Source organism: Aulonocara sp. 'chitande type north' Nkhata Bay, linkage group LG18 (genome assembly GCF_057382095.1).
Source record: "Aulonocara sp. 'chitande type north' Nkhata Bay isolate Kocher_YH1m ecotype deep benthic linkage group LG18, A_spYH_male_GT1.1, whole genome shotgun sequence".
Taxonomy (NCBI): Eukaryota; Metazoa; Chordata; class Actinopteri; order Cichliformes; family Cichlidae; genus Aulonocara; species Aulonocara sp. 'chitande type north' Nkhata Bay.
In genome coordinates, this window is record NC_141361.1 from 23069609 (window position 1) to 23179572 (window position 109964).

Consider the following 109964-nt stretch of genomic DNA (forward strand, 5'->3'; position numbering starts at 1 on the left):
CTACTTCTGTTCTGTTTGTTCACTCCGTTGACAATAAAACACCAATCTTCACCTACCTGTGAGTCCAGCGTTTGGGTCCTCCTTCTTTCGTCCACGACCTCATCCTGACAGAAGCTATGATACTACATTACATCATGAGTGAGTTAACAGTGCAGTCAAATGTACAGGGAACCAGCTGTTAGTACCTGTCTGTTTATACAACAGTATGCAGTCTATAGGCTTACACGGCTCTTCACTTGGCTGAAGACCACATTTATCATTAGTTAGTCTTTCCTGCAAAATCTTTATGTAAAATCATTCTTAAACTATAAGACAAGCAGTAAGAGTCTGTGCAATGTATTAGCTGAGCTCTACAGGAGGGGTATCTGCGGCAGACAGAGTGCAACGTGCTGGAATAATTTGTCTATGTTTTGAGCTTGAACTGACTTCAGCTATAGTGGGAGGACAGAAAGTCAAAGACTGAGAGAGAAAGGGTGGTGGCATAGGCTCCTTCTACATATTGGAGTCAAGGGGTGCTGAGATTAGTTTGTGTGTGTGAGTGACTATGTAAATCTGAGAGAGTAAGGCTACGTTCACACTGCAGGCGAAAGCGCATCAAATCCGATTTTTTTGACCCTATGCGACCCATATCCGATCATGCTATGACAGTGTGAACGGCGCAAATCCGATATTTTCAAATCCGATCTGGGTCACTTTCGTATGTGGTACTGAATCCGATACATATCCGATGTATTAGAAAGCGACTGCTGTTTGAACGGTCAAGTCGCATTAAATCCGCCTTTTACGTCACCGACACAAGACTGAAGCCAATTATCAGCGCCAGAGAAGCGCCCGAGAAGACATCGCGAACGCTTCCTGGCCATCCAGTGTAGATGTAAGTGAAACTGTTGGGAAGACAACGTAAACATTTTATTTGTACTGTATAATCTGCAGATTCTGACAGAAATCTGCAACTATCCTTTGAAGCACCGCTCCTCTCTAAAACAGCAATAATGATCATTATTAGGTTATTTACATTATTATGTAAATAACAAAATAACTTAAAGCAAAAATTGGGAAACGTGAAGTCCGAAGTCTTTATATTAAGGGCCATCAGTCAAACAATACTGTTGCTCTGGGTCTAAACAGAGCGCGTTGTGTGTGACATCTTCTTTTGCGCATGCGGGCCGCTTTGAGCGTTCACAGTAGAGCGCGTTTGCTGTCGCATTTTATTTGTAGTGTGAACGAGCAGACAAAAAAATCGGATTTGATCAAAAAATCGGAATTGAGTATTAAGACCTGCAGTGTGAACGTAGCCAAAGAGAGGCTGTGGGTGTATTGGTTTGCCTGGCTGTATAGGTACAGATATATTTTTCAGCCCGAGGTGAACGAAGGTAACCACCAAAAGCCTTTAAAAGTCTCCTACATTCCTTCTTCTTTATCCTCTTTGCACAATCCTTTCATTTTCTGGTCTCTCCACCATCAAGTCTCCAAACACACTCTAATTCTGCAGCCAATTTCATATGGCATTTCTGCCAAAGTCTCCATTTTCCCTTCACTTCTGCCCACTCACTTGTCAATCCCCCTCTATTTCATGCTTTATATATTCTGATTTAGACCTTCTACCAGGCTGGTTAATCTCCTCCTCTGATGTTCCAGTCCACACCTTTAATTTTCCTGCTTTGAGGATCTTTCCTGTTTCTCTCCTTCATCCTCTACTTGCCTCTCATCCTGACCTCTTCTAACCTTGCTCTAAGCTTTAGTCTTCCTTTTGTAAACTCAGAGACTTGCTTCCAGTCCTTAAACAGCATTGAACTGCATTGCTTTTTAGAGGGCTAGAAGAGCTCTAGGCTATGTGAGGATGAGTTTAATTTGTGTGTGTGTGTATGCAAGTGTCGGGGGAAGTTGTAAGTGTTACTCGTCATGATTAATGTGCCATCATCTCCTCCTCCATGCAGATCAGACATCATAAGAAAGGCGTCACAAGGACAGGAAGTAGAGCAGCAGAAAAGTGGAAGTGTTTTAATAAGAGACATGTATTTTACCTATTTTAGAGAGAACATTGCTGATACAGTACTGTGCAAGTGATTCATCACACAGGACAAGTGGGGATGTATGTGATCAGTGCTAAATTCAGTCTGCACCATGGTAGTGTTGAAACATACAGAAAAAAAGAAAGATCCATACATCAGACAATTGATTCAAGTGAGCCAGGGATTACATGAACAGACAAAAAAAGAAGAAGACACTAGATAAGGATTAGGTAGAGGACATGAAACTGAATATGTCAGGGCTCTGTGTGCGGGCAGGCAGAGAGGAGGATCCAAGCGCAGGACTCGAACACAGAATTGTAAATCAGAACCTCAGCTTTATTGCTGACATGAAAACCAAACGTGAAGTGACGTGAATACAGAAACCAAAGAAACACACAGGCATAATCTGAGGATACGATGCAACACTGGGTTGAGGACAACGCAGGGCTAATATACACAGGGTGGTAATCAGGGAATGGGTAACAGAAGGGAGACACAGCTGGGGGAGATCAGGGCTAACGAGACGGGGGAGCTAAGCTGCACACACTAACATAAGACAAAGACTTTCAGACTTTTAAGACAGGAAACAAGAAACCACTAAACAAAGATGCAGACACGACACAGAGACAGACTAGACACTGAACAGAAACTGCAATACACATGAGAACCCAAAACCTAAGAACTGATACCTCACCAAGAATAACTGAAACAGATCTATAATGATAATAATAAACAAAGCACCAGAACATCAGAAAATAATTCATAATGCAAAAATAGACCAAAATATAAGAAACTCAAAATGCTGGGTCAACACTGACCCAGAACCGTGACAAAATATACTCGACCGCTCCTGCATTTCCAAATACCACAGTTTCCACTAACTTTACAACACTGTTCTTCAAAATCTCGAGGTAAGGCTTAAAGATTATAGTGCAGGAATCACAGCTGGTTATGGACGGGTTTTTATTACAATATCATTAGCCATAATGCAATTTTTCAAAAACTTGAATGTGGTTTCCTGACTCTAAGTATTAACAGAGTTTCTGTATGCAGACACAATAAATAAAAATGCTGGTACAGAATGTTACCAAGGGTTTTGCAAAATCATCAGATAACATTATTCTAGCCTGACACATTATTCCTCTCAGTAAGGCTGATCTTACCCATTATCAGGCTGCCATAGAGCAAAACAGTGAGAGACTGAGTAGAGGAAGAAGGTACTGGTTTTTAGTTTATATCTGCATATACACTTTGACAGGTACAAGTGCTGAAGTGTTGAATCTGTTTGTTAATGCAAATATCTCATTAGCAAATTATATGGCAACTCAGTGCATTGAGGCATGCAGACATGGTCAAGATAACCTGCTGAAGTTCAAACTGACCATCAAAATGGGAAAGAAAAGTACTTTAAATAACTTTGAATGTGGCATGGTTGTTAGTGCCAGACTGGTTGGTCTGAGTGTTTCACAATCTGCTGATCCACTGGGATTGTTGACTACTTTAAACTAACAGGAAGGGAACAGTAACTCAAAGAAATCACTTGCTACACCAATGTATGCAGAAGAGCATCTCTGAATGCACAACGTATCAAACCTTGAACCAGTTGGGCTACAGCAGCAGCAAAAGACCACACCTAAGAAAGGGGAACTAAGGCTTCAATTCACATCGGCTCATGAAGTATTGGCTAATTGTCATGAACAATTAAGGCAGCTTTGAAAGCAAGACAGAGTTCAACCTAGTACTCGAATGTTGGACCTAACAAAATGGTAAGTGAGTGTAACTCTTCACCTAAATGATCTGAACCCAGTATTGAATTGTGAGTGCAGCTGCTTAGAAGAGGGTCAGCTCAGATCTGAATGCTGTGAGTGGCACCTTGTCACAGCATCGTTCACAAATCTAAAAACTTAGTAGTAATTAAATGGTTGGACATCAAGTCAGTACACTGTAACAGCATTATTTGTACTGCCAAATTTGTAGATTTATGAAATCATCTTGATTACCAGTCTAAGGAGCTTGGAAAGAAAAGCGTCTGGACTTCTTTAAGTTGCTTGAAGACGTTTCACCTCTCATCCAAGAAGCTTCTTCAGTTCGAGGGTAAAATGGTGGAGAGTCCCAGATTTAAGCTTGGGAGTAACCCACCAAGAGGGACAATGGAGCCCCTAATGATCCTCTACCTAATTACATGAGCCAAGGTGTGAAAATGGGTGTAGGTCACAATCAGAAAGGGTTTCGGGTGAGCTCATTGTGAAACCTAGCCCCACCCTATCATGTGATTTCCTGATGTCAGATGGCCCAGGATGTAAGTGGGCGTTAAGGCGTCTGGAAAGGGATCTCAAAACTGGATTATAGATGGCAGACAGTTGTTGTCGTAAACCACCGCCTCTGTTCAAAGATGGTCGCTCACAGTGGACATAAATGCTTTTTTTACTCCTCTTTCAAACCATCTGTCCTCTCTGCCCAAAATGTGAACATTGGCATCCTCGAAAGAGTGACCTTTGTCCTTTAGATGCAGATGGACCGCCGAGTCTTGTCCCGTGGAGGTGGCTCTTCTATGTTGTGCCATATGTTTTTGTGAAGTGGCTCTTTGGTCTCTCCAATGTAGAGGTCTGGGCATTCTGTACAGCATACACCACATTGTTAAGTTTGTGTTTAGGAGTTTGGGACTCTCCACCATTTGACCCTAGAACTGAAGAAGCTTCTCGGATGAGAGGTGAAACGTCTTCAAGCAACTTAAAGAAGTCCAGACGCTTTTCTTTCCAAGCTCCTTAGACTACGATGACCTGGATGACTGAGAACCTTCACAGACATCTTGATTACCACATTATCTATACTTGAATAGTACAATCTAATAATGATGAGAAAATGACTGATCAGATTAGGGCAAAATTAAGATTGTGGTTACATAGAAACACACATCTTGAGTTGAAGAATAACCAGTGTCGAGCTTTACTTTTTGTATATATACAGCACTGTCAGTGGTGCTGAACAATGAAATTACATGTATCATCGTGAGGTACAGCATATGGAATAATTTGTGTGGATATAAGATTTGATTTGGGGTTTGGAGTTCAATAAAGAGGCTATCCAATCCATCACTGGAGCTACACTTGAGTCCTGTCTGCATGTCACAACATCCATGTTTGCTTGTACTGGTGAAATACGTTCTATAAATAAATACATAGTACATGGCGATCATCGCTCAAGAGCAGTTCGTCTTGTAATTGGAAGGTTGCCGGTTTGAGTCCCTGCTCGGACAGTCTCGGTCGTTGTGTCCTTGGACAAGACACTTCACCTACAGCCTACTGGTGATGGCCAGAGAGGCCGATGGCGTGATATGGCAGCCTCGCTTCTGTCAGTCTGCCTCAGGGCAGCTGTGGCTACAACTGTAGCTGCCTCCACCAGTGTCTGAATGTGAGAGTGAATGAATAGTGGAATTATAAAGCGCTTTGAGGGTCTCGAAAAGCGCTATATAAATGCAATCCATTATTATTATTATTACACAGGCGAATTATAAAAAGAATAGAATAACTACACAGTGATTTGTAGTTGAATAAATAGGCTAAAAGATGTTTAGGCTTTCATAAACCTGGTACCAGAGCTATGTGGAGAATTTTGTTAGCTTTAATAATGTGGATTGTATTTATTTCTGCTGAACTGTATTAATTAAGTCAAAGATGAGACACTACACACAAAAAAGTGTGTGCTTTCAGCCCTACATTTATTTTAAAACTCCTTTAAAAGGGAGAAACCTCAGTGGATGAATGTTGTGCTTTGTGATAAGGGTGTTGAAGAAATAATTGCAATTCCAGCATCATGGAGGTTTGGGCTTGACTCCAGGTTACACTGCCTGCTAGGACTGCAGAGCAGGTGGATAAAGGGTGATACAGACAGGAAAAATTAATTAAAAATCTCTCTCGTTGCCTTTTTCCTTTTTATGCATACATAACTACTCACTGCTTATGACCACAGGGTTGAGAGGCACAAAACTGGGAGGAGGGCAAAGAATGAAAGGTTAGAGTGGGGTGCCAGAGAGAGAGATGCTGAAATAGAGAAAGAGGTGGAGAGGTAGTAGAGTGATGGAGGTAAAAGATTAATGACAGCCTTTGCTTAAAGGCTCCCATGTAGTTATAGGTGCGAGTGCGTGTGTAAATTTTCTGCTAAAGCATGTCGTGTTTCTCTGCATTACTTTATTTTTTATTGTATGCAGTATTTGCTAGGAAATTTACTGCTGATGGATGTATTAGCCAGTGTAAATGGCAAAAGAAAAGGCAGTCTAAAAATAGGAAACACAGAAAAAACACAACCAAGCAGAATAAAAATCTTTAATATTGTGCATATTCATACATTTGTATGTGATACAGAATATTTTAAATATGAGGAATTTTGAGCCAGACATTACACACACCATGTCTGATTAGTGTATCTAGTGTATTATTTCCTTGGAGGCTAATGTCCACGAACCTGTGCAGTATGTGGTCACACATTGGTCCATTTGAGTTTACTCTGGCACTGCCTAGATCAGTTTACTTATTATATTGATCAAAATACTACACAGTAGTGCCTATAGTGGTGCTATCGTCTGTCTTGTGTTCACCCTTACTTCTTTACAACTTCCGCACAAAGAGAGAGAGGTGTCAGGTCGCTGTGTAACAGCTGTAACAGAACCCACAGCTAAACAACATTGTTCTCCACTAAAGTATTAATGTGCAGACTAGTGTTTCCGGTCCTCACGAGCAAGGGTGGGAATGTTTGATAGTCTAGCTGATCAGTTTCACACTTACATCTCAAGACAGTGTTCCCAGATAAATATTATTTTCTCTACTTACCAAATTTATATAGAATTAGGTCTATTATTTGTTGGACAATGAGACTCTGTACACCACTGCAGTGAATTTTGCATCAAACAATCAAAAATTTACCTGAAGTGCAGACTTTCAGCTTAAATTCAAGAGGTTTAACAAAAACTTTGTATTCATTTTTTAGGAATTACAGCCATTGGTATTCACCCATGGACATCACTGAATCTGTTCTGTACTTCCTGTTTTGATATGCTCTGCTAGGTCAGCCACCTTCAGTTGCAGCTTGTTTGTGGATCTCTCTGCTTTCAGTTTTGAAAAGCATGTTCTGTAGGGAAGTTGTTGTGTTGACACGAAGTAGCTGACTTGGCCACTAAGGAATGTCTTATTTCTTTGTCTTGAGAAAATCTTGGGTTGCTTTTGTGGTTTGGGCCATTCATACAAATATTCATTTGTACTGTAGCCCTGTACTAGTGGCCCAGTTTTGCTGGCAGTTGTATTTCCCCATGCCATAACATTACCTCCACCGCGGCTGCGTGCAGCGGGGCTAGGGGAGGGTCTGTGCTGACGGACGTGGGTTACTGACCTGGTAGCCTGGCTGCCCCTGGGTGGGTCCGGGATGGGCGTGAGGTTCTGGGGGCGCTCCGTCTCTGGGCTGGGGCCCGGGCCGGGCCTCGGGGGCTTGGGTCCTGGTTGGTGTGTTGCCGGGGTTGTGGGCGGGTGGGTGCATGGGGGCCCAGCCCTGGAGCAGGGTGCCGCCGGTGCATCGAGCCACCTGGGGGGCTCTTCAACTGGTGGGGAAGATTGTCACATCTTGCAGGAGCTTTCCTCTCCTCAGGGGCTCTCTCTGCAGGAGGGGGAGACACAGGAGAGGTGGAGGAAGATCTCAGCCTGGGTGTTTATTGTCTTATGTAGTCTGGAAGATGAGTGGATGGTGGGGTGGGTGCAGTTTTCTTTGTGGTGGGGTTGGGTGGACTGTCCCGGGCTCTGTGGGGCCCCGGTCTGGATGGGCCTGGGCCCCCTTTCCCTGGTGGGTCGCGGAGTATGGGGGTGCCCACTGGGGTCAGCGGGGGAGCTGGCCCCAGGGAGGGGTCACTTGCCCCTCCCTTCCTTCCCTCCCCATCTCCAGCTGCCTCCCTCTTCCCGCTCCACCACAACCACCCACACATGCAGGACCTTGGAGTAGGGGTATGTCACCAGGGTGCAGAGGAGGCTGCACCATGAGCTATTTATCTGCTTTTCCGTATTTTTCTCTTTCCTTAATTTTAGCACAAGTTCATTTTGGTTTTTATCTGTCCAAAGAATATACCGTATTTCAGAACATCCTGGGCCTCTGGCAAAGGACACAAGCTGGTGGAGCACACATATACCACACCAAAGGGGTGGTGAGAGAAATATTTTAATTATATTTTTTGCAAAGCTAATCAAACAAATACACTTATAAAGATTTACCAGTTCATGCACATTCACACAAAAGCAACAAATATGCAGAATATTAATATCCTAAAGCATTACAACTCTTTTTATTACGTTATTACATCTAAATATCTGTCTTTGAGATGCACCATAAATACTGCTGGTTTGTTTTCTCCTTAGTGTTATGAGTTTTTCAATTGGAAAACAATTAAAATGTCTTTTACATCATTGTTTAAGTCCATGTGCATCAATCCTCTTCCAGACAGCGAGGATTAAAATAATTTTTCTTTTCCTTTTTCCAGCTTTACCACACTTATTTTTCTTTTCTTTTTTTTCTTTCTCTTTTTACATTTTGCACAAGTGCAAATGGAATAGCATTTTTCAAATGGAATAGCATTTTTTCCTATTCCATATTTAATACCTAAACCAAAATTATCATCAAAGTGGAACAAAAAAAAGACCTGTACATGTACACGTGATCCTTGATGATTTAAGCTACTTTATATTTTACACAAGACTCTTAGAATATTCCCAGTGGCAGTTTTTTTTTCACAGTTCATATACAAATAGAGCTCATGTGCTAATGAGGTTGTAGTGTCATTTTCTGTTATGATCAGTGATGTAGTCTCAGGGCTGGACTGGCATTTTGACTAGAGACCTGCCCACCAGGTATTATAGGAAAAGCCATAAAGCCTTTGAATGAAAATGAACGCTGTTGTGACAGTGATGTACACAGTCTTGTTGGTATAGGTATGATTTCTATACATTTTACATCAGATAAAAACTTTGGTTGTAAGACTCAGATGATTATTTATTAAAAGCTAGATATTTTAAATGAGAATGAGAAAGTATTTCTTTGTGCCCACCTCTCCCTGTTAATGCCCCACCTGGCCCCCCTGGGAAAACTTTGCTAGACCCGCCCCTGCATAGTTACCAGCTGTCAGCTACTTAGAAAAGGATCCTGGTGTTATTTGTCTCTCAGAAACAGTTCAGAACTTCCCTTCAACTCATTCATGTCACCTAAAAGGTAAACCTGTTTCTCCATCACCTGTTCAGCTCTGATGATTCAGTAAGGACATCTCCTGGTTTCATCTTCATGTTTCCCTCTCATCACATAACCAAACCGATATCATGACCAGCAGCTTTACAGCTGTGGCTCCAGCAAACATCAGCTGATACTAGAAATTAATATTAAATAAATTCTAAGAACAGCTGATCAAGCTTAAACGTGCTGCTGTTGTTTAGCGTGACATCTGCTGGTTTCCTCTTTCTGGCGCAAAGTGGGCGATAAACAAACAAGAGAGAAAAGCTGATCATTGATCAGTTTCATGATTGAAGGAGAAACAGGAGAGGGAGGGGGAGAATGAGAGAAGAAGAAACAGCTGTGTAGCGTAAAGACAGAATAACTCCAGCTTTGTGTCTTTTTCCATCCTAGCTGAAATCCGGGACAAACTGTGTTCATTTTCAGCTCAATACGAAACGCCTAATATTTTCTCTGAATACGAGACGATTCCGTCTTTTTACTTTTTACTTAGCTATGAGTAGTCTAGAAAGTTCAAAACTTGCTTCTCTATCATGATGCTAGTGAGTCATGGGTGTATTATTCTGTATAATACTAGTTTTGATTTTAGGAAACAAATCAAATGGAAGGGTGAAAATGAATTCATTAGAATGGATATAAAACTTTCCACCCACAGAATGCAAACCTTAAATATAAACGCAGTATATTTTTGTGCACCTCCAATACAAAGGCCTTTTTTTTGGTATGGCTGAGAATGAAGCTTAGAAATGATGCAGGCTCTAAGAGACATTTGGTTTGTTTTTAATGCAGACATGGACAGCGTGTGTGTGTGTTTTGTGTGTGCATGTGAGAGTGCTTTCAGTGGGTTTTTAATCAGGGTGTCACGCTCTCAGTCCCGATTAGGTACAGCAGCAGGGCTCTCCAGCCGGCTGCTTATGAACAACAGCACCCTTTAATAAGCAGATAATGTTCTGACACTCGCAGTCTTAAAGAAAACGAACAAGTCTCGCTCTCTGATGCCCTATTATCCTCTCAAATCAGATCGATGCTGAGAGAAAATGAAACCCCAAAATAACAGGAAGGTGAGAGAAGCCTCAGGCATGAGATGTGTCCTTTCACCTAAAAAAAAGGGGAGAACAAGAGAATCGAATATGAGGAGCAACCAATATGATTCAGCATTGTGTCCTCTGGCCTTCCTCATGTCACAAGCTATTTTCAAAGATCATCGGATACGCGCACACACACACACACACACACACACACACACACGCAAACTGCATGGGATGCAACAAACTGCAAGAAATGCACGGTCATAGTAATTGTGTTTTTCTGTTTGTGCATCTGCACTGACAATATGTGATCCTCACACTTCATTCCACATGTCAAAAGACATTACTCTTGTTGGTTCCCATTAATTGACTCATTTTTCTTTCATTTTATCTTTAGCCAGCGTGTGCAAGGACTCATCTCCGGGCTCTGCTCCCATCTATTGGAGACATCTTGGGGAACAGAAAAGGGAAGGTAATGACGATGAATATGCGCATAAATTACCTTGCCGTATGTGCATCTTTTTATAAGCAGAAAAGTTTCACGTGTGGGGGGAGAAGTGAATAGTTTTGTTTTTAATGTGACAGCATTTTAACCGTAGAGGTTGGCAATATGATATATGAGGACAGGTTTCATAACAAAAGAGAGAGGGTGACTATTCAACAACTGCTCCATTGTCTTGGCTGTATGATGATATTCATAAATACAATTCAGCACTAGACACAATAGATGTAATGTGCACCTGGGCATCCACTCAGTATCATACAGCTCAGTCAGACCTACTGCGAAATGAGAAAACTCCAGCGAGTAATTAGAGCGTAACGACACCGAGCTGGTTTAAATGCACTGATAAACTTCTTCTCTCGCTACATTGTTACCAGCTCATTAACCTATGTGTATTTGTCTTTATACAAATAAGCAGCAACATAATGGATACCTCTATCAGAAGCTCTTCTCTGTGACCCAGTGATACAAATAAAATAAATTATTTGAATCAATTCTCATTAAGACATCTTCAGCCTTGCCTGCAGCTTTATGAAGCTGTACTGTGATATACAGTATCTAGCATTGACATGCTAACATCCTTGCAGTGAAAACACACATATTAGGAAACTAACACCTGCTTATTAGCACTACACGCAAACTGCAGGAAAGACACAAATGATTTTCATTATTTTTTCAGGAATTATATTCATAAGCCAAGTTCAAAATGTAACCAATTTTCATATTATTATTATTGTTACATTACTATTCCTTGATAGTGCAGGCTTCTTTACAGTGTGTTTTTTCCCTGTCTCCCTCCCCTCAACCCCAATGGGTCACAGCAGATGGCTGCTCCTCCCTGAGCCTGGTTCTGCTGGAGGTTTCCTCCTGTAGGGAGATTTCCTTCCCATTGTCGTCAAGTGTTTGCTCATAAGGGGTCATTTGATTGTTGGGGTCTTCTCTCTATTATTGTAGGTGTATCTGGCCCAGAGACATATATGATGATATGATGACTCAAATAGTTTGCCGTGTCCTAATTTTCTTATTGTCTTGATGTTAGTTATTTATATAAAAGTAGATGTTGTAAATCTTTGACTCAATGCATAATCGTTAGCTTAATTATGTTAGTGGCAAAGATCTAATATCAAGGAAAAACAATAATCCTTTTTTCTTTAGAAACTGGTAGTTGGCCAACTGGTAAGGGAAAATATTATAATTGTAGTATATCATAACCGATCCTGAGTAGACAACTGCAGGGTTTTTTCCCCGCAAAATTATGACATCATAAAAATGCGACTTGTCATTTGCAGTGCTGAACCTGATCCCACATTAATTGTGTTGATGTAGGAACAATACCAACATGAGGATATCAGATTGAGCATTCTTATAGGTTCTTTATCTTACAATAGACAATAAACTGTCTTGAGGTGATTTGTGATTTGGATCTATTTAAATAAAGTTTAATTGAATTGAATTCCAAGTTGACAATGGCTGGAGTCATCAGGCTCAGACTGTGAAAGAGGGGTTCAGCCACTTTCACACATGGATTGGCCACCACAGAGGCCAGACCTTAACCCCACTGGAAGTGTTGGGGATGTCCCAGAGAAGATGTAACTCTCCCACCATCAGTATAAGATCTTGGTGAAAACTTAAGGGAACTCTGGTTGGAAATAAATAGCTTTATTAAAATGAAAGCATGCTGTCATCAGTCAGGCTACAGCACATTTGTGAATGTGTTACCCAAGATAAGTTGAGATAGGTCCCAGGTAATGTAATGTATAATGTTTATATACATTCACGGTAAACTCAGAACACTGACAAATTACACCTGAATCAAAAATAAATATTTAACATCAAGAACTGATGTAGCACATCCTTGGGATCATTATTTAGGACAAGACATTTTGTAATAAAATGCTTGGCTAGCTACCCAGAATTTTTCTATTACCCATATGGTCTGGAGCGACTATGTGATGGAATACTGAATGAGCAACTGTGACAGATGCCCTGTTTATGGCTCTGAATGGAAACTTCTGATTCACGGGGAGTTTGCCTTCTGCCTTCTGTTCATTCCTGCCACAGTTTTTGATAATAATGTTATATCAGCAGGTGATGTGAGGCAATCACCCACAGCCCCACCGCTGACCTGCTGACACTCAATCACTTATATACACACCAACGTTTTTGGAAGTGATGATGTATTACCTATTTCAAGTGGCAGAATTGAGATGTGAAAGGTGACGCAGACGCTTAATTCATTCTCCTCTCGCTCCATGTCTCCTACTGATGAAATCTAAACACATATCAGAGGAAAGTGCTGCTCGGCTCTCTGCAGTGGCCTCGAGAGATTTTTAGATTTGATTGTAAAGTTTTAATTATAGCATAAAAGACCTCAGTGGATCTACTAGCTGACTCCATTTTCAAGCTGCTGTTTCCTTGTTACATTTAGAGGGCCCTTGGCTCCCTGCTGGAGTCCTGACCATCAGCCTTAACAGTAAATTAAGAAGCAGCTAAGCTTTTCTCTTTGAGGTTGAAACTCACAGTGCTTCTTAATTTATTCCCATCTATGTGAGTATTTTGAGGTAAAAAAAAAGAAAGGAATATTATGATGCAAAATGCAGGTGTACTCTCTGAATTTGATAATAAGTTCATAAACCTGCATTTCCTTAGGGCAGCCGGGATGGGATCATGCACTTTGAATTTTGGCTGATCAGGCTTTTGTTGTGGATTTATTTTGATATTGTCAATGCCTAGCAAGTTCAATAAAACCAACAGGAAGGTGATAAAGAAGTAAACAAAACACAATCTGTGCGTGCCCACACAGTGCTGAGCAGAAGTCTAAAGGTTTAGTTGCTCTCAACTAAAAATTCAGAGACAAAGCTGCTGTTTTCTCAAACATGTCTCCAGAGAATTAATCTTAATTACTTCGCAAATTTCTTTGGTTTTTTTCTAGGATGATCTTGGTCAGCTCAGTGACTGCAAGGTGCACAGGTCCTGTGGCTGCAAAACAACCCAAACTTATCACCTCCCCTCCACCATCATGCTTAATGGTTGGTAAGAGATCTTTGTGTAAAATATGCTGTGTTTGGTTTTCATGAAATGTGGTGCTGTGCATCATGGCCAAACATCTCCACTTTGGTCTCATCAGTCCAAAAGAACATTGTTCCAGCAGTTTTGTGAGTTGTTCATATGTAGCTCTGCAAAGTTAAGCTGCGTTGCCATATTCTTCTTAGAGATGTTCAAACAAGAAAGCTTGTTTACTCTTTTTCCAATAAAACCCAATTCTGAAAATGCTAAAACACTATTTTAAAGGTAAACAAAACCAGAATGCAATAATTTGCAAATCATAGCATTCAATATAGAAAACATTTTAAATATTTAAACTTAGACATTTGACTATTTCATGAAAAAAAATATGAGCACATTTTGAATTTGGTTGGTCAACATATCTAAAAAAAAGGGGACAGGGAGCAGAAGGCTGGAAAAGTAAGTAATAGTAAAAAGAAACAGCTGGAGGAATGTTTTGCAGCTAATGAGATTAATTGGCAACTGGCAATTAATAATTAACATTAATTAACATAACTGGGTCTTGGAGCATTTTAGAGATGCCGAGTTTAGATGGGTAGAGGTTCATCAATCTGCAGAAAAATTCTATATACAAAATTGTGGAACAATTTCAGAATAAAGTTCCTTAAGTGACAGTTGTGAATATTTCATTATCTACAGTACGTAATATCATCAAAAGATTCAGAAAACCTGGAGAATTCTTGCAAGGCGCAAGGGACGAGACTGAAAATCTTTGACTGATCTTCAAGCCTACAGCGCAGCATTAAAAACTGACATGATTCTGTCGCAGAAATCTCAGCATGAGCTCAGGAAAACTTCCAGAAATCCCTGTCTGTGAACACAGTTCACTGTGCCATGATCCAGAAATTCTGCCATCTTCTCTGAGCCAAAGCTCATTAAAAATGGACTGAGGCAAAATGTAAAAATGTTCTGTGGTCAGACGAATTAAAATTTGAAATTGTTTTTGGAAAACATGGACGCCACATCCTCCAGACTAGAGAGGAGAGGGACCATTCGGCTTGTTATCGGCACTCAGTTCACTCAGTTTTGAATCAGCCTGCCTGGAGCCCAGGCATTTCACCAACTGCAAACATTTAGCACGCCATGAAACAAAAAATATGACAAAGAAGAACAGTAGACAAGAATGGGACAACATTCATCTCTCAAAAGTCCAGCAGCTGTTTTTAAAAGACATCAAATACAAAAAGAACTTGTTTTTTCTTTAAAATGGTAAGATGGTCATTTCTCAGTTTAAATATTTGATATGTTTAGAGATTAGAGATTAATTAGAGCTTAATGACCAAAAGATTAATGAGCAACCCAAGTGTATTATTATAAAAAAAAAAATGAAACAACTACGTTTAGAATTTGCACAACAATATTTTTTTTTGTAAAACTCTACTTTCAGTGTGTAGTCATGTGGCTGGTGCCCACAGACAAGGCAGAGGCAGAGGCTTTAAAGTAAACGGAAACTTGCTGTGTAGGTCTGTTTTTGTGTTACTCTGATAAGTAATTTGAAGGCCTGTGGGTTGATTAGTAAAGACAGGTGGGCTAACCGGTATTTAGGCCATGCAAGACCCAGTTTAGGCCTGTGTGATGGTGAAACCGATGCAAATGAGCTTTTAAGCTGTAGCTAGTGAAACGGCATTCTCTGGAGCTACTTCATTTATCCCCTCATCCTCTCCTAAGCTGGGGATCCAGACAGTCATTGGAGGCTCGTGCCTGAGTTTTGGGAAGCGACGGAGTCATCAGTGACACAGATGCCCTGATCTTCTGTCCATCAAAGCCTCTGTTTTAGGCCTGAAATACGCTCATCTCCCAGAAGCTATGCCTGTCACTGTCTGGGCTCCCGTCAGAAATTTTCTGACTAAGAGCCTTGCGGTCTGCAGTGGCACGATAACAAAAACATCTCTTCCCTGTTAGGCTGCAAGCGCCTCTCCCCTCTCATGGTAAAAATAACATCAGACCCAGAATATTAAAGAGGGAATGATTTTTTTTGTGATATTTATCGTCTGTAATTGCATTGCCACACCTGATTTTGTGTTCTTTCTGTGTAGCAAGTGGCTGCTACTAGTGGATTACAGTTGCCATGGTTTCTTCTGTTTTGATCATTCTTATATAATGTTATTGGTGACTGGTTGCTGTGAAAAATGAGCACACACACACACACACACACACACACACACACACACACGGACGCACGCACACACACACACATTCTCAGTTTATGTCAGTAAATGTTGCTAACCACCCCCACATTCTTGTCCTTCCTCGAAGAGAGCAGCCCGAGGACAAACAACAGCTCCTCTCACATCATCTTCCTCTCTCCTATACTCATCACACCCTCTGTCTCTTTCTCTCTCCTTATCGCTCTCTCATTGCCTCTCTCAAGTCTTCCCTTCTTCCAGCTTTATTGTCACCATTTTCTCTCCTCCCCTGCCCCACTTCTCCTCAATCCACTTTATCTCTCTCAGTCATAGCTGCATTGATTTTCACAGGGCCGCTCCCCTGTCATATCTCCATATCTCTTAATTCGCACACATTCCTTGTCTCTACACCTTGCAGATTTGTTTTCATTTTAACACAAACACATACCACCTCATGCACACACACAGTCTGGTATCCAGGACACATTACAATGCCTTGCATTCATTTTCTCTAGTCTTACTTTAACCTTTTCCAGAGCCACTACTTACCTAACCCTGACCTTAAAATATGTCTTCACCCTATGGGAACTTGTTTTTTGGCCCACACACACACACACACACACACACACACACACACACACACACACACACACACACACACACACACACACACACCCCAATGTCCATTTTCTCTATCTTCAGCTGTCTAGAGCCAGCCACACACACACACTGTCTTCCCCATCCAGAGATCATCTTTTTCTACTTTTCCATCTCTCTCCTCTAAAGTACACAGCATCTCCATCCCACTAAGCTCTCTTGTCACCCCCCCCCCCTTTCTTTTTTTTTTTTTACATTTCCTGACACTCCTTTTCATTTCCCCTCTCATCACCTGTCTTTTCATGTCAGAGCCGCTTGTTTTGACTTTCTGTTGGAAGTCACATACACTGGCTCTGACTGCCTGCTGATTCTTCTGAGCGAGGCAATGTGCATTTGTGGAGCCTTCAGGGCGCTCAAGAGCTGCTGAGTGTTTGTGGAGCAAATTGCTGATGATGCCTTTTACTCTCACTGATGCTATCACTGAGAAACACACAATTTGTGCGAGTGTCATTCTGTAAATTTACGTTTATTATGTTCTTTAAGTTTTTAGTGTTCATGGCCCCTGGTTGGTTGCTATGGAGGTAAATGGACAGGCGATGTTACTACATTTTGAAGCATTTAGTTTTACCTTGTGGACCATCTTATTTCCATCTTGTTTCTTTGGAGCTAGAAAAGGCAATATTTGGAGAAAATGGGTTGAACTTAATTCGCTTGGTTAACAAGATGATTTTCTATGTACCCAGACATCTGCTTATTAGTGCTACCATGAAAAATAAAATCATAGATGTTCATTATCTAAAAACTTTTGGTGCACTTAACTATACAGCTGATTATTTGAAAAATGTTCCAAAGTGTGTCATCGAGCACGACAGAGAGTTCCTGTTCAGTGAGTCGAACAACATGAGGTGACACCTAGCAGACAACTAGCCGCCTAGTTGGCACTGAATGTGCCTACACCGTTAATCATGCATAAAGTTAAGCCTTAACACAAATTAATTAGGGGAATTATATGAGACTTCACCTAAAACTTAATCTGCTGATCCAGAACATGTTAACTAACACGGTAACATTTTGGTATCTGTCCATATGTTTGCAGACATTTGCTCAGCAACTTGTGACATCAATATACTATTGATAATTATACATTCTGAGGCAGATCTGATCATTTATATAGTGCTGTGCAAAAGTCTTCATCCACCTCTCTTTTCTTTATATTTTGTTTCCAACAGTCAGACTTTCTGGTAAAGCGGTCTTAAGCAATAGTTCTCCAGGCCTCCTGGAGGTCCTTCAAACTTTTTCCTTTGGAGGTTGGCTGCCTTTTTACTGATTTTTAGCCTAATCCCTGTACCTTACCATTTTCATTTTGTTTGTTTGTTTCTTGTTAAACCGCTTAACACTGCCCTATGAATCATTCAAGCATAGAAAAGGCACCAAACTCAAAGTATTATGTCCACACATAACAGACAACTTAGCAAAGAGACGATTTTAAATTGTATCTTTAGGCACTTTGTTGCTAGCAGCTTGTCACTAAGACACGAGTGGTTCACCTTGACCCAACAAGGTGATTCCCTTAAACTTGGGATATCTTCGCATGGTCTGCAGTGTGTCCTTTAAAAATTGCCAACGCTGGACTCGTGGAAGACAAAAGAAGAAGTGGTGGTCCAAAAAAGTATCTCCAGCAGATAACCAGTATCTGAAAGTCATGTCCTTAAGAAACAGGAAAAACAAAAACCTCCAAAACAAACCCAGAAACGTGACCTGAGAGATGCATCTGGCCCATCGTTGATCCATCTACTTTTCACTGAAGATTCATCAGAAATGGTTTCAGTGGAAAGGTGGCTGTCAAGAAGCCATACTTAAGGAAGGAAACAGGGAGGAAAGGCTGAAGTATGCCAAATTACACAAAAAGTGGACTGAAAATACCAGACCCCACATATCAACTTTCCTGAAGAAGTATGGCAAACATCCAACATCCAAAGAAGAGCTTTGAATATCCTTCAAGAAACCCGGAGAACTATTCCTGAAGACTACTTAAATAAATTACAAGTAAGCTGCTAAGAGAGTTCTAACAGAGGATGAAGAATAAAAGTGGTAAAATATTGATTTTTCAAGCTCACTAGAATTGGACAAACTCTTTTTTGCCTTACATTCTGTATTTCCATCTATGTCTCCACAAGTTTCAATAAATTGCTGCTCCTATTACATAGCAAAAAATAAACAAATAAGGGTTGGCTCAAGATGTTTTGCACATTGTTGCACCTCTGAAATCAGTTTCACAAAGCCAATTTGTTCTGAAAATATTATGGTTTGAGAGATGAAACCATAACAGGAGCAGATGACGGTGTTGAGAGTCCACTGCGAGGCATAAATTATTGTTATAGTACTTTCAGACCGAGCACCTGGGCAACGTATGTAGCTTTGTGCTTTCTGCTCAAAGCACACAAAGGGGTGGGGGGGGTGGGGGTGGGGGGGGCATGTTTGAGGTTTTAGGCTGCTTTCTAGCTTACAGGGAGTCATTAAATTTTTCAGGGGTGCAGGACTGTATTCAGCTGTGTACTGGAGGTAGTGAGTACAACTATTCAGGATAAAAAGCTCCCAGTGAAACAAGCAGACAATGCCTTCCAACAGCAAACTGGCACTTCCTTTTATCAGGATGATCCTGGTTGACTTGCTTTTATTCATTGCAAATATTTAGTGTCGTTTTTAATGACAAAGAGTTGTCACTTTTATCACTTGCTGTTCTCTTCAGTCTTGCAGAGCACCAAACCGCAAGCCGTGACTGATTAAAAAAGCATAGATGAACACAGTTAGCTGCTGAAGAGCCAGACTTGGTATGAGACCAAAAATGGGGAGAGAACATTCATCAGGTGTGGAGAACATGGCCATGTGTCAGCTGGATGTGTAATGGCTTTGTCAGTGTGCCATTACAGCTTTATTAAATTAATAATAAATCAATGCTTCAACACTTTACTGCCAAGTGACCAAAACAATCAGTTTATGTGTTGCCCTGTTCGTGCCAAAGAGACTAAATCCATTATGAGAATTTGATTTGAACCACACATAATTTAAACTCTAACACTCAAATAAAGTGACACAGATCAACTATATAGTTTAATGTCATTTCCTGCAGCAGCCATTGTTGTATACATGATGTGAAAGCACACTGCACAAAACGCTTCAGGCCCATCTGAAGCCGCATGGCAAAATTCTGGACACGAGCTAAAGTGAGAGATGAGGGCATGTGGCGACCCTCGAGGGACCCGCGTAGAAGATCAGTCCATCAAAAACATAATTTCTGAAGCCTGCCTTGTCCCACCTGAACAGACATCCTCATCACTTTTTAGTTATCTTCTCCCTCAACCAACATTTGTTCCCTTCTTCCTCCCATTCCCCCCCTTCTACCCACTCATATCACATCACATTTTCTTCCGATTTTTCTCCTGCTCTCCTGCTCTTTAGACTTATATTTCACACTGTACTCATTCACAACACATCACATAACCGTTTGATGTATTTCATACAACTGTCCATCGTCCCCTCTCTTCCCGTTTCCCCTCTCCTATTTATCTTCTTACCCTTCAATTTCACTGTTGCCTTCCTCCTGCCCCTCCTCCAATCCCCCCCCCCCCCCCCATCCACCTTTTCCTCCTGCTCGCAACCCTGCTCACGTCCAGGTCTGTTTCCACTGATAAGACTCTCAGTGGCACCCACACACACACACATACACACACGCACACTAGAGCAGATAACAGTGTTGTACTGCCGACAGCATCACAGTTACCCGCTATTCCTCTCTTCCCTAATTTTGTTGCTAATGAATGGGCCATCAGGGATTTTTTTCTCTCTCAGCCAAATAAGAGCAGCAGACATGCAAGAATGAGACGGGCAACACGGAGAAGGTGAACAACAGAGGACAAAAAAAGTTACCCTTTTCTCGTAAATCCATTTTGTTTTCGGCTGCACCCAAAGCAAAGTTATTACCTGCCATGGCGTGGCTGGCTCAGGTACAGAGCAGAGAGTAAGCTGCCCTCTCTCAGACACAGGCTGAGCCACAGGGCAGTCAGTTTGTTATTGTCAGACACAAATAAAGTGTTTCTGTCTGAGAAAAAAAAGAAAAGAGACTTTTCTAGATCAACCACTGATAAACACAGGTGTGGACTAGCGCTAAATGTATCACCCACTTGTATGTATGGCTTTTCGCTGCTTAAAATGTTCTCACATTCAAACATCTGCATTTCTTTGAGAATACGTCAACAAAATGAATTAATATGAAACTGAAGAAATACTTTAATTTCTTCTGATTTTGTTTTATTTAAAAATGTCAAAACTGTTACGGAAAACATAATTGAAATTGCAATTAAGCAACAAGCCTTCAGCTGTGCACTTTCTGCTTTAGGTTGTTCTGGCAATGTAGTTTCAGCAAAGGCTAAAAAAAATAGAGTTGTTCAAGATGAAGCTGTTGACCAGTGGCATGTCTTAACATTTAAAATAAAGTCTTCTTAACAGTAAATTCACTCCTTCCTATACTTCCTATATCTTTTTCTGCTAAACACAGAACCCACTGAAAAACAGGGTCCTGAAGGCTTGTGTTAGCCATAGCTGAGTTTTGCGTGGACTCTTAGTTTAGTTCATACCACACTAGAGTTATATTTGGAAGAGAGTATAAAGTACCTCTTAATGTAGACATATGGAGTCTTGTGCACAGAGACTCTGTGAAAACTTAAGAGCTACATCTCAGGCTCTACACGCCTCAGTTAGCACGTTAAACGCTACCGTGACATGACAGTACAATTAGAAAAAGACTGAAGAAGTATGGCTTGTTTAGAAATGTTGCCAGGAGAAAGCCTTTTTTCTATTAAAAAAAACAAACAAACAAACATGCCAGCACAGCTTGCATCTGAACAAATTACAAGACAGATGAGACCAAAATGGAGATGCTTGGTCATAATGACCATAATGCACAGCACCACGTTTGGCACAAACAGCGTAAACACCTCATACCAACTGTCAAGCACAGTAGTGACGAGGTTTTGATTTGCGCTTGTTTTGCAACCACAGTATCTGAGCACCTTGAAATCACTGACTCGACCATGAACTCCTCTGCATACCACAGTATTCTAGAGTCATATGTGAGGCTGTCCATTCAACAGCTAAAGTTTGGCTGAAACTGGGTCTTGCAAAAGCATGAACCAGTCAAAGTCCAGACTTTAACCTGATTGAAATGTTGTGGGGGATCTTAAGAGAGCTGTGGTAATGTAATGTTGTATAGAAGAGTGGGCAAAACGTCATCCACAATGAAGAAGAGCTTGTTAACTATGAATCAGATAGCCAGTGGTTCAATCCTTGGACCTTAGAGTAGGGGGTTGATCTGCACCCCAATTTTCCTACGCCCCTGTTTCACACACCCTGCCACGTAAGGGGGGTTTGTTTTTTTCTGCCTGTCCTACCTTAAACATTGTCAGACTGTATACCGCTTATGATGTAATAACTGAAATAACACAAACAGAATTGAAGAAATAAACAGATAAAGCCTGAACAAGAGGAGCCTGTAGAGAAATTATAGAACTGATCTTGGAAAAGAAAAATGTGTTTGGCACAGCAGTGAATTCAGATCAAAATTCAAATTGCAAAAGCTGCCAGACAGGACAGGATTAAAAACAAACAAACTAAAAAATTCACTCCTTGTACAGATCACTGAAACAGAAGTGCCAAACTATGTTTTTGTGTTGTAGCATTTCTCCTTTTGTTGCTTAGTTACGTAGTTGGGTTTAACACATTGTTTTGCTTGGTTTTGTTTCATGTATGGATTAGGTAGCACTGTTTCTTCAAAGATAGTTGGATTTTTCTGTTGTTTGCTGGCTGTGGTTCATGTCAAAGTCCTCTGCTTTCAGTTACTGGCATATCATTCTTGACCAAGCAGATATTAATAAATAATAGAGTAATAGAGTGAAAAAAACAAAAACAAAAAAACCCCAATGTGAGTTACTGGTAAAGTCTTACAGAAAAACGATTACTTCCAATTATTTATGCTAAAGGTGGTTGTAACCCTAAGCTATTAAATTATTGAACTATAATGGACTTGGAGAAAAAGAAGGACTTGACCTTTGCTTACCGAGCAATAAATGTGTACATTTTTAACACATAAGTCGCCATGCTTTCAGACTTTGACATCCCCAGTATAGAGTTACTTGATGGGAAATAGCTCAGGTAATACAAGCAGCTGGTGGTATTTTTGGCAGTGTACCACAGTCACGGATAAAAATTCCCCCGGCTTTTGATGGTCAGCTTTTTGAACAGACTGAAATGTAGAGAAGTTGCCAAACACAACAGTAATGGACAAGGCGGTGATTAGTTTCATGACACAGCTGCTTACAGGGGTTATAAAGACTGGAACACACACAAACACAGAAGAGACAGCTAATATATATTCATGTTTAATCAAATCTTCTGTTTTCTGTAAGAAGTTGCTCTTGTTGTGGAATTAATTTGCATATTTTGGAGTAAGCCTAAGCCTGTGATTCATGCTGTTAGCCTGAATCATTTCCAAGCGAGATAAAAAACCCTGTTGGGTTTGAACATCAAAAAAATTATGCTAAACAGCTCCATTTATTATATACATTCACCTGTATTTGGCTAGTTATACCTTCCTTGCAGTAGCTTTTAGTCACACCTAGCTCCATTATGCAGGTTTGGTTTCCACCCGATAATTCCTTTTATATTTGTTCCAAGCCATCTGATACAATGATGTCTGACCCACGTCCCACCTGCACTCAGAATTCAAATGCCACCGTATTCTGTCCAAAATGTCAGTGCAACTTAAATTCCTCCCAAATGTGGGCTTTCGAGAAAGAAGACTGTCACTTGGGTTCAGTGTGTCACCCACAGCATTTGTAGTCTTAATGCTAACACTCTGCACCCACTGTGACGGCACATTGTGCACATATCACTGTACAACAACATGAGTGTATCCACCGCTGTTTAAGGCAGACCCAAGGAATAAATTCCACAATTTTAAGTTTTTAATTTTTATTTTTTTATTCTAAAGAAGAGTGTGGTGTTCATGAAAGGTGGTAAATCTGCAGCCATCAGTCTTAGCTAGAACAATTTGTTGGAGTGAATAAATGCATGTGGAGACAGGAAGTATCTCCTCTCGATTTTTACAGTATTTACCAGATAAACAAAGCGGATCAGGATGGTTTTATGTGGAAAAAATAAAGAAAATCTACACAAAATGTATCAAATTGTTCAATAGAACATAAGTAAGCTTGGCAACTGACCAAAACAAAACCCAGGGCAAGGCTTGTGGCTACTGGGGAACTAGCCAGCAAATTAATAATGAGGCGCTCCACTGAACTCTCTAAGGAGAATCTATCCCTGTCCTATATACCCCACTTACACCAGGATCAAACCATGTATGGAAATGTATCAGTTAACTCATGTAGTTGACATTTTCATCCAAAAACAACATAAAGACATTCAAATGACCATTTCTAGACTTTTCCCACTGAAACACAAACATTAAATCTACTCATTATATCTTTATATAAAACAGTACTGGTTACCCCTCTGTTTGAATTCAGCTTGGTACACTCCAAAATCCAAAACACCTGAAGTTCCTGTTTGAAAGTCTCCATCTTCACCATGGTGGTAATGTGGAGCAGAGCACAGGCTACAAACACTTTGGGAATGTAGCCGAGGAACAGTTGGCATATACTTAATACTCAATAGTGTTGGCTTTACACTCACATCTTGAAGATAAACTATTCTGCAAGCTTGATGCGCCAGAATAGGGCTAAATGAGAATACCTACAGCCTAGAGTCTGTAGAGGACATGGGTTACACAGTGGCAGTGATTAAATGTATTACAGAGAAACATTTGTTTGTTTATTCTCTGGTTTTATGTTGAACCATTTGCAAAACTGGAAGATTGTTCATAAAGTACACAGCAGGAGAAAAACACAACCTGCTCTGGTGTTTCGGCCAAGTGACACACATTTGGCTGAAATACAAGCAAATGATATTTTCGCAAGATGTCATTCTATTTATCTGTTAAGAAGTGTATAAAAATGAAATAACCTCTTTATTTAACAAAACAGTTACATAGCTGAGAAACTTAAACCTTAAAAAAGAAAACAACTTATGGCTGTCTGTGACAGGCAGACGACCAACCTCGGCTCGACGTGTGCTGCATATTTACTTAGTTTAATTAGTTTCTCCGTCATCAGATGAGAGCAGTTTTATGCCGACAGTCACTATAGCAGAGGAAATATAGCTAGGTTTTATTCTCAAATTTTAATTTTGTTACATACATGTTGTGTCTTCTTGGGCCTCATGCAAACAGGTTTAGAGATCTGTTGATGATCATTTGGCAATCCCAAAAAAAAAGTCGTATTCCCAGACTTTTTGATGAGCAGTGACTATGACTTGGGTGAAAAGTCTACACCAAAAAGCTTGGGATTGCTTTGGTCACTAGCAGATGGTTACAGTTGCACATATTTTGCTTGAAACACGTCAACTTGTCTGCAAACACTGATTATGTATTCTCTGAGCTGTAGCGAAACTTGAAAGCAGTGTGCAAAAAAAAAAAAAGACAGAAATGAAGGAAGCCTTACTTCTGCTATCAACACACATAAAAAAAGCAGACTTTTACTTTTAAGGCAGACATTCCGTCTTTCTGGATTGCTTTGAACTCACAGTTTCTCCACCACTTGCCTAGTAGTTTATGAGTGTTTGCAGACAAGCTGGCCTCTTACATGCAGAGACCTATAATAATGAGGAACATTAAATAATTCAAGCTTTCAAGTCAGTGAAGACTCTTTCACAATTTTAAGACATCTTGTTAATTCAGAGAAAAGACTCATTTCTTGTCAAGTAAATGCAATACACTTGCATAGATATCATAATAGTATCAATTGACACTACAGCAAGTATTAGAATTACTGGAGAGTCTTTACATTACAGTATATAGCTCCTTGAGGAAAGTGTTGCTAAGGAAGGAAGAAAAGAATCCATCCATCTATGTGTTACGGGTCCCAGATGTGAAGACCACAATAACAAAAAGAATACAAATCTGTAAAAATAAAGGTAGAGTCTCAGAGAAAGAATCACAGGAGCACTCGTGTCTTTTCCCGAATTGCATCTCTTATTTCAGATCAACAAATATAATTTACATCCAGTGCTTTCACTTGTCAGATATGCTCAATAACTGTAAAAGGTAAATAAAAGGCATTTGGCAAATATATGCATCTATGGTCATTACATTTCTCCAGTTTACACTGTTAACCACACTATTCCTTCACTCATTTACATCAGCAGTGCAGATAGCATATAATGCCTTAAACGTCTTATTGCTCTTTCTCACATATAGGGCAAACTCAAAATAGCTTATCCACAAATCTGATATAAGTGCATAAATCTTACTAGATTAGACAAAACACACCTGGATGTATTACTTTGCAATGTAACAACATAAATGTACATTCATTCTTAGCTTATTCTTAACATTTCCACATCACTTGAACCATAAAGTATATATAAGATATTTTAATCTCGAATAATCTGATGTCAGGGCCTTTACAGTTAAATTGGAGCACCACACACACATATTTGCTTGTTAAATGGAGTTTACCAAGTTTAAATACATCCCGCGGGCTGGCGAACTCTCGCGGTAACTCTCGCGATAACTCGCGGTAACTCTCGCGAGACTTGGGGCTGCGCGGCTCGGCTTTACCACCGCTGCGGTGCCGCGCTTCAGTAATTTTCAACTAAACCCCACTTAAGGTTACATCGGCGGTGTCAACATAACTCTCAGTAAACACCGAAGTAGAACAAGGCACAAAACCCTCATACACTGTATTTTTAAGACGATACTGACCTGTAAAAATAAAGGTAGAGTCTCAGAGAAAGAATCACAGGAGCACTCGTGTCTTTTCCCGAATTGCATCTGAGAGGACAGGAAGTTGGTCCGCTCTAGGCAACCGCGGGCGAACGACTACAGTGTCAACAGTTCCGCTTATTATTTCTCACTTTTACTCTCCTCAATTGTTATGGACTACACGTAATGAATGTAAAATAATAATTGTCTTAATTGCTGACATATGTTTTTCTTAAAAATAATAAAATTTCCCAAAATGTGGTAGCACATTTGTGTTCACCACACGCTCCCCAACAGCAAAAGTGGCTCCTGACACTTATAAAAAAAACCTTTAAACTAACAAAGTCTCTTTACAGAAGTCCCTGGAATATTCCTCTTGCCCAGGTGTCCTTAGACTTCAGGCATTCTTCTTCCTGAGATTTCTGTTCGATTCAATAGCAAGGAACAACATATGAAACAGGTAAGTAAGGGCTAAGGGTGAGGGGAGAGGGGTAGGGGGGTTGGGAGTAGAGAAGAGGGTAGTAGAGGGAAGGATATGGTGAAGGTTGGACGTTGATGGTGTTCACCGCAGGATGAGCCTGATAGGCTGGTTGACCCAAGGATGGGTAGGTGAAGAATGTGGTGGGACGTCTCTGCCTGCTGGACTGCCTAAGATGAGATGGTGGCTCTGGATGGATGTCATCCCCTGGCTCCACCCTGGGTTCTGGCTCTGGGTCAGGAAGCTCTACTGGATCAGGACTGGACTCAGTGACGTCAACTTCTTCTTGAACCTGAGGCATCTCCTGATCGTCACTTAGTTGAGGTAGGTCTGGGTCTCTTAACACAATTAGATCCTCTTCCGGAACCATGGCACTTTTTTTTCTAGGTTGGACACGAGCCCTTAAGACTTGTCCTAGTTCACTTGGACCGGCGCTCCGTTGCGCTCCACTTGGAACTGGTGTGACTGGAGAATGGCCCCCTCGAGGGTATCTGGGTACACCAAGCCAGTACAATGGCTCACCCTCTTCCGAGTCAGTTGTGTCAGGGTTCGGCTCTGGTGTCATTGGTCTTCCGGTGGACTTCTTGTTTCTCTTGTGTGGTCTTGTAGCCTGACTTTGGATAATGTCCACTGGCAAGTCATTCACTTGTAACAACAAGTTCCTGTGCAAGGTGCGAACAGGACGGCCTCCCGCCTCTGGACTCACTTTGTAGATGGGGTTGTCGCCCACTTGCTCCCTCACAATGTAGACCGTTTGCTCCCAGTAGGGTCTCAGTTTGCCAGGGCCCCCCCTTTCACTCAGGTTTCGTACCAGTACTCGGTCTCCTGCCTGTAGCATTACTCCTTTGCATCTTTTGTCATAGTTTGCTTTGCCTTTGGAACTTGACTGTTGACTGTTTGCATTTGCAATGCGGTATGCTTCTGTCATCTTCCCTTTCCATCTTTCTGCATACCCATGTGGTGTCTCAGTGTTGTTTTCTGCCATGAGACCAAAGAGAAGGTCTACTGGAAGACGAGGGTGTCGACCATACAAGAGGTAGTACGGAGAGAAGCCAGTCGATTCATGCTTGGTACAGTTGTAAGCATGGATAACATGGGGTAGATGTTCCTTCCAATTTTGTTTCTCCTTTTCTCCCAGTGTACGCAGCATCTGTAACAGGGTGCGATTCAGTCTTTCAGTAGGGTTGCATTGGGGATGGTAGGGGGATGTCCTTGAGTGACCAACGCCTGCGAGTTCTCTTAGGGACTTGAATAACTGATTCTCGAACTCGCGACCCTGGTCGTGGTGGAGCTTGGAGGGGTAGCCGAATTTGGGAATGTAGTCATTGAAGAGGCGGTCTGCCGCGGTCTTTGCGGCCTTATTCTTGGTGGGATACGCTTGTGCGAACCTGGTAAAATGGTCTACAACAACCAGTATATATTCAAACCCACCTTTACAAGACTCTAAGTGCAGGAAGTCAATGCAAACAAGCTCAAGAGGGGAGCTGGATGTTATGCTACCCATGGGTGCTCTCTCGTGTGTCGTTGGCTTCTTCTGCTTGATGCACTGACACTTCCTTGTGACGTACTCTTCAATTTCTCTCTTCATGAAAGGCCAATAGAACCGCTCTCGAGCCAGGTTCAAGACTTTCTCCACGCCGACATGGCCCATGTTGTTGTGGAGGTGTGTGAGAGCTACCTGTCTGTAGAGAGTAGGTAGGACCAGCTGCTTGCGTCCTGTAGTCTTTCTATAGAGAAGGTCATTCTCCATGTGCAGCCGACTCCACTCTCTCAACAGTCTCTTTGTGTTAGTGTCAGCCTTGTCATCTTCTGTTGGTCTTATGTCCTTCTCTACCATGTCAATGACTTTTCCGATTGCTGGATCTGCTCTCTGCGATTGTACAAGTTGGTCATGACTGATTGACTGTAGGGGTTCTTTGATGGGTAGGTTTGGTGCGGTGAGGTTAAGGGCTGCAATCCATGCTACGTCTCCTTGCTTCGCTCTTCTGCTCCCTTCCCAAACTGCACATACGGCTTCCTCCGACAGTTCCTCTGAGCACTCTCCCATGAACCTCTCAATGTCAAGTGGGCAACGTGACAGCACATCTGCATCAATGTTTACTTTTCCCGGCCGATATTTGATGTCGAAGTGGAAATCTGCCAATTGTCCGACCCAACGGTGTCCAACTGCATTGAGCTTTGCTGTGCTGAGGACATATGTCAAGGGATTGTTATCTGTAAAAATGGTGAAATGTGGAGCATAGTAGAGGTAATCCTTAAACTTGTCACAAGCTGCCCACTTGAGGGCGAGAAACTCTAGTTTTCCGCTGTGCAAGTGGTAGTTTTGTTCAGCAGGTGTGAGCGTGCGAGACCCATACCCAATCACTCTCATCTTGCCTTGTTGGTTCTGATATAGGACGGCACCAAGGCCCCTCTGGGATGCGTCTGTGTGCAATATAAAAGGGCGGGTGAAATCAGGGTACGCTAACACTGGTGGCTGAGTGAGCATGCCGATCAAGCGCTCAAGGATCTCTTGGTGTTCTTTGTTCCACTGTATCAGGGCTCGAGAAGGCTGCTGAGTGTGTTTTGCTCTGCCTCTAGTTGGCTTTGGTGGCAGTGTGTTGGACGGGACTTGGAGCAAGTCATACAACGGTTTGGCTATGCGGGAGAAGTCCTGCACATACGTCCGATAGTAGCTTAGGAATCCCAAAAGCTGCCTGACTTCTCCGACGGTCTGTGGCCTTTTGTGTTTGAGTGCCTGTACTGCCTCGGTATCTTTGGGGTCCACCTTTACTCCATCTGCAGATACCAATCGGCCGACATAGCGAACCTCTTTACGGAACAGCTCACACTTCTCGGGTTTTAGCTTTACACCATGCCGTTGTAGGGCTTGGAGGACTTTCTGTAGCACTTGGACATGTTCGTCAAACGACTTGGAAAAACAAAGCACGTCGTCAAGGTAAGGGATACAGCACTCGTCTCTGAGGGTGTCAAGCATTTCTTCCATGCTCCGTTGGAAGGCTGCTGGGGCATTAGACAGTCCAAAGGGTATCCTCACCCATTCATAGAGGCCCCACGGAGTAGTGAATGCCGTCAGGTACCTTGAGCCTTCTGCGATGAAACCTTGATGATAAGCTTTACCCTGATCCAGGATCGAGAACCAGCTGTAACCACCTAGCGAGTCTGTGAGATCCTGGATCCGGGGGAGTGGGTGTCTGTCTGGCACAGTCTTGTTGTTTAAGAGACGATAATCGATGCACAAACGTAAAGACCCATCCTTCTTCCTTACGCAAATGACTGGAGCAGCATACGGCGACTGTGACTTCACTACCCATCCCTTGACAATCAGCTCTTGAATATACTCCTTTACTTCCCTGTAGAGGGGTTTAGGGATAGAAGCATAGGCCCTCTGGACTGGTGTATCATCTTTGAGCCTGATTTCCATTTGTAGTGAAGGGATACAGCCTATGTCTGTGCTGCTACGAGAGAACGCCTCACACTCTTCCCTTAACACCTTTTCAACTGACTTCTGTTGGTCCGGACTCAGGTGGCTAAGATCAACTGGGGGTAGCCATGACTCAGTGGACAGTTCAGAAACAGGGGTGGCTGCGCTTACCTCAGCTATGGTGATGGGGCTCTGTGTGGGTTGAGTCAGCTCTGATGTGTTTGTGGGTCGGTCTGCCTCAATAACTTTAGCGACATGTTGAATAGTACCCAGGGCTGTTCTCTTCGGTAGAATTATTTCGTGTTTGGAGTGGTTAGAGATGGGGACCTTAACAAATGGCCTTTGAGGGTTGTTGATCTCAAGGAGCCCTTCCCCAACACTCAGGTGTCTCAAGGCAGTGTTCTCGTCGGGTTCGTACAGCACCAGGGGGTCACAAATGTCAAAACTTTGGGGTACTCTGCACCACACTTGGACTGCTTTTCCAGCAGGAATGGTCACATTGCTCTTCCCAATTCTCACTGTGGCTGGGTCACATTCTGCTCTTTGTGGTACTTGTATGAAGTTTACCATAGCCATCACTTGCTCTTCGTCTGTACCAAAAGCTTTGCGTAGGAGACTATACAATAGAGCACTGGCCTCTCGGTCTGACTCTTGTGTTTGGATAATGGCGCCAAGCACGTTCGCTCCCAGGAGGGGCTGAGGGAGTGACAGCTTACTGACAAGGAAAGGGGCTTGCACAGTAAGATTGGGATCTTCGTGACCAGCGAGAGTGACTGTAAGTTCAACCCACCCATCATAAGGAACTGCTTGTCCGTTAACCGCATAAACTTCAAGTCCATCATTTAACAGCTCTTGGAGGGGTCGCACCTGATAGTTAGGAATAAACCGCTGAACCCACTGTCTGTCCACTAAACTCACTTGTGAGCCAGAATCAAATAACACTGTTACTGGATAGCCACCAATCAAACACTTGAGGAGGCTTTTCTTTCCAACTAGGGGGACTTTACAGCTGTTTGGTGTTAAACTTTGGCAAGAGGTTACCTGTTGCTTTCTCTGGTCTCGCTTTGGCTGCTTTCTTTTTAGCTTACTGCGACGTCTTGCACACTCAGTAGTAAGCTGTGCAGAGGAGGACCTTACTGGCTGGGACTGTGACTCTGCGCCGGCCTCTGGCTGTCCCTCGACAGAGACCGATTCCAGTTTCCCTGAGTTTTGGTCCGCTTTAAACATCCCACCGCTCTGTGTCCTGACTCGCAGCATACAAAGCAATGACTACAGTCCTGCAAGTTCTGTTCAGTACACTTTGGACAAAGGAACGCTTTCTTTTGAGGAGGTCTGTTGGGGTTGGCTGGGGTTTGGAAAAGCGGGTTGGGAGGTGGTTGTGGGGACAGCTGGCAAGGCTTTGCCTCCTGTTGTTTAATTAGGCTGGCGACCATGTTAGTTAGAGTCTCTACTTGGGCGGAGAGTTGTTTGATTGTTGGTGAGGATTGTTCTTTGGCTATCTTGTCGTTTGCTTCGATCCCAGCACTTTGGGCTTGTGCACTCTTTTGGCGGGCGACTTGGCCTAACCTTCGCTGGTGTTCATTTTCATCACTGATAATCTTTGTGACCTCACTAAGAATCTCTTCGTCAGTGACATTGTTGTTTGAGGTGAGAGGTCTTAGTCTTTGTCGCAAGTCTGCGTACTTAGCCCCCAGGCCTTGATAGATTGTGTGGAGGAAAACTTCCTGGACAGTTCTTGGGTCATAGGAGATCTCAGTGTTGGCCTGCTTCGACTGAAAAATAAGCTTCTGTTTAAGTCCAATCATGCGATACAGAAACTGCTGGGGCGTCTCTTGTTCACTTTGTCTAGCACACATTAACTCCTGGAGCATTTCAGTTGTCGCTTTTTCTCCGAGATGAGACCTCAGAAAGCCCTGAAGTTCATGGAGAGACAGGTCATCTTTGAGCATTAACATGTCCCGGAAAGTGCCAGGCTTCACAATTCTCAACACACCTCGAACAATTTCAGCCTCCACAAATCCTTCTTTAACTCCTTCATTAATCTGCTTGGTGAGACTGTTGTAGCTGATTTCGGAACTGTTGTCTCCAATCTGTCCCCCAAAAACTTTGAATTCTCTGCGTGGTAAGTACGAAAAGTCTCTTACAGTGACTGGCTGCTTAGGGCTAATCTGTATGATTGGTTGTGGTTGCAAATTGCTCTGCTGGCGTGCTACAGCAGGTGACTGGGCCCTTACAGTTCCACATAGTCTTAGCCTCTCACCCAGTGTCTCATACGCTTTCCTCAACTCCTCTAACTGTTGTGTTTCTGCGTTTGCATAGGGGTTTGGTGATATATCTGGTGGATCTTCCGGCGGTTGTGGGTCTAGCACGGTATTGGATGGTTGTGGACTGGGCATGGCATGTACTTCATTCTCACCAGCTGTTTGCACGGCAGGATTACTTCCCTGGATGACTAGATTAATCAAATCATTCAGCGTCAACAAATGACTCATGCCCTCATCTTCAAGTTGCAGTAGTGTGTTTGACTGTATGTAGGAGGTGATATAGTCCATACAACCTTCTTTATCATCCTGACTGAGCTGTGTAGTGTCTTTGTTTTCTGATGCGAGGCTCTTAGCGAGTTCGAAGAGGTCTTGACCTTGGAGTGAAAACAAGCGTCTCCTGATATTCCAGGCGAGTTCCTTTCTCTCGGTCGACATGTTGTATGTATTTCTGATTATCCTTCAGCTCGATAGTGACTAGGATGCGTCACACTCCCCTCACTGAAGTACGGTTCCACGTTGAGGCAAAGGTCCCCTTTTCACCTCACTACCTGGACACCTACTCGCTGGCTTGGCTGGAGTAACGGCCTTGTCACGATTGTGTCGTGGTTCTGGTATCACTGGATCTGCCCTCGACGACTGTAGAGGAGAGATCCCGGACGAGCCCCCACAGTTTGTTACGGGTCCCAGATGTGAAGACCACAATAACAAAAAGAATACAAATCTGTAAAAATAAAGGTAGAGTCTCAGAGAAAGAATCACAGGAGCACTCGTGTCTTTTCCCGAATTGCATCTCTTATTTCAGATCAACAAATATAATTTACATCCAGTGCTTTCACTTGTCAGATATGCTCAATAACTGTAAAAGGTAAATAAAAGGCATTTGGCAAATATATGCATCTATGGTCATTACATTTCTCCAGTTTACACTGTTAACCACACTATTCCTTCACTCATTTACATCAGCAGTGCAGATAGCATATAATGCCTTAAACGTCTTATTGCTCTTTCTCACATATAGGGCAAACTCAAAATAGCTTATCCACAAATCTGATATAAGTGCATAAATCTTACTAGATTAGACAAAACACACCTGGATGTATTACTTTGCAATGTAACAACATAAATGTACATTCATTCTTAGCTTATTCTTAACATTTCCACATCACTTGAACCATAAAGTATATATAAGATATTTTAATCTCGAATAATCTGATGTCAGGGCCTTTACAGTTAAATTGGAGCACCACACACACATATTTGCTTGTTAAATGGAGTTTACCAAGTTTAAATACATCCCGCGGGCTGGCGAACTCTCGCGGTAACTCTCGCGATAACTCGCGGTAACTCTCGCGAGACTTGGGGCTGCGCGGCTCGGCTTTACCACCGCTGCGGTGCCGCGCTTCAGTAATTTTCAACTAAACCCCACTTAAGGTTACATCGGCGGTGTCAACATAACTCTCAGTAAACACCGAAGTAGAACAAGGCACAAAACCCTCATACACTGTATTTTTAAGACGATACTGACCTGTAAAAATAAAGGTAGAGTCTCAGAGAAAGAATCACAGGAGCACTCGTGTCTTTTCCCGAATTGCATCTGAGAGGACAGGAAGTTGGTCCGCTCTAGGCAACCGCGGGCGAACGACTACAGTGTCAACAGTTCCGCTTATTATTTCTCACTTTTACTCTCCTCAATTGTTATGGACTACACGTAATGAATGTAAAATAATAATTGTCTTAATTGCTGACATATGTTTTTCTTAAAAATAATAAAATTTCCCAAAATGTGGTAGCACATTTGTGTTCACCACATATGCAGTCTAGACAGAAATGCCCAAAACTCCCTGTCCCCAGCTACCTCCTCCAGCTCACCTGGGGGACACTGAGGTGATCTCAAGCCCGCCAGCAGGGAAAATCTCTCCAGTGTGTCCTGGGTCCACCCCGGGGAGTCCTCCCAGTAAGACATATCCAAAACACCTCACCCAGAAGGCATTCTGGTTAAAGAAGAATTTTTTTTTTAGTTATCTATAATATTATCTATAATGTTTTTGGGGGTTCAGCAAAGGAAGAACACGTGATCTGATGTTTTAATGTATGTGTGTGGGCAGGCAGGTCAGATTGGCTGAGAGGTGGGAGTGGTAGGTGTTTGCTGGACTTGGCCTCCACCAGGCATCATGACTTGCCCAACCCCTGGCCTCGGGGTCGCAGGCCAGACTTCTCCTTTCCTGTGATGAGCTGTTAACTGACCTCAGGGGCAGTCAGGCTCGAAGAATGGGTTTCTGTGTGTGTGTGTGTGTGTGTGTGTTTCAACCTCAGTTCCCTGTGATCTGATCTACCCTGACAAGGCAACAGGACCGAACAATAAAAATGTCTATTTTCCTCCTCTCTCATTCGCTCCCTCTCTCTGCATGCTCCAGGCAAAATGGGGGAGGTGATTAAAAAGAACAAACTCACTGGAAGAATGACATTTCATCATAAATCCTCTTTTTGTATATTATACTCACCATTTGTCTTTAATCAGGAGCAGCTCGGTGCTATTTGGTATAGAGCTGCTGCAGCAGGATGCAACACCTTCATGCCTTTATTTTAAGATTTAAAGGTCACCTTTCACATTCCCACTGTTTAGCATGATGAATTGCAGTTGTTCCTAGGTCAATGCTAATAAGAAGAGGAGATTGGACCTCTGCACCGAGGGTACTTGAGGCTAGGTCTCAAAGAATTTGGAGTTGGACTTTTCACAAATGCAACTCTAGCCCAAAATGACATATACCTCACCATCTGATTCAGATGTAGCCACAGCAGTGAATGGCCCTTATCATTTGTTATCAAGCCCATGCACATTGTCAGTCGGCACTTTCCTCTACCTGCTGGCACCCTCGCAAGGCTGTTATCATTCAGTGCAATCAGTGATAAAAAGAGAGCAACCTAGATGATGTAGGAAACGACTACGAATCGTGTAAAGGAGTAAATTAAAATACTGGCAAATTGAGCTCGGTTAACTGTGATTTACATGTACAACCCATGTTTGCTGGATTATTAGAAAAGTCTTAGAATTACCTTTAATATTACTGTTTTCTAAATGACTGCAGTACTAGCAGTAGTAGTAGGAGCACTACTAATCCTCTTATCTATTCTTACAAATACATCTGCTGTTTTTCTGTCTTCTAATCTTTGCTGTCATTCTTTTTATTCTTTATCCAGCCCTGTTGTTTAGAGGCTCCCTCAGCCATACGCTCGGCAGCACACTGAATTGTGAATCCTAACAGCCTGAGCAGTAGCAGATAGAGAGTGACTGAGAAAAGTGAGGGAGGGAGGGGGTTGGGGAGAGATAAAGAGCGAGAGAGCAGCGAGAGAGAGGTGAGAGAGAGAGAGAGATGAAAAGCATGCTAAACGAGAGAGAGGCGCTCATACTGAAGGAGGCAGAGGCAACAGCAACAGCGCGCTCCTTTCCCCATTCCTCCCTCTCTTTTCCTCATAATCCCACAGCCATACCGGAGGGAGATGAAGGCTACCCTGACCAGCTGATGAGGACCGGCTGAAAGAGAGGAAAGTCTCAGCGTGAGCCCCCCTTCTTATTTTGGGACGTTAATCAACAAGGAGTGAACGGAGGCGCGTACACACGAGCGTGCCTGCGGGAGGGAGGGAGGGAGAAGGAGAGAGAGAAGAGGGGGATGAGTGGTACGTTTGGTACAGCTGCTGATGCCAAGGTCTGAGAGTGAGACAGACTGAGGGAGACCTGAGGCTCGGAGGGCTCGCACGTGCGGAGCGGCGTCAGAAACTTGCGGCCAACGAGAACAGGAAAACAGATTCACATACGCACACAGCTGGACAGATGAGGAGGGATCAGGGACCACGCTTCAGCCCTGGGTATGTTAACTTGTGCAGAACACACGCGCACACACACACGGGCATGTACATCTTGTCCTCAACAGCCACTGTGATTTTTTCAAATAGAGCGCAGACACACTTGAAATGCAACAGTACACGTTTGCTGGGCTTAAGGGTTGACGACTACCCATCCTGACAAGGCTCCCTACTTGCCCTTAGATACTTGCAGGAAAGAAAAGAGAGTGAACAAGAGAGGTTATGCGTGTGTGTGTGTGTGTGTGTGTGTGTGTGTGTGTGTGTGTGTGTGTGTGTGTGTGTGTGTGTGTGATCATGCTTTCTTACTATCGCCTATCTGAATTGTGCACTCAGCTAGAGGTATTTAAAAAGGCTTCACAAGCTGACCAAGTGATGAATGTTAATAAACCTTCACTGATGGAATGCTGTCATGTTTCACATCGCCCGACTCTTCTAGTTATAACATCGCTCATTACATTACCTACATGAGTTATGCGCTCTGCTCACAGTCTGCAGTCTGTTTTTTTATCTGAAATGATAACCTGGCTGAAAAACAGCTGAAGTGAGGACTTGTTTGTTCACTCTGGTCTGAGACATGAATAGCTCTACTTTACCCATGCTACACTGCAGGATGCCATGTGTGGTAACGTGTCATGCGTGGTCATGTGTTATGTCATGTTGTGGCAGGGGGCATATGGCAATGTGTGTGTGTGTGTGTGTGTGTGTGTGTGTGTGTGTGTGTTGTGGCAGGGGGCATATGGCAAGTATGTCTTAGGTGCTTTAGCTATCAGCCCCCCCCCCCCCCCCCCTTTCTTTGAATCTAACACCCCCCGCCTCGTTCTCAGTCTCATTCCTTTTCCACCATCTTCCTCCTTTCTCCATTTCCAATTATAGACTGTCACCTCTCTCCCTTTCCTCCTGATCCTATCTCCTGTTTCATTCCCTTGCTAAGCAATTACCTTTACCTGAATCTTCCCCTCTGGACATCATGGCTGGCTGGTTTTTCTGTCTGTCTCCTCAACAATGAAAGTGAAGGATAGGTGGTCATTTCATGGCCATTTTTTAATGGTTGCCTGAACCATGAGCAAAGGAGCAGCAGTGAAGCATGAGCACACAAGCCACTTCATGTTAATACCACTCAGATAGATCTGGAACAGATACATAAATATGAAGCTCAATCTGGGAGGAGTGGGGTGTTCAGTGTACAGATGAATTATGCCTCTAATCATGGAATCAGCTCATTACTTCCTGCTCCTCATTAACTTGTTTGGGTTTCTAACTTTATCGCTGCTCGGTCTTGTCTTCCTGAAAACTAAACAGGAAAAAGAACTCACTCAGACACTGCTGGCAGGCAGATAGCTCCCAGCATACAGGCAAACTTGCTGTTTGTGTCTGAGAGTTTTTTCTGCACTCACGGACTCTTCAGCTACCTCTATTCCTGTTGCTTTACCCTCTTTCTATAATCGCCACTGGTAATGAGCCAGCCTTCACACACGTATACAAAGACATGCACTTATTCCCACCTTCCCACCATCAGTATGACCCTTTAAGTGCAGACGCTTGCCAACTACCTGAAGCATAATATCGCTGTCCTCTCTGCTGCCAAGTCTGCGTAGTGTGTGAAAAGACCAAGACTGGAAATGAGACACTGTTGAATCAATGAGAAGTTAGATAAGAGAAAGAGAATGTCACGAATAGAAGGATGAAGAAGGCAAGCGCGACATAAAATTAAACAGGAGGAGATTAAAGTGATGTAGTGAAAGGCTCGTCAGAGGGATATTTAGGACAGAAAGGGCCGAGAGTGTGACAGGAAAGTGGGAGAATGTGGGTGGAACTGTTTGGCCTCTGTGTTGACAGGTGCTTATTGCAGATGTGTTTTTCCAGTGAGTGGACATGCTGGCAACGTGATAGTTTTCAGCCACCCGTGGAGAAGAAGGTGATGAAAAAGAATGAAGAGGATGAGATCATTGCTGGAAACAAAATCTTTACAAAAGAAAATCGTTTTTTGTACAAGTTGTATTTTATTTTAACTTTTTTCCCCATTATTCCATGTTATAGTAGGTGGGCACAGAGCTTGTAAAGAAGACAACTGACTTTCCAAACACCTTTATTTAGTGGTAGAAGCGAGCTTATCTGAAATGTCTGTGATAAATCCACATTAAAGAAAAAGACTTATTCGCCCACATCTATGCCAATTACCATACTTTTCCGAGCAGACGTGCTTTTGCGAGTTTGACTGTTGTGTGGACATATGTCTGTCTGGAAGGGGAAACACTGAGCACTTGAGAACATTGTAAGGTTTACATGTAAAAACGAATATTGTATTTAAAAATTTACCACAAGCTTCTATGCTCATTACTTTTAAATATATTGCCTTTTTAAATTGGTTGCTTCTTTTTGAAACACCCTGTACTCTCAGAAAATAGAAGTTACTCCTCCACACATGTGAGACTTTTTAACTAAACCTAACATAGACCTGATAGAGCTGAGATCACAATGTTTAATGAACATGAATGCCTATTTTAAGCCTTACAACTCAGCATTATTATGTGTGGGCTGGGTACCTTTGACATTTAAACCAATACCGGAACCTGGACTTAAGTACCGCCATCCAAAAGTACCTTTTGTCGATTCGGTTAGCTGTTGTCTGCTCCTCCTTTATTACAATTTTGAAATGTTGTCAAACAAAATAAGTCAACATTCCACTATTGAAAGATTTGCTTATCTTTAACATTTTACACTCTACACCAGCTGCCTTGGTCGACAGTGTCTGTGTGTTAACATCACTGTCACATGCTTTGCAAACTACTATAGGAGTAGATGATTATTGGTTACGGTTACATGTTAGGTTACGTACTATCTCAGGAAGTAGAGTATGTTGTCTGCCAGCCAGTTGGAATGTCAGTGGTTCCATCCCTGTATCTGCATCTTCAAGTGTCCTTGTCTCATGTTCAACTATCTTATCGAACTCCAAGCTACCCCGGATGCATTTGTGGGAGTGTGTGTGCTTAGATGCAGTCCGTTGAATAGCAAATAGCATTTTGCGTTACAAACATTGCAAAGTAAAAGTGTAACCACATCTGAGTCGATTTTCAACTCGCCACGGCCTCATATGTTTTTTTGTTCTTCAACACATCGTCTCACTTGCTTTCTTCTTCTTTGACTCCCTCTGTTATCGCAATTTGACACTGGCTGATTTTGTATGAATTTTTAGTCGTAGTACTGATGCAATTTGATTTATACCCTAAAAAGTACCAGGTTCCTCTACCCGGCCCCAATTTCTCATTCAGCTCATTTACATCAGCAGCACACTTTCCTTTCAATGAACAAGCTCTTTTTTTTTTCTTTTTCTTTTTTTCTTTTTGCCTGTCAATGAACAAGCTCTAACGTGACCTTTAGCACTGGGCTAAAGATTTCCTGGAGATGGTAGAGACCAAAACTGGAGCTAAAAAGATGAATTTGTCAGATGGCTAGAAAGTGTGACTGTAAGTGAATGACTGTGTTTCTCTGACACTGAAGAATCTGTACAGTTGTTTTCCCTCCAGGGTGGTCAAGGTACTAGACTTTCAAACTCAATACCAATATCCAGGAAAATACTCAATGCTTGATACAGTTTTTGAAAATTTTGACCCCATCCTGCAAGAACAGAAGTAATTGCAAGCAAGTCTTATTTTGAAAAATTGAACCAGACGCTGCCTGTATTTTAAAACTGACCTCACAACTGGCTTTAAAAAAATACGAAACACATTTTGAAAAATTATTGCAAAAGTAGAAAAGTTTATCATCTTGTTCACATCTTCCCTGCAGTGTCTATCTCACCCACTGTTCTCACTGCTCCACCTCAGTCTACAGCTTTTCTCCTCAGCTCTTCAAGACTGAAGTTGTCTGATTCGGCTGCTGTGCTCCAGATTTCTCTCTTTATTTGCTTGGATTAGTTCTCCACACATTCATCTATGGTTTTCTTGCTGGTCTGCACAGTGAGAAACTTCTGACTGTGCCCATTCTCCACATGTCCGTAATCTGCTCTGTCACGGCTCAATATTCCACCCGTGATCTGTTCAGCCTACAGTAATTATTTATCTTTTATTTAACTAAAGTCAACTAGCTACCACGTTAAGGATAACAGGTGGCTAGTGTGGCTATTGGTTAACTGCTAATAGTTAGATGGCTAATATTGACATGTGCACTTCCATGCTGTTGAAACGGGACCTTTACAGACCTCTGATAGTGTTTCAGTGTTATGAATGTCCAGTATTTCACCTGTTATTGAGGGGAAGAGCTTTGTGTCTACTTGTTTGTGTGAAGTTGTTTACACTGTTTGTTGTAAATGAGTGACTCCGGTATTAATTTTAGCATTGATTAATATCTGAGTATCGATTTTTATTTGTCATGGTGAATTGGATTAAAGGACTCAGGTGCGAGACTCCTTGCAGAATGACAGTGGATTTATTTACAGTGAAAAGGTGAGTTAACAGTTCGAGTCTATAATCCAAAAAGGGCAGTGCAGTGATACGGCGACCTCTCCTCACGGTGACAGTGCAGTAATAATCCACAACAACTCCTGGTGCCGGCTCCTCCTCCAATCCTTGAACCCTGGAGGCAGATGAGAAAAAACACACGCTCAATAACGAAAACGTCCTCTCCTTCACAAACCGGGTATGCTAATCATGACTACGCTACCCGGTTTAGTTCAACGTTCCAGCGTTGGTTGTGACTCAACCGCCCCGTTAAATAGGTCTGCGCTGGCAAGGTAATTCTGCACAGGTGCGATGATTCTAGCTTAGGACACTCCCCTCCGGTCAACTGCCGTTCCGTGCCACAGCTTCCGGAAGTACATGTTCCAGCAGAAAAACACATGCCCAGGATGGAGAGGAGAACACGACACAGTACACACAAACACCACAACAAATTGGCAAGACGATCAGTGAGGACCGTCTAGCCATGACAGTACCCCCCCATTAACGGGAGCCCCCCGGCGACCGACCAAATTTGTCAGGGTGCCGGCGGCGGAATTCCTTCACCATAGCATCATCCAGAATCGCAGACCGCGGCACCCAAGCACGCTCTTCCGGACCATACCCCTCCCAATCCACCAAAAACTGGAAGCCCCTACCGCGACGCCTGGCATCCATAATCCGCGTGATGGCATAAGCAGGAGCGCCGGCAACAACCCGGGCGGGCGGCGGGGGCCTGGAAGGCGGGCACAAAGGGCTGGTCCGGACCGGTTTCACCTGGGAAACATGAAACACATTATGAATCCTCATGTTGCGAGGAAGGGCCAAACGAACAGACACCGGATTCAACACAGCTTGGATCGAAAAGGGCCCAATAAAACGCGGGGCCAACTTCTTGGATTCAGTTCGTAAGGGAATATACCTGGAAGAGAGCCACACCTGCTGTCCAACACGATAGGCAGGGGCCGGAGTGCGGCGACGATCGGCCAACCTCTTATTCTGCGCCGTCGTCCTCAACAGAGCCGCCTTGGTGGCGCGCCACGCCTACCTGCAGCGTCTCATATGATGCTGAACAGAGGGAACGGCCAGCTCACCTTCAGTGATGGCAAGTAATGGTGGCTGGTACCCCAGCGACGCTTCAAACAGAGACACGCCAGTGGCTGCCGACGTGCTGGAATTGTGGGCGTACTCAATCCAAGCCAACTGGTCACTCCAGGTGGATTGGTTCGAGGAAACCACACAGCGTAACATGGTTTCCAACTCCTGATTCGCCCTCTCCGCCTGACCGTTCGTCTGAGGATGAAAACCTGAAGACAAACTCACACGGGCCCCTAGTCCTGAACAAAACGCCCTCCAGACCCGGGAAGTAAACTGGGGGCCCCGATCAGAAACAATGTCTTGTGGAATCCCATGTAACCGAAAAACATGCTCGGTAAGGAGCCGAGCCGTCTCTAAGGCAGTCGGGAGTTTGGGCAACGCCACAAAGTGCGCCGCCTTGGAAAAACGATCTACAACAGTTAGTATGGTCGTGTTACCTGATGACGACGGTAGACCAGTGACAAAATCCAAAGCAACATGCGACCAGGGGCGCTTGGGGACTGGCAGAGGGTGCAAGAGACCGGCCTGGGGGGCACTGGGGGTCTTATTGCGAGCGCAGGTAGGGCAGGCCGCAACGTAGCTCCCACGATGCAAGTGGCGGGCAGAATGGGTCTCTGCTTCTCTCCGTCATCCGTGTGTGGTGCAAATTGGCGTGAGAGAGCATCGGGTTTTGTGTTGCGTGATCCTGGTCTGTAGGTTATAGTGATATTGAAACGTGTAAAGAACAGGGCCCACCTGGCTTGACATGCGTTAAGACGCTTAGCTGCCTGGATATACGCCAAGTTCTTATGGTCCGTCCAAACCACAACGGGGTGTTCACTTCCCTCCAACCAGTGCCTCCATTCCTCCAGGGCCAGCTTGATGGCGAGGAGCTCCCGATCGTCCACGTCGTAATTCTGTTCCGCTTGGGTCAGCCGTCGAGAGAAGTAGGCACATGGATGCAGCTTGCCACCCACCCGCTGGGAGAGAACGGCCCCCACCCCCGAATCCGATGCGTCCACTTCCACCACAAATGGTCGGGTGAGGTCAGCCTGGATCAAAATGGGAGCAGAGGAAAACAGTTGTTTCAAACGAGCAAATGCCTGCTGCGCGGAACTAGACCATAGAAAGGGCAGTTTGGGAGAAGTGAGTTGTGTGAGGGGAGAAACCACCTGGCTAAAGTTCCTGATGAACCTCCTGTAAAAGTTGGCGAACCCAATAAACCTTTGCAGTTCTCGACGCGTCTTGGGTTCGGGCCACTCCACCACTGCCTTCACCTTAGCAGGATCGGCTCGTAGCCGCCCCTCCTCCACAATAAACCCCAAAAACGGCACAGACTGAACATGAAACTGGCATTTCTCACCCTTGACGAAAAGTCGATTTTCCAGCAGACGCTGCAGCACCAGTCGCACCTGTTTCACATGTTCGGCTCGAGTCTTAGAGAAGATGAGAATGTCGTCTAAATAGACAAACACAAAATGATTAATAAAGTCACGCAGCACATCATTAACCATTGCTTGGAAGACAGCAGGGGCGTTGGTGAGTCCGAATGGCATGACCAGATATTCGAAGTGCCCCAAATGGGTGTTAAACGCCGTCTTCCATTCATCCTCCTCACGAACACGAACCAGGTGGTATGCATTACGGAGATCGAGTTTGGAGAAGATAGTCGCCCCTTGGAGTAGTTCAAACGCTGAGACAAGAAGAGGGAGGGGATATCTGTTCTTGACGGTGATCTTGTTCAGGCCCCGAAAATCAATACAGGGGCGGAGAGACCTGTCCTTCTTCTGTACAAAGAAGAATCCAGCCCCCAGAGGGGATGTAGATGGGCGAATCAAGCCGGCAGCGAGAGAGTCTGTAATGTAGCGCTCCATCGTCTCACGTTCAGGCTTTGAGATGCTGTAAAGCCGGCTGGTGGGTAATGGGGCGCCAGGGTGCAGATCTATCCCGCAATCATAAGGGCGATGAGGCGGGAGAGACACTGCTAGGTCTTTGCTGAATACTTGAGCCAGGTCGTGGTACTCTGGAGGGACGGCTGAGAGATCGGGTGCCTTCACCTGAGCCGCCGGATTTAGGGGCACTAAACTGGGCACCGCTGCACGTAAACAATGTTCATGGCACCACTCGCTCCAGCCTGTCACGCGTCCCTGAGCCCAGTCGATCTGCGGATTGTGCTGTTTGAGCCATGGGAACCCCAAGACCAATGGGGTGCCGGGGGCTTTAAACAGAAACAGGGAAACTCTCTCAACATGGTTACCAGAAAGAACTAAAGTCAGATCAACAGTGCGATGGGTTATTGCCGCTAACGGGCTGCCGTTAAGAGCTGAAACCTGAAGAGGCTCCCGGAGAGGAACCGCGGGGAAGCCCAACTGCCTAGCGAGCGATTCATCCAAAAAATTCTGTTCAGCTCCAGAGTCCACTAATGCACGGCACTGGTGAGTGTGAGATTGAAAAACCAACTTAGCAGAACAACTCAGATGGGGAGCAATGTTCATGGTCGCACCCGTCAGTACTCCCACAGCTACTGACGGGCCTGGTCGTTTCCCCGAGAGGGGCATGCGTCAGCAAAATGTCCCTTCTTTCCACATGCAAAACACTCACCCGTCTGGCGTCTCTTCCTCCAATCTGTGGAGCTCAACCGTGCTCCGCCTAACTGCATCGGCTGCTCCTCCTCTTCCACTGACCGCGGGTCCGTCCCCTTCCACTCCAGGGCCGGTAATCCAGTCCGCCACCCAGCGCCTCCCGGTGTCCGCTTGCTGAACTCCCGAAGGTGATCGTCCAACTTAATACATAAATTAATCAATGCACTCAAGGTTTTAGGCAATTCTTTGGAAGCCAACTCACGCTTCAGTCCCTCGTTCAGACTGTTCAAGAAAGCTCCCCGGAGCGCCGTCTCCTCCCAACCAGTCTCCTCAGCAAGAATCCAGAAATCCACCGAAAAGTCAGCGACACTCCTCCGGCCCTGTTTCAAAACAAACATCCTATGTGCCGCACTGTCAGGGTTAGTTCCTTTATCAAAAACACTTCGAAATTTGCTCAAAAAAATCAGTGTAGGAAATCTGAGGCTGGGAGTTTAGGACCGCTTGTGCCCACTGCAAGGCTCGACCTGTCAACAGCTCCACCATCAGGGTGATTTTAGAACAATCAGTGGCGTAAGCCTGAGGCTGCTGCCTAAACGTGAGGGCACACTGCATTAAAAATCCCCTACTCTTGTCCAAATCTCCGGAAATTTTTTCTGGGACTGGCAACAAATGTTCACGCCGTGGCAGAGGAGGGGAGGGGGGCAGTGGGCAAGCAGCAGCGACGTTGATCGGAGGTGGCACTGGTAAAGGCCCCCCAGCAGCTCCAGGTGGAGATAGCAACATACCTTTTAGCTCTGTCACAACCTGGATTAGCGCTGATTGCTCCTTGGAGAAATGTTGTAACATGTTCTCATGGCGTTCTAGTAGCGCCGCCTGGAGCGACAGCTCGCGCCGCCAAGGTGCCGAGTCCGCTGAGTCCACTTGGCTGGAACGTTCTGTCATGGTGAATTGGATTAAAGGACTCAGGTGCGAGACTCCTTGCAGAATGACAGTGGATTTATTTACAGTGAAAAGGTGAGTTAACAGTTCGAGTCTATAATCCAAAAAGGGCAGTGCAGTGATACGGCGACCTCTCCTCACGGTGACAGTGCAGTAATAATCCACAACAACTCCTGGTGCCGGCTCCTCCTCCAATCCTTGAACCCTGGAGGCAGATGAGAAAAAACACACGCTCAATAACGAAAACGTCCTCTCCTTCACAAACCGGGTATGCTAATCATGACTACGCTACCCGGTTTAGTTCAACGTTCCAGCGTTGGTTGTGACTCAACCGCCCCGTTAAATAGGTCTGCGCTGGCAAGGTAATTCTGCACAGGTGCGATGATTCTAGCTTAGGACACTCCCCTCCGGTCAACTGCCGTTCCGTGCCACAGCTTCCGGAAGTACATGTTCCAGCAGAAAAACACATGCCCAGGATGGAGAGGAGAACACGACACAGTACACACAAACACCACAACAAATTGGCAAGACGATCAGTGAGGACCGTCTAGCCATGACATTATTTATTTATGTATTATTGACAACTCTACCCCTTAGTACCAAATATTTACCAAAAGAATGTGTTATCATCTGTAGGATAGTGCACTTATTGTGTTAACTATATGAGGCGCTCATACCCCAAAGTTGTTTTTACATCTTGATGTGCAGGTTGGTAAAAATCAACAGTTTTCTTTGTTTCAGAATTTTTTTCAGCTTCTTGCAGATCAGCCCTCAATTTTGTGAGCACTGTTGTATTCTCACCAATACCAATCATGGAGGAATAAGATATATGTGAAAGGATCAAGCTTCAGGGAGCAAAATTTGAGCATTATGTGTCCACCGGAGGAGACGCGTGAAAAGAGGAAAGATTCTTGTGCAATGAAAGGATTTGATTGAGACGATGACCGGGGGTATGTGGGCGTGCTGAAAGAGCTTTTGATGTCAGTGTGTGCACAAGTGTCTGCACGCGCTTTTGTGTGTATACATGTTTGTGTGTGTGTGTGTGTGTGTGTGTGTGTGTGTGTGAGAGAGAGAGAGAGAGAGAGAGAGAGAGGACAATAGTCAACCTTGAGGTTAAGAATGAGGTCCAGCATGGCGGATTGTTTTTATTAGATTGCTCGATCGCGAATGAGGTGATTGCACGGACAAGGGCAGAGAGTCACATCCACACCGCCCACGTCTGCCCACACACACGCACATCCATGCTCAGCTACACACACAAACACACGCACACAATAAAACACCAGTCCTTATTAAAGTCTTGAATTGCAGTACGGAGGCTCATGTTGCATTAGAGGTCGCTCAGAAACTGAAGTTAATGGTCTTACTTCCAGTATCATTCAGCGTGTGTTCTGTGAGGTTATTAGGCCTTTAAGGTGCTGGCCGCTGGTGAAGCCTCCCATGTACAGCGTAAAGTAAAGGGCATGATTCCAGTCAATAATGAACAAGCAGGCGGCTGCTGCAGGCCAAATAACATGCAGGTGAAAAGTACAACACTTCTGCGGCCTCGGCCTCCTCCTTCTTTCACTTGCTGTTTCTCTTTCCTTCACTTTTTCCTTCGTGATGAATTATTCTTCCTCACACTTTTGCCCTGTTTTCTTCACGCTGCCCTTTCACTTTCCATTTCTCCTTCTTTAATTTACTTTCTCGGCTGCGTTTTCTCAGACGTGACCCCTGAGCGCTCCAGGTTCTGCTGTTCATTCACTATGCACATGGTTTCTGTCTCTTTTGTCTCCCTGCTGCTTGGGTCCGATAGGAAAAGTTTTAAGGTCACCTGCTATCTCTTGCCTAGCTCTCATAATGAATTAGCATTTGGCTTTGCTTCATTATTCAGTCTGACACAACCATCCCTTGAGTTATTCTCAATGTCTTTACAATTAAACGCTCAAATTCAATTTAGCCATGATTAAGTAACTAAATCTCTCCTTTCTAATTACAAAACTCTCCCCTGCTGAGAGATACAAAGTCCTTAAAGGTGTGTCCATCCCATTTTCATGTTAAAGAGTTTAACACCAGCTTGATAGAGCCACGAAAGAGTCTCATTTTGCCGACATTAAGTGCTTGTCTTGTCTTTTAAAAGAAACCTTTCATTGTTGCATGTGTGTGGTGCTTTTGTCTTCCTTGACACCTCACTCTGAACACTCCTAATAAGGTTTCTTGCTCATCCACACAGAGCAGAAAAATAACTGTTGAAGACAAACAGTCTTTTGTGGCAGCATCGCATAACTGCATTTAATGTCACACTCTGCCAACAGCTATTACTATCACAGTTCTCATTCAAAACAGAGAAAAAGGAAGTCATGGAAATACAGAGACTTTGTGTTGACTATGAAAAATACACAGTTTGGCTCTTAGAGTTGTCACATTAAAGCTAGCAGTTAATGACCTTGAACAGGCAGCGCTGTGTTGACGCTTACTGTGATTCTCTATAATATCTGCAAATTTCATTTTATTTGTATTCAACCGGCATTTGAAATACATAAAAATGAACATAAAAATGAGAAGAGACTGTTTTGCACCAGCACATCCAGACTTATGTCATCAAACCAGTAGTTCACGGCAATCTCCACACCTCCACCTGTTTACACCATTGCATGACTTTTGATTCTAAATTTTCTCCAGAGTTTTATCATCTCTCAAAAACCAGACGTCTGGGTACTCATCACTAAGCAACAATGTCTTTGTTATTCAAATCAGCCTGCTGTTGTGCTCAATCAACGGCTGTTTCCACTGTCCAATTGGCCAATTAGAGCTGTACAGACGGGGTTAGTAGCAGCACAGAGCTAGCAGTTTAAGAACATCCATGAAAGGAGTTGCCACATTAAAAGAAAACAAGTGGTAAGACCTGCACCTTTGTAAATAATGAGCCAGCATCCCACATTAACTCATCAATACTACTCAGACCTCAAGAGAAAACCAGATAGCTTCTGGTATCCAAAAGAGAAATCTTTTCCCCCGCCTGCAGATATCTGTTTACACAGATTTGTGTACCAAATGTACCAAATCTAAAATTAAAGTGTTTATTTGATGAAGTGAAAAACATTAATCTCTCATGAGAAATCAGCACTGTGGCTTATGTTTCACATGAATTTTACACTGGCAATCATTACTGAGTGGTTTGGAGAAAAGCAACCAAACAAAAAACAGCTTGGATTCAGGAGAAAGACGGATGGCTGCCCCTCTCTGTGGCTGCCCCTCTCTGATCCTGATCTGGCAGAGGTTTCTTCCTGTTAAAAGGGAGTTTTTCCTCCCCACTGTCGCCAAGTTCTTGCTCATAGCAGGTCATCTTATCGATGGGGTTTTTTCTGCATTATTGTAGTGTCTTTACCTTACAACATAGAGTACCTTGAGGCGACTGTTGCTGTTAATTGGCGCTATATAAAAACATTTGAACAAAACTAAGACAAACTTAAAAGAAAAAACATACATATACTTTTTTGAGCAATGTAGAGAAGCCAACACATAAAGAGACCATGAAGACCATTGGTTCTCAAATAAATTAGTATGTCAGTAAAAAGCTCTGAAAGCTCTGTGTGGCCTTTAAGTTAGGAGTAATTTGTGATACAACATCTGTGTGGTTACCTTTTAAATGAGACTCCAACTACCTTCAACTACCTCACGGGTGTTCAGCTGAATCAGAAAGGCTGACACAAAAGCTGAGCTTGTTTTAAGTCTCACCACCTGTTGCTGTAAAAGGAACTGGTTCCAACAACTCAGTGTGTGTGTGTGTGTGTGTGTGTGCGTGTGTGCGTGCGTGTGTGTGTGTGTGTGTGCGTGCGTGCGTGCGTGCGTGTGTGTGTGTGTGTGTGTGTTTGTAGCAGTCCTCCCATTACTTCACCTGCATGAATAAAGGAATCGTGTTTCTCAGACTTCATTAAAAGTTGATGCAGGTCATGAAGTGTGCGGCTTTGCTAATGCAGGTCAAGGAGATAACGTTCATGCGTGCATATGTGTGTGTTTGTGAGAGCGTAGCCATCCCTGCCTTTTGTTAATTGAATGTTGAATGCAGGTTAAATTGTATAATCTTATCTTTTAATAATGCAGCTGAACTAAGGATAACACACAGGATATTGTGGCTCCACGTTCTACTCTCTGCTTCTCTGCTTCTCTGTACTCCGTCTATGTGTGCGAGATAAAGGAGGTGAAAGTGTTATTACGCAGTTGTGTGATAATTAATTTTTGAATTCATGTGACGCCCTGAAGTGACCTAGTTTGACATTTAAACATACTGATGTACAATATTCTCAAAACTGCTGATGCAAGTGATTGGCTTCCACTTCCACAGTGTGTGTGTGTGTGTGTGTGTGTGTGTGTGTGTGTGTGTGCATTGCCATGTAATGCCATCTGTAGGCCCAACCTTTTGGCAGGGGGGACGTTATTCATTAATTCTAACAGCATGATTTCGAGCCATGAACACTCTTCAAATGTTTCTGTGTGTATGTGTGTGTGTGTGTGTGTGTGTGTTCCTGTCTAGCTATCTTTGTGAGGACCAAAATCTGCATTCTACTATACTTGTGAGAACCAACAGTCACTTGTGAGGACACACTCACTGGTCCTCAAAATTTTGAAGGCCTTTTTGAGGCTCAAAATGTGGTTTTAGTGTCAGGGTTACAATTAGGTTATGGTTGGGTTTAGGGGAAGGGTTAGGCATTCATTTTTAATGGTTAGGGTTAGGGGTTAGGGGCTAGGGAAACCATTATGTCAATGAAGGTCCTCACTAAGATAGCTGAACGGGCTTGCGTGTGTAGGTGTGTGTGTGTCTGCAGTGCACGCTCTTTACACACATAAGGTCAGTGAGTCTCACTCGTACGCTTCATTTTCCTCTTTCTCTCTCTGTCACTCTCTTTCTCTCTTTCATCTGTGATTCTCAGTAGATGAACGGCTCTCTGATCCATAAGAACTCTGTTAAGGAATGCCGTATTGCTATTGATTCCCTCTCTTATCCCTCAGTTTGTGCAGGCATAACACAAACGGTGCGGCGTTGAGAGGACGGCTCGGCTGATAGCTGTGATGGAGTGCTGTGCCCCAGTCCTGCAAATTGGATTTTAATGATTCAAGTATCATTTTGTGAACACTGCTCACTGCTCCCCACAGACATTAAAATGTGATTTCCTCCACAAAAGGCAGAGAGAGAAACGGCTGGAGAGGAAAATAAAATGTTTTGGAGAAGTTGAAACGCCTTTAAGGGCAATTTACATTTGTGTGACTGTGTTTTAGATTAAAGTCAAGCTAACTTACTAAGCAATCAATAAGCAGAACTAAAACTGACAAACTGAAACTTGCAATTACCAGAACACAATATTTTTTCTTTCACTGGGAGAACTAGCTTTCACTTGATGATTGAAATGATGGGACTTATGAAATCTAAACATTGTACAGATGAAACAGACAAAGTACGACACTATACATCATAGCTCAAGCATCTGCCTTGTTTTTCTTTTCACCCCTGCAGTCGATCACACCACATCCACCCACCAGGTGTTGTGTGGTTTTATACCTGCCATCTAGCCTTTGTTTTTCTGTCACATCATGGAAGGCTGCTTGCTCTTGTTGTTTCACTCTTGTTGTCTGCTTCCTTGTTGTCCCAGTTTTCCACCTGTAAGCTTCAATTTGCACTTTAATAACCCACTAAAACTGTTTCTGCCTGCCTGCTCATGTCTGCACTTGGGTCCTCCTTCTTCATCTTCATGTACAAACTGGGGCAGAGTGGGCTTGTTGAAAAGGGTAAGAACTTTATATAATCATGATTTATAAACTACAAAACTATGACAACGATTTGAACCATACATTTCCAGTTTGGGTTCATTACTCGATAAGACCTGGAGTTGCCACTTATTTTCAGTTTCTTGTGCAGCTTCTAATATTTCACTGTGGTTCTTCTTCTGATGAGATTTCAGTGAACAGTAGATGAATCAGCTAAAGGATACGATGTCTCTCTCAGGTCCTGTGCCAATTTCTGAAGAACATAACTTTCAGATGCTGTTCATCTGGTGTAGATAGTTTTTTAGTCTATCTACCCATTTATTCTTTTGTCTTCAACTTGTCAACTTAAGGACACAATGCACACCAAGACGCGATATGCCAAGGTTTTGTGCAACAGCTCTTTGGGAATCAGTTTGTTGTCTGATCTGTTAATAGATTCAGCTAAATACATGGGAACAAATGATGTGTTTTGTGACAAGCTGCTAGTAACAAACTGCTAAAGATAAAATGTTGAAATGGTAGTTACCTAAATTTTGTGTAAACACAAAACTAGCTCATCACTTGAGTTAGTCTGTATAATAAAGTCTATGTATAAAGAAATGAGAGGTGGCTCAAGACTTTTGCACAGTGTTGTACAACTTTTCTAGCTTGGGCCATGCTTGAGTACTGATGAGAAACACCAGAATCAGAAGAAATGTTTTCACAACAAATCCTCTTTTTTTTTTGTTTTGTTTTTTTAATCGCTTCATGAAAAAAGTACTTCATAGCTGTGGTATCATGAGTGTTTCCTCAGGCACAGAGTGAAGAAAAATCCAGTTTTCTGTAAACTGTATCTGGCTTGAATTATTTTTTCTCACTCCTTTGGGAGTAATTAGTCTTGTTCAGTGTAGATGGATGGATTTTCTCTGCTGTCCTTCAGCGCTGACCCCCTATTCTGCACACACACATACGCACATACATTTCGCTCTGAGGGAACACAGATTCAGACATTACTTCTGCCTCACTGCTACACAAACAGGCTTGCAAAATGCCTCAGGACAGTTCACCATTGGCGTACACACATATATACACAGAGACCCACACATTCGTCCAGGGTCGCATGTTCGTCGTCACCCTTCCTGCAGAACTGGAGGCATGTGAAAGTCACTTGGGCATGCCAGCACATGCGTGTCGTTGTTGTCTTTTATGCATGTCACGTATAATGAAAGGGCCAACAGTTGAGTCACTGTGCAAATGTATTCAATATCTGTTAAAGTTCGTGTAGACCTGAAGGTTAGCTGCCTCTTCAAAGTGATTTGGTTGGCATCTCCTCTCGTTTATACAGCAAAACTGCCTCAAATCATTCACTCCATTGCGTGTTGCCTTTTAGCAAGGCAGTTGGGGCATTTTTGTTTTATTATTTGAAAGCAAAGTACAGACAATAGAGGCTGCAACCACAGAGATCGCTCTGTCTCCCTGAAAAGGTAAAACAAAGACAGCCTGAATTATTAATGTGCACATTTACATTCCCATTTATAAAGAGCAGCTCCTCATCAGCTCTTGCGTGACAGATTCTGTAGCGCCACGTGTCCCCTGACTCACTTTGTAACAACCGCTTGTTAAATTGAGGTTTGTTTAAAAAGGACACAAGCCTGTGGCAATTTGGCTCTTCTTCTGTAGATCATCTTTTTTTCGTAAATTACCAAATTGACAAAAGTTTTTCTAGGTGCTCTCTTCAGAAAAAAAAGTTAAAAGTTACACTATGCAGTGTTTTCAGTTCAGGATAGCAAAATCATCCAAAATCCTCTTTATCATGTACTCAGTTTTCTCTTATTGTTACTATTTGTCCTCATCAAGACTTCATCATGACTAAAGATGCCAGGACATAACTTTAACACTGACCTACACTTACAGTGCTGTGAGATATCTATCCCCTTCCCACCCCCATCGCCCCACCCCATATTTCTGACACTTAAATGTTTCACATGATTAAACAAATTTAATATTAGTCAAAGAATGAATACAAACACTGTTTTAAAATGATAACTTAATTTATTTTGGGGGAAAAAGCTAACAAAACCTACCTCTCATTATGTAAAAAAGAAATATCCATTGGTCTTGAAAAAAAGCCTCCAGGAATTCCAGGGAACCACAGTCAGAGCCTTTATACACAAAAGGAAGAAACTTGGAACAGTGGTGAACTTTCCAGGAGTGAAAATGACTCCAAGAGCGCACTGTCAACTCATCCAGGAGGTCACAAAAGAACTCAAAACAACATCCAAAGAACTGCAGGCCTCATTTGCCTCAGTTAAGGTCAAAGTTCATGATTCAACAATAAGAAAGAGACTGGGCAAAAATGGCATCCACGGGAGAGTTTTTGGCGATACCCACTGCTGAGCAAAAAGACCACAAAGGCTTATATCACATTTGCCAAAAAATATCTTGATGATCCCCAAGACTTTGGGAAAATTTTCTGTGGACTGACGAAACAAAAACTGAACATTTTTTTAAAGTTTGAGTCTGATTACATCTGGTGTAAAACACAGCATTTCATAAAAAGAACATCACACCAACAGTCAAACATGGTGGTGGTAATGTGATGCTCTGGGGCTGCTTTGCTGCTTTAGAGCGACTTGCTGTAACTGATGAAAACATGAATTCTGCTCTCTACCTGAAAATCCTGGAGCATGTCCAGGTTTGTGTCCTGAAGCTTAAGCACACTTGGTTTATGCAGCAAGACAATAAAAACACCACCAAGTTCACTTCTGAATAGCTGAAAAAAAATGAAAGTTTTGGAGTTATGTTCAGGTCTCTGAACATGACAGCCGCCCACCCCATATGTACAGATTCATGTCCGCATCCACTTTTAAAAGGCAAAAGATTTCACATCTGGATGTTGGAGGGGTCGGTGGTGGAGTGGATCATTTCACACCAGAGAGCCAAGTTCGAGTCACCTCACAGATTTTCAACTCATTTTGAAGTAAATAATTCTCTTGGTTATTTTTAGCCATTAAAAACTGCTTGGTTTAGAAAAAGATATTGGTTTGCGGTAAAATGCGACAGTTACCACATCTTTTAAGGTTTTGTTGCCATGGTGATGCCTCCTTGCTTTTCTCAGGACAAAATACATGTTTCTGAAATTAATATCATTCATATTAAATTCAAAACTTTGTACTCACTGATACAAAAAAGATGAAAAAAAACTTGAATTCATGAACATTAAAAAATGATTCTTTTGTTCGTCTGGGCTAAGAGGCTGAATGTTTTTCCTGCTTTTCTCCAGTTTCTCGCAGCATCAAAACAACATCCTAGGCTTTTGTTTCTTTCTGGGACACTGACAAAAATATCAACAGTTTTTCTTCATGGTAAAAAAAACAAAACAAATCCAATCTTTAATCTTTGTAACACATTGTGGCTATAAACAACCTGTAATGCAACACTCTTACACTGTGTTATCCTCAGAAAATACAGGCTGTCTTATTCAGCTAACATCCAGTCCTTTAATATTGATAAGCATTATGATCTGACTCAGCCATGACTAATAATAATGGGAGAGACACAACTTGAACCAAATTTTTAACAGTTTATTAACCAAACAAAGCAAAAAAAACCCCCAAACAAACAAAAAAAACGTAACAATATTTAATGTGTTAGTCAGTGTTAAAAGTGTGTCAGCAGCTGGATGAGTGATCAAACATGAAGCGTGTGTTGTTGTGTAGGGTAAACAGGCTAAAGCCAAACAAACAAATACAGTGGTGCTGGGTGAATGAAGAGAAAGATGAAAGCTGAGACACCCGGCTCTTATATGCTCCAGGGAAGCTGGCCGGGCGCTCTCAGTTCTACTAATTAACCCCACCTACCAGGAACCTGCCAGATAACACAGAGAGACTACAGGGAAAAACAGCTGGACCATCACAAACATGAGTTCACTTGGGGATGTTGTTCATGTAATCACACTCATTTAATATAGTTCTTTGGAACCATTCACCAACTACAAGTAGTTAGCATAAACAATATTAAGCTGCTCCACAACCGAAGTAATTAGCAGCAGCATGCTGACCAGAGACCACAGAGCGTGAATGACGTTTGGCGAGTTCAAGCAAGCAAGTGCGAACGAAATAGCTGCTGGTGACGCAAAGTGCACAGGACCCCAGATCAACTTTTTTCCAGGCAAGCGATTGCAGCAACTACCAATGAGAGCAAAGGATACTGTTGATTTACATGCAACCTGCTAGTAACTAGGGTTACCTAGGCAACCAGAGGATGGAATGTCAAACAGAGCCTGGTTCTTCCTGTGTGGACTTACATGTGGCCTTAGGTAGTCAGCTAAATATCAGTCATGTGACCAAGGTGTGGGTCTCTTGTTCAGTCATGACCAAGCAGTAGCCTGTCTGAGTTTCTCCTTCATCCACTCACTCACGATTCTCGGTCAGTCCTTCGGCGGTGGTGAGTCTCTAATTTGAGAGGACAAGAATCTGTGCAGTGAATAGTTTGGTGTGATGGCTAAGTTTACCTACAACACCCTTTGAATGTACCATGACTGGGCTTTTTAATCCCCATAGTGTGGTGTTCAGTTAGCATTTGATTCTCTCTCCTTTCAGTTTTCCTCGCCAGGTGTCAGCCTCCCTCTCAGCTGATTCTTGGTTGATGTGGCGTGTGCTATGGCTTCATGTTTTCGTGTGGGTTTTTACACAAAAGCTCCTTTTGAAATATTTATCTCCCAAACCTGTGCACCCTTTCCCCATTTGAGAGCCTTGTTCTCCCCCTGTCTCTGCCCCTTCCCGTTTCATCTTTGTTTCACACTTTTTCGCGCTCACCGCATATCCCGAGCCGCCGCCCCCAGCCCCCCCCCACCACCACCACCACTGTCTCCACTCCTCCTTCCACCCTCGCCTTTTTCTTTTTTCTTTTAAACATCTAGTCATGAATTTATTATGTGAATCAAAATAGAGCAATGAGTCTTTGTCCCCTTCGCTGCATGTCATTGGTCTAGAATGAATAATTCAGCCACTGTGGTTGAAATTAGGATCAGGGAGAAAAAGGGAATTATTTTGAAGCAGTGCTATTCAGGCTATTTTCGAACGGCAAGCTGTCAGCGCCTTTCCTGCAGCGCTCACTCTTTCTTCTCCTTCCCCACTTGCTCTCTCTTATTCCTCCCACCAGTTCACTCGCTCTACATGAAGATAGAGACAATTCTTCTATGTCTTCTGCGTCCTTGGGAAGGACTGCATGGTAAGCAGAGAGGATAGGATTGTCTCTGGATATAGTCAGCTGTGTTGTTTGGATGTGTTTTTTTGTCTGTTTTTACATGATGTTTGTGTATTGATAGGTTTGAACATTACCCTGTATGAATCTTTAAGTAAGTGTGAAAACATTATTATGAATGCTGTTTGCTTCTTCTTCTTTTCTTTTTTTTTTTGCAGATTTCTGTTGAACAGCTTTGATGGCAAAACATGTAGCTGACAGCTTATGTCAACAGCTTCCTCCCTTTCAGAGGCATCCATTGATCTCATTACAGAGCGCATGCCGTCTCACTGCTTGACACCAATTTAATGTTTGCTGTTTAAGATGACAGTTATCGAATGGCCTAAAATGAGTCCCGCAAGCTCTCGGTTTCACTTTCATGATACTTCATGAAAAGGAAATAACAGGAGAGAGGATGAAATGCTCCTCACTTTGATTCAGATGGCCTTTTCGAGGTCCAAATGCTACACTGACCGCTGCCGGCAATGGATTTGATAACCCTGTGACAGAGGCCATCAAGCAATCTGCCTCCTACACATCCATACATGACGCCATCACTGCCATAAATGCAGACCCTTGGCGTTGTGCGCACACAAGGTCGATCATGCAGCTGAGTACACACACATAGACGCAGATGCACACTTGGATGATTATTCTCTGCCTCCTGGGGCATCATTGAAACTTTTCAGCCATGACCTTGCTAAGAGGGAGAGAGCGAGCGAGATGAGCATTAGAGGGAAAAAAATGAGGGATAAAGAGAGAGTCCTTGAATTTTAACTGGATGCTCCCTAGGGAGAACTCCAATCATCTCTGTGTGTCTTCGGTGCCAGAGTCCCACAGCTTCTTTTAGGAGCTCAAGGACCCTGACAGCTCTACTGTTCTCTCAGGGAGGCGGGTCTGTCATCATTGACTTGATAGCTGCTTTTTGGGAGAGAAATCATCTGACTAATCAGCTGTTAAGGGTTTCTCTTATCAGTTTTTAGTGCGGGGTACTGACATTCCTCCTGCGGTGGCCAAGTCTTCTAGAGAAAAGGATGTACCAGAGGATAAATGTCAAGATCGGTTATCACCCGTGTTTTAAAGGAATTTTCCTGCAATGTGGGGATTTTGCGTACATTTCTCTCACTTATGAGAGACAAATTAGCCAGATTATTTAAAAGGAAGAAAAGAAGTTAGATATAGAGACAAGAGGCAGGGTTTTTTAACAACCAGGTTGTAAAAATATTTAAGTCTTAAGATGGGAGATCTTAACCTTAATGCAAATACAGACTTACAAAGTCACCTTGTGGTTTAATATCAGTGGAAGCATCCCCGGCATACAAACTTCACATGTTACCAATTTGAATATTAATGTTAAAATCATGGTATGCGAAACAAACAATGTCATTATGAGAAGCTGGCCAAATGATTTTGATTCCGATTACATGAAAATATAGTTTTTTGCTGTTGAGGTGTGTGTGAGCAGACACGGACTGGCAAATAGAAACTGTCACAGTGCTGTGAGTCAAGATAGTCGGGTGTCAATCAGCAAACCAACCCTGACCTATCTGCAAACCTGACATCCTATTTAGTGGCCAGAGCTCGCTCCCCCCCCCCCCCCCCCCCCCCCCCCCCTGTCTGGCTCGTCTTCCTTTATCCTCCGTTTCTTATCGCGTGTGTGCACGTGTGTGTGTTTTCATCATTTCACCTTTTCCTCACTTCTCCCGCAGCTCTTATTTGTTCAACAGCGGTTATGACCTTTCCAGAAACTTCCTCCCTTGTGGTCTTTCTCGTCTTCCTTCTCTTCTTCCTCACAATAATCTGTTTCCGTCTCTGAAGCGTTTGCAAAGCCTTCAAAGACATATGTGTGTATACGGACATGTGTGTCTGTGTTTGGAGTAAATATCCTCCTCTGGGATCTCTGGTGAGAAGAGGATCCGGAAAGTGTGATGATCACCTAATGTTCTGTGAAGCACCATCATTTTACACATACACAAAGCTGTTCAACACACAGACACACACACAGATACACATATGCTCTGTTGGTGTTGTACAACCGCAAGCCGAGCGGCTTTATCACTGCTTAGGGATTGTCGCCTTTGTTTCCTCAGTACAGAGGATTCGGCTCTCTCCTCCACATTTCCTGCTTTCTTTTATCCCTCATCTCCAACCTTGTCACTCTCCATTTCTCTCCCCTCCCCACACCATCCATACCCGTGGTTTTTTCCCCTAACCTTCACTTCTATTTCACCGTCCTTCTCTCTCCCCCCCTTCTTTCTCTTCCTTCATCCCCACATCTGAAACGGTGGCGGCGGCTCTTATTGGTTGTTCCGGCAGAATCAGAGAAATAGACAGCCAATAAGCTTTCAGGCTAACAGGGTCACCATTATCCATGAACCAGTGCAATTACGCTGCTGTCTACATTCCTGCCATGTACACATATGCCGTGCTTATCCTCATACCTACTCTGCACGTTTCAGCTGTGCATGAGCATCCTTCTTGATGTGGAACAACACATTTATATGATGTCACGGTCTTCCTCTTTGCCTGTATTTTGCAATATGACCATTTTCCTTAAAAAAGAATAAGAAATTTAGAGAGCTTGAATGAAACTGAAGGTGCATTTGGGATCAGTTTATGCATTCAGGTCAAAGCTATGTACATATTCATCATAAATTCTCCCCATGCGAATCCAGCACCGTGCTGCTCTTCAAAGACTGCTGGAGGAAAAGCTGTTACACTGCTCCCCTCCCCCTTCTTTCTGCTTCCAACTTGTTCCTTTTCTTTGCTGTTTACTTGCCACACAGACAGTTATATATTTGTACCAGGCTCAGTCAGTCAGGCTCTGTTTTGTTCTTTGGGATGATGTGGCCTTTTAAATTGCCACTGCTGCCTTGTGATTAAAATAAATAAATAAATTAGGATGTTTAAAATGCTAAATTTCAACCCTCAGACAGTTTCACTGTGTGTTATTCAGCAACATCATGATTTCTGGGCCCCTCTTGTGGCATTTGACTGAGCGTCAGGCCTAATTTGCATCATTAGAATCTCTCAACTGTGGAATAGCTTTGACCTTCCTCCATCATTAGTGACAGAGTGAGACAGAGTGTCCCTCTTACCTCCCTCCCGTCTGCCTTTTTCCCCCTCTTCCATCCATCACACTCACTTCTTTACCGTCCTCCATGTCCATTATCTCTTCCCCTGATGCCCAAATCTATTCTTCACTCATATTGTGGTTATATTATGCAGCTTTACACTTATCTATTTCAATCCCCCGCGCCTCATCAGTTGGTTTTCATCACACTTCGTCCTGCACCCTACGTATTTGCGGTGGAATATCAAGGAAGTGTCGGCTATCTTGCTTTTTTATTCCCTGTCCAGCTTTCACCTATCTTAACGAGCCGGAGAATTGAATTAATTTCCTTGCTTCTGATACCACAGGGACGTAACAGCACACTCACACACTGAAAAACACACGCCCATACACACTGAGTTGTACAGGGTGAAAAAATGGGCTGTTGCCTCTCAGGTGAGATGTCTCCAGGGAAATGTTTTCCTTCACACGAGTCGCCTAGTTATCATCACAATCTGCAGCCGCACGGTTGGCGCTGACAAGAAGACGTGATTTCACTTCCCAATGACCGGCACTGGGGATCGCCGCACCATCTTGTTATCTGGAAAGTCATTAGCCTTTAGAAGGGAAATTACACCAGAAATGAACTCCCTTCATATCCCGTCTAGGGCCTGGTAATGAGAAATGCGATGACAGAGTCTCCTGTTTGCGCCAAGGAGAAGTTTGTCTATCGGTGTGTTTTATCCCAGTGACCTACTAAATACTGCCCCATAAGTACCCTGAATGGGAAAAGAAAAACACAAATGGGAAAATACCATACTGCCACTACATAAAGCTGATGGCAGTGGCCAGTTTGTGTTTTTTTGTATTTGGGAAGCATGTGTGAGATAATTAATGAGTCATTTCAATCCACACCAGTAATAAGGCCACAGATCCCTAAAGGCTGAGACTAATTCAGGGCTGTTCAGTCACTTGTCATTGTGTCACTCAAAATGATTTCGCGTGTGCTTTCTTTTCAATAAAACAGGTCAACTTTGATTAAAAAAATTTCATCTCCCAGTTTTTTTCTTCCAAACTTGCAACATTGCTGTTAGTGTAATAATCTCTGCCCTTCATGGTTAATTACACCCGAGGTTAAACAATTGCCAAGCTAAATGCTTCTCGTCAGTACGCTCATAACATGTAAACACAGGCTTATTCCTGTGTGCACAGACACAATCTGTGCAGCTCTGTGTACCTTCAGCAGTGCAGGTACCAGACTTAATGACTTGTAAGTCAACACTCTGAATATGGCAGAGCGAGCTCTTCATTATTCCTGAAGAACCATGGTTCATATAAGGAGTGCAGTCCAATATCACAGCAGTGTCTCTCAGATCTGATATGAAAATTAAAGGTTGATTCCACACATCCTTCAGCATGGAGAGTGTGTCAGTATTGGCTCCAACCTGCTGAGTAATCAGGGCAACACTGAATGACAAGACCACTCATAGTGTCGTAACTGTTAAATGATGATGAATAAAAGGCAAATATGTGTGCAGGGAAAACCTCACACTTGACTCACAATCTTGTGATAGGCAGTAAAGTGAGTAGAGAGTTTAAGTTGCCTGCACGTAAGTTTGTACAGGTGACTTTTGTTAGGGTGTAAGCCAGTCTGCTCACTTTTTAGCCCTGGCATCCTACAACTGCTGCCGACTTAGTGGAAAAGGCCAGTGCACACACGATTTATGACCCCTGAACCCACAGATGAAATCGCATCATTAGGAGCTGATGTCACGCAGTGGACTGGGAGTCAACTAAAAAAATCTAAACAGGTTGAGCAGATGCACACTTGAGCACACCTTAGCAGAGACCATATGGTGGCAGGACAATCTAATAAGACACCCAGATTGCCCTCTGTTGCGCTGTTGTTACCACACATACTATACCTATATGTCTGCCTGTGTGTGTGTGTGTGTGTGTGTGTGTGTGTGTGTGTGTGTGTGTGTGTGTGTGTGTGTGTGTGAGAGAGAGAGAGAGAGAGAGAGAGAGAGAGAGAGAGAGAGCATGCTGTGTATGTTTTTCATGTGTCTGCGTTCTCAGTATGTGTAGCCATGTGCTCAGGTTTGAGCCAGAAAAAAGCAGGTCGAAACACCGCGGGGTGTGAGGATCATCAGAATAGCTACAGCTAATTAAATGTGCCATGCCTTTGAGCAAAACAAAAAGATCCATGTTCACTAAAAGTGAGCACTGCCTGAAATGCTTTTTGTTTTCAAAGCATTTCATTTTTGATGAGACAGAAGACCAGAAGAACATTTAACCTCTTCTGTCCCAGTAACCAGTTGATGGCTAATAATCATTCACTTACATTTTAAATTAGCTTCACTATTCCAGTGTTCTAATAATGTGAAATTAGAACTGAGTGTTCTAATCTCCAGATTTCCTATGACTACATATTTTAAACAAATTTTAAAAGTTTATATACATTATTACAATGGTCCAGCAGTAGACTGGGATGTGGGATTTGCTTATCTTTGCATGACATTATCACATGAATGAAAATGTCACACAGGATTATTTTTCTAGTTTTTAAATAACAATGAAGGTCAGATCCACTGAGGAATATCGTGTTTTAAGTTTTGCCTGTACCAAAAATATGTGATACTAGAATTTGTTTGCTTACAATTCTTCGGTGGATTTGTTGACAGCGAGCGTATAGATGTTAAATGCGGCTCATTCTGGGCAAAACAGGGAGATCCACAGCAAAATAAAAACTTTAACTCAAAGCTGAGCCAAAAACAAACAAATCTGTGGGTGTTTCCATAGGACATGTGGCACAAACAAAGGATAAGTGCAACGCAATTAAATGAAAACAAAGATGGATGCGTGAAAGACACCAGCTGTTCAGGTTGGCGGAGAGAGAGAAAGCAAGATAGAAAGAGAGACACCTTGGGAGGAAAACATTTTTAGACAGATGAAGACATTCCTCTGTGATGACGAGGCATAGATAATTACCTGAAAGGAGGAAACAGAAGGCAGGCCAAACAAGGACCCCAGGCCATCACATAAAATATAACTGTATTATTACAAAAGTTATTAAAACTTATGAATGAATGTTTTTCACGTAGAGCACAAAGGGTTTCATCCCCAACCTGTTTTTCTTTTCTTTCTCTTGTTTTGACTTTAGACACATTGACTTCAGATGAACAACAACGCACGACATATTACGCAGTGTATGTATGGCTTCATCAGTTTTTCACATCATTCTGGAGGAATTTTGACCCACATTTATTAACAAGAATTCATTGAGGTTTGCAGCATTTATTTGTTCACAGGTCTCTTAAGGTCCCGCCACAGCATTTCAGTCTGTTAGGGTTCCTTGCCCCATCGCCTCTCGCTTTCTCACTCTTTCTCTCACCTCTCACTCTCTCACTCTGTCTCTCGCGCCTCGCTACTGTTCCTCGCTCTGTCTCACTCTGTTCACTGGGTTTTGTCAGTCTGTGTCTCAGTGTGTGTGTCCCCGTACTTCCTGCTTTACTTTGATAGTCTCCTGCAGGTGCGTGTCATGTTCAGTTTTGGGTCTTCCGGTCTCGTCTGTTAGATTGTTTCCAGCTGTGTTCCCCAGGTGTTTCCTCTCTGCCCTGATTCCCTCTCATGTATTTATTGTCCGTGCTTCCCTCCATCCAGTGCTGCGATCTCCCTCATTCGCCAACTGTGTGTTCTGTCCTTTTGCTTAGTTTACAGTTTATTCCAGTTGGATGTTATATTTCTTACAAAACAAGTCCAAATCATAACCCTGACACCACCGTGCTTAAAAGTTAGTTTAAGAGGTTTGTGCTGACACGATATGTGCGGCTATGTTTTTCTCCAAAATCTGGGTCCGTGTATTTTGGCCAGATATCTCCACTTTGATCAGATCTGTCTGAAGGACATTGTTCCAGAAGTTTTGTGGTTAGTTTTGTTGCAAATTTATAAAGCTAAGCACTTTCTCTGAACATTGTATGGTCTGACCGTTGGGTGAATTTGCTGGTACAGTGGGGCAAAAAAGTATTTAGTCAGCCACCGATTGTGCAAGTTCCCCCACCTAAAATGATGAGGTCAGTAATTTGCACCAGAGGTACACTTCAACTGTGAGAGACAGAATGTGAAAAAAAAATCCATGAATCCACATGGTAGGATTTGTAAAGAATTTATTCGTAAATCAGGGTGGAAAATAAGTATTTGGTCAATAACAAAAATACAACTCAATACTTTGTAACATAACCCTTGTTGGCAATAACAGAGGTCAAACGTTTACTATAGGTCTTTACCAGGTTTGCACACACAGTAGCTGGTATCTTGGCCCATTCCTCCATGCAGATCTTCTCGAGAGCAGTGATGTTTTGGGGCTGTCGCCGAGCAACACGGACTTTCAACTCCCGCCACAGATTTTCTATGGGGTTGAGGTCTGGAGACTGGCTAGGCCACTCCAGGACTTTCAAATGCTTCTTACGGAGCCACTCCTTTGTTGCCCGGGCGGTGTGTTTTGGATCATTGTCATGTTGGAAGACCCAGCCTCGTTTCATCTTCAAAGTTCTCACTGATGGAAGGAGGTTTTGGCTCAAAATCTCACGATACATGGCCCCATTCATTCTGTCCTTAACACGGATCAGTCGTCCTGTCCCCTTGGCAGAAAAACAGCCCCATAGCATGATGTTTCCACCCCCATGCTTCACAGTAGGTATGGTGTTCTTGGGATGCAACTCAGTATTCTTCTTCCTCCAAACACGACGAGTTGAGTTTATACCAAAAAGTTCTACTTTGGTTTCATCTGACCACATGACATTCTCCCAATCCTCTGCTGTATCATCCATGTGCTCTCTGGCAAACTTCAGACGGGCCTGGACATGCACTGGCTTCAGCAGCGGAACACGTCTGGCACTGCGGGATTAGATTCCCTGTCGTTGTAGTGTGTTACTGATGGTGACCTTTGTTACTTTGGTCCCAGCTCTCTGCAGGTCATTCACCAGGTCCCCCCGTGTGGTTCTGGGATCTTTGCTCACCGTTCTCATGATCATTTTGACCCCACGGGATGAGATCTTGCGTGGAGCCCCAGATCGAGGGAGATTATCAGTGGTCTTGTATGTCTTCCATTTTCTGATGATTGCTCCCACAGTTGATTTTTTTCACACCAAGCTGCTTGCCTATTGTAGATTCACTCTTCCCAGTCTGGTGCAGGTCTACAATACTTTTCCTGGTGTCCTTCGAAAGCTCTTTGGTCTTGGCCATGGCGGAGTTTGGAGTCTGACTGTTTGAGGCTGTGGACAGGTGTCTTTTATACAGATGATGAGTTCAAACAGGTGCCATTCATACAGGTAACGAGTGGGGGACAGAAAAGCTTCTTACAGAAGACGTTACAGGTCTGTGAGAGCCAGAGATTTTCCTTGTTTGAGGTGACCAAATACTTATTTTCCACCCTGATTTACAAATAAATTCTTTACAAATCCTACCATGTGGATTCATGGATTTTCTTTTCACATTCTGTCTCTCACAGTTGAAGTGTACCTCTGGTGCAAATTACTGACCTCTGTCATCATTTTAAGTGGGGGAACTTGCACAATCGGTGGCTGACTAAATACTTTTTTGCCCCACTGTACATCCTCTCCTGGGAATATCTGAAACTATCTTGATGGTTAGCCACATCTGAATAAGCTTTCTCACTGTAGAATGATGAACTTCAAATTGTCTGGAAATGGCCTTATAAACCCTGCCAGATTGATGTATTTCCTCAGTGGGATCCTAGTAAGACAACTGAATCATCCAGACCTACAAATGTCTAAACCGTTTGCTTTTATTGACATTCTCACACTTGAAGTGGATTTTTACTTAGTTAGGTACTAGGTGGGTGCTTTTTCTTATTGCACATACTATACATACAGCTCTTAAGGGAACACACAAGCTATCAAAATGTTGATTTGTGACACCAGGACTCTTAAATTATTATTTTTCCCCTCAACAAATTACACAATGTATGTCAGTTAAGATTTTTAACTGGAATATTTCATTCATCAAGATTTAATGAAAGGCAACAGATGGGACACAACAGGTCTGCAGATGAATTCATAGACGTTTGTTCTACTTTAGCAGAGAACAAACAGCATCTGAAGTGATTCACAGGATGCTGCGGTGTTTTGTTTTTCCCTTTAATCCCAGCCTCCCTGTGTGTATATTTATCACAGTTGTCAAACAGGACTGTCTTCAGCTTTCAGATTACAGACAGAAAGCGAGAGAGGAAACAAAGGCAGAGGAAGAAAATGAGATGGAAACACTGTGTATGTGTGTGTGTGTGTTTGCAAGAAGGATTCCAGTTTAATCTATTTTAGGTGCATGAGGGATTTCACAGAATGGCTGCTGCGAAAGCCGAGATGCTGAGAAATATTTAGCGCTTGCTTTCGGCTATGAATACTTTCAACCAATTTTCATTCTTTACGATTTTCAGTTATTACTGCAATCTGACCGACTAGACTCGATCAGCTGCAACACAAGGAGTGTCATCTGTTTCAGAGGGTTGATTTATCATGAAGTACCTACAGAGTTTCAGGTCTCGTCTGCAGCCAGTGCACAGTAAATAATTACAGCAGAAAGAACTGATGCTCACATATAATCACTTCAGGGGATTGAAACCTGCCCACACTCTCTCTCTGTCGCACACACTCACACACACGCACACTCACACACACACTTCATTGATGTTTATCATAGTCTGGTTGATCTGTACTGAGCAGTTCGCTTACTACAGCAAAAAGAAAAATAACAAAGCCAGCAATGAGTGGGAGCAAAGGGAACAAAGTATCATGAGACATCAAAGAGGTGGGTTTTCACAATATGCATGTTCACAGGGACACTTTACATACAGTAATTACTTGTTGGTTTTTTTTTGTTGTTTTTTTTTGTTTGTTTTTTTTTTCTTATGACATCAGAAACAGCAGTATGCGACATTACGTGATGGCAGAGCTTCAGTTCATCCTTTGTCATTTTTTTTTTTTTTTTTTTTTTTTTTTTTAATAAATAGGACAGGGGGAATGAATGAGAGAGAGAGGGGGAGAGAAAGAAAGAAAACCAAAGGGGAGAAGAGACGGTGAGAAGGGGGGGGAAGAGAGACAAAAAAAAAAAAAAAAAAACTCCTGGGTCACCTGTATGGAGAAAAAAAACAAACAAACAAACAAACAAAAACAAACAGAGGAGACAGCAAACAACAAAGAGCAACATAATAATAGAGAAAACAAAGCACCATCACAATAAACTAGCTAGTCATAGATATCAGTATTTACTAAGTAATAAACGATATTGTGCAGCACGCAAGATAGACAGCGCACAGTGTGCTTTGAGGCAGCAGCCAAGAAAGCTTTAGTCTGCGTCTGTGAATACCCATGTGTGCATACCTGTGTGGATCAGCATGCTTGCATTCCAAAGGTTTCTCCATGTAATGATCTGCTAGGGAGTGTGGGGGGGCCACAGCCCCGTCCTCCAGGGTGTGAAGCGGGTATGGAGGAGATCAAAACTCCAGACATCCAGAGGCCCCCAGAACACAAGAGACCATGGAAGACCAACAGAGGGGCAGCCGCGCCACTGTCCCAGTAAGAGCTGAGGAGAGTCCCAGATGAGGGCTCGCCCAGCAGCCGCGGAGCAGAAGTCAGGGGGAGTTGCAGTGACGCGCCCGTGAGCTCCGCCGGCCCCCAGCTGCGCCTGAGTGACCGAGCCCTAGGCCGAGAGGCCGGGGGCACCCCACCCCACCCCAGTAATTACTTGTTAAGTTGCAACAAGAACTGCAAAACAACTGCACCTCAGAAACTGACTTGACTGGAAAAAAATAAGCGAGATGTGCAGAGACCTGTGAAACCAATAAGAAAATTACCTCCTGATTCTCGTCCTTTACTCAGATCAGAAGGTGTCCTCTCTGAAATAGACGTATCCACTTAACATTTGAAGATTTCTTGATCGCTTATAGTCACAAATACAGTAAAACACATTCGTTTGATCTGTATGTGAAGTGTTGTTTCTCTGGGATCAGATCAATAGAAGTTAATATTGAGAAATATTAATTTTCTCTTAATACTGAGTAATGTACACATACAACATATGCATATATTAAGGAGTGATTCAGATTAATTTCAGCTGTTTTCAGTGTATGATTTCTCCTGTCTGCTGATATCAACAGAATAGAAATAGACTTACAAAATCACTCAGTGTATTAATAAATCACATACATACTGTTTGCATACAGATCTAAGAGAACTGGAGCTCATGTTAATATTCAGGTCATGGTTATTTACTATTAAATCAATAAAACATGTGAATAGTAGGCTGGGTGTTTTGTTTTTCTACTGCTCAGTAGGTTGGTTGGTTGGCCAGGTGATTGGTCTGTTATTTTGGTTGTTGAGTCGATCAGTCAGTCATTTGGTTGGTAGTCTGCTAGCCTTGGGTCTACTGTCAGCAATTACTAATAACTAGTCCATACCAGTACTACAGTAAAATTTTGTCTGTGACATTAGTGTTAGGTGGTTAGGCATTACAGTGTATCATGCATAATTACATTTTTGTGGATATAAATTACATGCTCTTGTTGTTTAATGAAAACTATACAATGCTTTTCTAACATGTTATATGTGCAGAAACTCTACAAATGAGTCATTTTAGCCTGTTGGTTTGTGGTTGCTAGGAAATGTAGAAATTGTAATGAAAATTGTATGCAAAAGTTTGAAAAAGAAGAGCTTTATCCATACATCTGTCTGCTTCCCAGGTGTTTGGTGGCTGATCCAAGCTTGCATGACTTCCACTTTTCAATACTAACAAGCTCATTGTGACATCACTAGTCTAGTCCAATCATCTTTCTGCCCACCTTCTTCATGCCAATCAACCTCCACTCTCTAAGCTTTAAATCTCACTGCGCATGTGTCAATCTCCCTGGCAGACACTTTTGTGCATCCCACCTACTCCCCATTTCCACCTCTCTCATGTTACTGAGGTTCCATCGAAGCTTACATCTTCATCTCCACCACCAGCGTCTAGACATACGGGTCCTGCACTAATCCCTGTCACAGCTGGGATTCCCTTCGGCTGTGATGGGCAATCGGAGTCTAATCAGCAAATACCTTAACTGAATTCTGTATATCAATAAATCATGTTCAGTTCCTTCTAATTCTCTCTCCTCATTGAAATGTCTGACATAGATTAAAACCTTCAGGGGCCTAAAGCTGTGTCAGCACTGGAAGCGATTGGCAGCAACATGATGACCAAAGACTGAAAGTCAGTGAGATTTGACGGCCAACCACAATAAACATGATGAGTGAATTGCTTCTGATGTACCTGTCTGCCAGTTGCAGAGCATAAATCTGGCAGAAATTAAAACTTTAAGATATCTTTATATAATACCTGGATGTGTAGCTGAAACCAGATCTGTACCAAAAGCTCACATTAAATAACTTCAAATCTGACATCTCCTAAAACCCGAAAACACCCCACCTCCAGTCGTGATGACTTTTTCTTTTTAAACCATTTTACTTAGTATTCAGGTGAAAGAAAGCCAAGCTACCATACCAAGGTACTTCTGTGGCTATTTGCTGACTAATTGACATTATGTCAGCATATTTTATGGATTAGCTGCATGTGACTAATCACTTTAAGCACCTCCTGTTGCAGCGAGTGAAACTGATACACACTAAAGCTATCACTGTCACAGCATTTGCCAGTCTGACTCCCTGCTGTGTGCGTCACCCCTCACTAAGGTCTCAGTGCTGCTCAAGTTCAAAGTGAAAGCATACACAGACACACACTCGTACTCACACAGATGAAACGACCTTTTGGGCTCATTCCCTTCTAATCCATTTAGCGTTACCTTCTGCCCACACACCAACACAGACAGCTCCTGTCTAAAATCAGGGACATTTATGGTGTTGGCATTTGGTGTGTGTGTGCACATATATGTGTGTGTGCACATATATGTGTGTGTAGTCTTTTTTTTAACAAACAGTTGTTGCAACATTTAGATTATTTCTGGCGTGATGAAAGTAATTTTTTTTTTTGAAGACGCTGTTTGAGAGCTGGAAGAGATTCTCCTCTTAATAAACAAACAGCACATATATTTTTATTTGTTTATTTCTTGTCTTGTGGGGTTTTAGCTCAGCTTGTTTTAGCTTTGTTTGTTCTGTTGTTGTTGTTCCTCTGTGGCTGTCAGGCATTGTTCTCGATGCAGTGCGCTGGCTTTCTGTTTCTCTGTGATCGAGGCAGACTTTGATGCAGTTAAACAACTGAGGCAAAGGTTCAGCTTTCTTAGTTCATGACACTTTTTTTGCTAACTAACTAACTCTCAGCATCAGTTGCTGTCTCGCTTTGTAGTGCTTGTCAAGAAAGAAACAGAGGTGGAATCTGAGAGAAGTCACAGAGATCTGTGAAGTATTTTGGGGATCGCCTGGTTAGAGGGGAAACAATACAGTAGAATACTGTGAGTCAGAAAGCATCTTTCATTTCATGAAACATCATCCACAGTATGAGGAGACAGTCATCAGCACAGGGTGATGATACGCGGGGTGTGCTGTACACGTCTCACCGTGCTGCATTGTCAGGAGTATATGATAGGATTTAGACTGACAGTGCAGATATGTTACTTTGCATCCACAGCTCAACAGCATGAGCATGATGGTTAGTGCAACCACTGAGACTCAGGGCGAACAAGGGTTTTCAGAGGGGTTTTCAAAACAGGGCATTTCGATGCAGTGTAAAATAGAAATGTAAACAGAATGTAATCATTTGCAAATCATGTAAACCCCTAAATTCATTTAAAAAGAACCGTAGAAAATTGCATGCTAATTTTAAATGTGATCAAAGTAAAATGTTTTTAAAAAATGAGACAGGGCCATGTTTACCACCGTGTTGCGTCACTTTTTTTTCAGACCACCTCTCTGTAACGGCCTCAAAATTGAGGAGAATAATTCCTGGTAGTTAAAAACTGGAAAAAAAATATCTCTGAGCTGCATTTGGTGTCATGTGTTTCTAGTGGGTGGCAGGTCTGGACCGCACGCTGGTTTAAAGTGAAGCAATGATGTTGTAATGTGTGCAGAATGTGGTTTGATAGTGTCTTGGTGAAATAGGCAAGGCCCTCTCTGATAACTGCCTACATAGAAGAATATCCAAATTCATATTGCACTGGGACCTCAGGTCTAGCTAGCCTTACACTGGCCACCTTCATTAGCTGGAAGAGCGATGAGCTTATGCAATGGCGTCTCAACAATTCACAAGAATTGCTGCTCATCCCACAGTGTCAGTCTGATTTTTGTGAAACCTGCACAGAATGATCACCTAATGGGTCTCAATGGGTCTCTTTTCTCAAGGTCAAGCTTATATTTGCTGGTCAGATTTATCATAATTATGACTGTTTGTGAACCTCCTTGACTTTAATTCGAATTAGTTTGTAAAGTTCAGTCAACTTTTCACCTGCTTGCTGCACATCACACATTACAATAACCTGTAAATTGTGAAGGATCATGAAGCAGATGAGCTCCTACGTCATTGAGAATCTGGTTTTAGAGATTCATGGAAAGACTTTTTACCTTGAGCCATTTCAGTGTGTGATATTTGGTTGAGGACTACAACCTGTGATGGTATGATTGAGGGAAGTTGTTTAGCCCCTTTCTTGTTTTCATTGTGTCTTCCATATCTTGTACAGTCTTGATTCAAGATGCAGATGTAGCAACATTATTTCTGCCCGTAATTCAAACTTGTGCCTAGTAGATTCCTGAAAGTGAGCAAGTGAGTGCATCTCAGGCTGAATATGAGCTAGATCTTATATATAGCAATGTGTAGTCCATTTAAACATTACAGCTGCAGTCGAGTCAAAGGTTTTTGTCTTTGGCTCTAATCAGCTGAAGGTCAAAGCAGACTGCATGTCAGTCTCGATCAGTCCAAACTCGCAGACTCTGTGACTCAGAGTACTTCAAGAACGGCGATGATATGGTAGTGTGGCACAGAGCACCATCATGAGTATCATCTCTTTATGCAAACTCAAACAACTGCAGTGTCCTTCACGTTGCATTCTGCAGCTCAGTGAAGTGCAGCTTGGAAAATGTTCTGTTTTTACAGACGCTTTGGGAGCTTTGGTTTATGGTCACAGTGTTGCCGTCACTGGATGTTGCAGACAAATGACTGAAAACTTTGAAGATGTTGATCTAGTTACTACATTGTGTGTGTTCCTGTGTACTTCCTCTGTTTTACTTTTCTTCCGCTTCATATTTTATATGTGTGCATTCCCACTGCAGCTTTGTTCCTCTCATCACTGTGGGGATCCTGTACTGTGAGCCTCTTCCTCTGGCTTTTCCTCTTTGTTTTTTTCTTTACCCGCCCTAATTATATTTTGATTTCAGTTTTCCTTTGTGGTCATTTAGGATTTAAGTTTGGGTGTTGTTTTTGTTTTTTCTCTTTCTGCAATGCAGTCAGGGAGTTGTTGATCCTTCAGGAGCTCTAACTTTGATGACGAGCAGCACAAAAACACTTAATTTGACGTTTTAGGCTTACTTATATTGACTTGCATTAGTTAATATTCACTGTAGATCACAATAATGTGGCAAAACAGAGATTTGTCTGACTCTCATCTTCATTAAAATGCCCCCTTACTTTCCTTTCTTCTTTGGCACTGGGTGCAACCCCACAAGACCTGCTAAACTCTATTCCACACTTGACTTGGGCTTAAAATGGAGTGACTAAGCACAGATTTAATATTGGACTTATAGCTACTTAGCAATGGAAAGTACAAACTGTCAGCTTTCCTCTGATATATAAAAACTTGTCAAGTTAGCGACTCTGTTTGTTTGCAGGAATAAAATGTAAAAGCTTTCTCTAATAACATGCTGACTGCTTGACTGCACCTCCATCACGAAAGCTAAAGTGTGATTTTATTTTTGAGAGGTCTTTATTATGTGTGTGTGTGTGTGTGTGTGTGTGTGTGTGTGTGTGTGTGTGTGTGTGTGTGTGTGTGTGTGTGTGTGTGTGTGTGAGAGAGAGAGAGAGAGAGAGAGAGAGAGAGAGAGAGAGAGTGAAGGAGAGCGAGAAAGCTGAGGAAGAAGGGACACTAAAGAAGGGATATTGGGGAGAGGAGCTCTACGCTCTGCCGGCTAAATATAAAGGCTTGTAAAGGCTACCAGTCAACATGCATGACCTATTTACGGTCAGGCACACTGCCACACAAATACAAATGCACACCAAACCACAATGATGTTATTTTCCCTGCAGTTATTTGGGAAGAGTCATAGCTGGACTGGCCATTGGGCATACGGGCATTTGACCGGTGGGCCGATGGTGATTGTTCGTTTTTATGGGCCAATGATTTTTATTTATTTTTTTTGGTAACGGTATAAACAATGAAAGGTGGTGGATTGGCCAGATGCTGGGAGACGTGTAAAAATAACTCAGTTGTTTGGTGGTGGCATCGCGGAGCTTCCACAGATTCAGTAACATTAGCAAGTGGTGGAGGCCAGCAGGTGGATGAGAGAAAGGGGAGGCAGGAGGAGGAGAGACCCGAGGCGGCCGCCGGTCCGAGTGCCAGGTGAACTGCTCTTCAGGTAAGAAGTTATGACCTGCAGTCTATCTGGGTCAGATATAAACCAAGTTTAGGTGCAGTTTATTTTCGTTGTGCTGACTTTTTACAGTCAGTTACAATAACTCCTACTGCTACTAGCTAGCATGACGGAGTTTCTATACAGCTGGGTGGGTGCTGTGATGTTACTGATAGTGAACTTTATTTTATTCATAAGGTTAGTTAGTAGAGTTTCCAATGGCTCCTTAAAAATGGCTTTTCCTATAATACCTGGGGGGCCGGTCTCTAGGCCGATTTTTTTGTCCCAGTCCAGCCCTGGGAAGAGTGTGTGGTGTTTATAATCAGACTAACCTGACTGTATAAAGCAGGTGAAACAACCGGTGTCTGAAACATCTGGCTGTGGTCATCAGTGTCTTGCCTGTGCAGTGGCTGAGAAAGAATGTTGCTCCAAAACATCTGCTCATTAGGTCAGCCATCAAATTTTAGTTATTTTTAGCTTCTGGGCTGTTTCTCCTTCCATTCTTCTTTTTTTTCTCCTTGGACAGCTGGCCTGTGACTCTCCTCGCTGGCTACAACTGTGGGATTTGCCCCTGTTGTTACCATAACATCTGGAAGATGATCATTTGCAGGTTGTATGGCAGCTTTAGGGACTCCTGTTGTGACTTCCGTGCAGGTCCACTGTCCAGGTGCAGGATAAGATGTAAGACTGAGCTTTTAAACTTTGAGGGACAGGCTGCTAATCTAAAAGAAAGCAACTAAAGCAACAACATATAAAAATGTTCTTTCAGTATGTGGCCTGGGAGTCAGAGTCAAGGTGTGTATTTATCACCTGCTCATGAGATGATGCGTAGAGCACTGGGCCCATGTGTCTGATAGAGAGTGTGTGTGTTAAGGAATCCAAGTCTGTCCTTGAGTCAAGCAGTAAGGACCTTGTCTGCCTTGACGATGTAAGCTCAGTGATTCATACTGTGACTCTGCCACTGACCCGTAGGATGACTCTCATGGGGGTGCGGAGACAGGCTGCATCCATCACAATGCCAAAGAGCTGGGCAAGATGTACACTAACACACACATGGAGACACTGGATACACTGAGTGAAGAGTTTATAGTCGTGCAGCGGGCTATGTATGGGAACAGCTGTGTGTAGAGCTGAATGTCTGCCCAGCAACCATGCCCATGCAGGCCCACAGTGGGTAGCTGTGAGGCTGTGTGGGCAACCTGCATCTATTCCACATGGGATCAAAATGGGCTCACGGCAGTTTTGCCCTATGGGGTGCTCTGTGTTTTTTTGTGTGCAAACCCTGTCCAAACCCAAACTCTATGTTCGTATTTTTGCCCTTTCTGCTCTCAAGAGGGAATTCTGTGGGTAGCCCACTATAGGCTGTCTATAGAAAACACATATAGGGCCTATATAGGATATCCCATGTGGGGTCTGTATGTTAGGAAACACAAGACAGGGAAATGTGACAACTGTGGAGAAATAGTGTCAGAATTATGAGGCTGAGATAAGACAGCTGATTCAAAACATCAGTAAATTCTGGTATCAGAGAATATTCAAATTTCTTAAACATACTAACATGTTATGCAGAGGATTTGAGTGGAGGGCTGGTTGGTTGGTTGGTTTTTAGTGAGATGATCTATAGTGTAGTAGTTTACATACTTGCCTAATAAGCAATAAATCCCATGGGAGAAAGCACAAATCTGCAGGGGGCTGCATCTAAAGGGCATCGGGTGTAAAACTCTGCTAAATGAACCATGCAGATATACCTGTTGTGGTGACCCCGTTTTTTTTAAATGAGCAGCTGATAGTTGTTTTCTTTTCTGTTTTAAAATACATTCTGGTCCACACTCCACACCAGTTGGTATCGCTAATATACCATGGCATTAGCTCTCCACTGTGGGGTCTAGGTGGGGCCCCAGTAGGGCAGTTGTGGGTACGCTCCCTATAATATGCCCCATTGTGGGCCTCTCTTTGCTTAGTGTGGGCAACCCACACTGTTGGATATCCCACTGGGACCTGTCTGGGCCCCATAGTGCAGAGCCCAGATGTGACCTATATTTCACGTTGGTACTGGGGCTCGTGTGTCTGCCCACAGTAGCCCCAAACACGCTCTCAGGGCACATCTTCGCTAGATGTGTCAGAATTTTAACTCAAAAGGTTTTTTTTACAGGCAAATGTTCAACATCTTAACAATAACGTGCCAAAATCTTAACATTTTTTAAATGAGCATTAAATCACAAGTACTGAACTATGTTCTGTGTAACCTTTTATAAACCTTCTCCCCTTTGGTTTTCTTTCTCTCCCTCTCTTTCTTTCATTCTTTCTCCCTGTCCTATCCCCCAGTCATGTCTGTCCCGTTTGTAGCAACTGAAAATAAAATAAATTCATAATTATAATAAAGGTCAATCAAATGGACCAATATGGCAAGGCCATGATGATCCACTTGGTAAAATAAATCCGCTTGGCATCTTTCTTGGCCTTAAGACAACAATTCTGATGGCTAAAGATCCAAACGGGACACACAAAAAAAAAAAAAAAAAAAAAAAAAAAAAACTTTTATAGAACATCCTCGGGGGACCATGAATGCCAATTTACGTTTTCAAGATATTTTGATTTTAAAAAAGGAAACAAAGAATGTTGTCTTTCATCCTGACAGCAGTCAGACTGTATAATCCACACATACAATAGATACCTGCAAAAATGTACTTGTGTGTATTATCACTCCCACTACACCTTTTCCAAATATGAAAAATTCTCTGTGGGTGTATTTACTCTATATAGAGACAATTTGTGAATGGTAGAAATAACTCTTGTATAGTTTTTTGCCTTTTTTTTTATTTGTGCACTTTGTCCGTCTGTGTTGAGCTAACATGTGCTTCCTGTGTTTGTGTGGGTTCTCTCTGAGTCCACAGAGTCCAAAGACATGCAGTTAGTGAGGTCACATTGACTGGTAATTCTAAATTGCTCATAGGTGTGAATCTCAGTGTGAATGGTTGTCAGTCTCGCTGTGTTAGCCCTGTAACAGACTGGCAACCTGTCCCGGGTGTACCCCACCTCTCACCCTATGCTAGCTAGAATAGGCTCCAACATCCCAGCTGAAAAAATGGATGGATTTTTATTTTTTTATTTCTTGCTGACACTTGTGCTGTTGTAACAGTGTGGGATTAATAAAGTCTGTGTCCCTGCCCACCAGTCTCTAGGCCTGTGTGATTAAGGGTTAAAGATGTAAATTCTTTGACTTGCAGCAAAATAGTGACCAAAAGCACTACTTTTTAACTTCGTGGTTCCTTTAAAATTTCATGTTTCATTTCATGTTATTTGGATGATAGTTGATGGGATGCAATCTAAATCTTTAGCAGGGTAAAAGGTGCAAGAAGGAGAAAAATCATCAGTGTTTCCACAACAGTCACCATGAAGACACGAGGACACAGAACCTGATGTGCAATTTAATCTCATTATTTCAGGACTTTGATAGAATTTTGCTAGTTTTTCTGATCTCTCTGTTTTTCTCCTGGGCACTATTCCACCGAGTTTGCCGCTCTGTTGTTGTGGTCATGGTGAGTTGCTGATGGTTGACAGTGCGAGGCCGAGTTGCTGCTGAGAAGTGGGTCAGTCTGTTTCTGCACAGCAGCTTCTCTGTGTTTTGAGTTTTGTCTCCCAGCGAAAGGAGAGATTGTTCCAGATTTCTACCAGATTGTTCAGATATGGGATCTGTAAACACAGTGTTTTCCAGGCCTGTCAAAAATTGAAGGACTTATCCACCTTGAGGCTTAGTAGATGAGACAGAATCTCTGGAGGATTTTTTTTCCTACAGCTTGAGTTTGTGTGATTGTGTGTGAAAATACGAGTATGTGCATATGTGTGCATAGAATTTGTCAGCTGTCATTTATATTTAGCTTAAATCCCATTTCATCCCGTTTGATCCCATTGATGCCAATGCATCGAAACAGTCGGATATGATTAGGCGTTTTAGAGGCTGTTTTCCTGTAAGAAATTTGAAGCAACGGCCTCATCGACAAAAAGAGAGAGCCTACCAACTTTTGGCTCTTTTAACTGTTTGGCTGGCCCTCTGAAAACTGCCCATTACGCACAAACCAACCCATATATTATTAATCTGTTCAGCTCTGCCTTCCTCCTCTGCCAGCATCCGAGTGCATTTTAACATGAAACAGCATCAGAGTGCATTTTAACATGATACTCCCTGGTGGTGATGATATATTCTCTCTCATATCCATTGAATCTGAAAAATAAACAAACAGTTTAACATTTGGGGGTTTCTGGTCAGTAGTTGTTGTTTGAGAGAAGAAAAAAAACTTTCTTCTAGCCAAACTTTCTTTTTAAATGGCATCTTCCTCAAGTATGAAACTTCTGCTAGCTGGATGGACACAGAGCCGTGTTCCAGATCCAATGCCAGGTGCTCTTTGACTGTCTTCATGTTGAAAACAGTGTGTGGGAGAGATGACCGGCTGCCTGAAGGAATGCTAAAGCACAAATGATTCATCTCTTTTTCCCTCAAAGCATTTTTAATTCATACCCAGCAAAATGTCAAACTTGCATCCAAGCGTACCTGTTCGAATGCATGCAATGGCTCAAACACCTATTCCTCGTCACAGCGTGCATGGTTTCCACACACACTGTGATTATTAAGGAGCTCCATCTTTGTTTATGCACGGTGATTATAATAAATTCATTGTGTTTGTCAAACTGGAGCAGACAGCCTCGTTGCTGGAAGGAGAACGGAGGAGATGCAAGATGCATGAATTCAGCTGAAGCAAGAAGCTCCCTCTCATGGCTCCAGGCGTCCCGGTTCTCCAGCTGAAACCACAGATGAATTAGTGAAAAGACAAATCTTCTAAACTATCTTAAAGCGCTCCTTGTTCCTGTGACGGGATCTCATCTGCGATGTTTAAGTGCTGTGTCACGAAATGCCCCAAATCTCCGCAGTAAATTCTCAACTCCTTTACTTAAACTGCTGGAGACATTGATAATTTACAACATTGTGGATTTAGGCCTGTCTTAATGAGGTTGGGAGCTGATAGGTTATATTATAGGCTCCATCTTCTTACATCCTCTTTCCCTTCTTCATCACATATTTATTCCGTCCTTGTTTTCTATTTCTCCCTTCACTTCTTTTCTGTAACTCCTGTTTTTCCCTTTGTCTCGTCTTGCAGGTGTCTGGCGCACTCACCCTGCCTGTAACAGGCGAGGAGTCAGAGGACCAGGGCCATGACTGGCTTTCCTGGCCATGGTGGGCGTGCCTTAGTGCCATGGCCGAAGCTGTGGCGATGGGTCCTGGCGACTTCACTGGTTACCATGATAACCTTGACACTGCCAGGAAACAGCCACGCCTGTCCGCCACGGTGCGAGTGTTCAGCCCAGCTAAGGTCAGTGTCGTGCCAGCGACGGCGGCTCACCAACATCCCAGAGGGCATTCCTACAGAGACGCGGCTCCTAGACCTCAGCAAGAACCGGCTCCGCTGGGTGCAGGCGGGAGACCTGGCACCGTACCCACGACTGGAGGAAGTGGACTTCAGTGAGAACCTCATCTCCACGTTAGAACCGAATGCCTTCTCCACCCTCCAGAGTCTTAAAGTGCTGAAGTTAAGGGGGAACCAGTTGAAGTTGGTGCCCATGGGAGCCTTTGCCAAGCTTGGCAATCTTACCAGCCTAGACCTTAGTGAGAACAAGATGGTGATTTTATTGGACTACACCTTCCAGGACCTGAAAAGTCTAAAACACTTGGAGGTCGGAGACAACGACCTGGTTTATATATCCCACAAGGTAAGCTCTTAAGCATCTGGCCAGTAGTGAATTGAGCTTATTGATGAAATGGGAAATGGATACAATAATTTGCACTTTATTTTTAAAAAATCCTGGTGTGACATTTTGGCAAAGTCTATTCGTTTTCCTGCATAGATAAAAACACTGATACCAGTTACACAGCATCCATGTAACACATTTCCAGCTTCCCCATGAATAAGTAAAAAAGCACTCAGCTCAGTGTTTGGTTTGTTACTTAGACTACACTTAGAAGAAACCAAACACATCTGAATATTTTTTTTCTGTGTCAAAAAATAAAATGATAAATTGAAATATTGTTTTACTGTTATACTGCAATACTTACAATAACAGCAGCACACATTCAAATGGAGTGTGTAAAAAATGATTCTGTTACTTTTATTTGAATTTATTGTTTCTAATTACGTATTAAGAGATTAAGGCACTATTAAAACACAAAGACCTCAGAGAAAACCAGAAAAATGTCTCAGCACTTTTAAAACTCGTCATAATCGGAGCTGGTTGCTATGGCCACAAATCTGATATTTTCCTTTGAGAATGATTATGAAATATTAAAAATTAAACGAGTCCTTTTCTTGGCATGTACCTCACATACAGTAGCAACAACAAAAATGTGTTCTGGTGAAATACTGAACCAAGTTTTGTCTGTTTGTCTTACTTAAACATAAATAAATATATATGTATATGTATAAGCAAACAGTGATTCCCAGATTCCCATTATGTTTTTCTTATTTCCAGGCATTCTCAGGTCTGCTGGGGTTGGAGGACCTCACAATAGAGCGCTGCAACCTGACATCCATCTCTGGTCAGACGCTGTCCTACCTCCGCAGCCTGGTCACTCTTCGCCTTCGCCACCTCAGCATCACTGCCCTGGAGGACCAGAACTTTCGCAAGCTGTCAAACTTGCGGGGTTTGGATATCGACCACTGGCCGTACCTGGAGTACATTTCCCCTCTCAGTTTTCAGGGCCTGGACCTCCACTGGCTCTCCATCACCAACACCAACATCACTTCTGTCCCCTCGTCCTCCTTTAAGAACCTTGCCCACCTCACCCACCTTAACCTGTCCTACAACCCCATCACCACATTAGAGCCTTGGGCCTTCAAAGACTTGCTGAGGCTGAAGGAGCTCATCATGGTAAGCACAGGTTTGATGACGGTGGAGCCCCATGCCCTCGGAGGCCTCCGACAGATTCGCGTGCTCAACTTCTCCTCAAACGACCTGCAGACACTGGAAGAGGGCTCCTTCCATTCTGTCAACAGTCTGGAGACCCTCAGAGTGGACGGGAACCCCCTGATGTGTGACTGCCGTCTGTTGTGGATCCTGCAAAGACGCAAGACCCTCAACTTTGACGGCAGAGTGCCGGTGTGTGCGGGGCCGGTGGAGGTGCAAGGCGTCAGCCTCAGCTCCTTCACCGATTCTGCACTCTTCGATCACTTCACATGCCAGAAGCCTAAGATACGCAACCGAAAACTGCAGCAGGTAATGAATGGTGATGAGTTTGTTAAACTTTCTACAACCATAAACAAGGTTGTTTTAAGCTTTTAAAATATTCCTACATATAGATATCTGCTGTGCTTTTTTAAACTTGTGCATTTATTCATCCACTCACTCTTTTTCTCCAGATGATCGCTCGTGAAGGCCAACCGGTGAGTTTTCTGTGTCGAGCCGAAGGAGACCCTCCCCCTTCTATTGTCTGGATTTCCCCACAGCGCAGGCGGATCACAACTAAGAGTTCAGGGCGCATTATAGTTCACCCAAGTGGCACCCTGGAGATCCGCTACGCCCAGCTCACTGACAGTGGGACATACATCTGCATAGCCAGTAACGCCGGAGGCAATGACACCTACTTTGCCACACTCACGGTGCGTGGCCAACCGCTGGATGCCGCCTCAGCCTTCTTTCTCAACCGCTCACTGTACAGCAGCGAGTTCTTCAACGACACAAATCTAAACAGCACACGCGTTTTCCTCAAGTTCACCTTTGACCTGACCACCATCTTGGTCTCCACGGCAATGGGCTGCATCACGTTCCTCGGGGTTGTCCTCTTCTGTTTCCTGCTGTTGTTCGTGTGGAGCCGGGGACGCGGACAACGCAGGAACAACTTCACAGTGGAGTACTCCTTCCGGAAATCTGAACCCGTCACTGGAAGCTCTTCAGGAGGGACCAGGAAGTTTAACATGAAAATGATATGAAACAACGCAGCCAGGGGTCCCTCAGGGGAGGCATGAGCACGTCCCATAAACGTGTTTGACGCACGCAAACGCACACAGCCTCTGACTCGCAAAGAAGCTTGACAGCACAAGCCCCTGTCCGTGGCTCCACTCATTCGAGCGCCCACATCAAAACCGGAGCCACTTCTCAATTTGGTCTGATTTGTGACCCTGATCTCTCAGCAGTTTTATTCAGCTTGTGGTCAAAATTTGCTTAAATTATACCTTAAGGAGTGCTAGCTACTTGTCATTTATGCTTAATAGGCACAGAAGAAAGAAAATATAGGTGATAAGATGTAAATTGGCACGATCACTGGCCTGTGGAACAGTGATAGTCCTGTTTCTCATTTATTTTAATGAGAAATGATAAGGTTTCCTTTTTAATTTCAATTTCTCTCTTTTTTGTAGAGTCAGGGATTTGAAAAGAAATTCAGTACAGAGAGCTTCTGTCCATTAATCACTCTCTCTAAAGCCTGCCGTGCTGCTAATCATGCATGTAGCTTTAAGCTGTAAGTTTGTACCACTCACAAAAACACATAGCTTTGAAAGACAGTTAAATATGTTTTTCTATTTATTCAGACCACCGCTGAGGAGTAAGGATAACAAAGAGCAAAATGTTTTATGAATATTATCATATGGCCTTTGCTTTTATGCACAAAAGCTGAAAAATAATAAGATTTGCGTAAAGCAAGAAAAAAAATCTGGCTTTTTCTTCTTTGTGAGCTTTGTGAGGTTTTACAACATTAGCTGTGTGAGTTTGGGACGAGCGCACCGGCTGAGAGTTGCTGTAGCTGCCTGTGGCCCGGTGGGTTTGGTTTGAAAGTCGTGCCCACCGGTCACAGGCCACCACTGTAACCATGCCAACCAACACAGGAGGGACCGGGATGGTGGCCACAAGAGGGTTGCTGGGTAGAAGAGGCAGGTGACTTCTGCTCCCTCTGCCCTGCATCCCGTTCGTGCTCTTCTTCAACACGAGAGGGTCAACCTGCCTCCTGCCCCTCGTCCCTGCTGTGTTGGTGGACACCCAACCCTACCAGCGCTGCCAGGGGGGAGCAGCCTGGCGAGTTGGTTCATACCTAGAGGCAGACAGAGGACACACGGGCCCACTAGGAGGTGTTCACATTAACACACATTAACACCCTCATCCTACGAGTGGAAGGCGGCACACGTACAGCCCCTTTTCTCAGGAAAAGTGAAATAACTAGCCTACAGAGTGAGAATGGTTATGCATATTTACTCTGATAAACTGTAAAACATTCCAGCAATACTTTATGTGGAGCCATAAAGCTAAAAGTCCATTCTCTGAGAGAGAAGTGATGTGAATTCGTGAGTGTATAAGCTAAGCCATAGTTGTGTAGGTTGTATTTTTATACAGTAGTGTGTGCATGATTCAGTTATATAATTATTGCCACTGCCATCCTACAAGCTGTCGCAATGATCACAAGACCATCTGCTGTCACCGGGCTTGCATAAAGTTTCACCTCATAACACGCACACACGCACGCACGTGCTCAGAGGAGATAGAACCACATTGAGGTGATTTTTTCTGATAGGAACAACACTCAGCGACACACGGACCAATAAAAATCCACAAATCACAAAGTGCAGCACTCGCTGCTCTCTGTCTGTCTCTCAGAGGGCCGGTGTGCGAATGTCTCTGCCCCCCTAGCCCAGTGCTTCCCCCCCTCCTCACCCAAATCCCCCACACACCCCCACTGGGTCCTCCTTTGGGAGGGGTCCCTGGCTGGAGACCGAGGATTTAAAATGTAAATGAAGTCGTGTAACCCTACCCACGCCATGTGCATCGTATAGTGGAGAGTAGTACTGTGGTTTTAAAAATGGAAAAAAAGACTAAAAAGACAAAAAAAAAATTGTTTTTAAGTGTTCTGTTTGTCCTTCAATTCATTTTCTTTTTCTTTTTTTCAGTTGTTCTCTGTGACCTTTTGGCTGTTTAATGTTCTTCGTCCTCCATGTGGGATTGTCCTCTTCTCAACACCTCATGCAGTAGCACCCTTTCAGATCTCAAGGTGCACGTAAGCCTAAAGCAGGCAGAGCGTTAAGTTCATTCACAGCTGAGATTTGATCTAAAGCTGTTCTGTGGAGAAGAAAAAAATGTTTGCAAGTTAACAGATGAAACTGATAGTTGCTAGTTACTAAAAGCTGTGAAATTAAAACTTTACACACTAATCATGGATTTACCATAGACTGTAAAACACAGCCTGATTCACTCATCCTGATGACAGCTTTGGCTTATTGAATACTCGAATTTGACATTTTAGCTGCTGCCATTTTTTTTTAATGGACATGTCCATACATCACACTGTAATAATAAATGTGATGTTAACTTTAGTTACATGAAAACTGAGCAGCTCACACACTGCAGTGTCTTTTAATACAACCAAATCCTGAATGAGAACAAATTAGAGGTGCGCCGATCGATCAGCTGGGGACAGGAATCGACGGATTTTCAGCAGTGACCGGCCAATGAGCCTCATGTGTGTGCGTTTCAGTATGCACAACATGTGCACAGCAGCATAGGCAAATAAGCAAAGCTCACCAAAGTTAAACGCAGGGGAGGAACACCCCAAAAACTTTTGTAATGACAGACCTAATCAGATACTTAAATCACCAAGCTGAACATTAATATTTTAAAGAAACTAACAATGGAAAAGTGGATATAGCTAAAGCTATCCAGAGCCCAGAGAGCCTCGGTATGAGCAATGGATCGAAGCCACAAAAAAAGGAGGAAGAGAAATGGGCTGGTGTCCTGTTGTGTGGTGAAATCCTGTTAATATTTATATATATATATATATATATATATATATATATAATGATGATTAAAAATAATAATAATAAAATAACTAAAAAGAACAAAACATTTTTTTTCCTGTGGTGAGGTAAATATGTCTATTTACATATAGCTATCACTGCTAATGTCCCTGCCTCTGAAGAGAACCTTAAAGTAATGGAAAATATGTTAAAGCTAAATGTTGTTTCATAGAATTTAAAAAGAAAACAAAGAAATAAAACCATGGTAGACTATAGATAAGCGGAAGAGGATGGAAGAATGGATATAGCAATAACAAAAGGCCAAAAGATTAGTTAGATTAGAAAAATAGCTGCTATTTACACATGTCAGGGGTAGCAGAGGGTCTAACGGTGCTTTATATAGCAACTTAATGGTTTGAAAATCATTTCCCCCAGGTAAGAGACACCCTCAGACTCCTTTGCGAGTTAAATCTTGCAAACTCCATTTTTGTCACTTGTAACGAATGATGAAACCACAGCCTCTCTGTCAGAATGAATAACTGAACAGCTCTTAAAGATTCATGAGGCCGAACAAGAATAGATGAACAAATTAGCCTGTTTTTTTTTTTTAACAGTGTCTTTGACAGGGTCTGCAGCCATTTTGGCTCTGGTGGTGTTGAGAACAGGATGTTGCCTTCGTGGATATCTCTTCTCCCTCAGCCCTTCCTTCTGTGTTTCCATCCCCCGGTACTTCTCAGTGCAAACTTAGGTTTAGATGACAGTGAGAATGTGCGTAGCGATTGTGGATGGTGTTATTGTGTAAACATCGATTTCAAATTGTAAGCGTAGATGGTGTGTTTTCATTTTTTGACCTTCTTCTCCTTCTTCCCTCTTTACCGTCCTCGTGGCCCCCTCTCCCGTCCCCCGCCCCCGTCTTCTTTCTTCATCTCCTCGTTGTCCCTGTTCACAGTATTAGGCTGGAATATGGTTGTGCGGTAGTAGACACGTGTTCACTGTGACTGGTGAGTAAGTGTTGTTGTCTTATGATGTGTTGCTCCTCGTGATACCATCAAACACGGAGCAGTGATTAGATCATTGGAGACAAAAGATGAAAGGAAGGGGTGACCCAGGTTCCCTGAAAATCAAAACAAACAAACAAAATAACAAAAAAAAAACACTGGTTCTCATTTTTCACACACCCATTCCTTAAAATAAAAATGTCTGGAACTTTTCCCTCTCTGCACAGTGCCACTCTGGGATCTTTCTCTGCGTGTGAAACTCTGTGAACTGTACTGTACGTACTTTCTCTTGATGATATCTTGACACAATTTAACTTGCAAATGCAGAAAAGAGGTTGGGTTGTTGCAGAGCCGTGACTAAACGCCTATACGCTCGCTTTCTGCCTACTGAGGTACACTGAGTCATCTTGACAAGGAGGTAGTCCATTCATTAAAAACCTGACACCTCCAGCTGATCGGGGTTGGAACGAAGCACTTGTGTCTATTCAAGCTCCAAAAGCTTGCTTCAAGCTAGATGCTGTTAAAAAAAATGTCCTGCATCTTAAATTTCCTAGCAGAGGTTTGCTTTCAAAGGTTTTATTGGTATGCTAAACTGATTAAAAAAAAGACACTTCTCCAAAAAAAAAATCCTCAGCAGCTCTCCTCAAAAAGGCTGCAGCACACAACACAGCTTTGCAGCTGAGCCGCTGCCTGCCTGACTCTGACTGACAGACTCTCTGTGTTTGTAGATACCAGTGGAGGCGAGCTTGATTCATCTCCTCTGCCACGATTCTTGAGAAAGTAGGCTGAGATATCCCCCGCTCCCTCCGCTGGTTTGTCCTTGCCTGCGGTTGGTACACCGTAGTCTAGACGTCCCATTTACAGCAGGAGCAGAAGCAACCTCACCGTTAGCGTACCTTCCACTGAGGAAACTCTTCAAAGACCCACAACAAAACAAGACGAAAAAAACCCTTTGGACACACACCACAGTCGTGGCGTCAAGCCTGAATTATTCATATTTGGGTTTTTTGGTGTGTGTCCCATTGTTTCCATTCCATTAGCACACTGAGGGAAGCTTTCCTTTAAACGCTTTAAGCGGTTTTCTTACAATTTTGGCCACAACAACATCAAAAGAACCATATTAGTCGTATCTTCAGGACTACATTTCTACATTTTTGTCTCCTGTCATTTCTGATTCCATGTTAGCTCTAAATAAATCCATCTCTTGCTCCGCGTCCTACAGCTGCTGGTTTTGATTGGATTAGACTTGAGATTTATCAGAGCTGAGACGAGCAGTAATAGGATGACAGAGGAGCGAGCCTGGCTTGATTGGGTGATTACTTGGCTTATTAGTCCCATTTCCATAACGGGCCTCTCAGACAGAGTGTCATGCAAATAGACTTTTAGCTGTTTAACAGCATCAGTGTCAGACAGAGATATGACCTGTGATGAGTTTCTCAGGCAAAGAGGCGGTGATGCAAACAATCGCTGTCGCCTGATATAAGTGAGCATGCTGCAGAGCTTTGCTGAAACACTTTAGAGCACCTCAGACAGACAAATGCTTCATCTTAACCTTGACCAGACCCCCACCCACCCCCCAACAGACACACACACACACAAACAAAATCACCTCCATTTCCTTCTGTGTGACAATACTGACCCCCAGTGGTCACTGTGAGTATAGGAAACAAATCCTGATGACTGTTGTACCAAAGCAACAGCTCGGGGTCTCAAGCAGGTAAGCGAGAAAATTGACTGTTAGCTTCATAAGTCAGTGCTTCACTGATTTCCTTATAGCCATAGCGTGACCCCTGTCTTGGCACTGGGTGTGTTTCTGCCTGCAGTGGGAGCAGGAGAGGCCTCCATCTCATCAAAAAGCAAACTGCTCTAAGTCTGGAGATTACACACTTAAACCCCCACCACCAGTCTCACCAAACCCTCCCCCCAGAAAACTTCACAGCATTATTCTTTCTCTGTATATGATTAAGTGCTGCTCAGCAAAAGATCAGCTACTCTCTAGAGAAGAAAAAAAAAACAAATTTCTTTCTTGTGGTCTTAGCAGATTAAATCTATGCATGCCTTTTATATACAGTGATTGGTCTTGCCAAACTCTCACCTACACTTGTACAGATAGCCATGGGTGCCATCGTTGCTGGCCATGGGACTGGCTGAAACGACTAACGTGTGTTTTAATCTGGTACAAGTTAAAGCCAGGGGGCAAAGAGTCACCGGCATTCACGAATATATATATAAAGAAGCATTTGTTTACTTGGGATGATTGTACTTTTACACATATCTATCTTCAAACAGATGATCTGCTCTGATGTGTAAGCTGTTGATAAAGCTATTGATATTCCAAGCAGGGTGGTGGGACTGATCAATCATGCTGTGTGGGGACAGGATTGTTAATGGCATACTTTCATTGATCTATCTTGAATCTTGTCACTCTCTCAAAGTCTCTCTGGAGTAGGAGGAGGCATACAGAGCTCTCATAGACCTGGTTGGCACTCATTCCTAGGTTTCTACACCTCTTTTTTGTTGTTGTAATGATTTCCTCTTAAAACGAGATGGTGCCAGCTTTTATGCTTTTTTTTTTCCAGGTCTGGGGTAATAAAACGCTCTGTTGCCTCTCCCACTCTTTAGAGGAAGCTTTCATTTGGTATAGCTCTGCATTTCTTGGTGCGCTCTGATTCAATACAAACAGGTAAAATAATACTGATACTTAAGGTATCTATCTATCTATCTATCTATCTATCTATCTATCTATCTATCTATCTATCTATCAGCCTGGCACTGACCTCGTTGAGTATCTCAGAACATTTTCCATCCATCACTCTTTGATATTTGTTCCTCTTTCGCGTGATTGTCGCTGACCGCTGAAACCTAGGAATGGGTGCCGAGAGCTCCAACTAAATGCAGAGCCAACGTAAAAACAGCAGCTTATCAGGTCGAATGGCGTTAAAACGATCAATCATTAATGTCAAAGAGACTGTTATACAATCAATACCAAACCTGGACTCTGATCCTCTCCGGCTTCTTGAGCGTCTGAGTGTACGTGAATATTTCTAGCATGTAAATTTTGTGCCATAGCAAGTGGATCCTTGGAGAAGAAGAACAGGAACTGTACATATTAGATCTATTAGCCATATCATGTCATCCAATCTGTAGACCTCCTTGCCATGTCTGACAGAGGAAAATGACTGTTGAACTGTAAATAGTGTAGGTATAGTAAAATAGGATTTATCGGCTGTTTCTTCTCTCCGGGGATCGCCCATGTTTTGCTCAGTCCCATGGCTGCTTGGTCTCAAAGGGAAGGATAAGACAATAATGTATTTGTCTATAGAACACATATGACTTCTTTTTTAATTTAAATGTATGTTTTATATACCGTCTGTCTTGTAAATGAGCTCCTTTTTCGTCATAAAAGCATGATGTGACTCGACTGAATCCTGTGTGCCTCCCTGTTTTGTGTGTGTCACATTAGAGTCTGAGGCTGGTCAGAGTGATTCTATAGCGAGGGTTAGAATTCATATCAGCCAAAAATGTGAAGAAAACAGTGTTATTTTTACTAAGCAAGCAAGTTATCTCCAAAACACACCCGAGTAGTGTTCAAAATCCTTTAACTGTCAAGCTGAAGCTCTGACAATTTTTGAAATATTTAAATAAAATGAACATTTAATATCTGGTTACAGAGAATCTTAGTCGTAGAAGACGTGAATGACGCATTCATTTTGGAGGTTTTGAAAATATGAAGTTTGGGCTTGATGATGGATTTCTGAGAGCTGATATCAACTGAATTTAGAGGGTTTTATAACATTATATACTATTCCCCCCTCTAGAAATCTACCTTATCAATTTTATTGCCGTTTAGCCAACAGTTATAAGATTGATCACACAAAAATCACAGGTTGTTTTAGGAGAAAAATTAAAGAATAAAGACGTTTTCATTTTCTGTGTTTCTATAAACACGGAGTATGAATGTAATGATTTAAAGGAGCACTTTGCAGTTGTGGATCAGATTGTGCAAATGTCAGCAGGAAGCCACCTCATTAAACCACTGAATCATATCAAAATGAGCCATGTTTCATGAAATAATTGCTTTGTTGATATATTGCTGAAGATAATACAGATGGAACACAAATGCTCCTTTAATCAGGTAGTGAAGTTTACTGTAATTATTCACTCAGTGTAATATAAATGCTGTACCTAGACTATGAACTACAGTTTAGATCAGCTACATTAATCCTTTCTAAAAGTATCCAGTGAATTACTATGAAATTATAATTTTTAAAGGTTTTATAATAGGTGATGTATTATTTTTAATGAAAAACACTAAATGTAGGAATAAAGTATGACAACAGTCATACTATTCCCTGATAACCTGTCAGCTGTGTTCCAGGTAACATGGTTGGCATTTCTTTCATTTTGATCCCTTGTGCTAATTCCTATGTGCTAATGGTCTTAATCAACTCACATTTAAATAAAAAGTCTCTACATTTCTGTCAAACTAACATCTAAAGCAAGTACACAACATGTTGGTGTCACAGTTGATGAGCAGTGAACCCTCTCTCTCTGTGGATGCAGTCACACTGAAGAAATGTCAAAGAAGAGAAGAAGAAACTCAACACACTGTAGGGGAGACCGGGGATAGTTGTAACGTGGGTCAGTTGTAACACTTTCAATTTCTCCAATCAGGGCTAAGTTTCAAATGATGTGACTCATCCTGTGCATGCCCAATTCAGTTCTGCTATCACATGTGAAAAATCAGCAGATTTTGTCGAACACAGACAATTTAACATGAAAAAAGTAATTTGTATGCCAAAAAGTAAGTTTTTCTACTTTATTTCAATTTGTAATCGCATTATCTGCTTTGCAGTTAAACTCATCAAACTTAAATTATGTTATTTGTATGTCTATGGGGATATATTCTGTGTAGGTCTTTAGTGCTAATGTTTTAGCCGTTGGCTGTAATGTTAGCTAGTTCATGGCTATAGGAGTCTGGGTCAGTTGTAACAGCAACAGTCTGGGTTAGTTGTAACAATAATGCAGATGTTACAACTTGCCACACTATTACTTTAACTTATATTAAACAAGTTGGGGCAACGACATCAGCAGAGAGAGGTTCACTGGTCGCATTTGTATATGCGGTTAATGCCATTGGCAACACAATTCCTCCACTGTTTGTGTTCCCCACACATACATTATGCAGACCACTGTGTCAGAGATGGACCAGTAGGAAGTACTGGTAGTGGAAATAAATCAGGATGGGTGCAAGAAACAGATTTCCTCATCTTTCTGAAGCACTTTGCAAACCACACCAAGGTAAGCCATGATAAAAAGTAATGGAATTGCGATGCTGGTGCACAACTACATTTTTTCAGCTTCATTGTTATGTTCAAAATTGGTGCAAGAGTTGTAGGTTATAATGCCCACTGAGCCAATGAGGCCAAACTCAAGGAAGACCAACCAAAGTTAATGAAATATTCAGTTGCAGAAAATTCCATAATTTGTCTTTTTTGGGGGGCTGGAATATGTTCAAAAGCTAGATTTCTGCATTCTGTCACACACACACACAGCTACATAAATGGCTCTAAGTGCATTCATGTGTTGAATAAACAAAGATTACACGTTAATATTTTGTTAGTACCCTTATTTCATTGTGTTACATTTCACCCCAGGATATGTTACAACTAACCCAGACTATGGGGTTAATTGTAACATTTCACTCTTCGTGTTTGAGACCATACCATGCAATGGGTAATTGTGCTGCAGAGAAAATAGCTGCACTATTTAATAGCAGAGACATGTAAATACTTTGCATTACATTTTGAATCCACTACCTTAAAAGACCTCCAAGTTACAGACAGAAATGTCAAAAATGTTACAACTATCCCCGGTCTCCCCTATTTTAAATTTGCTCCACATAAGGGGCTGAAATCATTTGATGCTTATGTGACTTTGAGGCAAACTATTGCTGAGTAATAGACATTACAGAAATTTCTTGGTCACGAAGAAAGTGAATAATCCACATTTTCATTGTTCATATACAATGACAGTAAAAGGCTATTCTATTCTATTCTATTCTATTCTATTCTAAAACAATGTTTTCATGTTTTAATGGTTATTTTTGAACAAATAATAATGAAAATAATACACAAAAAACATGCATCTGAATAATAATTATGAGTAGTAAAACATGACATTTAGCAAATTGAACCACGCAAAAAAGCTAATACTAATTCGAGTGTAGTGTATTGTAATGATGGAACCCTTTTTTATTTTTATTTATTTAATTTTTTTATTAAAAGTTGATCATAGCTTGAAATTGATATTTCAAAAAGATATATTGTGGACTCTAATTATAGAATGGCCCAGTAATACACAAGCTTATGTCACCACGTTGAACCAAACATTACACACGTTTGTAGATCTTCAGAACTACAATTAAGTCCATATGTTTTTGAACAGTCATTGTTATTTTTACTCTGTACACCACCAGAGAGGATTTCAATTGAAACCAAGATGTGATTGAAGTGCAGACTTTTAGCTTTAATTTAAGAGCTTTACCTAAAGTACCGTAGTAAATGAGTTACAGCCATTTCTATTTTCAGTTCCCAATTTTCAGAAGTTCAAAATTATCTTGACAATTGATGATAGTTAGGCCTGTTATCCTATTATTTCATGATTAATTAAGGCTTTCAAACATCTGGTTTAAAGGGCTCAAAGAGACGTCTGTACAAGTGAAGAAGGCCATCATCAGACTATCAAACCAAAAACCTTTTGGAGAGAAAGCAAAACCTTTAGAAGCAGCCAAATCAACAATGTGATTCATTCTTTAAAAGAAAGAACGCACTGACCAGCTTGGCTCAGAGGATAACTAACATGTATGACGGCATGGTTAAAATCAACTTCACAATATCTAACCAAGTAAAGAGCTCTCTGGAGAAGGTAGTAGTATCTATAGTTAGTCTACAATTAAGAGACACCTTCACAAAAATTTAGAGCGAGGTCCAAACCACTGGTTACACACAAGAACGAGAAGGAGGAAACACAACATCTGGTAATGTCCATGGTTTCAGGACTTCAGTCATTGTAAAAATGTTCATTGGTTTGTCCGGCTACTTTTGAGCAGCTGAAAATAGGAGACTAAACATGAATAGAAATTCCTATAGTTTAATAATAACAATTATAAGTCGTGAAAGCAAAGTTTTGTTAAAGCCTTCGAGTTAAAGCTGAAACTGTGCACTTCAGTCACATCTTGACTGTTTAATTTAAAAACCACTGTATGACACATGGAGGTAAAATTACAAAGCATGTCTGATTGTGCAGTTGTACGTTAGGTTTGTGAGCATTAATGTGACACTCTGACAGCCAAAGGCTTCTCTCAAGATTTAGCACCACAGCTCCAGGAACACTCAAACATAAGGTGTTATTAATTCTGGAGACCTAATGTGTTTTAGATTGAACAAATAAATTACACACACTTAAAAAAGCAATTATGTAAATACCCACAACCAATGAGTAAAATAATAACTTTCCAAAATTAACCAGGTTCATTCTCAGAAATTAAACAATTATCCAGGAGACCTTTTTTTTTTTAGAAAAAAAGTGTTTATGTTGTACTTTTTTTAAAAGTCTTTGTTGATAAAAGACCGCAGAGCTACTTATTATAATTAGTCTGTACTTACCCTTGTTAACAAAGATCAGTGTTGGGCAAGTTACTTTGAAAAAGTAATTAATTATAGTTACTAGTTACTTCTTCAAAAAAGTAACTGAGTTAGTAACTGAGTTACAAGATTCTAAAAGTAATTAATAACTTGAAAAGTAACTATTGCTTTACTTTTAAAAAAAAAAGAAAAGAAAGAAAGAAAGGTTCAACCCTCTGGGGTCCAGGGTATAATTGGCCATTTTTGACTACTTTTGATGTTTCCTCTACATTTCACCTTTAAAAACTATTTACTTTGTTTGGTATCATTCTTTTCAGCACAACCTCACGTGTCAGCTGTTCTGCATTCAATAAGATGCCACACAAATTATTTGTGCCACTCCAAAAAAATTATTTCTATCCACTATAAAGGAGAACATCACAGCCTGATACCTGCAGGTCTGACAGCAGCAGGTGTATCACTCCTGTTTCTACCTGGAGACAGCAGTCGCCTCATTGTTCTGACACAGAACACAAAACTATCCACAACACTACACACTACACTAACTACATAAGACAACACATTCACTACACACCCCAAACACGCTAAACGTCACAAATATCTCACATCTCAAAACTCGCTCTCTCTCTTTCTGCTGTCTTTATCTCTCTCTCTCTCTCTCTCTCTCTCTCTCTCTCTCTCTCTCTCTTTCTCTCGCTGTCACTCCTAAAACTTCCTCCACTTCCTAAACAACCAAATATCATGTTGCCATATCATTTTTTGATTGGTCAACATGGTGCATTTTTCTACCAAAACGAACAGGCTGTTTTTTGTTTTGTTTCGTTTGTTTTTAATTTTTTGGTCATAAGCAGAGAGCGTTTGCTAGCGCTGTCCTTAGACAGCAAACATGAGGAAACTATTGAGGAAAAACACAATTTAAAAACTGGTATATCTCACCCTTTTGCTTTGTCATCTTAAAGTGGTCGTGTGATTGGCTAACGACGACTACTTTATTCTTCCTCAGTCAAACAGCAGCACTCATGCGATTGCTTTGCCCCCTAGTTCCAGGTGTTGTGCCAAAAAGTGATCTTCAGGCAGAAAGTGATTGCCGTCCGCAGGCGTGAGCAGCTGCTTAAAGCTGTAGCGCCCAGATTACGGTAAACTGAAGACAGCTTCAACCGTCTGTTTGTTAAAAAATAGTAACGCGACCACTATGGGCGCCGTTTGTAAACTGAAACATGCCGAAATTAACAGCAACATTTTTCCACATTTAGCTCTAAATCTTACAAAAACATGTTTTTTCGAGTCATTTTTTACAACATTTAGTATAATATTTGTAACTTTTCATATTTAAAACAGGATTTTAAATGTTAAATCTAAATGCTAAATGTTAAATGTAAATATTATATTTAAATGTAAATGTTAAATGTAAATATTATATTTAAATGTAAATGTTAAATGTTAAATGTAAATATTATATATAAATCTAAATGTTAAATGTTAAATCTAAATGTTATATATAAATCTAAATGTTAAATGTTAAATCTAAATGTTATATATAAATCTAAATGTTAAATGTTAAATCTAAATATTATATATAAATCTAAATGTTAAATGTTAAATCTAAATATTATATATAAATCTAAATGTTAAATGTTAAATCTAAATGTTATATATAAATCTAAATGTTAAATGTTAAATCTAAATGTTATATATAAATCTAAATGTTAAATGTTAAATCTAAATGTTATATATAAATCTAAATGTTAAATGTTAAATCTAAATGTTACGGGAAACTAAATATTTAGCTAATATGCAAATTTATTGTACGGGTCAACGGAAATGCCAAAATAAAAGCTTCAAGAAAACCTCCCGCGCTAAAGTGTGCCGGTCGCGGTCAGGTTCTGTGTTTGCGCTCCTCTTACGGTCACTTTTGACTGCCATGAGCTGCTTCGACTATTCCCTACCAGCATGTCCAGCGATTTAGCTGAAAACATTGGAAGAGCCGTTTTGTCGGCCATCCAACGATTCAGCGGTAATGCACCCTCGACCTCACAAACGCCGCAGCACTTGGTAAGTTTATTGTATAGCATTTTGGACGGGTTGATAGCAGTGTTAGCAAAACTAGCAAAGCTAAATTACTTAGCTAGTCCTCAATTATTTCATTTGGTAGGCAGCAGACAGAGATCGAACATCATACAACTCTATTTATTTATTTGGTAGGTAGGTAACAGTCGTTCTTGATGTAAATGTTTCCTTAGGAATCCAGCAATGCACCTGGACCAAGTAGACCTGCCGTCTCCACTGGGATACCATACTGCTCGGTAGGCCTTCTTACACATATCATTTAGCTGACTAATTTTTGTTTTTTCTTTGGTGTAATATGTCACCTTAAATTAAATCCTGTCAAAGTAATGATTCTGATTCTACATACATTTCATCTTCTTAGGGGTCCATCACTAGCAGTGTCACATCACCACCAACAACATTCACAAGTTTTACGTCATATTTTATTACTGTTTTTGCTGTGAAGTGTCTTTTGATTGCTCACTTTCATATTTTAAAACTATTGATAAAATATTACTCTAGCTAATCTGTCACAGTACAATTGCCTCAAATTACCCATCTTTTGTTATAGAATTGTGCTCATTGAGATTTTCTGTGCCGTGTTCTAGGATGATTACCAAGGAAGGCTTCAGATTTCCAAAGAGGAATTGGAAAATGTTCTTTCCCTGAAAACATCTTTTACTGAAGCTGCATCTATCCTTTCCATCTCCAGGCCCACTCTGTATAAGTTACTGCAAGACTATAATATCTCAGAGTCAAAATTCAATGTAATCAGTGACCATGAGTTAGATCAGATAGTGTCCCAAATAAAAACTGAACATCCAAATGTTGGAGAAGTGATGCTGATGGGTCATCTGCGTTCCAAAAACATAGTGGTTCAAAGATGGCGCGTAAGAAAGTCACTGCGGAGGGTGGACTCGGCTGGTGTTCTATCCAGGAGAAGAACTGCAGTTGCTCGGCGAGTATATTCTGTGCCTCATCCAAATTTCATATGGCACATAGATGGAAATCACAAACTGATTCGTTGGAAGTTTGTTGTTCATGGTGCAATAGATGGATACAGCAGGATGTTGATGTTTCTTCAGTGCTCCAGCAATAATCGAGCTGAGACTGTGAAAGCCCTCTTTACTGCAGCTGTTGGACAATTTGGCAGACCCCTGCATATCAGGACTGATCACGGAGAGAATGCTCAGATTTGGGAGGACATGCGAGCAAGCAGGGGTGAAAGCTCTGTCTTAATGGGAAGTTCTGTGCACAACCAGAGGATTGAGCGTTTCAACCGAGACTTAAACAACAACTGTAGCCGCATTTATGCACCTATATTTTATGAATTGGAATCACTTGGTATCCTAGACTTAGAAAATGCAACAGACCTATTTTGCCTTCATTATGTGTTTCTACCACGAATCAACCGCACTTTGAAGGAATTCAAAGCTGGATATAACAATCACTCTGTTTCCACTGAAGGTAATAGAACTCCCATCCAGCTTTTTGCCTGCGGAACTCATGTGTCTCATCGTCACAACCCAGAACTTTCTACAGCAGAGGTCTCCATACCCTCCTTGTCAAACTCTGAAAGTAGGTTTGTCCCATTAAATGACAGCGATTTACAAGAGCTATATACAAGCATTCACCCTTTTGAAGAAGACAACAATAATGGTAAAACATTGTTTCAACGAACACAGCAGTATATTTTTAACAAACTTGTAAATGTGTGACCTCAACCACAGGATACCAGTGATGTTCTAAAGAGTGATGACACTTAATATTCTTAAATGCTGTACAGCAAATGCAGTTTTTGTACTACTGCAGAAGCCCCTCCCCTCTAGCAGTGATGCCTCCTGCCACATAAGGACTCAGAGTTAATGACTGACAGTGACTCATAGGCTATTCAGAAGGCTACAACCACTTTTAGTTTATGGGTAAAACCAGTTATTCAGATTGAAGATCAAATTCACACTGTAATACAGTATAACAGTGAAAATTATCAACACGGAACAGTCAGTCTTTAAATCAATTCACAAGATTATCTACAGTATTGTTTTAATCATTGTAAAGTTGCAATAGTCTTAATAAATGTTGCTGTTAGATGTCTAAGTAATCCTGGCTTGTTCTACAAAGCATGTTTAGTATACTCTGTGCATAAACTGTTTTGAAGTGTCCTTGTTTAAAAAAGAAAAGCTTAATAAAATTATTGTATTACACCAGTGACTTTATTGATTTGTCGTTGAAAATACAGAGTTAGCATTTTTATAAATCTATTGAAGCTTTGAAAATTATTACATTTCAACATTAAATGCAGTCAGAATTTATTTCAACTATCTTGTATGAAGCAAAGTTACTTGAAACTACAATTAATGAACAGGATTAGAGTTAACAAACCCACCATTTTAAATTCACTTTTTTTGGAACATGTTTAGATGGTGCTGAATAAAGCTCCATTCATGAGTGCTACTAAGAAGCAGTAATGAAAAGCATCATCATCAGCCATTGTTGTTTCATTCACAAAAAGCTGAAGCTCATTTGCACATGTGTGTGCAATCGGGAGATGTTTGCTTTCATCGTGAATGAATGTTATTTTAGGAGCTGGTTGAAAACCTATGGCTGGAACCTTGCTGCTCCCGGTGGCAAAAGCCAAGATGTGACCAGGGCCCTGTTTCAGGAAGCCGGTTTAGAAAACTCAGAGTGAAAAACGACACTCACGGTTGAGTAACCCCGAACTGTCCAACTCGGAATATTCGGTTTCAGAAAGGCTGATAACAATGTTCAGTCAACGCGGAGTTGCTTTAACCCCAAGTGAAGCGCGCGGACGAGGATACATAAAGCCCTGATAAGCGGAGCACAGATTAAGCGAGTCACCATGGAGACGGAGGGAAAGAAGGCGCGGTCAATGTATGTCACAGCGCTTGAGGCCGAAATTCTGATGGCAGCATATGCCGATAACATACAAATTCCGCGGAAAAAAGTAACACAGCCACAGCTGCAAAAGACAGGGAGCATGCATGGCAAAACATAACCGATAGAGTCAATGCGTGAGTGTTAATATAAACATTGATCTAGGGATTTCCACCCATTTAACACGTTATTTTATCATATGTTATTTTATTTGTTATTTTATACATTTTATTTTGTGATGTGATGTGAGCGCAGGTGCAACCCAACAGGCCCCAAACGTGCCTGGCAGCAAGTAAAAATGAAATATAAAAATATAGTCCAAACAGGTATTGTATTATGAGCCACAGTGCTTGGTCAGTTTGTCCCATGTAAATCAATTGCAGTTAGAGGCTACATTAATTTCCTTTCTGTAAGCACTTATTGAAATTATCTGAGCACATTACAAGTACATATTTGCTTACTCTGTATGCTCAAATGTGGCCCGTTATAGCCAACAGAAAAAAAGCGGAGGCCCGAAAAACAGGTGGGGGTCCTCCACCACCACTACACAGAGGCTGAGCAGTTGGCCCTCAGCCAAAACAGTGGGCGCCCTGTGGCCGAAGGCATCTCTGCGGGGACATCCTCTGAGTCAATAACCCCGCAAGACACAAGTGCCGACATAGGGGGTAAATTCAAAATAATACATGATGTGCATACATCCTTTCTTCACAGTCACCTTTGCAGTGCCACTCATTCATCTGATAAACTCTTCACCATAATGAATTATTTTGTAGTGAAGTAATTTTCCGACTGATTTTGCCTTCCCTCAGTCTTGGTTGTCTTTGAGAGCATAATGACAATGAAGTGTAAGGTGATTGGTATGTTTGTTAATTGCCATTTGGTCCCTTGTAAGTTATAAGTGACCTGTATAAACCTCATATTCTATCAGTTGATGGTGATAGTGTACTGCATCTGGTGCAGCCTCCTGTTGAGCCAGACCAACATGCAGTTGTGAGTAATACTCCACAGATTATATGAGTTTACAGTAGAACAGCAATGTTGTTTATTTCTTTACTACAGGAAAATAATGAAGAAACATTGACAGCTGTTACAGAGGAGGAAGCAACAGAGACACTTTATGAGGTTTACATCTTTTAATACTTTGTGTACAGGAAACACAGGCGACCAATAAAGCCAGTTGAACAAAAAATCTGTTTATTCTTCTTTCAACATGTTGAGGTGATGGGTCAAAAGAAATGATTGTGACATATGGTGTCTCTGACTGCGCTTCCATCTTGTATGTCCGTGGGAGGGTCAGGATGTTCATGGTTTGGATCACTGCTGATGTTTGGTTCAGAAGGACAGTGTTCTCCTCTAATTGTGGCAATGTTGTGAAGAATCACACATGCCACAATAATGTCACATGCCCTTTCTGGGGTGACCCTGAGTCTTTGCAGGCACTGGAACCGGGCCTTAAGCATTCCGATAGTCATTTCAATTCTGGCTCTTGTCCTGCAATTAGCCAGATTATATCGCTGCTGTGGGCCCGGTTCAGGGTCAGGGTAAGGGGTAAGCAAATAGGGTAAACATGGATACCCCCTATCACCAAGCAAGTAGCCAGTGAACTCTCCTAAGACAGAAGGATACACTTCAGTTCAAATGTCCCTGAAGCAATTGGTCTTTATATATTTTAAAGTATTCTCAACTCACCATGTCCAAATTGTGCTCAGTGTACATTCACGGAATATTTGTGAGTCATGGACAGAGCCTGGCCGCTTGGCTTCCACATTTGTGATAATGTTGGCAGCATCATATATGATCTTCACAGTGCAGAGAACACAAATTAGCATCCATTACTATAATGAAATGATTTGTTAGTTTGAAATGCTACAGGGAACTATGTACCTGCACATTAATGCTGTGGAAAGACTTCCTGTTCACATAGTCTCCTTCATTTACTGAAGGAGCAATGATTGGAATGTGAGTGCCATCTGTACAGCCAATCACGCCTGGGAACCGTGAAAATAAATGTACAATTTAAGTAGTAGTCCAAGTATCACCACATCATAAATTAAGTTTTGGTCATCCTGATACCTGCAATTTTGTGGCATCCCTCTTTGATAAATCTTGTGGGTCTATGACCGGGGAACACCACAAACGAGTACAGGAGACGTTTCAGTGCAACTGTAACATTCCTGACTGCCCGACAGACTGTAGCCTTGGAAACGTGCTCAGCGTCACCAATATTATACAGAAAGCTCCCGTTTGCAAAAAACCGAAGTGCAATACAAATAATATGTAATGAACTGAGAGAATGTCCGCGATGTGTCACATGCGTAATATATGGCCTGAGGATGTTATTCACATAACTTATAGATTGTGCTGAGAAACGGTAATGTTCGCACAGAAAATCATCAGGAAATGATAAAATGTCCAAACGCGCTCTGATCACTCTCTCCCGGCGGTGAGCTCTGCAGAGAATTTGGGCTTCACGATCTACTGGCTCTTCAAGGAAGTGGCACGCCATGTCCGACACTTCCTGTCAGGTTTCCGACAAAGAGGCGGAGACAGTCAGGGTTAGTTGTAGTAAACCTGCTAGGGGGCAGGTTAGCTTCACGGCGTGTGTCGTCATAGTGACTCACTCAGGCTTCAGCTGAACTCGCTTTGTGAAACCGAAAACCCAGAGTTTTCGTTAACTCAGGGTATACTTACTCAGTTTTTCCACTAAACCGGCTTCCTGAAATAGGGCCCAGGCCTCAAAGCCTTCACAAATGCCTCTTCATCCTTGGTAAGAGTCCTTTCTCCAAGTGAGTCTCTCAGCTCTTCATCTAAAAACAAAGAAAAACCACCATTAACCTGGGGACACTAAAATAGTTAAAGCTTGAGCTAACAACTAAATGATGGCTAATGTTTTTATAAAAAATACAGAGGTTCTGTCTTTGCCTTGCTTGTCAGTTGTAAGCTATCATACATCTTTATTCCTGTTTTGTGTGCGCGCATGTGACATAAAAAGACAAAGTTTTACTTTAGTGTCCCGAATTGTTTCATGGCCAGACTACATTATGTGAATTTCTGCTTACTTTCGACACACTGGAGAAATTCCCGAAATTTGACCACCATCAGCTCCTCTCTAACTCTTCTGTTGCTCCCAAGGACAGAATAGCTTGGCCTGAGAACCCCAGCAATTAAACTGGCTGTCAGATCTTTGTCCTCCCCCGATAGGTCAAGCAGAACACGCAAACTGGGGTTCTCTCTCAGGAGTGATAAAATCTAGACAGAAAAGTTTAAATAATGGTTAAATTCCAGTTTTAAATATAAAAAGTAGCTCACTCTAAATGATTATAAAATAATGACCAATTGATACAGAAAAAATATAACTCTCACTCCATAGTAGGACAAGCCATCAGTTAGTTGATCGAAACAGCTTTGCCGTTGCAGAACTGCAAGGTATAGAGCTGCATTTTTCACAAACAGATCTTTATTGGCCATGGTGACTGTGAGTGGAAGACCTTCAACTTGATATCGCCATGAGTCGCAGCAGCTGACTGCTTCCTCCAAATCATGTTGAGTTGTTGCATTTACAACCTAAATATTTAAGAAAAACACTTTAAATGTTTGTTTTTTACCAGTGTACACAAATACTGCAGATGGTTCATTTTAATTGGACTCGAAACGTTTTTGTTTTGGTTTATTTGGCTGTATTTCACCAATATTTTTTTTTTAACAAAAAGGAAACAAATTGAAAATATAATACATGGAATTGCCTCTAATAACCAAAAGTGTATTTATTATATATTATAAAAGAAGACCAGAAGACTTGTGAATATAGGAAATATTACAATATTCTTGTTATAATATTGCAATTCACCTTTTTCAGATTCTCTCTTAACTCAGGGTCACCTATATCATCCGGTGTTAGGTGTACTTGAAGAATGTCTCCTGACACAATGTAGTCTACTACATGTGGAGAGAAAAAGGCAGGTGCTTCTCCACCTTGCACTATTATCGTGGACAACATCCTGCCAATGGTTCGATATACTCCATTTTGCAAGTGTAGGATGTTAAATTTCAGTGTGCATCCATTTGGTGTAGCTGAAAAATAACACACAAAAAAGTATATTCTGTACAGACCCCAAACTGATATCTTGAGATTGACAGACAAAAATGTATTACTTTTTTTTTTTTACTGTTTCAGACACACAGAACATAACAGATTTATTATCTGTAGTCATTTATTAACTTGTTAATGTTCTGTCAAACAATGTTCAGATCAGGTGGTTGTTGCGTTTGTAACATTATAAAAACGAGTGTCGTCAACAAGCCTTTAGGCCTTGAGTAAGTAAGTAAGTTAGTTAGTTTGACTGTGAAATCCTATTACCTTCAAAAGCACCACTGTCCTGAAAGATGGCCTTCACCAGTAAACGGAAAAACTCCCGCCTTGGCCCCCCAAGGTCAGCAGCATCTTCCTCTGTATCATGTTCATCGCTTGCAAATGTGACATAAAGCATCTCACAGCTTTCTGCAAACTTGGGTCTCTTGAACTGACGCAAAGCAGTCGACCACACATTGGCTCGACTGATATGGAGTTGTCTTGTTCCTGGTGTAATGACTTTCTCACTATGAGCTCTAAGAAGACCTTCAATTTCTTCTTTGCTGAGCTTCTTAAAAGACCTATATAAAAAAGGGACAATGACAAACAGATCTTGGGGAAAAATGGAAATTTGCTGTACATTTGACTCAAGTGCACAGAGTTACAACATATAATTATGTTGTGATAGTCCATATTAAATTAGTCAGAAATGAGCAATTACCTTTGTAATTGTGTAACTGCAAAAAAATGATGCAAGTAAAGATGCAAATAAAATATTCAATTATCAAAGGTTACTTTCAAATCTTACCTTGAAATATGAACTTCACTCTGTCTATCAGACTCTTCTAGGAGGCTACGCTGAATTGCCTCTTCAAGAGCTTCATCTTCCTCCAGAAAAATAGGGCTAAGTAGATAAGAGATATTAGAAATCATAAAACATGTCAGCCTTGAAGAATTTCTCACACTACATCATTAAAAAAAAAAAAAAAAAAATTAAATGTAAATCCTAAAGTTGCAGTCATTCAGCAAAAAAACCCCAAACATGCAAATTGGAAACTTGCATCAAAACAATATCCTAAACAACATCTAAAATGAAGGATTTCTTTAACCCCTAGACAACAGCTTACACAAATTCTGCCACATTATATGGAAACATCTGCTGTCCCTCTGCCTGTCCCTCATTTTCACTCTCTTGAATGCAGCTCTCTGTTTCCTGATGCTTGGCCTCACTTTCACCTGGTGTTGTAGACAACGCATGATGCACTGAACAAAGGAAAGAAGGTCAGCATGACTTGCTTCATAATGTTAACAGCCTTTATATATCCTTATATTAGTTTAAGTGAAAGTTGGGCACATATTCCTCCTTGGCTGTAATCACCTGTGATAATTCGTAAACATTAAAATGGTAAATGGCCTGTATTTGTATAGCACTTTTACTAGTCCCCCCTAAGGACCCCAAAGCGCTTTACACACCCAGTCATCCACCCATTCACACACTGGTGAAGGCAAGCTACAGTTGTAGCCACAGCTGCCCTGGGGCAGACTGACAGAGGCGAGGCTGCCATATCGCGCCATCGGCCCTTCGGGCCAACACCAGTAGGCGGTAGGTGAAGTGTCTTGCCCAAGGACACAACGACCGAGACTGTCCGAGCCGGGGCTCGAACCGGCAACCTTCCGATTACAAGGCAAACTCCCAACTCTCGAGCCACGATCGCCCCAATCGGACAAATTAACGATGCTCTCATCAAACAAACCCCCCAGGAATTATTACGCACTGCAGTAACAAAATCTAACTGGTCATCGAGCTTAGAACCTCACTAGGTTTTCATTCACATCACATACCTCGTCTTCTCCGGCAGACTGGACTTTCAAAGTCACTATCAGACAGCTCTTCTGGTTCCTCCTGAGGGAAAAGAAAGCATGTTCTACATAAAATCAAATACAGTTGCACCAAATCACTGGTAACACAGAGGCACATGGCTGCACTAAAAACTGTTTACACCTGCTGAAACTGCAATATTAATTAATACAATTAATAAAATTATGTTAAGGGAACAGACTCACTTTTTAGACAATAAATATTTCTGCACTGCAATATAAAATGTTTACCTGTGCAGGTTTTTGTATCCCTGCCATTATATAGAGGCAGGTGGTGGAACAAATCGAGCCAACTTCTTGGCCACCCCAAAGAAAACTGCTAGAAACATTTGGTTTCATTAGTCGTTTACATCCTCTAATTGTACTCAAATACTCAAAAGGGAATGTCTGGCCAGTTGACAGTGCAAATGTTCTTCTGAAGATTGCTGCTATTTCTTCTCTAAGTTGTGCTTCAGACCAGTCAGATGTAAAGGAGATCTTCCCAATAAGGCCATCTTGTGCTAGTTTTGCTCGTGAATCTCCTCTCGGTATGAGAAACGTTGATGCTGAAGACAAGGGCAAGCACACAACATCTTTTGTATAGTGTTTGCAGGTCTTGTTTTTTCTCACAAAATGTGAGCGCGTAGCATGAGCTTGAGGAACTGATGGAAGAGGAACCTGAAATGAATTCAAACACAGATACAGATAGACACCTATGCATTACAATACATCCGTAAGGTTTCTGTTATCTGTTCATTAAAAACAAACAAACAAACTGTAGACTCAGACCATCTTACTATTGTCTACCCATTACACAGAAAACTGAACCTTTTGTATCTTGTAGATTAGCATTTGGTGATTGTTGGTCAAGTTGGTGATTCAGTTCCCAGGTGCTCTAATCTAGAGCTCCCAATGAGTTTATCCGACTATGACTGTGTGCGAATGTTGGACAGAAAAAGTGCTTGTATTAATCTGTGCATGTGAATGGGTAAATGAGATCTGTTGTATAAAGTGCTTTGAGCACTCAATTAGAGTAGCAAAGGCCTGCAATTAGGTCAGTGTGTATTTGGACCCTAACAAGTTTTATTTTGTTGCCCGTTTACTGAAACATATTCCAATCAAAATTATATCATGGACATGATGTGCAGACTAAGCTTTAATTTAGGGTATCCATATTAAAATGATGATGTCATTACCAATTAAGCAGATAAAAGGCCTGGAATTGATTTGAGACGTAGTGTTTGCATTTTGAAAATTTTACTGTGAACAGGCAACATGCGGTCAAAGAGAACATAACAGAAAAAAGAAAAGAAATTAATACAGCCACTACAGTGACCATCAAAACGATGAAAAATATTGACGTAAAATTTATTTTGCGACACCACAGAACAAATGATAGCGTATAATATGAAATGATAGATGTTTTCATATCGTCATATCGAACAGCCCTAATACAGAGGGTTCACTGCAAGGTGCAAGCCACTCATAAGCCTCAAGAATAGAAAGGCTAGAATGGACTTAACAAAAAAAAAAAAAAAAAAAAAAAAAAAAAAACATCTAGTAAAAGCCAGCTAAATTTTGGAAAAACATTCTTTGGACAGATAAAACCAAGATCAACCTCTACCAGAATGATGGCAAGAAAAAAGTATGGAGATGGGTGGAACGACTCATGATCCAAAGCATACCACATCATCTGTAAAACATGGCAGAGGCAGTGTGATGGTTTGGGCGTGCATGGCTGCCAGTGGCACTGGTAGTGTTTACTGAATATGTGACACGGGACTGAAGCAGCTGAATGTGTTCAGAGACATACTTGTCTGCTTAAGTCCAGCTAAAAGTAGTCACATTGATTGGGCAGCATTTAATAATAAAGATGGAAGATGACCCAAAACATACAGTCCAAGCACCCCATGACTTTAATAAAGTAAAGAAATAGAATATTCTTGAATGGCCAAGTCAGTCACTGGATTTTAACCCAATTGAGCATACATTTCAGTTGTTGAAGACTAAATTTAGGACAGAAAGGCCCACAAACAAACAGCAACTGAAAGCCAATGCAGTAAAGGCCTGGCAGAGCCTTAGTAAGGAGGAATGCCAGCATCTGGTGGTGTCCATGACTTCAAGACTTCAGGCTGTCATTGCCAACAAAGGGTTTTGAATAAAGTAATAGAAATTATCATTTTATTTTCAGTTATTTGTCTAATTACTTTAGAGCCTCTGAAATGATAGGATTGTGTTTACAAATTAATTTTTCCCTCTCACATTTTTATGCATTCATTTAGTCCAACCCACTGAATTAAAACTTAAAGTCTGCACTTCAACTGCATTGGAGTAGTTTCATTTTTAATTCATTCTGGTAATGTACAGAAGCAACATTAGAAAATGTGTCTGTATCCAACTACTTATGAACCTGACTGTATATCAAAACCAGTCAGCTAAGATAAGATAACATACTTTATTAGTCCCACAAGGGGAAATTTCATGATAAATGAATTAAATGATATGTGTAAGAAGGCCTACCGAGCAGTATGGTATCCCAGTGGAGACGGCAGGTCTACTTGGTCCAGGTGCATTGCTGGATTCCTAAGGAAACATTTACATCAAGAACGACTGTTACCTACCTACCAAATAAATAAATAGAGTTGTATGATGTTCGATCTCTGTCTGCTGCCTACCAAATGAAATAATTGAGGACTAGCTAAGTAATTTAGCTTTGCTAGTTTTGCTAACACTGCTATCAACCCGTCCAAAATGCTATACAATAAACTTACCAAGTGCTGCGGCGTTTGTGAGGTCGAGGGTGCATTACCGCTGAATCGTTGGATGGCCGACAAAACGGCTCTTCCAATGTTTTCAGCTAAATCGCTGGACATGCTGGTAGGGAATAGTCGAAGCAGCTCATGGCAGTCAAAAGTGACCGTAAGAGGAGCGCAAACACAGAACCTGACCGCGACCGGCACACTTTAGCGCGGGAGGTTTTCTTGAAGCTTTTATTTTGGTATTTCCGTTGACCCGTACAATAAATTTGCATATTAGCTAAATATTTAGTTTCCCGTAACATTTAGATTTAACATTTAACATTTAGATTTATATATAATATTTAGATTTAACATTTAACATTTAGATTTATATATAATATTTAGATTTAACATTTAACATTTAGATTTATATATAACATTTAGATTTAACATTTAACATTTAGATTTATATATAACATTTAGATTTAACATTTAACATTTAGATTTAACATTTAACATTTAGATTTATATATAATATTTAGATTTAACATTTAACATTTAGATTTAACATTTAACATTTAGATTTATATATAATATTTAGATTTAACATTTAACATTTAGATTTATATATAACATTTAGATTTAACATTTAACATTTAGATTTATATATAATATTTACATTTAACATTTAACATTTAGATTTATATATAACATTTAGATTTAACATTTAACATTTACATTTAAATATAATATTTACATTTAACATTTAACATTTACATTTAAATATAATATTTACATTTAACATTTAGCATTTAGATTTAACATTTAACATTTAGATTTAACATTTAGCATTTAGATTTAACATTTAAAATCCTGTTTTAAATATGAAAAGTTACAAATATTTTACTAAATGTTGTAAAAAATGACTCGAAAAAACATGTTTTTGTAAGATTTAGAGCTAAATGTGGAAAAATGTTGCTGTTAATTTCGGCATGTTTCAGTTTACAAACGGCGCCCCATAGACCACACCGCATTTTCTTGTTAGTAACGCCGTTGTAACGATAGGAATAGTAATTAGTTAGATTACTCGTTACTGAAAAAAGTAACGCCATTAGTAACTTGTAATTCAGTTACTTGTAAGGCCGTTATTCCCATCATTGACAAAGATTCAGAAAAACATCACCTTCTGTTTTTTTTTTTTTTTTTTATTTATGTACATTTACTTATTTGGATGGGCTCAGTCTAGATTTTCCACAAGAAAAACTCAATTTTGAATCATGTGCAGTGAAGCAAATCTTAGCTTTGATGTGATATCATCATCGGGTAGTTTATTTTAAGGATGGATGACTCAACTTCTGGAGACCTGAAACTGAGCACGGATGGAAACAAACCCTTATTATATATATGCACTGTTAGCTTTAATTTTTTTTAAATATTTATCTTATAATATTTATCTTGGACTTTATACAAGTTTAAATATTTTAGATGTCAGCATGTTTAAATTAATTTAGAAAATCAATACAACAAAGTCAGGGAGTTCTTCCTCTTCTTCCTCCAGCTGCTGCCTTTAGGGGTCGCCAGAGACAATCATCTTCCTCTAATGTCCTTTTTCACTACATCCATGGACTTCCTCTGAGGTCTTCCTCTTGTCCTCCTGCCTAGCAGCTCCACACTGAACATCCTTTGTCCAGTATATCCACTATCCTTCTTCTGCACATGTTCAAACCATCTCAGCCTTGCCTCTAATTTTGTCCCCAAACCTTCTGATATACTCATTTCTAATCTTCTCCATCGCTCCCAACGGCTTTAACTCTGCCATCTCCAGCTCCATCTCCAGTTTTTGTGGGCACTTTTTAAACTTACCTGTTTACATTTAAATCCTTATTTACTATAAGTGTAAAAAATAAATAAACAAAGGGGGTGATGGTTGAACTCTGGAGAATAAGAATTTAGAGATATTTGACCTGAGTAGAGAGAAGCTGTAAATTGAGGACCCTCCTGGTTTCTGATCAAACATTTTCTAACAAACACGACCATTCTTGAGCCACCAGGTGGCAGCAGAGTACCACAGTAGATAGTAAAAAGCATCACACAAAAGTAGAAAATCAGTCATCCAATTGCTTCGTTCTTTATTTGTTTTCGTCAAAACACACAATTTACCAACACTGGTTTTCACCTTGTGTATTATTTGCTCGAGTTATTACTTGATTCTTCCTCCAAAAACTGAAGGCAGACCCACATGACTGACACCACCCTTACTGTATCACTGAGATCAGGATCAGAGGAAAGGCTCTCTGCTTGATGGTCGCATGCATCTGTGCACATGTGTGCAGGCATTTGATCAACATCTTCGATTAGATGTCCACTTAACAAGTCAGATCCCCACCACTAGCTCCCTCATTGCCGGGGGAGGGTCCAAGGTGCCTCGACCCCCACCGTAAAGGTCACTCTGCAGAGGTTAAAGGTGATCATGCACACACACACACACACACACACACACACACACACAAGGAATGAAAGTATCACTCCCCCTCTGCTCCCATCTCTCTTGTGCAGTCAGTTTCTCTGCCCTCCTCCATCGCTCTCTTTCTCTCTCCCTTCATCTTTCCTCTTTTTTTTGTCTCCGTTCTATTTGAAATTGATTGTCTCTACCATCACAAAGACACTTGGCTCTGATTGATTGATTGGTAAGGGAAGAGGGAGAGAACATCGACACTGGGGCTTCAAGATCTCTAAGGTCTGACTGAAGGAAAAAGCAAATGACGCCATTTTAAAACACTGGAAGGAAGCGTATTTCAGCTGCCTGGCTGTCCATTTGTTTCAGCTTCGACTGTTTCCTAAAGCAGACAAACAGCCAGGGTGATCAAATTTAGATTAAATGCAGAAAAATAAAGCAGAGAAACTCCACACTCACACTCGCGGCTGTGGTATGAAACGAAGATATATAGAGATGGAAGTGCAGGGACTACTGGACACAAAGGGAAAGGTTACAACAACAGGGGGAAACACACAGTAATGAATCTCAAAGACATACAAATATACATATTTTATACAAATACACAAACAGCACATAAAACACACAAGGGTAAAAGAATGTACTTGAAAACCAAAACCCAGCTTTTTTTGTTTGTTTGTCTTTCGTTTGTTTCCCCCCCAGTTTCTCCCCCTTACCTCCACCTGTGGAGGAACAGATCATCCCGCAGGTTATATACACTAATATAGGATCCATGCATAAAAAGAATCGCTCGTCCCACTCCTAAATGACAGAGGTGCTTTGGTTCGTTCTTTTTGTTTTAATATGTGAATCACTTCAACACACATAGGAAACAATTTTCAAACACAAACGAACAAAAAGAAAATGATGCAAAACAGAAATCATTCTGTCTTTGATGTGTTGTTATTTGTTGATTTCTTCTTTTCTTTTGCTGCATGTGTATTGTGTCATTGCCTCTTTATTTATCCCTTATGCACTTTTCTACACCCATGTCATGCCCCTTCTTTCAGTCTAAAAAAAGGACTCGGTTCAAATCTGCACACAATTTAAAAGAAACAAATAAAAAACTGGAAAGCTGTCAAACCAAAAACCAGTTTAAGCTCCACACTTTGTTTCATAGAAATTATAAATAAAACCCCCCAAACAATCATTTTGTTGTGACTTTAATGTCACGCTCATTGCTAAACATTGTCCTTATTGTTTCACTACATTAAATTTTACAGTCAAGATTTGAGGTATATCAAGATGAACTGTCTACACATGCCTGCCTTGTTGTAATGCTACCCTGGAAAGAGGGACCAGCGAAGAGGGGGGGGCGGGGGAGGATCACCAATGTGCATCATGTGTCGACAGCAGATGGAAGGT

At 41.9% G+C, this 109964-nt stretch overlaps 3 protein-coding genes across 7 annotated transcripts; 2 read left to right on the forward strand and 1 right to left on the reverse strand.

Annotated features, from left to right (window-relative positions):
• The first annotated feature begins 36037 nt into the window (after positions 1-36037).
• On the forward strand, positions 36038-83871 carry lingo3b (leucine rich repeat and Ig domain containing 3b). The gene is made up of 4 exons (XM_086272491.1): positions 36038-36489; positions 78247-78856; positions 79613-80356; positions 80500-83871. Exons 2-4 carry the CDS (start codon positions 78302-78304, stop codon positions 81067-81069), a joined length of 1869 nt encoding a protein of 622 aa, XP_086128617.1. The 5' UTR covers positions 36038-36489; positions 78247-78301; the 3' UTR covers positions 81070-83871.
• Positions 83872-94330: 10459 nt separating this feature from the next.
• LOC147308560 (uncharacterized) lies at positions 94331-96762 on the forward strand. Its single transcript, XM_086271228.1, has 3 exons — positions 94331-94552; positions 94741-94803; positions 95155-96762. Exons 1-3 carry the CDS (start codon positions 94451-94453, stop codon positions 96262-96264), a joined length of 1275 nt encoding a protein of 424 aa, XP_086127354.1. The 5' UTR covers positions 94331-94450; the 3' UTR covers positions 96265-96762.
• A 177-nt stretch (positions 96763-96939) lies between these two features.
• LOC147308561 (uncharacterized) lies at positions 96940-106447 on the reverse strand. 5 transcript variants are annotated; one of them, XR_015125976.1, is made up of 14 exons: positions 106139-106447; positions 105888-105950; positions 103620-104045; positions 103353-103413; positions 102638-102773; positions 102319-102414; positions 101799-102091; positions 101289-101512; positions 100805-101005; positions 100501-100690; positions 100133-100248; positions 99326-99429; positions 99131-99240; positions 98505-99050 (listed from the first exon to the last, which is right to left on the reverse strand). XR_015125976.1 is itself a non-coding variant. In XM_086271227.1 (12 exons), exons 1-12 carry the CDS (start codon positions 106238-106240, stop codon positions 96963-96965), a joined length of 2127 nt encoding a protein of 708 aa, XP_086127353.1. In that variant the 5' UTR covers positions 106241-106447; the 3' UTR covers positions 96940-96962. The 5 variants fall into 5 exon arrangements, 2 of the variants coding, with proteins under 2 accessions (XP_086127353.1, XP_086127352.1); XR_015125975.1 differs by having other exon boundaries at positions 98505-99240; XR_015125974.1 differs by having other exon boundaries at positions 99131-99429.
• Between the last annotated feature and the right edge of the window lie 3517 nt (positions 106448-109964).

Excerpts from the sequence above, each read along its gene's own strand:
- lingo3b (XM_086272491.1), top strand. The coding sequence starts at position 78,302 with ATGACTGGCTTTCCTGGCCATGGTGGGCGTGCCTTAGTGCCATGGCCG. Across the intron at positions 78,857-79,612 it reads TGGTTTATATATCCCACAAG|GCATTCTCAGGTCTGCTGGG; the intron begins GTAAGCTCTTAA and ends TCTTATTTCCAG. Across the intron at positions 80,357-80,499 it reads GCAACCGAAAACTGCAGCAG|ATGATCGCTCGTGAAGGCCA; the intron begins GTAATGAATGGT and ends CTTTTTCTCCAG.
- LOC147308560 (XM_086271228.1), top strand. The coding sequence starts at position 94,451 with ATGTCCAGCGATTTAGCTGAAAACATTGGAAGAGCCGTTTTGTCGGCC. Across the intron at positions 94,553-94,740 it reads CACAAACGCCGCAGCACTTG|GAATCCAGCAATGCACCTGG; the intron begins GTAAGTTTATTG and ends ATGTTTCCTTAG. Across the intron at positions 94,804-95,154 it reads CTGGGATACCATACTGCTCG|GATGATTACCAAGGAAGGCT; the intron begins GTAGGCCTTCTT and ends GCCGTGTTCTAG.
- LOC147308561 (XM_086271227.1), bottom strand. The coding sequence starts at position 106,240 with ATGTCCAGCGATTTAGCTGAAAACATTGGAAGAGCCGTTTTGTCGGCC. Across the intron at positions 102,415-102,637 it reads TATAATGTGGCAGAATTTGT|CCCTATTTTTCTGGAGGAAG; the intron begins GTAAGCTGTTGT and ends TTATCTACTTAG. Across the intron at positions 102,092-102,318 it reads AGTGAAGTTCATATTTCAAG|GTCTTTTAAGAAGCTCAGCA; the intron begins GTAAGATTTGAA and ends TTTTTTATATAG.